Source organism: Panthera leo, chromosome B3, assembly GCF_018350215.1.
Source record: "Panthera leo isolate Ple1 chromosome B3, P.leo_Ple1_pat1.1, whole genome shotgun sequence".
NCBI lineage: Eukaryota > Metazoa > Chordata > Mammalia > Carnivora > Felidae > Panthera > Panthera leo.
In genome coordinates, this window is record NC_056684.1 from 59,355,991 (window position 1) to 59,468,042 (window position 112,052).

General features: G+C 39.3%; 5 protein-coding genes across 9 annotated transcripts; 2 read left to right on the forward strand and 3 right to left on the reverse strand.

The window, feature by feature from the left end:
* Positions 1-3,422: 3,422 nt before the first annotated feature.
* Positions 3,423-64,702, reverse strand: WDR76 (WD repeat domain 76). Of its 4 annotated transcripts, XM_042942176.1 has the most exons (14): positions 64,579-64,702; positions 63,047-63,152; positions 61,676-61,865; positions 53,538-53,630; positions 51,578-51,633; positions 39,397-39,523; positions 37,371-37,472; positions 37,230-37,273; positions 36,029-36,182; positions 22,647-22,841; positions 12,311-12,528; positions 11,667-11,819; positions 9,992-10,045; positions 3,423-4,143 (listed from the first exon to the last, which is right to left on the reverse strand). In XM_042942176.1, exons 1-14 carry the CDS (start codon positions 64,685-64,687, stop codon positions 3,888-3,890), a joined length of 1,857 nt encoding a protein of 618 aa, XP_042798110.1. In that variant the 5' UTR covers positions 64,688-64,702; the 3' UTR covers positions 3,423-3,887. The 4 variants fall into 4 exon arrangements, with proteins under 4 accessions (XP_042798110.1, XP_042798109.1, XP_042798108.1 ...); XM_042942175.1 differs by lacking the exons at positions 63,047-63,152; positions 64,579-64,702 and adding an exon at positions 62,724-62,834 and having other exon boundaries at positions 22,647-22,805; positions 61,676-62,086; XM_042942174.1 differs by lacking the exons at positions 63,047-63,152; positions 64,579-64,702 and adding an exon at positions 62,724-62,834 and having other exon boundaries at positions 61,676-62,086.
* Positions 64,703-64,742: 40 nt separating this feature from the next.
* On the forward strand, positions 64,743-81,199 carry MFAP1 (microfibril associated protein 1). Its single transcript, XM_042942178.1, has 9 exons — positions 64,743-64,990; positions 71,164-71,383; positions 73,600-73,729; positions 74,292-74,479; positions 74,966-75,074; positions 75,177-75,337; positions 76,632-76,791; positions 80,260-80,349; positions 80,448-81,199. The coding sequence occupies exons 1-9, from the start codon at positions 64,912-64,914 to the stop codon at positions 80,628-80,630; spliced, it is 1,320 nt and encodes a 439-aa protein (XP_042798112.1). The 5' UTR covers positions 64,743-64,911; the 3' UTR covers positions 80,631-81,199.
* Positions 81,200-82,877: 1,678 nt separating this feature from the next.
* On the reverse strand, positions 82,878-84,282 carry HYPK (huntingtin interacting protein K). The gene is made up of 4 exons (XM_042942186.1): positions 84,001-84,282; positions 83,622-83,677; positions 83,195-83,246; positions 82,878-83,043 (listed from the first exon to the last, which is right to left on the reverse strand). The coding sequence occupies exons 1-4, from the start codon at positions 84,160-84,162 to the stop codon at positions 82,948-82,950; spliced, it is 366 nt and encodes a 121-aa protein (XP_042798120.1). The 5' UTR covers positions 84,163-84,282; the 3' UTR covers positions 82,878-82,947.
* A 133-nt stretch (positions 84,283-84,415) lies between these two features.
* SERINC4 (serine incorporator 4) lies at positions 84,416-90,096 on the forward strand. The gene is made up of 12 exons (XM_042942189.1): positions 84,416-84,890; positions 85,375-85,551; positions 85,722-85,900; positions 86,365-86,444; positions 86,575-86,668; positions 86,925-87,136; positions 87,315-87,410; positions 87,510-87,636; positions 88,036-88,108; positions 88,545-88,593; positions 88,740-88,893; positions 89,077-90,096. The coding sequence occupies exons 1-12, from the start codon at positions 84,777-84,779 to the stop codon at positions 89,270-89,272; spliced, it is 1,551 nt and encodes a 516-aa protein (XP_042798123.1). The 5' UTR covers positions 84,416-84,776; the 3' UTR covers positions 89,273-90,096.
* Positions 90,097-90,220: 124 nt separating this feature from the next.
* Positions 90,221-92,006, reverse strand: SERF2 (small EDRK-rich factor 2). Of its 2 annotated transcripts, none has more exons than XM_042942188.1 (3): positions 91,900-92,006; positions 91,176-91,284; positions 90,221-90,581 (listed from the first exon to the last, which is right to left on the reverse strand). In XM_042942188.1, exons 1-3 carry the CDS (start codon positions 91,904-91,906, stop codon positions 90,296-90,298), a joined length of 402 nt encoding a protein of 133 aa, XP_042798122.1. In that variant the 5' UTR covers positions 91,907-92,006; the 3' UTR covers positions 90,221-90,295. The 2 variants fall into 2 exon arrangements, with proteins under 2 accessions (XP_042798122.1, XP_042798121.1); XM_042942187.1 differs by having other exon boundaries at positions 90,400-90,558.
* Between the last annotated feature and the right edge of the window lie 20,046 nt (positions 92,007-112,052).

The window sequence follows — 112,052 nt, forward strand, 5'->3', positions numbered from 1 at the left end:
ACTTAAAAGTTTTTTTTATAAACAAGAACCTAGATGGTCCAGCTTCTAGACCAGTGTTCTCACTCAAGCCTGGAACAAGAACAGAAAACATTTCCTATGAAGGGAATAGAATGGTGTCACTGCTACAGTAACCTGATAATTACAACTTACAAAATATATTCCTATAACATTATCTCACCTGATTATATAACCATCACTCTGGCTACAAAACTGGTAGTGGTCTTTTAAATTCCATGAGGATGAAAAGTGAAACTTGGGTCCACTGTGCTAGTTTCTTACCTAATCTTCCTGGTTTCAATTCTATCTGCCCTTTAATGCTCCATTCTGCTACCAGATCATCTTCCTAAAGCACCAATCATGTTATGTAACCCACCTCAAAATTTTCAGAGGTTCCTATCACCTATAAAATGATTATCTAATATCCTGTCCCTAGTGGAGCTTTGTTTTTGTTTCTAATGACAAAGTCTTTGCTTAAAGTGATCTGCAAAGTAAAAAGCCTAAGAAACAGGGGCGCCTGGGTGGCTCAGTAAGTTGAGTGTCCAGCTCTTGATTTCAGTTCAGGTCATGATGCCAGGGTTGTAGGATTCAGCGCTGAGTGTGGAGCCTGCTTAAGATTCTCTCTCCCTCTGCCATTCTCCCCCACCATTTTCTAAAAAAAAAAAAAAAGCTCTCTAAAAAAAAAAAAGAAAAGCCTAAGAACCACTGGATGTGAGTGGTGATTTCCCATGATCCTACAGTTTTTTTAACATTTATTTAACATTTGTTTATTATTTTCTTTCCCCCAGTGCAAGATGGGGAGAGGCAGAGAAAGTGGACACAGAATCCAAAGCAGACTCCAGGCTCTGTGCTGTCAGCACAGGGCCCAACATGGGGTTCAAACTCATGGACCGTGAGATCATGACCTGAGCCGAAGTTGGATGCTTAACTAAGCCACCCAGGCGCCCCCATGATCCTACAGCTTTAAGGCAGCCACTCTTCTATGGATACTTAATGAGGACCCCCTATTTACAGACCCTTTCAGGGCTCTAGCACCCGCTCCCTCTGCTTAGGGTTCCTCAACCATCACCAGGCCCCTCTACAAGAGAATACACTCCTGGTTTTAGCACATGAACAGGCTTCCTCTACACACCCCTACAACTTGCTGATGGAGTAGAATCAAACAGGCAAAAGATATTTTAAAACATTTCCTCTTGCACTGCTTTCATTTTAGGAAGAGGTACCTTAAAATGTTTTACTCCTGCCTCTGTACTAAATGTTATCTTCCTCACAAAATTTCACCTTTTCATTTGAAAATCCAAAAACACTTATAACCAAATGAACCAAAATATGGGTTTATGCTGTCCTGGGACTAAGACTCCTTACTGGCCATCAATACCATACTAAAAAGGAAAAACCAAAAAAAGTACTAAATCAGAAGGGACAGCCTAGCAAAAGGACACCTAAGTTTTTGGAACCTGAAGTTGAAGGGCATATATTGCTTCCTCTTGGATTGATACAGAAGGTACATGTGTCTGCCCTCCTCCCTCCCCATGTACTATAACTGACTGAAAGGATTTAAATCTTTGTGTACACAGCCCCAAGCTCCCTGCTTTCCTGGAGAACTGCCTTTGCAAAGTCATCTCTGTGGAAAGGAAACTCAAAGGCATGAATACCAAAACAGGACTTAAGGAACTAAGATTTATTAATTCCTAATCATTTTTAAGTCTCTCCGAGTTTGACCAAGTCCCTGTCCGCCTGAGAATAGTCTCCTTCCTCCTTAAAGGCATAAAAGGGTGGGCATCTCAAAGAAAATGACTCAAGAGGAATACAGAGCTTACGTGCTTAAGAGATATCATAAAGCCCAACTTAAAAAAAGAGAGAAAGCAATCATAACATACGAATAATTACAGAAGCCATAAAGCTTTAAACAAGTCTCTGGGAGAAGTACCTTTCACAACAGATTACAGTTTAAGGATGTCCTAAGGGAGACAATTTTCCTTTATGTGCTTTGTAGATTTAAACAATTACTCCATTATAGAGCTTATCACTGAGAAACAAGTCCCCACTCACTTTCCTTCCTTCCTGCATTGCATCAAGAAGACAGAACTCTATTAACTGGAATTAGATATAAATAGTACAGTTTATGAAGCTAAAATGGCAAAAGAAACCACAAAAGTGACAAACATCAAGAATTTGCTAACATTTATTGCAGAAACCGGGCAATTACCACCAAGGATTCAAAGCTTAAATGATGGTACTAATTTCAATGAGAGTATTTTTCAATATCTTTAAAAAACAGCACTTTTCACAAAAGTAGCCACACTCTGGGACCTGTGAAATGAAGTGGTGTAGAAAAGGGAAAGGGGGGAAAAAAAAAAAAAGAAAAGAAAAGAAAAGGGAAAGGAGCCTACAGGCTTCATTTATTATCTCCAGGGCAGTTTAATAGAAGTCAACCTCACTTAGCTTTCCCTTCCATTTCATAAATGAATATTTCCATTTCACTTCCAATTTCTATAATCCTCTCATCAAGAAAACAGAATTCTTATTACTTATAACCTATTTAATAAACTAGGCCTCAATAATTACAGAGAAGGAAATTATACATGTGACTTTATTTCTGTGATACACAATTTGAGAAGACATTTCCTCTTAGAATTCAAACATATTGCCAAAAACTATAATGGTCCTTCAGTAGTAGTTTGTCAATGAAGAGCAACAAGGTAAATATCTAGCAAAAAGGTAATATCTTACAGTAATGTCAGTCACTGATTTTGTAGCTACCCTTCCAACAACAAACACTTTCAAATTGCCCTAACTTCTAGGGAAAAAAAAAATTTATGACAAAAAATGCCAAAAGTCGTTTTTCACAACATTTCCTCCAAATATGAATTAGGCATGAAGGTATTCACTTAAGAAGATAATAAATCTCCTCTGGAGAGTTTAAAGACAGGGATAGGTAAGTGTATCTGAGACCTTCTAAGGCAGGAGCTTTCACTTCTTAAACCATGACCTACAGCAGTACCACAATAATAAAGACATATATTTTACATCAGAATATACATGTGCATATATACGTACAAATATGCATGCATATATAACTAAGTTTCACAAAACAACCCTTACTCTATGTTTCCTATTCTTTACTATTTCTTTCCTTTTCCTTTTTTTAAACTCTGGTCATGGCTAAACTGATTTCATGTGAATAGCTATAAACCACAGTGTGGAAAACACTGGTCTGAAGGCAATCTCACCCTGGCTTACAAGGGTCAGGCAGATCCAAACCTTGTTCCTAGAAGACCTAGAATTCCTCAGCCATGTCTCAAGAGCCATCTAGAGGAGATCAAAGGGTCAGCACACACAGACCCAGGCCCTGCCCGAGTCAACTAAGGCTTCTCAACAATTATCTTGGGATTTCACATAACACTGAATTTAAAGGCGGGGGAAAAAAGAGCTCTCTATTTAAAAAAATTAAAAGTTTGAAAATCACTAAGTTAGGATCTCTTCCAGTATATGAGTCTAGAAATAAATATTCACTCCAAACTATAAAATAAACCACAAATCCAAATGTCACTATCAAAACCCGTATCATTAAACCACAAAAACTTTTAATAATAACCAAAGCTTTGTAATTTATAATGCTAGAATTTCTCAATATACTGCCTGATTAAAGTGCTGAAGCAATCATAGCCTCCCCTCAAATTCCCTCCCCAACCTACAGAAACAACTTAAAAGCCTTCTCCCTTACTAAAAAGTACATTCTGCTCACAGTTCTTACTAATAAAGCAATTTTATATTTGCTAAGAAGAACATATGAACAAGTAAACAGACCAAGGCACATGAATTACTAGGCTCCTTAGACACTGATTTGAACAAATTGGTGTTGCTAAACCAAACACTCAGCAACTTTCTTAATTCATAAAAACATGTATCTTCCCACTGGAATTGCCTCCAGCCATAATATACCGAGTTGGGTGCATAGCATTGATGGAACACACAGAGACAAGGCATTCTCCACCAAAAAAAGAATGCACCTGCTTTCCTGTCTCATGGAAGATTTCCACCCGTCGTGGATGAGCCATGCTGCCAACTATGACACAGTCTTCTTGTTTAGGGTCCCACACAGCCTGGAACCTGGTCAGCCATCGCCCAGTGATGGTGTTGTGCCTAGTGAAAAAAGCAAGTTTTTTAAAGGTAGTAAGTGTTAAATAACTGAAGGCAGCAATCGGCAGACAGTAAACATGGCAATGCTCCTAAATGCTGGTTTTCTCTGCCAAGCTTCTCATTAAGTTACTGAGTTACCATCAGCCTAATCTCATCCTTCATATAAAACTGAACACTAGGGGTGCCTGGGTGGCTCAGTCAGTTAAGTGTCTGACTCTTGATTTCAGCTCAGGTCATGATCTCACAGTGCAGAGCCCGTTTGGGATTCATTCACATTCTCTCTCTCTCTCTCTCTCTCTCTCTCTCTTGGGATTCATTCACATTCTCTCTCTCTCTCTCTCTCTCTTTCTGCCCCTCCCCTGCTCACTCTCTCTCTCTCTCTCAAAATAAACAAATAAACTTAAAAAAAAAAAAACCCTGAAAATTAGTCCCTTCATGGTTGTTCCTTTCTTGGGATGCCTGGGTGGCTCAGTAAGTTAAGCATCCAACTCTTGATATCGACTCAGGTCATGATCTCACAGTCTTGAGATGGAGCCCGGCTGCACTAGGCATGGAGCCTGCTTAAGATTCCCCCTCCCCCTCTCCCTCTGCTCCTCCCCTGCTCATACATGCATGTACTCTCTCACTCTCTTTCAAAAAAAAAAAAAAAATGAAAGTGAAAATCAGGACAGAGATGATGTCTTCTGTACTTCTGAATCTCCAGTGCCAAGTACAGTGGTTTGTACTCAGTGGATGGTTACTCTCTGTTAAAACAGCACCTTTTGGGGGCACCTGGGTGGCTCATTTGGTTGAGCAACCAACTCTTGATTTCAGCTCAAGTCATGATCCCAGGGTTGTAGGATCAAGCCCTGCTCAAAACGGAGCCTGCTTAAGAGTCAGTCTCTCTCTCTCTCTCTCTCTCTCTCTCTCTCTCTCTCCCTCCCTCCCTCTGCCCCTCTCCCCAACTCATGCAATCTCCCTCTAAAGTTAAAAAAAAAAAATAGCACCTTTTTTGTTCACTATTTCCTAGCTCAATAGAATCCTCACCCTTCCTTTTTTTTTAAACATACAAATAGAAGAAGCCCTAGAAATAAGAAATATATAATCCAGGTTATTGCCATTTTAATAGAATCTATAATCCCGTATTTGTATTCCCCTGATAACCAAACCCTGAGATCATTTTATATTCCATAAATTTTTAAGTAAAAATATATTTGGGGCTCAAAGAAGTCACAAGAGAAATTAGAAAATATCTGACAATGGAGCACCTGGGTGGCTCAGTCAGTTAAGTGTCAGACTTGGGCTCAGATCATGATCTCATAGTTAATGGGTTCAAGCCCCGTGTCAGACTGTGTGCTAACAGCTCAGAGCTTGGAGCCTGCTTCAGATTGTGTCTCCCTCTCTGCCCCTCCCGAACTCATGCTTGCTCTCTCTCAAAAATTAATATTGAAAAAATTTTAAAAAGAAAGAAAATATCTGAAAAATTAAAAATGAAACACAACATACCAAAATTTATGGGATGCTACAAAAGCAATACTAAGAGGGAAATGTATAGCAGTAAACACTAAAGTCTCAAAATCAACACACCCTAGTTCCTCAAGGAACTAGAAAAAGAAGAACAAACTCAACCAAAAGTTAGAAGAAGGAAGGAAACAATAAAGATTAAAGCAGAGCTAAAAGTCAGGTCATGATCTCACAGTTCATGAGTTCGGGCCCCGCATCAGGCTCTGTGCTGACATCTCAGAGCCTGGAGCCTGCTTTGGGTTCTATGTCTCTCTCTCTCTCTCCTTTCTCTGCTCATGCTCTGTCCCTCTCTCTGTGTCTCTCAAAAATAAACATTAAAAAAGAAAAATTTAAAACAGAGCTAAATGAAATGGAGAATAGAAAAACAATAGAAAAAAAAACAAACAATAGAAAAAAAAAAAAAACTAAGTTGGTGTTTTGAGAAGATCGACAAAATTGACAAGCCCTCACCTAGATTAGGAAAAAAAAGTGAAAAAAAAAGAATAAAAGATAAAATGCAAGTAACTGAAATCAGATATGAAAGCGAGGACATTAAAACTTATGTCACAAAAATAAAAAGGATTACAAGAGAACAGTACGAACAATTATATGCCAACATATTGGTTAACCCAGAAGAAATGGCATTTCCTCATGGACCGAACCGTGAGGAAACAGAAAATCTAAGCCTATAACTAACTACTAAGGGGATTAAAACACCAATCGAAAACCTTCCAATAAAGAAAAGCCCAGGACCAGATGGCTTTGCTGGAGAATTCTACCCAACATTTAAAGAATAAACACCAATGCTCATCAAATTCTTCCCAACAATTAAGGGGGAACTTCCAAATTTCTTTGAAACCAGCACTGTTCTGATACCAAAACCAGAAAAGGACTCTGCAAAAAAATAAAATGACAGACTAACATCCCTGATGAATACTGATGCAAAAATCCTCAACAAAATACTAACAAATTGAATTCAGTAGTGCATTAAAAGGATTATACACTATGATCAAGTTGGATGTGTATCTGGAATGCAAAGATGTTTCAACATACAAAACTCAAATGATTTAATATACCACATTAACAGAATGAAGGACAAAAACCATGAGATCATCTCGATGCAGAAAAATCGTTCGACAAAATCAATACCCTTTCATGATAAAAACATTCAATAACTAGGAACACAAGGAACTATCTAAACATATTAAAGGCCATATACAAAAAGCCCACAGCTAATATCATACTCAATGGTGAAAGATTGAAAGCTTTTCCTCAAAGATCAGGGAAAAGGCAAGGATGCCCACTCTTGCCATTTCTATCCAACACAGTCCCGAAGTATGTTTCTTACCAACATAAATCTGGTAGGACTAGAGACACTAATCTAAATGCCAGGTGTTCACAACTGTACAGGTAGCTAGATCCTACCTGTGAGACATCACCATTACACCAACAAGCATTTGATAAGGGGGACATTCTGAACACTCACATGATGATCAATTAGACAAGAAAAAGAAATACAAGGCACCCAAACTGGAAATGAAGAAGTATAATTATCTGTTTGCATGACACAACTCCACACTCACATAAAATTCAATTCTAAGACTCTACACTCACATAAAAAACTGTTAAACTAAAACAATTTCAGCACCATTGCAGGATACAAAAATAAATGTACAAAAATCAGTTGCATTTCTACACATTAACAATGAACAATCTGGACAGGAAATTAAGAAAACAATCCCATTTACAAAAAAAGAATAAAATACATAGGAATAAATTTAACCAAAGAAGTGAAAGATTTGTACACTGAAAACTACAAAACACTACAAAAACAAATCAAAGAAGATACAAATAAATAGACATCATGTCCATAAATTGGAAGATTTAATATTGTTGAAATGTTCTTAACTATTCAAACTGATCTATAAATTGAATGTAATACCTATCAAAATCCCAATGGCATTTTGTACAGAAACAGAAAAATAATGTTAAAACTGATATGTAAGCTCAAAGGACCACAAATGGCCAAGATAATCTTTAAAAAAAAGATTTTTTTTTAAGTTGGGGGCCTCACACTTCCTGATTTCAAAATATACCACAAAGTAACAGTAATTAAGATAGAGTGGTACTGGCATAAAGACATACAGTCCAACGTAACAGAGAGCCCAGAAATAAACTCTCATGTATATGGTCAAATGACCTTCCATAAGGGTGCCAAGACCACACAATAGGGAAAGGGGAGTGTCTTCAACAAATGGTGCCAGAAAAACTGGATATCCACATACAAAAGAACAAAGTTAGACAGTAATCTTACACCATATACAAAAATAACTCAAAATGGATTAAAGACTTAAACATAAGACCTGAAACAAAACTCCTAGAAGAAAACATAGTGAAAAAACTTCAGGACATTGGATTTGGCAATGATTTCTTGGATATGACACCAAAAGCAAAACAGACAAATAGGACTATATTAATCTCAAAAATTCTGTGCACCAAAGGAAACAATCAACAGAATGAAAGGCAACCTACAAAATAGTGTAACTCCTACAACTCAAACTAGGGGCGCCCAGGTGGCTCAGTCAGTTGAGCATCTGACTTCAGCTCAGGTCAGGATCTTAGTTTGTGGGTTTGAGCCCTGCATTGGGCTCTGTGCTGACAGGTCAGAGCCTGGAGCCTGCTTTGGATTCTGTGTCTCCCCCCTCTCTCTGCCCCTCCCCTGTTTGTGCTCTGTCCCTTTCTCTCTCTTTCCCAAAATAATAAATAAAAAACATTTTTAAAAAATTGAAAGCAAAAATGACCCATTTCAAAAATGGGCAAGACTTGAATAGACAGTTCTACAAAGAAAATACATAAATGGCCAAAAGCATATGAAAAGATGTTCAATATCACTAATCATTAGAGGAATGCAAATCAAAACCACAGTGAGATATTACCTCACACCCATTTAGATAATCACTAACAAAAGAGCAGAAAACAAGTGAGGGGCACCTGGGTGGTTCAGTGGGTTAAGTGTCTGACTCTTGACTTCAGCTAAGGTCATGATCTTATGGGTTCTTGAGTTCGAGTCCTGCATCGGGCTCTGTGCTCATGGTGCAGAGCCTGCTTAGGATTCTGTCTCTCCACTCTCTGCCTCTCTGCCTCTGTGTGTGTGTGTGTATCTCTCTCTCTCAAAATAAATAAATAAATAAACTTAAAAAAAAAAGAAGAAGAAGAGAAAAGTGATGAATATACAGAGAAATTAGAACCCTGGTGTACTGCTGGTAGTATCAGAAAGTAAAATGTATAGCCCTTACAGAAAAACAATATGGAAGTTCCTCAAAAATTAAAAAACTCCTCCTTCTGGGCTATATACCCAAAATAATTCAAAGGACCTTGAAGAGATATTTGCACACCCATGTTCACTGCAGCATTTACAATAGCCAAAAGGTAGAAACAACCCAAATGTCCTTCAACAGATAAACGGGATAAAGAAAATGTGGATTACACATACAATGAAATATTATGCAGCCTTAAAAAATGAGACCCTGTCACATGCTAGAACATAAGAGAACACTGACGACATGATGTCAAGTGAAATACACTAGTCAAAGAATGACAAGTACCATGATTCTACTCATATAAAGTATCTAAAGTAGTTATAAGTACTCATTAAGTGTCAAGTAGAAAGGTGGTTGCCAAGGTCTGGAAGGGAGGGAGAAGGAAGAATCAAGGTTTAATGGGTATAAAGTTTGAAAAAGGAAATGAAGAGGGACAATTTATGAGAAAGGAAACAAACACACTTAAATGTAGCTTCCACAGACTATAAAATGCATGAAGCAACAATCAACATATTGCATACCCTATTCCCAACTCCATAAATACTCACAAAGAGAGACATCTAGGAAGAAGGCATTGACGCAAGTTGGATGTAAAATACTGTACATACATTAAAAATAGCAGATGCAAAAAAAAGAAAGAAAGTAACCAAAGAAAGTAAGTGGGAAGGTGGGGAAACCATTTAAGCTCACAACAAACAGGTATAAACAAAGAGAGCTTCAGCTGGCCTCACAGTGGGTAAGTAGTTACAATCTTCTTTAATAAGATACCATAAATAATTCAAGTGGAATACAGTCATCCACCTTAACCAAACAGAACCACCCAGCTGTAGAGAACAGCTACTGACTAAGAGACTGAACTTCTTTAAAAATACAGTGAACCTGGAAGCAAGAACACTTCTAAACAGGATAGGAACTAGCAACCTAGGACACTTAATGTAATACAAAAATCAGACTTATTACATCTCTTTGATCATCAGATGTCTAATGTATGCACTCTAAATAGCTGATAGCAATCCAGGGTCTACATTATTCAGCATATGGAAACCTACCTGATGGTAGTGAGCAGAGGAATCTGAGAGGATATACAGCTGCTGTCAAAGATTCTGCAAAATAAAGATCAGGAATAAAGTAACACCCTTTTTACTGTTTCTTAAAAATTTTCTGAAACATCAGTGTATTTAACAAGCTTTTCATTGGTTCATGATATGAAATATGATTGCTATTTTAAAATATATAGGATCAGGCTTTAACAAAAATTACAAGAAATATTATAAAATTCAGTGCTTTATAGTTTAGTGTAGAAATAATTTATTTAAATGCTATTACCCCAAATGTAAAATGCACATTATAAAGTGATAATCTGGTGAAATCTATTAGAAATCACAATATAGATCATATATAAAGGGATATGGTCTGAAAATGTACAAATAACCTAAAAGTGCATGCACATATCAAGAGCAATTCCCCCATGAGACTCATTAGTGAGGGACTAAACAATGTCATTTTCAGATGCTGGCAAGACTATGACTGACCAGCAACCAAGGGGAGAAGTTCTTGTGGGATAACTCAAAGAGTCCAGAAGCCTCTACCAGGTAGAGAAAGAAACTACCCACATCACACCACCTCCCCCTTCTTTATGCACCTAGCTATTCCAGTGCAGTTTCTTGGCACTAGAGCTTATTGCCTACTTAGATGACCAGAAAGGTGAATCATTAACAGCTAATGTAAACTCTACAGTGCAAATGGAAAGAAATGGGAAAAATAGGTAGCTTCTGAGACAAAGAAAACTGTATGGGTGGAAAAGAGACAATGGGCTGCCACTGCCTGGTGACTAAATCTTTTAATGCATTACCTGGGTAATGCTCACAGACTTTACTAGAAACTAACTGGGTATTTGTCACAAACCGAAAACCATGCTCTTCCCAATAGAAGAGTATAACAGAAATTAGGTGCCTTTCTAGAGCTGGGCCCACAATATATATTCAACAGATACATTCAACAGATACTGTCTATCCACCAGTCATATATTTCCATCCAGTGTCCTACTATTCAACCAATGAATTCCAGAATCACTTAAGGTAAAAACTCTCATAAAATAATAAATGCTTACAATGCTAAGCAAAACCAGGAATTACAGAAGAGAACAAAATCATTTCCTTTGTGGTTGTATTAACATTCTTCACATCTTTTTTATTGGCACTACATTCTAATTTTTGTTCAACTGTTTACATTTCATTTTTAAAGCCATTTTAGGAAGTACCAAAAAGCTAAAACCATAAAACTGTAACCAGTAGTTTGTACAGAAGCCCAATTTTTGCTATCTTTTCTGCCTGCCTACACTCAGCATTTCACATGTAAGGCAGACCCCACTATCCCCAACATAAGAGTTTGTCCCTATGCTAAAATTATCTTTCTTCCAACATTATCACAGCCTGGTTTTATTGGGAATTCTGGGATTGCTCAGGGCTCAAAGGAAAGCCTGACATCTACTTCCTGAAGTAGCTATAGACCTTTCCTGCTGATCTCAAGGAAATTTCCAGGCCCAAAAACTTTTGAAAAGCCATTAAATATAGGTTATTGATCTGGCTAGGAACAGAGAAATGGCTACAAAACAATAATACTAGCAATTCAATAGGGAGCAGTAGTAAAGCTACCAGTTTACTGACACAGTAGCTACAGACTCTTTAGATTCCTTAACAACACATTTCTATCTCCCCAATTTACCTCAGCTTACAATCAGCACATGTGGTCACTACTCTGTTACCAGTAAGAGGTGAAAAATATGCAGAAGCGATGCTCTTTGTGTGTTCAGTCAAAGAAATCAAAGGCTGGCTTCCCCTGGGATTCAGGTGCCTTGCATCATAAATATGAGTATCCCTGTAAGGGGAGAATAATTCTCAGTTTTAGTGAGCTCTCGAATAGTGCTGAACATTAATTAGACACTCAAATACTCATTACACTGAAGAACAATTAAGACAGAACATTCTAATCTGTAATAATTTTACACTGTGTAGACAACAAGATTCTACTTGGTTTTCCAATCTGAGAAAAAAAATGAACACAGACCAACAAGTTCTATGTCACATACAGGTTTTTTTATAAGTTTTCTTCTCAAGAGACTAGAATTAAATGCATGTGATGCCACGGAAAACAAAAATGTGTTCTGGTTTAATATTTTCACTATTTATTAAATCCAAAAGAATCTCTCTTTTAAAAAAATCACATTCAATAAAACCTCAATTGGTGTAGAAATCAAAATTATTTGACCATATGGGGTATCACAAAAGTTGGAGATCTTTGACATCCAAACTAAAGCAATATTCCTAACTTTAAAAGGCCTGAATCACAAAACTTTATGAAGAACATACCTCAATCCTGCAGTGATAAAATACTGTCTATGCACTGGGTGGACATGAACAGTTCTTATTTTTCTCAGAGAAGAATTGATAAGCTTCTCATAAGAAGTTCCAGGTGTCCGTCTATCCACCAGCGATATATTTCCATTCCAGTGTCCCACTATTAAAGTGGAAGCATCTTCTCCCAAGAAGTCAAAGGAGGAAAAGCTACTTCTTTCATCTCTACATACCTAAGGATATAAGTAACAACTTATACAACACTCTCCTTTTTAAAGAAAACAGATGCATAAATTCTTTGGTAAAAATCTATGAAACACTTTACCTAATAATCTCATTTATTCTTCCATCATCCCACAGAAAGCACCAGGCAGAATGATCACCCCTTTTTACAGAGATGAAAACAAAGGCACTGATCAGCTGTGAGACTCCCCTACAATCAAATGGCCCATCTACCCATGTCAGGGTTACATGCCAAATCTCTTAAATCCACCAAACCTCAGTTGCAGATCTACCCTGTGACACTTACTAGGAAATGAACTAAATATGAATTCTACCCAATTCAAATACCTTAATATATCAAGGAATTTTGCCACCTAAGTCCAAAAAAATATAGCCAAATGTTCATCACCTACTCTTGGTAGAAGTGTAAATAAATACATAGCAAATTTCTGACAACCAGAGTACACCTATCAAACTATTTAATGCTTGTACTCTCTGACCCAAAAATTTATCTAAGATATATATAAAGTTGCCTACTGCAAGACTGCCTACAATAGCAATAAGAAGCAACCTAGGGGCGCCTGAGTGGCTCAGTGGGTTAAGTGTCTGACTTCAGCTCAGGTCATGATCTCACAGTTCATGGGTTTGAGCCCCACATTGGGCTCTGTGCTGGCAGCGCAGAGCCTGGAGCCTGCTATGTGTTCTGTGTCTCCCTCTCTCTCTCTGCCACTCATGCTGTCTCTCTCAAAAAAATAAATATTTTTTTAATTAAAAAAAAATTTTTTTAAAGAAGCAACCTAAATGTCCACCAAAAGAGGCCTGGTTTAATAAATGATGGTACATCACTACTTTGAAATACCATGAAATGCTAAAGAGAATGAGGTAGATTTGTACTATAATCTCTCCATACTAGTAAGTGAAAAGAGCAAGTTGCAAAAAAAGTATGTATACAGTATGAATCCATTAGTACAAAATTACATGGTTGTAAGTATATGTGTACTTTCTTGAAGCATACCCAAGAACTACAAGGCTTACTTCTGCAGAGTGGAAATGGGGAAAAAGCAGATTTCCTTTGCACACCCTATTTACTGTAAATATGTTATCATAAGCATATATTAATGTTATGATTTTTAATCACTTATAATCCACAGTACTATTACTTTGGGCTCAGGTCTCACACACATAAAAAATAAAAAATAACAGTTGTAGAATGTGTCAGACACAAGTAAGAGAATAACCACAATTTGCAACATTGAATCACTAATTGCTGGTATTTAGTTTTAACGTACTATTATAAACTGAGATTAACAAATTAATTAACTGAAATCATCATAACCCCCATACACCCAAAAAGCCCAATATACACAAATGAAACCTGAAGTATTCAGTCAGTATGTTAAAAATGGTTAAGTGCAGGGGCTTAAGTGCAGTGAAGTCAGACAGACCCAAGTGAAAACTCTAGCACTACCATTTATGTTCCTGAGCAAGCTAATAAACCTCTTTACCTCAGTTTTCTCAACTGTTAAGTGAGGATAACATTATTTATTTCATAGAGTGTTATAAGGCTTAATAATATATATAAAGCACTCTCAGGTAAATGTCTAACACAAGGTAACTGCTCAATCAGAAGTAACAGGAGCACATTACTTATGCATGCAACTTCATGGATGAATCTTCAAAGTATTATACTAGCTGAAAGAAGTCAGACATAAAAAGCTACATACCATATGATTCGATTCCATTTACTTGACATTCTGGAGCAAAGTTATAGGGACAGTAATCACATCAGTGGTTGTCAGGGGCTGTGGGAAGGGGGAGGAGACTGACTACAAAGGGTCATAAGGTAATTTTTTCAGGTGATGGAAATTTTCTCTATATTGATTTTGGTTGCATTACACGGGTGTACACAATTTGCCAAAGCTCATAGAACCATACACTTAAAGGGATAAATTCTACTACATATAACTTATACCTCAATAAACCAGACTTAAAAAAATATATAAATATACACACACATACACACATATATATAATATATATATATATATATATATATATATATATATATATATATATATATATATATATGGGAGGGCCTTGGTGGCTCAGTGGTTAAGAGTCCAACTCTTGATCTTGGCTCAGGTCATGATCTCACAGTTGAGTTCAAGCCCCACATCGGGCTCTGTGCTGATAGTGTGGTGCCTGCTTGGGATTCTGTCTCTCCTCTCTACCCCTCACCTGCTTGTGCGTGCTCTGGCTCTGAGAATAAATAAACTTAAAAATATATATATACATATATAGGGGTACCTGGGTGGCTCAGTCAGTTAGGAGTCCAACTCTTGATTTCAGCTCAGGTCATGATCTCACGGTTTCATGGATTCAAGCCCTACAAATACTGGGCTCTGACCATGCAGAGCCTGCTTGAGATTCTCTCTCTCTCTCTCTCTCTCTCTCTCTCTCTCTCTCTGTCCCTCCCCTGCTCATGCTCTGTCTCTCTCAAATAAACTTATATATATATATATATATATATACACATATAAACTTATATATATAAATAACCTTATATATAGAGAGAGATGGAGATATATATATATATATATATATATATATATATATATATATATATATATATATATTTATATATGGAGAAATCATATGTGTGTATTGTGTGTGTATATATAGATAGATAGATAGATAACCCAATTAAAAATTAGGCAAAGAATCCAATATTTAAAGAAATCAACATTTCTGTAAAGAACTACAAATGGTCAATAAGCAGATGAAAAGACACTGAGTATCAATCATTAGGGAAATGAGGATCAAAACCATAATGACACAGGACTTCATACTCACTAGGATGGCTATAGTAACCAACAATAAGTGTTGGCAAAGATGTGGAAAAACTGAAACACTCATATATTGTTGATGAGTGTGTAAAATGGTAGAGCCAGTATGGAAAACAGTTTGATAGTTTCTCAAAATGTTAAACACGGAGTTACCATATGCCCCAGCAAGTCCACTCCTAGGTATATACTCAAGAGAAATGAAAGCTTATGTTCACACAAAAGCTGTACATGAATGTTCATAATAACCTTATTTTCAATAGTAAAAAATGGAAACAACACAAATGATGAAAATGTGGTATATCCATACAGTGAAATATTATTCAGCCACAAAAAGGAATGAAGTAATGACATTTCACAACATGGATGAACCTTGAAAACATTGTTATGTAAAAGAATACGGGGCGCCTGGGTGGCTCAGTCGGTTAAGCATCCGACTTCAGCTCAGGTCACGATCTCACGGTCCGTGAGTTCAAGCTCCGCGTCGGGCTCTGGGCTGATGGCTCAGAGCCTGGAGCCTGCTTCCCATTCTGTGTCTCCCTCTCTCTCTGCCCCTCCCCCGTTCATGCTCTGTCTCTCTCTGTCTCAAAAATAAATAAACGTTAAAAAAAAAAAAAAAGAATAAAGTCACAAAAGACTACAAATTGTATGATTCTATTTATATGAAATATCTAGAATAGGCAAATCTAGAAAGATAGAAAGTAGATTGGTGGTTGTCTGGGGCTGGTGGGAGAGAGAAAATTGGGACTACCTGCTAATGGGCAAGGGGTTTCTTTCTGGGGTGATGAAATATTTTTAAATTAGACTCTGATAATGGTTTCACAACTCTGTAAATATACTAAAAACCATTGGACTTTAACTTTAAATGGGTGAATTGTACAATACGTAAATTATATGTCAGTAAAGCTGTTTAAAAAATTAAGTAGTTATTATTAAGTGACTGATATGATATACACATACCTTTAAATTTCAAATTCCAACTTTCTTATAAGAATAAAGACAAATATAAAACAGAACATGACTTGCATAGATAACTACATGGTTGTACCTTAATAACCAAAGTGTTATCATTAAACAATTTGAAGAAGACTTTTGACAAAAATTATCTCTTATGTAAAAGATTAAGGCATAAAATTATACCATCAATTAGTATTTACAAAGCAACTTCAGTGATGGCCTTGTTCTCTTTGTTGTCTATTACATATAAATTGCTCTTACACTGAGGACTTCTAGAAACTTTAAAAGTCACACTTAAGATAAAGGATAAAATCCTACATCTAAATCATCCTAAACTTCACAAAGATGAAAATCCATACTATTAAAAAAGTTTGATTTGTAAGAATTATTAAGGAAATTTGATACAGTTAAGCAAATTTGAAAGCTCACTTCAAATAGTATGATTATGGTAAGCATTAAGCAGTAGATATTTAAGTAGTAAACTAAAATGTAATCACTGGGATTACATTAACAGATTTCTCAGCCTTTGGAAGATTCTGGTGCATTGTGCCAGAAATCAAAATGATTACAAACCTCCAAGGTTTCTAGGTCATCTAGGTAGAGTGTCCCTGGGAGAATAGTGGTCCTGAGTATGAGCCCAAGATCTTCAAACTATTCTTTTTTGTTTTTTAATGTTTATTTATTTTCTAGAGAAAATAGAGAGAGTGTGAGCAGGGGAGGGGCAGAGAAAGACGGTGACAGAGGATCCAAAGCAGGCTCCATGCTGACAGCAGAGAGCCCAATGAGGGGCTTGAGCTCACACACCATGAGAACATGACTTGAGCTGAAGTTGGATCCTTAACCAACTGAGCCCCCAAAGGCCCCAATCTTTCAACTATTCTTAAATAGACTTCAACTTAATTTGACCTTGCAGGTGTTAGACTGGCCCCCCTACAATAATTACTTTAAACGTAAATGGTCTAAATGCTCCAATCAAAAGACACAGGGTAACTGAATGGATTAAAAAAAAAAAAAAAAAACAAGACCCATCTATATGCTGCCTACAAGAGATTCATTTCAGACCTAAGGACACATACAGACTAAAAGTGAATGGATGGCAAAAGACATTCCATGCAAATGGAAAAGGGGAAAAAGAACCAGTGCAGCAATACTTCCAGCAGACAAAATAGACTTTAAAACAAAGACTGTGGGGTGCCTGGGTGGCTCAGTCAGTTGAGCATCCAACTCTAGATTTTGACTCAGGTTGAGATCCACACTGAGTATGGAGTCTGCTTAGGATTCTCTCTTTCCCTCTCCCTCTGCCTCTCTCCCCCACTCACATGCTCTGTCTCTCTCAAAAACAAAAACAAAATATTGTTACAAGAGACAAAGAAGGGCATAATGACAAAGAGATCAATCCAACAAAAGAATGTAACAATCATAAATATCTATGTACCCAACACTGGAGCACCTAAACACGTAAAGCAAATATCAACCCACATAAAAGGAGAAATGCTCAGCAATACAGTAATAGTAGGAGACTTTTTAATACCCCCACTTTACACCAATGGATAAATCATCCAGGTAGAAAATCAGTAAGGAAACTGTGTCTTGGAACTGTACAATAGACCAGACTGACTTAACAGATGTACACAAAACACTTTCTCTAAAACCAACAGAATACACATTTTTTTCAAGTACACATGCAATATTCTCCAGGATAAATCATGTTAAGACACAAGACTCGATAAATGTAAGAAAACTGAAATATCAAGCATCTTTTCTGACAGTATGAAACTATTAATTATCAGAAAAAAAAAAAACTAGAAACAACACAAACACATAGAAGCTAAATAACATGCTACTAAGCAATCAATGGATCAATGAAGAAATCAAAGAGGAAGTAAAACACACATGGAAACAAATGAAAATGAAAAAACAATAATCCATTATCTCTGGGATACAGCAAAAGCTGTTCTAGGGGGGAAATTTGTAGCACTACAGGCCTACCTTAAACAAGAAAAACCTTGAATAAACAATCTAACCTTATTCCTAAAGGAACTAGAAAAAGACGACACACAAAGCCAAAGCCTAAAGTTAGTAAAAGGAAGAAGATAAAAAAGACCAGAAGGGAAATAAATGAATACACGCTTAAAAAAGAAAACAAAAACAAAAAAGATCAATAAAGCCAAGAGATGGTTCTTTGAAAAGATATGTAAATCTGATAAACCTTTAGCCTGACTCATCAAGAGAAAAAGGGAGGACTCAAATAAATAAAACCAGAAACAAAAAAAAAGTAACAACAGACACCACAGAAATACAAATAATTGTAAGAGACTACAAAAAATTATACGCCAAAATATCAGACGACTTAGAAGAAATGACTAAATTCCTAGAAACATAATTTTCCTAAACTGAATCAGGAAGAAACAGAAAATCTGAACAAACCAATTACTAGTAACAAAATTGAATTAGTAATCAAAAAACTCAACAAACAAAAGTTCAGGACCAGATGGATTTACAGATGAATTCTACCAAACATTTATTTTTTTTAATGTTTATTTATTTCTTTTGAGAGAGAGCATGCATGCACATGCACAAGTTGGGGAAGGGCAGAGAGAGAGAACCCCAAGCAGGCTATGTGCTATCAGTGCAAAGCCTGACGCAGGGCTCAATCTCACCAACCATGAGGTCATGACCTGAGCCGAAATCAAGAGACAGATATTTAACTGACTGAGCCACCAGGCACCCCTGAATTCCACCAAACTTTTAAAGAAAAGTTAATACCTAGTCTCCTCAAACTGTGCTAAAACAGAATAGGAAGGAAAGCTTCCAAATACATTCTACAAGGCAAGCAAAACCAAAGCACTACAGAAAGAAAACCGTAGGCCGATATTCCTGATGAACACAGATACAAAGAGCCCTCAGCACAACAGTAGTATACCATATTAAACAGTACATTAAAAGGATTATTTACCACAATCAAATGGGATTTATTCTGGGGATGCAAGGATGGTTCACTGTCTGCAAACCAATCAACATGATACACATTAATAAAATAAAGGATAAAAAATCATATCATCTCAATAGATGCAGAAAAAGCATTTTATAAAATTCAACATCCATTCATGATAAAAATTCTCAACTAAGTGGGTTTAGAGAGAACATACCTCACCACAATAAAGCCTATATATAGCAAACACACACCTAATATCACCCTCAATGGTGAAAAATTGAGTTTTTTCTCTAAGATTAGAAACAAGACAAAGATGTCCACTCTCATCAGTTTTATTCAACATAGTACTTGGAAGTCCTAGCCACAACAAGCAGACAAAAAGAAATAAAAGGCATCCAAATTGGTAAGGAAACCATAAAACTGTCACTGTTTGCAGATGACATGATACTATACATAGAAAACCCTAAATACTCCACCAAAAACTACTAGAAGTACTAAATGAACTCAGGAAAGTTACAGAATGCAAAATTAATATACAGAAATCTGTTGCATTATATTACAACTAATAATAACAAAGTAGCAGAAGGAGAAATTAAGAAAATAATTCTATTTGATCCACCTGGGTGGCTTAGTCAGTTAAGTGTCCAACCCTTGATTTTGGCTCAAGGCATGATCTCACAGTTCATAAGTTCGAGCCCTGTGTCGGGCTCTGCACTGACAGTGTGGAGCCTGCATGGGATTCTCTCTCTCTCTCCTTGTCTCTCTGCCCCTCCCCCACCCCCAATGTGTCTCTCTCTCTCTCTCTCTCTCTCTCAAATAAATAAAACTGAAAAAAAAATGTTTAAAAAGAAAACAAATCCATTTATAGTTACACCAAAAAGAATACTTGGGAATAAATTTAAGCAAGGAGGTAAAAGACCTGTACTCTGAAAATTAGAAAACAATGATCAAAGATATTGAAGATGACACAGACAAATGGAAAGATACACCATACTCACGGACTGAAAGAACCAATAGTGTTAAAATGTACATACTAACCAAAGCAATTTACAGATTCAATGCAATCCCTATCAACATACCAACAGCATTTTTCACACAACTAGAACAAATAATCCTAAAATTTGTATGGAACCATAAAAGAACCTAAATAGGCAAAGCAATCTTGAGAAAGAACAGAGATGGGGGTATCACAATCCCAGATTTCAAAACATATTACAAAGCTATAATAATCAAAACAGTACGGGACTGAGACAAAAATAGATCCATCGAGCAGAATAGAGAGCCCAGAAACAAACCCATGCTTATATGGTCAATTAGTCTATGACAAAGGAGGCAAAAACACACAATGGGGGAAGACAGTCTCTTCAATAAATGGTGCTGGGAAAACTGGACAGCTACATGAAAAATAAGAAACTGGACCACTTTCTGACACCATACACAAAAATAAACCCTAAGTGGGGTGCCTGGCTGGCTCAATTGGTAGAGCATACTATGCCTGATCTTGGGGTTATGAGTTCAAGCCCCATATTGGCTGTAGAGCTTACTTTAAAAATTAATTAATTAAAAAGTAATAAACTCAAAATGGATTAAAGACTTAAATGGGAGATCTGAAACCATACAACTACAAGAAAACACAAGGAAGTAATCTCTTTGGCATGAGACTCAGAAACATTTTTCTACATATGTCTCTTACAGTGGGGGAAACAAAATAAAAAATATTAGGACTACATCAAAATAAAAAGCTTTTGTACAGCAAAGGAAATCATCAAAAAAATGAAAAGGCAACCTAATGATTGGAAAAGATATTTGCAAACAGTATACCTGATAAAGTGTTAGTATCCAAATTATATAACAACCCCAAAACTTCCCCAAGTAATCCAATTAAAAATGGGCAGAGGACATGAACAGATACTTTTCCAAAGACATGGAGATAGCCAACAGACCCATGAAAAGATGCTCAACATCACTAATTATCAGGGAAATGCAAATCAAAACCACAATGAGATATCACCTTATACCTGTTAGAATGACTACTATCAAAAATACAAGAAATAACAAGTATTGACAAGGATGTGGAGAAAAAGGAACCCTTGTGCACTGTTGGTCGGAATAAATTATACAGCCATTGTACTAAACAGTATGCAGTTTCCTCAAAAAACTAAAAATAGAAAAACCCTATGATCCAGTAATCCTACTAGTATTTACCCAAAGAAAATGAAAACACTAATTCAATGGGGTGCCTGAGTGGCTCAGCTGGTTAAGTCAGACTCTTGATTTCAGCTCAGGTCATGATCTTATGGTTCACGAAATCAAGCCCTGCAGCAGGCTCTGCGCTGCCAGCACAGAGCCTGCTTGGGATTCTCTCTCTCCTTCTCTCTCTGCCCTTCCCCAGCTCACACACAGGATGCTCTGTCTCTAAATAAATAAATAAACATTAAAAAAAATTACCACTAATTTGAAAAGATTTACGTACCCTTATGTTCATTACAGCATTATTTATAAAAGTGAAGATATGTAAGCAACCTAAATGTCCATTGATAAATGAACAAAGATGTGGTGAGTGTGTGTATATCCATACATACACACACACACACACACACACACACAAATGGAATATTACTTAGCCATAAAAAAAGAATGAGATCTTGCCATTTGTGACAACATAGATGGACCTAGAGGATATTATGCTAAGTGAAGTAAGTCAGACAAAGAAAGTGTATGATTTAAGTTATACAGCATCTAAAAAACAAATGAACAACAACAACAAAAAACCAGAAACAGACCCAGAGAACAAACTGGTGGTTGTCAGAGGGGTGGGGTGGGGATGAGAGAAAGGCAAAATAAATGAAGAGGAATGGCAGATACAGGCTTCTAGTAATGTAATGAATATGGGAATAAAAATGGATAAAATGTACAGCATAGAGAATATAGTCAATTGTATTGTAATAGCTGTGCAGGCTGACAGATGGTATCTATACTTGTGGTGAGCATAGCATAATGTATACAGTTGTTGAATCACTGTTATACACCTAAAACTAATGTAATATTGTGTGTCAACTATACTTTAATCAAAAAACAGTAATACAAAATAAAATATTTTTGCAAAGATTAAAAAATAATTAAGAGCAAATACTTACGTGCCTGGCTGGATCATCTAACCACTTTATCTAAATTAAATCATTTAACCCTCATGACAACCCTATTAGGTAAAAACTTCCAAGGTCATACAAGTAGTAACAGATGGTCTGGGTTTCAAACTTAAGCAGTGCAGTTCTAAAATTCCTACTCTGTACCACTTCACCCATTCTGATTGGTATAATAATCATTCATGTGTCATTTCATAAATAATCCAGAATATTATCTCAAGCCAACATGTAAACACATTAACATTTACCTCTTCAAAAATAGCCCTTGAAAAATCCCCACAGCGTAATGTGCCATCATAGCTCAGTGAGAGTATGTGAGCCGGATTGGCAGGTGAGAAGTAAAGACAGCTAACTGGCTGACTGTGGGGTTGAAAAACATAAATTCCATCTTCTTCAGATTGGTGAGTCTGGAAGAGAGTTGAGGGCAGGGAGATAGACAAAAACTAGTGAAAAGTAGCAACACTTTCTGTCATTAAACTATTTATGTTTGTATTACTTCTTAGTCTATAATTATACCCACCCTCCCATTCAGAAAGTCAGAACTAACAATGTCATATTATCACTAAATTACTTTTTTCTAATTTTTAATCCAATGATATTGTCACATTTATTTTAACCATTTCCAGCTTTTGCAAACTACTTTTTCATAATGCAGAAGGGAAAAGAATTATAGTTTATTATGACTTTAGTTCATGAAATCTCAAGAAATGAGAAATCTACTCTTTATTTCACATTCAGCATAATTCCCTTCTACTAAAAACAGTATAACTACCATTACTACTTTATCTCTTCAGTATGCTTCTATATATCATTCTCAGCACAATTTTCATAAGGTTATTTGGTCCTGGCACAAAGTGATAATTTTAAAAATACGTTATCCCCTAAATACACCATGAAAATGCATGTATTTCAATTCCACATTAATATTATTACTACTGGGGCTCCTGGGTAGCTCCATCAGTTGAACATCTGACTCTTGATTTCGGCTCAGGTCATGATCCCAGGGTCATGGGATCGAGCACCACGTGGAACCCTGTGCTAAGTGTGGAGCCTGCTTAAGATTCTCTCTGTCTCTGTCTCTCTCTCTCTCCCTCTGCCCCTCCCTGCTTGCACTCTCTCTCTAAAAAAAAAAAAAAAAAAAAAAAAAAAAAAAGTAGTATTATTACTACTTCTAGGGATTATCCTTTTCACAGGTGGATTACCAACTACTAAATCATCACTTCTCAGATCTGGATAAATTATGTTACTATGCCATATGTCATAGTACGAACCAGACCAACTGTCCTCTCCAAATTTGGCTTAATTTGCTCTGAAATATTCAGGCATTTTTGTTTTCTTCTTTTTTTATTTTAAACTTAAACAGAATTTTTTAAAAGGAAAGGGAGGGAAAAAATTATAATCACATACACTCCTCCTCCTATCTAGAGTTAACCACTGTTAATATCCTCACATATTTGTTTATAGTGTTTATTTTTAGAACAAAACTCTCCATTGTTATAAATAACAATACAGAAATGTAGAAAGACAGTAACTATTAAAAATTACTGCAAATCCGGGGCAGCTGGGTGGCTCAGTCGGTTAAGCTTCCGACTTTGGCTCAGGTCATGATCTCACAGTTCGTGAGTTCGAGCCCCGCGTCAGGCTCTGTGCTGACAGCTCAGAGCCTGGAGCCTGCTTCGGATTCTGTGTCTCCCTCTCTCTCTGCCCCTCCCCTGTTCATGCTCTGTCTCTCTCTGTCTCAAAAATAAATAAAAAACATTAAAAAAAATTTTTTAAAAAATTACTGCAAATCCAGAATTAACTAAAATGATCATTAAAATACTAAGCTATCATTATAGATATCTCTGTATGTACTTAGACAAATAGAATGACAAAGAAATTTAGAAAAAAATAAGACCATGCTATATATGCCATTTTTCATAGTATTAAATTAAACTATACTTCAAAGTAATAAAAGAAAATCAGGCTGAAGTAGTTTTTGAACTTCAAGCACAGCTGATCCTTGAACAAGAGGTTAAGAGCACCAACCCACCATGCAGTTGAAAATCCCATGTATAACATTTGACTACCCAAAAACTTAACTACTAATAGCCTACTATTGACCAAGATCCTCAATAATAACACAGTGAACTAACATATTTTATAGGTTATGCATATTATATGCTGTACTTTTACAATACAGTAAGCTAGAGAAAAGAAATGTTAATAAAATCATAAGAAAAAGAAAATACATTCATAGTACTACACTTTTTTTCAATCCCACAAGTTTATGTCATCTGTTTATAAAATAAATCATCTGTCAGTACCTGTCAATATTGTCTTATATGATACAAAACACTATAGATATTATATACATATTACTAACATGACATCAAAAATAAAAACATAATATGAAAATGAAATTCATATTTACGTACAGGTACAACAATTCATGCATTGATAATGAAGTGGCAATATGGTTGCTTTATGGTAGCCTAGTGTAATCAATACAGTTGCTTCACAGTAGCCTAGCCTATACACTAATGGATTAATCCCTATAAAATTTTTATGAGATCCAGTATTACAGTCATATTCACAATGCAATATTGGAAATAGTTAAATTTTTTTAAAAATATCACTTACCTGTTTTAATAAGCTGATATGCAGTTGCTCCAATTTACAAGAGAAAAAGGTATACTGTATGGTAATGTAACTCTTTGAAAGCAAAATTATAAAGAAGCTAACAAATTATTAATTTTATATTAAATAGTACTCACCTTATGCCTATGTAAGGATAGGCTATCAACTTCCATACAAGTCTTGCACATGATGTTCTACACAATGACTACTTAGGCAATGATGATGATAAAGACACAAAAATGCTCATATATTTCTTGCTGTACAGGTCAAAGATTTTCACACAGAGAGACATGTATGTATACAACAGATAAGTTTATTAATTGTACAGCAGAATAATTATTTACTAAGTGGAAGTGGACCATCATAAAGGTCTTCATCTCATCATCTTCACGTTAAATAGGCTAAGGAGGAAGAGGAGGGGCTCAGGGGTAATAGCAACAGAAGGGGTGGACGAGGTAGTAGAGGTAGAAGGGGAGGCAGGAGAGGCAACACACTGAGTGTAACTTTATGGAATATATCATAACTTCTGTCTGGCTTGTTTTTTCATTTCTCTAAAAAGGTTTCTATATTGTACCAATATTTCTTCCAACATTTGCTTTAGTTACAGTGCCCGTACCATAGAAGGGTCCACATCATAAAAGAAGTCAAAAGCAGTCTTGAACAATTAGAATGCTTCTGCCAGATTGTCTAATGTCAATTTATTTTCTAGCACTGCTTCAATCATCTGGGACTGGTTCAGAAGCATTCCTCTCCATCAAGCACTCTTCTATTAATTCCTCTCGGGGGGCATCTATTAGCTGTTGAATTCCTCCAAGATCCACATCCTGAAACCTTTCACACTAACCATTTTTGCCATAACCACAATCTGTCATCATTTCCTTGACTGTCTCTGTCATAAATCCTGTGAAGTCATGTACAACATCTGGACAGTTTTCTCCAGCAGAAATTTATTCTTTCAGGCTTGACTGTTTTCATGGCTTTTTCTGTCACAATAGTGGCATCTTCAATGGTGTTCTCATTCTTGATTTTCAGATGTTTTTTCTGCTGGGGTTCTCTTGGTGGTGTGGACAATCTTTTCTATAGAGTACCATGTGTAATGAGCCTTCAAAGTCCTTAATGACCCCCTGATCTAGAGGCTGAATTAGAGACAGTGTTTGGGGGCAACATTTTGATGCCTTGGGTTCTGGGTAGCCAGGGACATTGCCCAACATCGAAAGAACTTTAAAAGGCAGTACCTTACTGGCAAGGTACTTCCTGACCTCAGGGAGAAAGCATCGGTGATCCAGAAATGGGCTCTTGTTTCCACGACCTCCTGTTGTACAGCCAAAAAACTGGCTGCTGGTATTTATCTTTTCCCTTTGAGGGTGAGGATTAGCAGCTTTATAGAGAATGGCAGTCCTGATCACAATGTATTTGCACAGTAGAGTTAGCCTATTCCTTTGTGCCTTAAATCTGGTGCTCATTTCTCTTTCTTACTAATAAATGTCCTTTGTGGCTTTTTTTTTTTTTTCCAGAATGCACTTTCCTCTGCATTAGAAACCAGTTCAAGCAGATATTCTTTCTCAGCATTTTTCTTAATGGTGTCTGGGAACTTGTCTTCAGTCTTGGATCAGCGGAAGCTACTTCTCCTGTTATTCTAACGTTTTTAAAGCCAAACTTCTTTCTAAAATTATCAAACCATCCTTTGCTGGCATTAAATTCTCCAGCTTTCTATCTTTCACCTTCCATTTACTTTGTCATATGATGACTTCAATTTTCCTCGAGTCATATCAGTCTACAGGTATGCATTTCTTAGAGCAATCCTACACCCACATAAAAGCTGCATCTTCAGATAAAAAGGTATTTTGCAAAAAGTACAAGGTTTTCACACTTGCTGGAATAGATGCAGTAACAGCTTTACAATTTTTTTTCTTTTTTTTTTTTTTTACAACAGTCCTTATGCTAGATCCATTTATCTTGAAATGCCAGGCAACTGCAGCTGCAGACCTCAATTTATAGTATTTATCAAGCAATTCAACTTTTTCCTGTACTCTCCTGAATATTCCCCACTTCTTGGGAGCACTTTCCAGAATCACTAGTGGTGCTTTGTAGGAGTCCTATGATGTTTTTCAAGGTGTACAGTATTGCACTAAACACAGTGAAAAATATGCAAGAACCCCAAGAGATCACTTTTTACTATGATACACAATTTACTAAAGATAAAATGTTCACATGGAGATGATTAGCATTTTAACTAGATACTTGCTATAATTAAGCTCACCACAATAGCAATAGGATAGCTAGGAAATCATTATTCGAGTAGTACAGTAGTACAGCAGTTAATTTTCCGCAGTTACTACTTAATACCACATCTTTATGTTTGTTTACATTTCTCTCGACTGTGAATGGCACCACATATGGTCTGTAAGTGTTGAAGTTTTAATAAATTTTAACTTATAATAGATTTGTGTATATTTTATGGTAGTAAGTGATAAAATAGACTAGTGTCTACATATATGTTATACATTCATGACATACCTTTATCTTTTCAATATTTCTAAGCTATGTGGTTCATCTGAAAGTTTTTTCAAGTTATCGCAAATCTCCAAAAAAATTTCAATATATTTGCTGAAAAAAAATCCATGTATAAGTGGACCCACACAGTTCAAATTGTGTTAAGGGTCAAATGTATTTCTTTACAGGTGCTATTTCCTAAAAAGGACAAAGTAGAGGCGTTTGGGTGGCTCAGTCAGTTAAGCGTCTTTTTTTTTTAAATATTTATTTAGAGAGATCACAAGTGGGGGAGGGGCAGAGAGGAGAGACAGAATCCCAAGCAGCCTCCAGAGCATCAGCGCAGAGCCCAATGCAGGGCTTGAACTCACCAACAGTGAGATCATGACCTGGGCTGAGATCAAGAGTCAGACATTTAACCAACTGTGCCACCCAGGCACCCCAGGCATCCAGCTCTTTGATTTTGACTCAAGTCATGAGATTAAGCCCCATGTGGGTCTCCATGCTGGGTGTGGAGCCCACTTGAGATTCTCTCTTTCCCGCTCTCTAGCCCTTTTTTTTTTTTTTTTAAGAGGTGGGGGAGTATAAAACATGAAGCAGGAGCAGTCATTATGCTTTCTTATTTTTTCAACTATGTCCCAATTTTAGATATTTTCTATTGATTGAGAGCATTATTTTCATCCCTTCTCCAATCTCCCCTGTCTCCATGTCTATATTATATACTATTATTTTTATTTTGTCCAGGTTGATAACACTTATATCCACTTCTATAAACATAATTTGTATAGCTGTTTAAGATTAGTTCTACATTTAAATGGATTCAATGCTCATCACCAATTCTTTTGTGAAACTTCTCTGTTCCTGATTTTTTAATCCTGATTTACTCTTAATTGGCTAAGACTTACTGTGAAGTGGTTTTTTTTCCAGATGAACTCCCAGGTCTTGAATTTCTTGAGTTTTTTCACATGTGAGAATACCTACCAGCTGCCTTTAACTAGAACAATTATCTTGGGCTGCTAAGTATTCCAGGCCACACTTCCTTCCCTCAGAACCTTGTAGACATTACATGAAATGTTGCTGTAGAAAACAGAAAAGCTAGACTTCTCCCCTTGAATATAATTTTTCTGCCTAAAGAATTCTTTACCCTCTATGTTCCAAGTTTTCCTAAAACATGGTATAACATTCAATCTGCCAACTCAATTCTCTTTTCAGAAGAATTCTCTTTTGGGGGCGCCTGGGTGGCTCAGTCGGTTCAGCATCCGACTTCCACTCGGGTCACGATCTCACAGCTTGTGAGTTCGAGCCCTGCATGGGGCTCTGTGGTGACAGCTCAGAGCCTGGAGCCTGCTTCAGATTCTGTGCCTCCCTCTCTCTCTGCCCCAACCCACTCACTTTCTGTCTCTGTCCCTCTCAAAAATAATAAACATTTAAAAAAATTTTAAAAAGAAGAATTCTCTTTGAATATATTTGCTGTTTCACTGTTGGGTCATCTTTGATGGTCTTCCCTTACCACTGGCTTGTCTGTGTTTATGATTACCTCAAGTCTTTAATGTCTACAATTTTCAATGATGTCTATTCTGTTCCTTGCTTTTGTCTAATTTATTAGTTTCACTGATCTTCAGTTTGTTTCCTTAGTTCTGCAATATCCTTTTCCATCTCATTCTGCTGTTTTATCATCTTATCTTTAAGTATTATTTTACCAAATAATATTGTTATTAACTTGCTCCATAGCAGCACTGTCCAAAAAGAGCTTTCTAAGATAACAAAAATGTTATATGTAGGCACTATCAACATAGTATCCACTAGCCATGTATGGCTATTAGGCACTTGAAACAAGCCTAGTGTAACTGAAGAACTGAATTTTCTATTTTAATTGATTTAAATGTAAATAGTCTCTTAGGACCTGTGGCTACTATACGAAACAGTACAGTTCCACAATTTAAAGAAACTGAAGAGAATTTTCTTTCTTGCATTGAGTTATGTTTTTCTTCTAGACCTGTCTTTGCATGCTAGATTCTTTTGTTGTTTTTGCAGTAGTGTTTGTCTAGTTGTCATATCATTTCTTTTCATTTTCATCATGCTTGAATTGCTCTGTCCATGTTAAATGCTCTGATATAACATATTGACTCTTTCTCCCAGTATCTGATCAGTTCATTTTTTCCTCAGAAAAAGACGGGCTTTTCTGTAGCCAAGAAGAAGACAGAGGTGGATAGTTGGTTTCAGCTGAAAGAATATGCAATATTTGTTGGAATTCCTAGACTGTAATAGACTTTTGTCCATTATTCTATATATGATTTAGGGGCTCCTGGGTGGCTCAGTCAGTTAAGCATCCAACTCTTGGTTTCAGCTCAGGTCATCATCTCCCAGTTCATGGATTTGAAGCCCCATGTCAGGCTCTGCATGGACAGCTGCAGAGCCTGCTTGGGATTCTCTGCCTCCTTCTCTCTGCCCTTCCCCTACTGTCTATCTCTCCCTCTAAAAAATGAATAAATAAGTATTAATAAAGGGGGTGCCTGGGTGGCTCAGTCGGTTAAGCATCTGACTGTTAGTTTTAGCTCAGGTCATGATCTCATAGTTCATGAGTTTGAGCCCTGCATCAGGCTCTATGCCGGCAGTGCAGAGCCTGCTTTGGATTCTTTCTCTCTCCCTCCCTGTCTGCCCCTCTCTCTCTCTCTCCCTCTCTCTCTCAAATAAATACTTAAAAACAATTTTTTTAACATTTATAAGGATTTATACCACCTACCTGGCAGATTTAGTAGTAGCTTATACTACTCCCACAGACCAAGAAAATTTCCTTCATAGAGAATTAGTCCTACTATTAACAAACTTCCCCTGTTTTCTCCCCTTTCCCCTCAACAGCCATGTCCCTATTTCTCACTCAAAGGAGGAAAACTCTAAATGCCCACTCAATGTGTTCTCTCTAGTTTTGACAACATAGGTGAAAATCATCAGGGTTTGGTCAGTTACCAATATGGATTTTGGCTGTTAAGGCAAGGTAGAAGCTAAATCATGCTGTGCCCCACCCCCAGCTGAGCTACAGGATTTGTCCTTGGTGGCTAGTTTTTGAAGTGCACAGCATAAGTTATACTTCTTCCTTATTGCTGTAAGATTTTTTTTAAACTGACTTGACTGCTTTTTCTCATTCTTTGGGAAATTCCAATTGCCCATTTTAATCTGAATATACCAGGTTAAAAGTGCTTTTAGGGGTGCCTGACTGGATCAGTCAATGGAGCACACAACTCTTAGTCTCAGGGTTGTGACTTCGAGCCCCATGCTGAGTATGGAGATTACTTAAAAATAAAATATTAAACAAAAAGAGTGCTTCTAACTACTTTAAACCTAATTGAATACAGGACCAGTTTGTTTTGAGCCTAGAAATGACTATCTGTGTACACTGAATTGGAATAGGAAAATTGGAAGTACAAATACCAATTCAGACCAGTATGGTAATTCTAAAAGAGGACATGGGGCCCTGGCCCAACATAATGGCAGTAAGGATGGAAAGGGGCAAAAGCATTAAAGGACTTTATTAGACACAAGGAACGAGTGAGGACCCAGCTTAAAACTCTTCAATGGCTTCCTATTGCTTTTAGGATAAAAACCAAAATTCTTGGGGTGCCTGGGTGGATCAGTCAGTTAAGCATCCGACTCTTAAATTTGGCTCAGGTCATGATCTCATGGTTCATGAGTTCATAGGATCAAGCCCTGTCTGAGGCTCTGTGCTGACAGTGTAGAGCCTGACTGGGATTCTCTCTCTCTCAAAACAAGTAAATAAACTTAAAAAAAATCTCATTCAAAGATATAGATAGATATAGATATAGATATAGATATAGATATAGATATAGATATAGATATATAGATATAGATATATAGATCTGGTCTCTACCCACCTCCACAGCTTCATCCTATTCCACTCATCCCTTGTGTCTATTCCTTTGCTGTCTATGCTCCAGCTACACAAGCAATTTTTCAGGTCTTTAAAAGTATCAGATAGGCCTCCTCCTGCTGCAGGTCCTTGACATGCTGTTCCCTTGTCTGAAATATTCTTTCCCTTTTCTTTACTTGGTCTATTGCTACTTAGCTTTCAAATCTCATCTCAATTCTCAGTTCCTCAGGGAAGGTTTCTTTCCCTGATCCTCCAAATTAGGCCAGCCCCCTGTCATTAACACTACTTTCCTTCAGTCCATTAAACACACTATATAATTCATTCCACTTATCAAGTATGTAATTACATATTTGGCCATTATTTCATTAATGCTGCATTTGCCACTAAATTCTAAACTGTAAGAGGGCAGAGACAATTTTTGCTCACAAATATCTAATATCTGGGGAATCATTAGAATATTACTCAGCACAAAATAATAAATGTGGAAACAATGAATAAATGGGTGAATGGGTAACTGAATAAACGGTAACAACTTTTGATTCTAGATGCAACTAGGAATCTGAAAGAAAGTTAAGAGGAAAAACAGGGGGTGTCAAGGCAATTCAATGGGGAAAGGATAGTCTTTTCAATAAATGACAACTGGATATTCATATACAAAAAAGTAAACTTGGGCCCTTACTTCACACCATATATAAAAAATAACTCAAATATCATCTCACACCAGTCAGAGTGGCTAAAATAAGCAAATCAGGAGACTAGAGATGCTAGAGAGAATGTGGAGAAACGGGAACCCTTTTGCACTGTTGGGAATGCAAACTGGTGCAACCACTCTGGAAAACAGTGTGGAGGTTCCTCAAAAAATTAAAAATAGATCTACCCTATGACCCAGCAATAAGCACTGCTAGGAATTTACCCAAGGGATATAGGAGTGCTGATGCACAGGAGCACTTGTACCCCAATTTTTACAGCAGCACTTTCAACAGTAGCCAAATTACAGAAAGAGCCTAAATGTCCATCAACTAATGAATGGATAAAGAAGTTGTGGTTTATATATACAATGGAATACTACTTGGCAATGAGAAAGAATGAAATATGGCCTTTTGTAGCAACGTGGATGGAACTGGAGAGTGTGATGCTAAGTGAAATAAGTCATACAGACAAAGACAGATACCATATGTTTTCACTCTTATGTGGATCCTGAGAAACTTAACAGAAGACCATGGGGGAGGGGAAGGGGAAAAAAAGAGTTACAGAGAGGGAAGGAGGAAAACCATGAGAGACTCTTAAAAAGTGAGAACAAACTGAGGGTTGATGGGGGGTGGGAGGGAGGGGACAGTGGGTCATGGGCATTGAGGAGGGCACCTGTTGGGATGAGCACTGGGTGTTGTATGGAAACCAATTTGACAACAAATTTCATATTAAAAAAAAAAAGAACTCAAGATGAATCACCAAACTAAATGTGAAAGCACATACTATAAAATTTTTAGAAAAAAACAGGAAAAACTCTTTAAGGCTTGAAGCTAGAGAAAGAATTCTTAAATATGACACCAAAAGCACAATCCATTTAAAATTTTTCATAAACTGGATATCATCTTTTGCACTTCAAAAGACAGCATAAAGGAAATGAAGAAAAGCCAAAAACTACCAGAAATATTTGCAAAACACATCTGATAAAGAATTTGTATCTAGAATTTACAAACTCATAATTCAGTAAGACAAACAACCTAATAAAACATTAATAAAAGGGACACCTGGGTGGCTCAGTCAGTTGAGTGTCCGACTTCAGCTCAGGTCGTGGATTCAAGCCCCAAGTCAGGCTTTGTGCTGACAGCTCAGAGCCTGGAGCTCGCTTTGGATTCTCTCTCTCTCTCTCTCTCTCTCTCTCTCTCTGCACCTCTCCCCCGCTCACACTCTGTCTCTGTCTCTCTCTCAAAAATAAACATTAAAAAAAAATTTTAATTGATAAAAGATCTGAATAGCCATTTTATCAAAGATATCCAAATGGCATGAAAAGAGGCTCAACATTAGTCATTAGTCATATGCATCAAAACCACAATGAGATACCACTTCACACCCACCAGAAAGGCTATAATCAAAATGACATAAAATAATAAACATTGCTGAGCATGGGGGGAAATTGGAACCCTCATATTGCTGGTGGGAATATAAAATGATACAATCGTTTGGAAAGAAGTTTGGTAGTTCCTCAAAATGTTAACTAGTTGCCATATGACCCAGAACTCTGTCCCTGGATATCTACCCAAGAGAAATTAAAACACATTTCCAAACAAAAATGTGTACACAAATGTTTATACTAGCATTATTCAGAATAGCCAAAAAGTGGAAACAACCCAAATGTCTATCAAGTGATAAAATGAATCAACAAAATGTGGTATAGCAAACAATGGAGTATTGTCCAACAATTAAAAAAGAATGAAATACTGATACATACTAAAACATAAATGAACCTTGAAAACATTATGCTAAGAGAAAGAAATCAACATAAAAGACCACATATTGTATGATTCTATTTATATGACATGTCCAAAAAGGTCAAATTTAAGAAGATGTCCCTGGGTATAAGGGTAATTAGCTGGGAGATTAAATGTAATTAGCCAATAGGAATCTTCTAGGAATGACAAAAATGTTTTAAAGCTTGAGGGTGAAGTTACACAACTCACTAAACCTATTAAAAATCACTGGGTTAGGGGCACCTGGGTGGCTCCATTGGTTAAGCATGACTTCGGCTCTGGTCATGATCTCACAGTTCGTGGGTTCAAACCCTACAGCAGGCTCTGTGCTGACAGCTCAGAGCCTGGAGCCTGCTTCGGATTCTGTATCTCCCTCTCTCTCTGCTCTTCCCCTGCTTGTGCCCTGTCTCTCACTCTCTAAAAAATATCTATTAAAACAATTTTTTTAAATCATTAAGTTGTACTTTGAAATATGTGAATTTTGTAATATCTAAATTATACTTTGATAAAGTTAATTTTTTTAAAAAATTAGAGAGTTGGGACATGAGCACAGGGCAGCAAAAGTACTAGGTTTTAGACTTGCTCAAGCTGTTAATGTGACACAGCCAAAGATCTGGGAAATTTAGAAAGTTGTTAAGGATACCAGACTATATGGGGTACCTGTGTGGCTCGGTCGGTTAAGTGTCTGACTTCAGCTCAGGTCATGATCTCACGGCTTGTAGGTTCAAGCCCTGTGATGGGCTCTGTGCTGATAGACCAGAGCCTGGAGCCTGCTTCAGATTCTGTGTCTCCCTCTCTCTCTCTGCCCCTCCCTCGCTCTCTCTCTCTCTCAAAAATAAACATTTAAAAAAAAAAAAAAAAAAAGGATACCGGACTATAGAGACATAGTAATACAGATTTTGAAGTCACCAGGAAAGACATGACAAAGGGACTTTTCTACATATCTTCAACTCTGTACAGATTGATCTACCCTGAAAAGATCTTCACTTGACTATACTAATTCTCTATTTTTCCTTTTCAAAGTTCTTCTACCAATGGTATTTATCCACTGTTTTCATTTCTTCCACTACCCCATTATTTTTTATTCTCTCAAAGTCTGTGTTCCTTACCTCTTTGTTGAAGCTACTCTCTCAACTCACTAATGGTACCCCATTTTCAAAACCAATGGCCTTTTCTCTGCTTTCATTCTTTTTAACTTCTCTACAAGAAGCCCTGTCAAACTCCAATCCTTAAAACTCATCTCTTAGCTTGTACAACCTTATACTATTCTTAGTCCTCTTCCCACTTCTCTTCTATTTCATTTACCAGATACTTTTGCCTCCTACCCTCATTCACACCTTATCAAAATAAGGAAGTACCTTTTCTCCCAAAACAAGAGAGAACTTGGTTTTTATTTCTCTCTTCTTCTCACAAAATCTGTTAAGAAACAGGTCTTTGTTCTACTTTCCCAATTAAAAAATAAATTCAGAGAACGTTAACTTGGCTTTTCTCAATTTTGTAACTATCAAAAGCAATCCATGCAGAATTATACGTACAATGAGTGGAATTCAGTATCTGTGACTCATAAAAAAATGAATGGGATCATCCTAAGCATATCCCTGAAAAGATACTTTTTCCCATTTGGAAACTGTATTTTAAACATAAGTAGTAAACTAAGAACTTTGTATGATTTTTTCATATATACATTTAAAGTCGTTGGGGCGCCTGGGTGGCTCAGTCGGTTAAGCGTCCGACTTCGGCTCAGGTCACGATCTCGCGGTCTGTGAGTTCGAGCCCCGCGTCGGGCTGTGGGCTGGTGGCTCAGAGCCTGGAGCCTGCTTCCGATTCTGTGTCTCCCTCTCTCTCTGCCCCTCCCCCGTTCATGCTCTGTCTCTCTCTGTCTCAAAAATAAATAAAAAAACGTTAAAAAAAAAAAAAACTAAAGTCGTGACAGAGTTTCCTGGCAGTTAATTTATGTCCTGGTAACTAGTGATATTCAAACTAAAAATTTTAAAGTTCTAGAAAGCCAACTAAAATTTCCCCAGATCTCTAATGTCTGGAATCACAAAGCACAAAACTATAAATCTCAAGTAACATCTACAAACACATGGCTCTAGGCTATTCTCCTGTAGACTATTTGTTTCAGTCAAACTTTATTGTCTTCAAAAAATTAATAATAACTTACCAAATCCCAAAGTCCAACTTGCCCAGATTTGGCCCCAGCTGCCACCAAAGTTCTAATTTCTGATGGGTGGAGAGCCACAGAGAGTATTGGGCCTTTGGTAACTTTATGAACAGTATCTTCATTAATGACCATGCCATTTAAATTGGCTTTATAGCTGAGAAAACAATTAAATTTTAGAAGTAAAGCCAATCAATAGTGAAAATAACTAAAACATAACTCAAAAAAAAAGAAAAGAAAAAAGACACAGTAAATAAATAGTTAATCTCCTAGTAACCAAGGAAATCAAATTAAAAAATGGGATACTATTCTTCACTTATAAAAGGTAGCAGGCTAGTCAAACATATACATTCGTTAATAGTGCTAGTGGCAGAGTAAATTCATATAAAATTTTCAGAAAAAAAAAAAAAGATTTCAGAAAACAATTCAGCAATGTATGTCCATAATATTTGACTCAGTAATCTCACTTCTGGAATCTATCCTAAAGAACTAACACACTATCACATTTAAACACAAGCACATATATAACTAAATACACAACTAAACACACAAAACTAAATTGAAAATAATTCCAGGGGCACCTGGGTGGCTCAGTCGGTTAAGCATCCAATTCTTGATTTCGGCTCAGGTCATGATCTCACTATTTATGAGACTGAGCCCTACATCAGGCTCTGCACTGACAGTGCAGAGCCTGGTTGGGATTGTCTCTCTCCGTCTATCTCTATATTTATTAAATAAATTTTAAATAAAAAGAAAAAAAAAAGAATTCTAAATATCAGGAGAGGAAGAAGAGGTTAAGTAAATGCCACCTACTAAATAATATGCAATTAATCAATAAATTTAAAGACTTTAATAAATGTAACTATGTTAAAGAAAAAGCAGAATATAAACGTGTATATACATTAGAACATAATAAACTAAAAATGTATGTGTATTCATTCATTTATTAAACAATGAGTGAATACATATTAAGTGCCAGGCACCATTTTGGTTACTGAAACAAAATCCCTGCACTCATGAAGCTTATATCATAATGGTATTACATATGGCAATACCTAAAAGGAAACATACAAAAACAACAGTTGTTAGGTGGAAATATTATGGGTATTTTTTCCACCTCATTTTCAAAACCTCCTGTAATGGTATATAGTCTAACTTAAAGATTTCAGAAAATATAAAACAAAGACAAGGCATTTCAACTCACTTTTTAATGCTAGATAACTCCTTCTCAGTATTCTTAATACTTGTCTGCAACAATGAAAGAGACCAAAGTACTAAGTTAATATATATACTGAAATTTCCTTAACAGATAATTCTCAAAGCTATAAGCTCTCCCAAGTGATACCTTGCTCACTTCTGCCCAAGTCTGTAGGAATCCTTTAAACAGGTCGTTGTCATCATCTCGATTTTCAGGAGTCATTTCTAAAGGCCCAGGAGGTAACAAAGGCTGTTTTAAAAAATAAGAAAATCAAGAATAAAATGAGAAATAAAAAGGCCGATTGACTCTTGCTCTGCCCTGGAATGTTTTTCACTACTTTACTTTTGATACCAACAACATAGGTGACACATCAACAGTATCCAAAAATAATGTTCAATGAATGATTGCCAGGTATCCTGTAAGCTAATAATATATATTATCCCATTTAATACTCACAATAATCTAGTGAATGAGATACCACATTTTAAAGAAATTATAATGAAACTTAGAGAAGCTACCTTGTCCAAAGTTACACTGCCAAAAGAGGAGTTGACAGGAATTGGTTCAGAACAGTTCAATTTGTTACTCAGTTATTATTCTATGCCAGTGGGTTTTTTTAAGTTTATTTATTTATTTTTGAAAGAGAGAGAGAAAGAACGTGCACACTCAAGCGTGCCCGTGAGCGGGGAGGTCCAGAGAGAGAGAGAGAGAGAGAGAGAGAGAGAGAATCCCAAGCAGGCACTGCGCTGTCAGTGCAGAGCCCAATTCAGGGCTCAATCCTACAAACCATGAGATCATGACCTGAACTGAAACCAAGAGTTGGACCCTCAACCAACAGAGCCACCCAGGCACCCTGCCAGTGTTTTTTTATTTTTTTATTTTTATTTATTTATTTTTTTTAATTTTTTTTTTAACATTTATTTATTTTTGAGACAGAGAGAGAGCATGAACAGGGGAGGGTCAGAGAAAGAGGGAGACACAGAATCTGGAACAGGCTCCAGGCTCTGAGCTGTCAGCACAGAGCCCGACGCGGGGCTCGAACCCACGGACCGTGAGATCATGACCTGAGCCGAAGTCGGATGCTTAACCAACTGAGCCACCCAGGCGCCCCTGCCAGTGTTTTTTTAAATCCTAGGTTGTAACCCATGGATGGTGAAATCATTTCAATATGTTAAAACAAACAATGTTTTCATGAATGACAAAAGAATAGAGTCAAAAATACAAAATATACATCACATGCAGCAAGTTTAAGTATCATTTCACAAAAGTTCTGCTTTAGCTGTGTGGAATGAGTTCAATGTAAATACATTTATCATGAGTGAAACTTCAGGAAAATTGGAAAGCTACTCTTCCCAAGTACCTTAATTTGCAATTAGCTCCCAAAGCACCAGTCTAATTAGTGCTATCTTCCAATTTAGAATTAAGCACTTAGATATAAAGTATTAAAAACCATAGGTGTTCTTGAATAAAAAACATAATTATAATCTGATTTAGACAATAAACTTCGTAAATAAAACTCCTTCTACTCACTAAAAGTACAAAGTTATACCACAGCAAAGGGCTATCACTATTATAACATATTATTTATTATTAATAACATTAATACTACCATTTATTGATTACTTACTAAGCCCTTAACACAACAGAAGAAATTTTACAGATACTATTTCACTTAACCCCCTCAACACCCCTTTGAAGTTTCTATACTATTACCACTTTAAATATGGGGAAATGGGCTCAGAAAGGTTAAGTAATTTATCCACAATTCCACTGCAGGTAAGCTTGCAGAAATATAGAATCCAAACTAGTTTTTATGACTTTGAAATCTTAATCATTAAACTATAAACAGCAGTAGTAAATTAATGAAGTACGGGGGTGCCTGGTTGGTTAAGTATCTGACTCTTGATTTAGGCTCAGGTCATGATCTCACGGTTCATGAGATCCAGCCCCACATCAGGCTCTGCACAGACAGCTCTGACAGTGAAAGTCGGCTTGGGATTCTCTCTCTCTGCCTCCCTCCCACTCACACTCTCTCTCTCCCTCTCAAAATAAATAAACATTTTTTAAATTAAGTAAAAATTGAACATAAGTTAATGACTTTTTAATCTAGTTTCAAACACTTCAAATTTTTCACTATTTTATTGAGTAACATATTGTTTTTGCACTTTCTTACATTTTCATCTGCTATTAATGTCGGCTGGGTTGGGGTTGCTGGTAATGACACTCCTGAAGGATCTACTTTTAGTAATCTCATTGACCTTCTACATCCAGTCCCATTTTCTCTCTTCTTAGGCATTTTTCTAAGGGAGTGGGGAAAAAACTCAAGTTATAAAACAGTTATATGTACTTACTAATATTAAGGAGGTAACTTTTAGGAATGTATGTCACAGATACACTCACACATTACAAGGATGTATGCACATGACTACAATGACTTCAACTGGGCACTTATGACTTTTCATGCTTTTAAATAAAATCATAGATGTTCATCATGAGGAGGTGAGAGGTGTTAAAATAAATTATAACATACATCTCTAACAAAATAATATGCAACCATAAGAAAATTAAAATAGATCTTTGCATGATGATATGACATGAACTGTTAAGACGTAAGAAACAAAAACAAGGTCCACTACGTGTTGAATATGCTTCAACATATTTGTTTTTTTAGAAAAAGGTTATGTACACACATACATTTTTACATGCTAAGATTATCTATGGAAGAATATACATGAAACTATTAATAGTGGTTTCTTCTAGGGAGAAGGCCTGAAGAACGAAGGTCTAAAATGGAAAAGAGATTTAAATGTTTCATTGCATTTCCGTCCAAACAGTTTACTTTTTAAAATCATATAAATACCCTTTTTTATGCACTATTTTTTCATTTTAAAAAAGTAGTTCAGAACTTCCAGTTTCAATTTCCACATATAAGGAGCTTGAAAGTCATCATTCTGTCTTTTCAAGTAAAAATCTGAACAGATTAAAAAATCAACAACTCTTCTAGGTTCCTTACAAGGCAAGGACACAGTGCAAACTGCTGACCTCAATACTGGAGAGACAGAGAAATACAAGGAGTCATGGCTTACTGGAATAGAAAGTCAAGAACAGAAACCACAATGGGAACCAGTACAAAGGTAGGAAAACCTGAACTGTAATTGCCCAATTGATGGGGGCTCAGTGTGGACAAAAACCTGCACATGAGTCTTTATAGAAGCTTTATTCAGAACAGTCAAAACTGGGAAGCAGCCAAGATGTTCTCCACTAATTGAACAAATAAACTACAACACATCCAGACAATGGAATATTATTCAGCACAAAAAAAGAAATCAACTATCAAGCCATGAAAAGACATGGAGGAAAACTAATTGCATAATACTAAGAGAAAGAAGTCAATCTGAAAAGCTACATACTGTATGATCCCAAATACACCACATTCTGTTAAAGGCAAAACTACAGAGACAAAAAGATTCATAACTGCCACATTTGAGGGTGGTAAGGTGATGAATAAAGAGAACACAAGTAGTAAAAATACTCTATATATTGGGGCACCTGTGTGACTCAGTCAGTTAAGCATCCGACTTTGGCTCAGGTCATGATCTTGCAGTTCGTGAGTTTGAACTTGCATATCTTGCATATCATGATCTTGCTTGGGATTCTCTCTCTCTCTCTGCCCCTTCCCCACTTGCATGACTCTCTCCTCTCAGAATGAATGGATAAACTTTAAAAGATATGTGTGTGTGTGTGTGTGTGTGTGTGTGTATTATAAAGATGGATATGTCGTTATACATTTGTACAAACCCATACAATGTCCAAAACCATGAGTGAATTGTAAGACAAACAATGGACTTTAGGTAATTATAATGTATCAGTGTAGATTCATCCTTGGTAACAAATGTACCACTCCGCTGAATGATGTTGATAATGGGAGAGTTTATGCACGTGTGGGAGCAGAAGAATATATGGGAAATCTTTGTACCTTTCTCTCAATTTTACTGTGAAGCAATTCTTTAAAAATTCAGTTTTAAAAAATACCTTCAAGGGAGACCACCCCCACTATTTTGAGAGATTTACATCCAGGAGCTTGACTAGGTCTTCAGTAAATATGAGAAAAATCTCCTCATGCTTCCCAGAAGGGGAAGGGAAAAAGAACTACTCTGAAATACTCCTGCCCTTAGGAGAACAAGTTAACCAGAGCCTAACCTGCTGGAGTATTATCAGAGTCTACCCTGAGAGAAAGGAAATACCCAACTCCTGCCCACTTTTAGCATCTTCTCCCAACCAAGGTGGGATGGGGGGAGGAAACAAACTAAAACACTTGTGAAGTTCACTGTTAAGAGATACAGGTGTGCTAAATGACTGAGACCTAATCACAGGACTATAGAATGCTTTCTCTCCCCTCTCACACATTACTAATGACTAATTTACAAACTTCCTTTTTCCTCATACATCATATCATGTCCAGCTATCAAGAAAAAATCACAAGGCACAATGAAAAACAACATAATTTAAAGAGATAGAGCAAGCTTCAGAGCCATATATGGCAGGAATGTTGGAATTATCTGAACAGGAATTTAAAACAACTATGATTGATATACTAAGAGCTCTAACACATAAAAAAAAAAAAAAAAAAAAAAAAAAAAAAAAAAACACACCATGCAAGATAGGCAATGTAAGAAGAGAGATGGAAATCCTAAGAAAGAACCAAAAGAAATGCTAGAGATCAAAAACGCTAAAAGAAATGAAGTGTGCCTTTGATGAGCTCATTAGTAGACAAGACATGGCTGAGGAAAGAATCTCTGAGCGTGAGGTATTTCAACAGGAACCTCCAAAACTAAAAAGCAGGGAGAAGAAATAATGAAAAAAAAAACTGAACAGAATATCCAAGGACTATGGGATAATTACAAAAGGTGCAACATACACATAATGGGAATACCAGAAGGATAAGAAATAGAGAAAAACAAATGATATTTGACAAAATAGTAACCGAGAATTCCCCAAATTAATGTCAGACATCAAGTAACAGATCCAGGAAGCTCAGAGTACATCAAGCAAGATAAATGCCCCCCAAAAACTACACCTAAGGAATTCATTTCCAAACTATGGAAAATCAAAGAGAAAGAAAAAATCCTGAAAGAAGCCAGAAGGAAAAAAACATCTTACCTATAGCCAAAGATAAGAACTACACCCATACTCCAGTAAACTATGCAATCAAGAGAGTAGAGTAAAATATCTTAAGGGTTGAGAGGAGCACCTGGCTATCTCAGTGGGTAGAGCATACAACTCTTGATCTTGGAGTCATGAGTTCAAGCTTCACATTGAGGGTATAAATACATTGAGCTCAAGCCCCACATTGGGTATAGAGCTTACTTTTAAAAAACTGGGGCACCTGGGTGGCTCAGTTGGTTAAGTGTCTGACTCTTGATTTCGGCTCAGGTCATGATCTCATGGTTTGTGAGATTGAACCCTGCATTGGGCTCTGCACTGACAGCACACAGCCTACTTTGGGATTGTCTCTCCCTCTCCCTCCCTCCCCCCACTCCTTCTCCCTCTCTCTCTTTCTCAAAATAAATAAATAAACTTTAAAAAAAAATTAAAAGAATTTGTTGCCAGTACACATGCCTTACAAAAAAGGTTAAAAAAAGTTCTTTATAGGCACCTGGGTGGCTCAGTCAGTTAAGCATCTGACTTCGACTCAGGTCATGATCTCACTGGTCATGAGTTGAAACCCCACGTCAGGCTCTGTGCTGACAGCTAGGACCCTAGAACCTGTTCAGGTTCCGTCTCCTTCTCTCTCTGCCCCTCCCTCATTTGCACTCTCTCTCTCTCAAATATAAAACATAAACATTAAAAAAAATTTCTTTAGAGAGAAGAAAAACAGATCTGAAAATCAGATCCACCAAAAGGAGGATCAAAGAATGAATAAGGTAAAAAAAAAATTTTATTTTTCTCATTCTTAATTAGTAACAGCTAGCTCAAAATAACAATAGCAACAATGTGTTTAGTTATGTACCCTTATGTATATATCTTGTGTGTTGGTATACCAACATGTATATATACTTATGTATGCTTATACATGTGAAATGAATGACAGCAATGATACAAGGGACAAGAGGGAAGAATTAGGATTATTTTATTATTATAAGGTGCTCATACTATACCTCACTCACACCCTGAAGTGATATACTGTTTTTTTTTTTAATTTTTTTTTTTAACATTTATTTATTTTTGAGACAGAGAGAGACAGAGCATGAACGGGGGAGGGTCAGAGAGAGAGGGAGACACAGAATCCAAAACAGACTCCAGGCTGTGAGCAGTCAGCACAGAGCCCGACGTGGGGCTCGAACCCATGGACAGTGAGATTGTGACCTGAGCCGAAGTCGGACGCCCAACCGACTGAGCCACCCAGGAGCCCCAAGAAGTGATATACTGTTAATTGAAAATGGGTGGCTGGGGCAACTGGGTGGCTCACTCAGTTAAGGGTCCAACTCTTGATTTTGGCTCAGGTCATGATCTCACGGTTCACGAGTTCAAGCCCCAAGTCGGGCTATGCACTGTCAGTGTGGATCCTGCTTTTCATTCTCCTCTCCCTCACTCTGTCCCTCCCTCTCCCTCTCTCAGAATAAATAAACTAAAAAAAAAAAATTTTTAATGGACTTGGGGGGTGCCGGGGTGGCTCAGTCAGTTGAGTGTCTGACTCTTGATTTCAGCTCAGGTCATGATCCCAGGGTTGTGGGATCAAGCCCCCTGTGTCAGGCTCTGCGATAAATGTGAAGCCTGCTTGGGATTTTCTTTCTCTCTCTTCCCCCCCTCCTTTTGCCCCACTCTCTCTATATATAAAATAAAATAAAAATTTCTAATGGAAGTGAATTAGTTGTAGATTATACTGTAAACTCCAGGGCAATCACTAACAAAAAAAAACAGTAAAAAAAAATTGTAACTGATACACTAAGAAACAAGAGAAAATGGCATCATACAAAATGTTCAATTAAAACCATAAAAGGCAGAAAAATAGTGGAGACAAAAATAGGGGGAAAAAAACAAGGGCAATAAGTAGTAAACATTAACAAATATGATAGATATTAATCCAAATATATCAATACTCACTTTGAACATCAATGGTCTAAATGCACCAATTAAAAGAGACTGTCAGAGTGGATCAAACACAATACTCAAACTTATGTTGTCTATAAGAAACCCACTTTAAATATAAAGACACATAAATATTAAAAGTAAAGGAATGGAGCAATCCCTATCAAAATAACACCAGCATTCTTCACAGTTAGAACAAACAATTCTAAAATTTGTATGAAACCAGAAAAGAACCCAAATAGCCATGTTGAAAAAGAACCCCAGGAGCACCTGGGTGGCTCAGTCAGTTGAGAGTCCGGCTTTGGCTCAGGTCATGATCTTGCGGTTTGTGAGTTCAAGGCCCACGTCAGGGTCTGTGCTGACAGCTAGGAGCCTGGAGCTGCTTCGGATTCTGTGTTTCCCTCTCTCTGCCACTCCCCCACCCATACCTCTGCCTCTCTCTCTCTAAAATAAATAATAAAACATTTTAAAATTTTTTAATAAAAAAAGAAAAAGAAAACCAAAGCTGGAGGCATCACAATTCCAGACTTCAAGCTGTATTACAAAGCTGTAATCATCAAGACAGTATGGTACTGGCACAAAAACAGACAAATAGATCAATGGAACAGAACAGAAAACTCAGGGGTGCCTGGGTGGCTCAGTTGGTTGGGTGTCCAACTTCGGCTCAGGTCATGATCTCACGGTTTGTGAGTTCGAGTCCCGCACCAGGTTCTGTGCTGACAGCTCAGAGCCTGGAGCCTGCTTCGGATTCTGTGTCTCCCTGTCTCTCTGCCCCTCCCCTACTTGCACTCTGTGTGTCTCTCTATCTCTCTCATAGAAAATGAATAAAACATCAGGAAAAAAAAAAAAAGGAATAAAAAACCCAGAAATGGACAAACGTATGGCCAACTAATCTTTGACAAAGCAGGAAAGAATATCCAATGGAAAAAGACAGTCTCTTCAGCAAATCGTGTTGGGGAAACTGGACAGCGACAGGCAGAAGAATGAACCTGGACCACTTTCTTACACCATACACAAAAATAAACTCAAAATGGATAAAAGACCTAAACGTAAGGAAGCCATCAAAATCCTGGAGGAGAAAACAAACAACAACCTCTTTGGCCTTGGCTGCAACAACCTCTTACTTGACATGTCTCCAGAGGCAAGGGAAACAAAAGCAAAAATGAACTATTGGGACCTCATCAAGATAAAAAGCTTCTGCATAGCAAAGGAAACAATCAGCAAAACTAAAAGGCAACTGACAGAATGGGAGAATGACATATCAGATAAAGGGTTAGCATCCAAAATCTATAAAGAACCTATCAAACTCAACACCCAAAAAACAAATAATCCAGTGAAGAAATGGGCAAAAGACATGAATAGACATGTTTCCAAAGAAGACATCCAGAGGGCTAACAGATACATGAAAAGATGCTCAACATCACTCATCATCAGGGAAATACAAATCAACACCACAATGAGATACCACCTCACACCTGTCAGAATGGCTGAAATTAACAACTCAGGAACAACAGATGTTGACAAGGATGGGGAGAAAGGGGAACCCTTATGCACTGCTGGTGGGAATGCAAACTGGCACAGCCACTCTGGTAAAAAATATGGAGGTTCCTCAAAAAATTAAAAATAGAACTACCCTATGACCCAGCAATTGCACTACTAGGTATTTGTCCAAAGAATACAAAAATGCTGATTCAAAAGGGCACATGCACCCCAATGTTTACACACACAAAATACATACATAGATATGATGGGATATTACTCAGCAATCAAAAAGAATGAAATCTTACCATCTGCAACAATGTGGATGGAACTAGAGTATACTATGCTAAGCGAAATAAATCAGTCAAAGACAGGTATTATATGATTTCACTCATAAGTGGAATTTGAGAAACACAACAGATGAACATAGGGGAAGGGAAGCAAAAATAAGATAAAAACAGATATGAAGACAAACCATAATGGACTCTTAAACACAGAGAACAAACTGAGGGTTACTGGTGGGGTGTTGGTGGGGGGATAGGCTAAATGGGCAATGGGCATTAAGGAGGGCACTTGATGTGAACACTGGGTGTTATATATATGTAAGTGATGAATTACTAAATTATATTCCTGAAATTATTACACTATATGTTAACTAACTTAGATTTAAATTTAAAAAATAAAATAAAATAAAAGTTAATGAATGGAGAAAAATATACCATGCTAACACAAATCAAAAGCAAGAGTGGCTACATTAATTTCAGACAGAGCAGACTCCAATTTTTTTTTGTTTTATGTTTATTTATTTTTGAGAGAGAGAGTGTGCACAGAGGTCAGAGGGAGAGGGAGAAAGAGGATCTGAAGGAGGCTCTGAGCTGTTAGCGCAGAGCCTGATGGAGGGCTTGAACACATGAACCACAAGATCATGACCTAAGCCCAAGTCAGGTGCTTAACCATCTGAGCCACCCGGGTACCCTCAGACAGAGAAGACTTCAAAGCAAAGAAAGTTATAAAGGGATAAAGCAAAGAAAGTTATAAAGGGATAAAGAAGGGCATTACATAATGATAAAAGGGTCAAATCTCCAAGCTAACAAACATAATGTACCTAATAACAGAGTATCAAACTATGAAACAGAACTGCAAAAAGAAATAGGTAACTTGGGGCACCTGGGTGGCTCAGTCAGTTAATCTTCTGACTCTTGGTTTTGGCTCAGATCATGATCTCACAGTTTGTGAGATCAAGCCCTGCTCAGCCTCCATGCTCACAGCATGGAGTCTGCTTGGGATTCTCTCTCACCCTCTCTCTCTGCCCCTCCTTCACTTGCATGTGTGCATGCACACACTCTCTCTCTCTCTCTTTTTCAAAATAAATAAACTTAAAAAAAAAAAAAACCAAATAGATAATTCTACTATGTTAGCTGTTGGCAACTTCAACACTCCCCTATCAGAAATGGAGAGATCTAGCAGGCAGCCAATCAGCAAGGGCATAGTTGAACTCAACACACCATCCATCACCTAGACATAATCAACATCTATAGACTAGTTCATTCAAAAACAGAATACACATTTTTCTCAAGCTCAGATGGAACATTCACCAAGGTAGACTACATTCTAGACCATAAGACACAGCTTAACAAATTTAATAGAAATCATTTTTTAAAAAAGAAGAAAAAAATCATACATTTGCTCTCAGAATATAATGTAATTAAACTAGAAATCAGTAAGAGAAGGATACTTGAAAAATCCCAAAATACATAGAGAGTAAACACACTTCTAAATAACACATAGGTCAAAGAAGAAATCTCAAGAGAGCATAAAAAACACTTTTTACTAAATGAAAATGAAAACACCATCTAACAAAATTTGTGGTATGCAGGGAAAGCAGTGCTTAGAGGGAAATTTATAACACTGAATGTACATATTAGGAAAGAAGGTCAAAAATTCAATAATCTAAGTTTCCAACTCAAGAAACTAGAAAAAGAGCAAATTAATCTAAAGTAAGCAAAAGAAAATAATAAAAGTTGAGCATATCAATAAAATTAAAAACAGGAAATCATCGGGGGAGGGGGAAGTATCAACAAAACCAAAGCCAGTTCTTTCAAAAGACCAATAAAATCAATAAGCCTCTAGCAAAGTTAACTAAGAAAAAAAGTTACCAATACCAGAAATGAAAGATGTATCTTACTACAGATCCTATGGACATTAAAAAGATAATGAAGAAATAATATGAAAAATTCTTATGCCCACATATTTGATAACCTAGATGAAATGGAGAATTCCTTGAAAGACACAATTGCTAAACTTACAATCTGAATTAGAAATAGATAATCGAAATTATTAAAGAATTTAAATCAATAATAACCTTCCAAAGCAGAAAGCACAATGCGGACATGGGTTCACTGATGTATTCTACCAAACATTTAAGAAAGAAATTGTACCAATTCTCTACAATTTCTTTTAGAGGATAGATGGAGAGGGACACCTGGGTGGCACAGTCAGTTAAGTGTCTGATTCACAATCTAGGTTCAGGTCATGATCTCACAGTTCGTGAGTTCGAGACCCACACTGGGCTCTGTGCTGATGGAGTGGAGCCTGTTGGGTATTCTGTCTCTCCTTCTCTCTGCCCCTCCTCCCTTGTGTGCACGCTCTCGCTCAAAATAAATAAATAAAACTTAAAAAAAATAGAGGACAGAAGCAGAGAGAATTCTACCTATTTCATTCTGTGAGGCCAGCATTATCCTAATACCAAAACCAAGACAATATTATAAAACAAAAAATACAGACCAATATCCCTCATGAGCAGATGCAAAACCCACAAAAAAATTAGTGAATTGAAACCAACAATGCATAAAAAGTATTATGCACCACAACCAAATGGGATATATCTCAAGCATGCAAGACTAGTTCAACACTCAAAAATCAATTAACATAATCTAATTAAAATCATTCAATGCAATCCATCACATCAACAGGCTTTTTAAAAAAGCAAAATCACATGATCCTATCAACAAATGCAGAATATGCATTTGACTAAATATAACACTAAATATAACACATTTTTTAATTAACGATAAAAAAAGCTCAGTAGAAGGGAACTTTCTCGATAGAATATCTACAAAAAAACTACAGCTAATGTCATACTTAAATAGTGAGAAATGACAAGCTTTCCCACCAAGGTCAGGTACTGGCACAGATGTCCTCTTTTACCATTCCTTTTCAACACTATTTTATCCTTCCTTTTCAACACTATGCTGGAAGTTCTAGCTAATGCAGTAAGACAAGAAAAGGAAATAAATGGAATGCAGATTTGGAAGAGAGAAATAAAACCATATTTGTTCGAGAGTTTCAAAGTTGGGGGCACCTGGATGGCTCAGTCAATTAAGCCATTTCGGCTCAGGTCACCATCTCACCATTCATGGGTTTGAGCCCTGTGTCAGGCTGTGTGCTAATAGTGTGGAGCCTGCTTGGGATTCTCTCTTCCTCTCTCTCTCTCTGCCCCTCCCCTGCTCATGAATGCACGCACACTCCCTCTCTCTCTCTCAGAATAAATAAACTTTGAAGGTAAAATTCTATAGAAAAAAGGAGTTTCCAGGTTGGTGAACACATGGATGTGCTGGGAGAGTACCACACTCTGAGAGGACATGGAAGCTTCCTGCCATTTCCCCATGCCTTGCCCTATGCAGCATTTCCTTTAGCTGTCCTAAGTTATATCCTTTTATAATAAACTAATAATCTATTAAGTAAAAAAAAAAAAAAAAAAAAAAAAAAAAAAAAATTACTATTTGCTACATGATAGTCTATGTGGAAAATTCTAAAAAATGAACAAAAAAACTCCTGGAACTTCATAAGTGATTATAGCAAGGTGGTAGGATACAAGGTTAATATATGAAAGTTAATTTCTTTCCTATATACCACCAATAAACAAATGAAATTTGAAGTTAAAAATAGAATATCATTTACATAAGTACCCATACAATGAAATACTTAGGTTTAAATCTAATAAAATAAATCAATCAAACAAAAATATTTCCAAGATCTATATGAAGTACACTACAAAACTCTCATGAACAAAATCAAAGAACTAAATTATTTTTGTATGTTAAGTAGGCTCCACACCCAATATAGGGCTCAAACTCACAACCCTGAGATCAACAGTCATATGCTCTATCAACTGAGCCAGCCAGACACCTCTCAAAGAACTAAATAAATGGAGAGATATCCCATGAAAGACTCAATATTGTCAAAATGCCAGTTCTTTCCAACTTAATCTATAAATTCAATGCAATCTCAATCAAAATCCCAGCAAGTTGGGGTGCCTGAGTGGCTCAGTCAGTAAGTGTCTGACTCTTGATTTCGGTTCAGGTTGTGATCTCATGGTTCGAGGGTCAGAGCCCTAGTCAGGCTCTATGCTGACAGCACGAAGCCTGCTTGGATTCTTTCTCTCTCCTCTCTCTGCCCCTACCCTCACCCCCCCTCCAAAATAAATTAAAAAAATTTTTTTTAATCCCAGAATGTCGGGGCGCCTGGGTAGGTCAGTCGGTTGAGCATCCAACTTCAGCTCAGGGTCATGATCTCACGGTTTGTGGGTTCATGCCCCGCGTTGGGCTCTGTGCTGACAGCTCAGAGCTTGGAGCCTGCTTCTGATTCTGTGTTTCCCTCTCTCTATGGCCCTCCCCCACTCATGCTCTGTCTCTGTCTCAAAAATAAAAATAAACATTAAAAAAAATTTTTAAAGGCAGTATGGTACTGACGAAGAATATACGAATCAATGGAACAGAATAGGGAGTCAACTGATCTTACACAAAGGAGCAAAGGCAAGATAATGGAGCAAAAATAGTCTTTTCAACAAATGGTGCTAGAACGAATGGACAACCAAATGCAAAACAATGAATCTAGACACAACCTTTACACCCTTCACACAATTAACTCAAAATGGATTACAAATCTAATGTAAAACACAGAACTATAAAACTTGTAGAAGACAACAGGAGAAAACCTAGGTGACCCTGGGAATGGGAATGGTTTTTTAGATATAACACCAAAGACACAATCCATGGAAGAAAAAATTATAAAGTAAACTTCATTAAAATTAAAAACTTCCACTCTGCAAAAGACATCATCAAGAGAATGAGAAGACAAGCCAGAGAAAATATCTGCAAAAGACACTTCTGATAAAGGACTGTTATCCAAAATATGCAAAGAACTCTCAAATTCATCAATAAAAACAAACAACTCTATTAAAAATGGGCCAAAGAGGGCGCCTGGGTGGCTCAGTCAGTTGGGCGTCTGACTTCGGCTCAGGTCATGATCTCACAGTCTGTGAGTTCAAGCCCCACAGGGGGGCCCTGTGCTGACAGCTCAGAGCATGGAGCCTGCTTCGGATTCTGTGTCTCCCTCGCTCTCTGCTCCTCCCCCACTCATGCTCTGTCTCTCTCACTCTCAAAAATGAATAAATGTTAAAAAAAAAAAAAAGGGGGGGGTGCCAAAGATCATAAAATACAGCTCACCAAAGTAATATATAGATAGCAAGAAGCATATGAAAAGATGCTCTACAACATGTCATCAGGGAAAAACAAATTAAAACAACGAGATACCAATACACACCTATTAGAATAGCCAAAATCCAGAACACTGACACTACCAAATGCTTGTGAAGATGTGGAACAACAGTTTTAAGATTATAGTTTCTGATCTATTACTTATTTTACTATGGTAACTGTTTTTTTCAAATTATAAATAACTCAACAATACATCAGGGTGTAGGCATTATAAACCAAATCTTTTACCTTTTGGATTCAGGAGGCTGTCTCTTTTTTATCATTTCACGGAGCCTTGCAGCTGACTGCAAAATACACAAAACACACATATAAAGATACTACCTTATAAATTATTAAGTATGCTGCTTTATTGACACTAAAGTAAGATCTATACAGGAAATAAAGTTCCTCAAGATAGGATACCTGCTCTTGGTAAGACAGGAGACAAATATACTATTAATAATAAAGGCAAGTAAATAATACTGTCTAAAGTACTGACATTCTGATACCTGAGACCAAGTTGCTAATGAGTTTACATGATTAAACATTAAACATTTCACCAAATATACTACTGTAAATTAAAAGGTTTAACTTCTACTATAGGCAATCCTATTTTGATATTTTCCAGAAAAGTGATGTTATGCTTCTATAAATTAAAACATAATTTCTGTTTACTAAAGTCAAAATCAGAGATACTGTGTCTAAGTTTCTGATTAATTTTCAACTTTTAATGACTAAACAATTTAGTCCCTTATTTTAAGTCACCCTCCCTTCCCTCAAGTTACAAACACATACCAAATGTTTGGGACTGTGTAGTGAGAGAATTCAAATAATAATTTAATAAAGCTAACAGCTTGCTATCTTTTGGAGGAAAATGTCATAGGCCCTCCTAAAGACCCTTCTAAAGAGCTACCCTCGGGGCACCTGGGTGGCTCAGTGGGTTAAGCATCCACTTCGGCTCAGATCATGATCTCCTGGTTCAGATCATGATCTCATGGTTTGTGGGTTTGAGCTCCACATTGGGCTCTGCACTGATAGCTCAGAGCCTATAGCCTGCTTCAGATTCTGTGTCTCCCTCTCTCTCTGCCCCTCCCCGCTCACACTCTGTCTCTGTGTCTCAATAAATAAATGTTAAAAAAAATTTTTTTTACTAAAAAATAATAATAATAAAGAGCTATTCTCTCATACACCAAAGTTTTACCCCCAGTGTGAAGACATAATGTAAATTATACCTTTAGTCATGATGATTATAAAACATTAGCATATTATCTTGACCATTTATCCTTAAAGCTCACAGTATACTGGGGCACCTGGGAGGCTCAGTTGGTCAAGCGCCTGGCTCTTGATTTCAGCTCAGGTCATGATGGCACCATTCATGGGATCAAGCCCCGTGTTGGGCTCTGTGGGATTCCCTCTCTCACCTCTCTCTCTGCCCCTCACCTACTTGCGCCTCTTTCTCAAAATAAATAAATAAATAAATAAATAAATAAATAAATAAATAAATAAAACTTAAAAAAAAAACTCACTATACAAAGCATATTTCCACCTATTCTTAAAGCTAAAGATTTAAAAAAATAAAAATAAAAAGCTTGTCCTTTCACTCCCATACCACACATCCCTCAATTTATTCCTCCTACATCTCCCTTATCCTTTAGGTAAAGCAATCACTCAGAACATACCCTGTTCCTCTGAATCCAAGACAACCACTCATAAGACACCATTATTTTATGTACCAACAACAGTGGGGCAGGGGAGAGAGCTGCCAGTAATAGTTTCCAGATGCCAATTTCAAAAACATTAAAATTTTTTTAAAAAGTCTTAAAATGAATAAAATATGGTAACCACTTCCTATTAAGTGCAAAACTTGCTCCTAATTTTACCCTCCCTTATCTGACACTATGAAACCTGATACTACCAGTATTTTATTGACCTACTGGCAAGAATGGCATCTTGCTTTTAATTAGAAATTCCAAGAGGGCCTGGGTGGCTCAGTCGGTTAAGCATCTTAGGTCATGATCTCCCAGTTCGTGAGTTTGAGCCTTGCATCGGGCTCTGTGCTGACAGCTTGGAGCCTGGAGCCTGCTTGAGATTCTGTGTCTCCCTCTTTCTCTGCCCCTCCCCTCCTCACACTCTGTCTCTCTCTTTCAAAAATAAAATAAAACATTAAAAAATTGTTAAATAAAAAAAAAAAAAGAAATTCCACACAAACCGCAGACAACTGAAGAGAAGCAAAAAAGTTTGCATTTTCTGATATGTTCTTCAGTCTCTTCCTTTCATATGGTGACAATCCTGAAAATTCATCCTATGAAATTACACCAAAAAAATTCTGTTACTTTGCATGATCCATAGCAAAAGCACCTCACAAAACAAGGTGTTGAATTCTCAAATGTATACTTTCCTTCAAATTGTACCTGTTCTATTCATTTCATGCTATCGTACCAAATGGCACATAATCTTTGCTGCATTGGACACTGAGTGTAAGAGTTTGAATTTGGGATAATCACAAGATATCTGTATGGCTTCTCGATTAGATAACAAGTGATATATCAGAAGTCAAGTAGTGTAACTTAATAGCAAATTATTTCTTACTGGGCATTAATTGTACTATTACTCAAAGTTAACTTTTTATTAAACAAAACAAGAAAACAGTAAGAGAACATTTTAAATTCACTGAAAGGGTTAAGAAAATTTAGAAAAAAAGAACAATAACAAATGAGATAAACACATGGGAAGAAAAGACAATAAAAAAATCAAGCTTGCAGGTCTGATATCCAACTAATAGTTATAGAGGTAAAAAAGACGAGCAGAAAAAATGGAAGAGAAAATTATTAGAGATATAAGAAAGTTTCTCAAAACTAAAGACATGTGTTTCCAGATTAAAAGGGCCCAATGAGTATGCAGCACAACAAATGAAAAAAGATCAAAGTCTATACACATTATCACAAAATTTCTTAACACTTGAGATAAGTGAGATTTTAAAAAGTTTGAAAAAAAATCACAAGAATCAGAATGACACTAACTTCCCAATATCGAGGGGAACTGGAAGACAATAGAAAAGTGTGTTTAAAATTTTAAGGAAAAATTATTTTCAACTTACAATTCTAAATCCAGTTAATGCATCAATCAAATGTACAGCATGAAGATTTTTCAGACATGTAAACTACCTCTCATACACCTTTTCTCAGGAAGCTACTATAAGCAGCATTTCACCAAAATGGAAGAATACTCTAAAAAAAGAAAGACCCAAGACAGAATCCAGGATGCAGAAGTTCCAGTAGAGAAGAGATAAAAGAAATTCAAAGGAAAATGGTAAAAAGAAAGGCTAAAAAAGGGTTAAGCTGTCCAGAATGAAGTAGAAAGACGAAGGGCCCCAGGAAATGTTTCATGAAAAAAATACATATACATATGAAGCCATTAGAATTCCTTCCTACAACTCTGATAGAGCTTGGGCTGTACCTAATAAGGAGATGAAAAGGGAAAGGAGTGGGTAGGCACATGTGCATAAGGCATAGTGTGAATGAAACAAGTCTTCATCTTCCATGTTAAGTCAATGGATAACATGGAGGGAATAAAAACTAAAACGGCTGAAAGTGCAATTTGGCTATTGGGCAGCAACAATCACAGAGAAGTATGTGGCAGAAAACTGCTGGGTGTTTTGGTTTGTTTCTGAGTATCTGTGTGTATACATATGGAATTATCTTTGTGTGTGTGTGTATATATGTATACATGTATATATACATGTGTGGAATTATAAGACTTAAATGTGGATGTACATGTATTACTTGGACCAAAATAAAAAATTTTCCTCATACACACAAAATAACAATGACAGCGAAGGTAAAAGGTTATGTTGTCATTGCCTTTACAAGTGCTTTCAGAGAAAAACATCACCATCATCATCATCAAAGGCTTTCTAAGATTCTATTTCAAAATGCTACACACTGAAATCAAAGGAGCGCATTTAAATGATTCTACTTACCACAGAAGAAAATTTACTAAGACAAATGATCAGTTTTCTTAAGTGATATGTGTAATTCAAACTATTCTTAGCCATTACCCACCTCTCAAAAACTTATAACATGTAAGAGGAAGACCAATCAAAAAACATCAGGAAAGGGGGCACTCGAAGTAAACATAGGAAAAAGAAGTTAAAAAAAAAAAAAAAAAACTCCACTATCTTCAGACACTTAAGATGTTACTGCATCCTGGGGCACCGGGGTGCCTCAATTGGTTAAGCATCCAACTCTTGGTTTAAGCTCAAGTCATGATCTCACGGTTCGTGGGCTCGGGCCCCAGACTGGGCTCTGCAATGACAGTGCCAGAGTCTGCTTGAGATTTTCTCTCTCTCTCTGCCCCTCCCTGCTCACTCGCTCTCTCTCAAAATAAACATTAAAAAAAAAAAGTTATTGCATCCATAAAACAAGGGATGCCATGTTTAAAAAATAAAAGAAGTGGGGTGCCTAGGTGGCTCAGTCAGTTAAGTGTCCAACTTTGGCTCAGGTCATGATTTCATGGTTCATGAGTTAGAGCCCCACATCGGGCTCCATGTTGGCAGTACTGGGCCTGCTTGGGATTCTCACTCTCTCCTCTCACTCTGCCCCTCCCCCACTCACGTGCACTCCCTCTCTCTTTCAAAATAAACTTAAAAAAAAAAAATCAGGGGTGCCTGAGTGGCTCAGTCAATCAAGTGACCAACTCTTTGTTTCAGTTCAGGTCACAACCTCACGGTTCGTGAGTTCAAGCCCCACTTTGGGCTCCAAGCTGGCAGTGCAGGGCCCACTTTGGATTCTCTCTCTCTCCTTCTCTCTCTGCCCCTCCCCTACTCATATTCTCTCTTTCTCATAATAAATAAACTTTAAAAAATTATTTTAAAAAATAATCAAAGAAATAACTTGGATTAAAAGCTTGTGGCACCTACTTGCCTCACTTAGTTAAGCGTCTGACTTCAGTTCAGATCATGGTCTCTCAGTTCCTGAGTTCAAACCCCACATTGGGCTCCACACTAGCAGTGCAGAGCCTGCTTGTGATTCTCTCTCCCCTCTTTCTGCCCCTACTCTGCTCATGCTTTCTCTCACTCTCAAAATAAATAAACTTAAAAAAAAATGCTTGATGCCAAAAATTCAAACAATGTATGAACCTATTTATGTACTGTTCTCAAAATGACAAAACTGTAGATATGAAGAACAAATTAGCAGTTGTCAGGGGCAAAGGAGGATGAGAGGGAGAGCTATAGGTATAACTATAAAGAAATAGCCTGGTGGGGCGCCTGGGTGGCTCAGTCAGTTGAGTGCCCGACTTTAGCTCAGGTCATGGTCTCACGGTTTGTGAATTCGAGCCCCGCATCAGGCTCTGTGCTGACAGCTCAGAGCCTGGAGCCTGCTTCGGATTCTGTGCCTCCTCTCTCTGCCCCTCGCCCACATGTGCTCTGTCTCTCAAAAATAAATAAATGTAAAAAAATTAAAAAAAAAAAAAAGCCTGGAAACAAAAAAGACAAATAGCCTGGGGCAGCTGGCTTGCTCAGTTGGTAGAACAAGCAACTCTTGATCTCAGGGTCATGAGTTCAAGCCCTATATTGGGCCTGGACCCTACTTAAAATAAATAAATAATTTTAAAAATTAGCCTAATGGAGATTTTTGTGGAGATGGAATAGTTCTATATCTTGATTACGGTGATAGTTGTATTAACAATATGTGATAAAATGATACAGAACTATACACACACCTTGTACCAATGTGAATTTCCTAGTTTTGATATTGTGATATAGTTATATAAGATGTACACATTGGGAAAAACTGGGTGAAGTGTACATGATACCTCTCCATACTATTTCTGCAAATTGCTATGAATCTATAATCACTTGGAGATAAAAGTTTCTTGAAAATAGATGTTTCTCACAGCTAACATCATACTTAATGGTGAAAGACTGAAAGCTTTTCCCCTAAAGCTCAGGATTAAGAAAATATGTCTGCTCTTGCTACTTCTATTCAACACCGTACTGGAAATTCTAGGACAAATAGGACAGGACAATTGGGAAAAATAATAATAAAGACATCCAGATTGAAAAGGAAAAAATAAAGCCATCTTTATTGCCAAAATATGACCTTATATATAGAAAATACTTTAAGAATTCATACAAGGGGTGCCTGGGTGGCTCAGTCGGTTAACCATCAGACTTCAGCTCAGGTCATGATCTCACAGCTCGTGAGTTCAAGCCCTGTGTCAAGCTCTCTGCTCTCATCACAGAGCCCACTTTGGATCCTCTATCTCCCTGTCTCGCTGCCCCTCCCTCCCTCTCTCTCTTTTTTCTCTATCTCTCAAAATAAACAAATATTTAAAAAATTAATTTTTAGGGGCACCTGGGTGGTTCAGTCAGTTAAGCATCCAACTTCAGCTCAGGTCATTGTCTCATGGTTCATGAATTCGAGCCCCACATCAGGTTCTGTGCTGACAGCTCAGAGCCTGGAGCCTGCTTTAGATTCTGTCTCTCTCTCTGACCCTGACCCGCTCCTGCTCTGTCTCTGTCTCTTAAAAATAGTAAGTGTTAGGGGCGCCTAGGTGGCGCAGTCGGTTAAGCATCCGACTTCAGCCAGGTCACGATCTCGCGGTCCGTGAGTTCGAGCCCCGCGTCAGGCTCTGGGCTGATGGCTCGGAGCCTGGAGCCTGTTTCCGATTCTGTGTCTCCCTCTCTCTCTCTGCCACTCCCCCGTTCATGCTCTGTCTCTCTCTGTCCCAAAAATAAATAAAAACGTTGAAAAAAAAATTAAAAAAAAAATAATAAGTGTTAAAAAAAATTAATTTTTAGGAAAGACTGAACCCTAAAAACATTATGCTCAAAGAATCCAGACACAAGAAGCCATGTACTATATGATTCCATTTACATGAAATGTCCAGAATAAGCAAATATATAGACAAAGAAAGTAGATTAGCTGTTTCCAGGGCTGGGTTAGGGAGGTGGGGAAGTTGGTAGTCACTGTTAATTGGCAGGGGTTTCTTTTCATAGTGAAAAAAATATTCTGAAACTAGACAGTGGTAATGATTGTACAGTACTGTATATATACTAAAAACCACTGAACTGTATACTTTTAAATAGTTAATTTTATGTTATGTAAAATTTATTTCAATAAAAATATATGCTTGATGATAGAAACCAGATACATGCATAGTCTCAAACCATCTCCCTCCAAATATTTAATAATTACGAAGGGAAAAATATTGTTTCCATTAGAGAATCCTGACAGATACCACCTTAGCCTAATGATCAAGGTCAACATCATTGATAAAATATATCAACATCACAGACACCCTAATATGATGCACTGAAGAGGGCACATTCACTTCTGTGGTATCCTTCCCCAAAAATGCAAAGCCTTAATATAATCTTGAGAAAATAGACAAATTCAAATTGAGGAACATTACATAAAATAACTATTCAGTACTCTTTAAAGGTGCCAAAGGTTATGGGGTGCCTGGGTGGCTCAGTCAGTTAAGTATCTGACTTCAGCTCAGGTCATGATCTCAAGGTTCACGAGTCTGAGCCCTGCATCAGGCTCTGTGATGACAGCTCAGCACCTAGAGCCCACCTCAGATTCTGTGTCTCCCTCTCTCGCTGCCTCTCCCCCCCCCACCCCCGCTCATACTCATTCTCTCTCAAAAATAAATAAAAATCATTTAAAAAAAAGTGCCAAGGTTATGAAAGACTAAGGAACTGTCACAGACTAGAGGAGACTACAGAAACACGGCTATTAAATGCATTGTGCCATCCTAAACTGGATACTGGAACAGAAGAAGGATATTAGGGAAAAAAACAGTGAAATCCTAATCAAGTCTATACTTTAGTTAATATTATTCTACCAAGGTTGATTTCTTTGTTTGATAAGTGTTCTATGGTTATGTATGGTATTAACACAATAGGAAGCTATGTGAAAGACACATATATCAGAATTCTCTGTATTATTTTTGCAACTCTTCTGTAAGCCCAAAATGTTTTCAAAACTTAAAATAAAGCTAACTGTTAAGAAATTCTCTATCAAGTTAAAACATTTAATAAAAGTGCTGAGAGATAAAATTTTCCAAGTTTCCCAGAAAACAGAATAAAATTCTAGACTTATAGGCTAATACACTTGTCTGTGCTGTGAAAAAAGCCTCCCCTCATTTGGAGAAGAAATAAGCTTGTAAATAAAATATTGTTTCTCAAGCATGGTACCACAAAACCTAGTCATTTTAACTCCAAAAAGATAACTAATGAAAAGGAAGAGAAAAGAATGAAATGTCCTATAAAAATGTTAGGTCTTTCAGTTTGTCCGAAGAAAATGTATGCTGGGCATTTATAACTCTACTTGACTAGCTTCAGTACTTACTTAGAAATGTTCTAATTTCTGACTCTATATCCTTAAATCAAATTAAAATCTCGATAGATGAATGGATAAAGATCGGGGGGCGGGGGGGTACCTGGCTGGCTTAGCCAGCAGAACATGGCACTCTTGATCTCAGGGTTATAAATTCGAGCTCTACAATGGGTGAGATTACTTAAAAAATCTTTAAATCTTATTAAAAAAAAAAAAAAGGAAAAGAAGATGTGGTATATACATGAAATGGAATATTATTCAGTCATAAAAAAGAATGAAATCATGGGGCACCTGGGTGGCCCAGTCAGTTAAGTGTCCGACCTCAGCTCAGGTCATGATCTCACAGTCTGTGAGTTCTAGCCCCATGTTGGGCTCTGTGCTGACAGCTCACAGCCTGGAGCCTGCTTCAGATTCTGGGACTCCTCTCTCTGCCCCTCCGCCTCTCACCCTCTGTCTCTCTCTCTCTCTCTCTCTCTCTCAAAAATAAATAAACATTAAAAAAAATTTTTTTTTAAAAAGAATGAAATCTTGCCATTTGCAGTAACATGGATGGAGCTAGTGAGTATAATGCTAAGTGAAATCAGAGAAAGACACATACCATATGATTTCACTCACATGCAGAATTTAAAAAACAAAACAAATAAGCACAGAAAAAAAAGAGAGACAGATAAACCAAACAACAGATTCTTAACTATAAAGAACAAACAGATGGTTGCTAGAGGAGAGGTGGGTAGTGGGATGGGTGAAATAAGTGAAGGGGATTAAGAGTACACTTATGCTGAGCACTGAGTAGTATACAGAATTGTTGAATCACTATATTGTACACCTGAAACTAATATAACATTGTATGGTAACTATATTGGAATTAAAATTAAAAAAAAAAAACTTTAAAATAAATTAAAAAATAAAAATCTACTTTAGCCTCATATACTGAGAATCTTATAGTCAAAGAGGCCAAAGAAATAATCTAATCCATTGGTTCTCAAAATGCCAGTCTGAACCAATAGCACCACCATCTCTAGGAAACCGTGTTAGACATGCCAATTCCTTACCCCACTCCAAAACTTCTGAATCAGAAACTCTAGTGATGGAGCCCTGCAATGGAGTTTTAACAACTCTCCAGGCAATTCTGATATAGGCTAAAGGTTGAGAATCTCGGGCCTTATTGAATTCCCTCACTTAGAGGCAATTTGCTTACAATCACAAGGTTTCTTAGAAGCACCCACGTCTAAAACTTAAGCTTTCAATCCCCAATCCAATGCACTAATGACTTAACCCATGCGTTCCCATCAATGTCCTAGTTCTTATCTCTGAGACAACAAAGCATAAGTTGAATCCTTTTTCAAAAGAACACCACCACAATTATCCTATCTTTCTCTACCATCACTTTCTATTCCATCAACTTTTTGACATGTGGTATGGTTTCATCTTGTCTTGCACAAAATATGTCACTTTAAATGAAGTACAACACTCCTGATAGGTAATAGAAGCCCCAAAATTAGATGCCTAATTTCTTAAACTGATTCAAACTATTATTTTAAATAGAACTAATAAGTTTTTTTTTCCATGTATCTTCTCTACTCCATCATTTTTCCCTTTGCTGTATTTAGAGGAAATATTCAGCTATATTCATCAATTAATGATAATTTTCCTGCCCTGATATCAAGGGTCACTCAAACGCCATACGTCCCACAGGCCAAGTTCTTCTGGCACATTGTGTGTAAATATGTAAAGATGAGCAAGACACCATAAAGCATGAGTAAACCCAAAAATATTTACAATAAAGTGAGAGGAAGAAAAAGGGAAACAGAATGAAAATTAAGTCAATCCTCTCCTGGACAAATCAAAACCAAGAGCAAAATTAACCAAGGAAGTTATCTGTTAAGCATTTAAAAAATAAAATTTCAATTAAATATACATAGACCCTGGACTGTGTAAGCTTATCAGAACTTCAAACTGTAAAATAAGAAAAACTTGAATAAGCTAGTAATTAAATTCTTACCAGGCCTAGTGTGGTATCTTCATCACTGTCTAGATTCTGAATGCTTTCCATATCAACACTGGGAATCACTGTATCTGAAGTGCTCTTGTGTTGTCGCTTGTTACTTTCAGTACAAACATCTAAGGATGATTTTTGCAAGGTGGATTCTGTCTTGGAGGATGTGGCTTCCATCTTTGGAGTTAAAATCCTCCTGCAAGTTTTCCTTATTTCAGTCTTCTTACATTTCTTACATACAAATTCATTGTTAGAATTCTTATTCAATAGGGATTTGGGGTGCTTAAATTGGTCTGACTTATAATTACTGAGTGAAAACGGGACAAGATACACCTTAGGTGTTTTTCCTAAAACTGTAGTCTGTACTGGTCTCAGAGATACACAAGTGATGTTTTGGTTTTCTTTATATTCATTCACCTATTTGGGTCAATAAAAGAAAGCAGAGCATTAAAACCCCAGATCCTATGCCTCCTCTTACAGATCTGTGTAAAATAAATCTAATTCTTAATTCCTGATGAAAATATAAATCCAAACTGTTAGCTTGTAAGGAAACTTTTTTCCCCACCATAATCTAAATACCCAATTCATAGCCTGAATTTAATTATTATACTGGGCGCATTTCTTACCCATGAGTCTGCAAACATATAACAATATAATGACTACATTTATAACTGAGGAGACTATGGCAACTATCAGTTTCCGAGTAACTGGAATTTCCAGAGTGAGAAGCCGGCATTAACTGCTTCAAAAGCAAGTGCGGGGTCCCTGATCCCACTCTGCCCCTATTTTGGGGGTTATTGGTAAAAACCTTCCTCAACACTGAAGGTCTAGTTTCCATAGAGGAAAATCAGGGCAGGTATCCTCAATTATCTTTTGAAGCAACACCCCCGAAAAACCCATTAGTTGAGAGATGCCCCAAGGAGCAATTTTGAAAATAGTTCTGGAGTGCGAAGGTGGAAGGTGCCAAATCCTCGTGTCCTCCCAGGCCTGTGCCCGGCAATCCCTCGCGAACACTGAGGCAGGAGTACAGCCGAGAACAACAGACGTTTCTCACCTTCACCTGTTGTCGCTGTCTGGAGCCCGCCTTTTCTTCGCTGGCTGAGCGCGACCCCATCTTTTCGCGGCTTAGCAGCGGGCGTCTTCCCGCCAAGATCTCGGCGGGAGGGGCGGGGATGGGGTAGAGGAGGAGCAGCGGGGCGGGGACGGGAGCGGGGGCGGGCCCTGGCGGGCGGCGCAGATCGGCTCTGACGCCAGCTGGCCGATGGAGGGGCCTCGGCATACGGGCATTACGGTGATCTCTATACATGTCAAGCTCACCAGCCTCAATCAAAACTCAAATTCTTTAGGGATGCGATTGGACCGAATCCACATTTTTACCTTTGATCCCGGGATTTTTGATGCTGCTGATGCCAGTATCTCGCTTTGAAAAACAATGGCGCTTCTGCGCCACCTTGGAAAAACCACCTTGCCTGGCAATGGGAGCCTGGAAAAGATTCAGACGCACTTATGGATAGAGAGCGGAGAAAATCGAAATCAACATGCACCCTTTACCTGGGCTCCCTGGTTCTTTATAACCCCAACACGAGAAAATTATGCCATATGGCTACCATACTATCTTCTTCCTAGGAAGGGAAGTATTTTGATTTTTTTCAAGAGTTGATAAACTGATTTAAATTTTACTTGATCATATGCCCACCAATTAACTAAGATCCTAATAATGACCGTATAAAGCCCAAAGGCTTGGGAAAGGTTGTGAAATCATTTTTTTTGTATCACAAAGTAACATAAATAAGATTTTAGTGCCCTGTTATTTTTAGTTACAGCCATATTAAACCCCCCCCCCCCCCTCCCCGGGTTGCCATGAGTCAAAACAATTGGTTTCCCCATCAGATTTACTCTGTCTGGACAGCACGGTTTTGGAGCTGTTAAATTCAAAATATAAATTTCTATGTACTCTATTTTTAAGATCCTTATCTAGACCAAAATTACTTCCCTGGTTGGTTACCTGGGCCCTCCATTGTTCCTGGCTCCAGATTTGCCCAATTTTATTTACTCTCCCAGCCTAGACCCAATAACACAGGTGAAATAATTTGAGAACTAATCCTATTAACATTAACTTTAGGGCCTTCCATGATGTAGTTCCTGCCAAACTTTCACCACTGCTTAACTCAAAACCTACTAATAAACTTTTCATAGTTTATACTTTCATAGTTTCCTTAGTAATAAAAATTATTCAAACTTTTCATAGTGTTTGATATGTACCAAAATATCTCTGAATTTCAAGACTGTACATGCTGTGCCATCTCTCCCTACCACAGCATTTATAAAATCCTTTCTATGGTGAAATGTATTCTGACTTACAATCACCCAATATTTTTTACAAACCCAGCTAGTAAATTACTATTTGTTACGATTCTGTATGCACTGTAAGAATTCCCTAACAAAATTTAAACCTTTAGACAATGCTCCATACTCCTTAGGGAGCTAAGCACGGTAAACACATCAAGTACTTTATAATTACTTATGGACTTAAATACACTGTCTAGCCAGGAATGTTTTAATGGGCGGTCTTGAGAAATTGAAAAAAACTGTTAAGCCTGAAAGTACACTGTTCTGACCTCAGACGTCGCTCCAGGCCCCTTGGGGGATTTTTTTTTTTTAATGGCAATGGCCTAAATCACCACCACCTGCCCTCGCGCGACCAAAAAATATCCCACCACAACTCACTCGGCTTCATCGACTGAGCTAATCAGGTGCTATTAGCAGGGCTTCTATTCTCCTTAAACTCCAATTCTGAATTGTCAACAATATGGACAAACTGCCCTTCACTATCTGCTCAACTTCTTATTAATCACTATCCCATTTTCCTCAGCTTCAAACCAACTTAAGAGGGACCCCTTAATTCGGACCTTCCTCGCCACAGGAGCTTAACAGCAAATCCCAATGGGAAGCAATTTCCCGCCAGAAGTTCCGTCCAAACACTGCGAGACTGAGGAAGCTAGAGAAGCCTGTGAACATGCGCAATAACAGACTCGGCCTTCTAGTGGGAGACGCCCACAATCCCACAATCCTCTAGTCGCGTATTTCCGGTTTTTCTAACTCCGCCGTAAGTTGCGTTTTTATCTGTCGCACAGCCGTGTCCAGCGCCTCCAGGAGAAGTGGGCTTTTCTGTTCGTTGACGTTGTCGCCGTTCACTGTTTGGAATCACTGAAGTCTCGGGAGTCACCGCCGCTGCCATCAACATGTCGGTCCCAAGCGCCCTCATGAAACAACCGCCCATTCAGTCTACGGCTGGGGCCGTCCCAGTTCGCAATGAGAAAGGTACTGTGCTGAGCCGTTTTCCAGTCGGATCTTATCTCTTTCCTCAGCATACTTAAAACCTACCTATACAGACCACCCCAACCCCACCAACCCTTAATATTACCCTGCCCCGTGTTTCTTCGACTTTTCTCATCAAACTCGCCCCTAATCGCTTTGCTTAAAGGAAAAAAAAAACCCTACTTTCATCTCATCTTGTTCCTATTGCTTGTCTTCTGCCCTCACAGCAAGCATCCCTCCCCTCTTTCCTTGGACTCCACGTATAAATTATACTAATATACATAGTGAATACCTGCTTTTGCAGAGCGTCGTGCGGGATACAGCCCCTTTTTTGTTAAATATAGCCGTCTGTTTATGCTGCTTTTATAATTAACATTATTTTACGTGTCTGTCTCCCTCTACTGCATCACAAGCTCATAACGTCCTTGAGACAGGAACCAGGTCTTATTACACTTTTTATTCCTTTCAACCTACGCAGTGACTGTATTAAATTGAATACAAACTTGTGTAAGGCAGTATTAAGAAATTCATATTGTAGATGCGAGACATGTAAAAAGAGGCACATTCTAAGCAGTGTGCAGTTTTTCACAACTGTGATTCCTGTCACATAGGTGATATAAACCAAACGATGTGGAAGGGCAGAGAAGGAATAATCTCTTCAAATTGGTGTAATCAAGGAAAGCTTCTTGAAGAAGGTGGCATATAAGTTGATCCTTAAAGGACGAATAGGATTCCAGGGCAGATAGAAGAAGGAACACTATATCTGTTTGGGGAGTTAAACTAAAGAGTATTTTTTCAAGGAGGATTTTGGAAAATAGTATCAGCTCTTTCTTTTTTTTTTTTTTAATTTTTTTTAATGTTTATTTTTTTGAGAGAGAGAGAGAGACATAGTGCAAAGAGGGGAGGAGCAGAGAGTGGGAGACACAGAATCAGGAGCAGGCTCCAGGCTCTGAGCTGTCAGTACAGAGTCCGACGTGGCCTTAACCCACGGACCGTGAGATCATGACCTGAGCCGAAGTCAGGAGCTCAAGTGACTGAGCCATCCAGGCACCCCTCTTTTTTCTATTTTAAATAAACTGTACCTACCCTTGTGCAGCTTGTCTTTATTTTTTAATTCAACGTGGCTTTTGACAAGTATGCTTTGATAATAGAGATCTAATTCATTTTAACTACTTAAGAATTCCATTGTGTAATTAGGCCAGTTTATTCCCTACTGAGGGGCAGTTAGTTGTTTTTTCTCCTGTTACAAACAGCGCTGTAGTTGTCATTCTTTTTTTTTTTAATTTTAATTTTTTAAATAATCTCTCACCCAACGTTGCCCTCAAACTCACGACTCCAAGATGAAGTCTCATGCTCCACTGACTGAGCCAGCTAGGCACCCCCTGTAGTTGTCATTCTTAAATGTGTCTCTTTAGTGCACTGTGTAAGAATTTCTCTAGGGTAGACTCCTAGAAGTTCATCATCAGTATAACTAGCTATTTTCTTTCTAAGTTGATTAATTTATTTTGAGAGAGGGGGAAGGGCAAAGAGATGGGGAGAAAGAAAATCTCAAACAGGCTCCGCACTGTCCGTGCAGAGCGAAACGTGGGGCTCGAACTCAGAAACTGTGAGATCACGACGTGAGTCGACGTCAAGAGTTGGACACAACTGGGGCGCCTGGGTGGCGCAGTCGGTTAAGCGTCCGACTACAGCCAGGTCACGATCTCGCGGTCCGTGAGTTCGAGCCCCGCGTCAGGCTCTGGGCTGATGGCTCGGAGCCTGGAGCCTGTTTCAGATTCTGTGTCTCCCTCTCTCTCTGCCCCTCCCCCGTTCATGCTCTGTCTCTCTCTCTGTCCCAAAAAATAAATAAAAAACGTTGAAAAAAAAAAAAAATTTTAAAAAAAAAAAAAAAGAGTTGGACACAACCAACTGAGCCACCCAGGTGCCCCATAACTGGCCATTTCCAGTTGCTCTGCACGTGGGTTGTAAGAGCATTAAGAGTTTGTATTTCCCCATATATTCATCAATACACTTGATTGTATCAGGTTTTTTTTAATTTTGCCCATTCTAATGGGTATGAAATGATATCTCATTATTTTAATTTGCATTTCCCTAATTACTCGCAAGGCAAGGCATCTTCATATATTTATCAGTTCTCTAGGTTTTCTCTTCTCTGAATTACTTGTTTCTGTCATTTACGTATTTTCTACTTGGTTTGTTTTTCTATATCCCAAGTCTGTCATATCTGTTTCCCATTTTGTTTTGGTTTTTTGGCTTGTCTTTTCACTTTAATTTTGGACTTTTCTGTTTCATAGGCATTTTTAATTTTAGTGTTATCATATTTACCAACTTTATCTTTTATAGCTTGTGATGTTTGTATATTGTGTAAGAAATCCTTCCCTGGGGGCGCCTGGGTGGCTCAGTCGGTTAAGCGGCCGTCTTCGGCTCAGGTCATGATCTTGCGCTCCGTGAGTTCAAGCCCCGCGTTGGGCTCTGTGCTGACAGCTCAGAGCCTGGAGCCTGTTTCGGATTCTGTGTCTCCCTCTCTCTGACCCTCCCCCGTTCATGCTTTGTCTCTCTCTGTCTCAAAAATAAAAACGTTAAAAAAAATTTAAAAAAAAAAAAAAAATCCTTCCCTGTACTGAGATTATAGATATTCAAATTATATATATATATATTTTAATGTTTTTATTATTTATTTTGAGAGAGAGACAGTGCAAGCAGAGGAGGGGGAGAGAGAGAATCCCGTGATGTCACTGCAGAGCCTGACATGGGGCTTGATCCCACAAACCGAACATGAGATCATGGCCTGAGCTGAAATCAAAAGTCAGACACCCAGAAGCCCCTAAAAATATTTTCTATCATCTAAGTGTTTGTATATACTAAATAGGATTGAATACACAATTGTGCAAGACAGACTGTAATTTAAAGAGCTTATTACTCAATAGGGATGTAAGTGTTTAAGATAGGTTTTTCACACTTGGGTCTTAATCCATCTGGAATTTTGTGTGTGTGGTGTCAGAGATCTAATTTTACTGTTTACCTTATGGTTAACCAGTTGTCCCTACTGCTAGTCATTGTTTGACTAGCCCATCCATTCTCCACTGCATTTTAATGTCGCTTCTGTAATATACCAAGCTCTTGTATGTAGGTTTGTCTGCTTTCTAATCTGCTCCATTGGTCTCTATGTATCCTCTGAGTCAATGACCTATTGTTTTAATTACTGTAAGTTGTTTTTTTTTAATTACTGTAAGTTTAAATAAGCCTTGCAATCTGATACAAAAACCCTCCCCCACTTCACCATTTTTTTCATTAAAACTTTATTTTTTAGATCAGTTTTAGGTTCACGTTTCCCATATACCCTCTGCCCCCACACAGGCACAGCCTTCTCCATTATCAACATCCCCTACCAAAGTGATATATTTTTGCAATTGCTGAATCTACATTGACACAGCATAATCACCAAAGCCCATAGTTTACATTAAGGTTTACTCTTGGCATTGTATCTTCTATGGGTTTAGACAAACATTTAGTGACCTACATCCATTATTATGGTATTGTACACAGTATTTTCACTGCCCTAAGCATTCTCTGTGCCCTGCCTATTCATCCCTCCCCCAGCCCAACCCTTGGCAACCACTGATCTTTTTACTGTCTCCATACTTTTGCCTTTTCCAGAATGTCATGTATTTGGAATCATAGAGTATGTAGCTTTTTCAGATGGGCTTCTTTCATATAGTAATATGTGTGTAAGTTTTCCCATGTCTTATGGCTTGATAGCTCATTTCCTTTTAGCACTGAATAATATTCCATTGTGTAGACATACCATAGTTTATTCATTCACCTAGAGAGGGACATCTTGGTTCCTTCCAAGTTTTGACAGTTATGAAAAAGCTTAAATAAATATCAGTGTGCAAGTTTTTGTGTGAACATTAGTTTTCAACACCTTTAGGTAAATACCAAGGAGTGCAATTGCTGCAGCATATGGTAAGAGTATGCTTAGTTTTATAAGAAACCACTGAAGTGGCTGTGCCATTTTGCATTCCCACCAAGAATGAATGAGCATTCTTGTTCTACATCCTCACCAGCCTTTGGTGCTATCAGAGCTCTGTAGTTTGGTTATTCTAATACATGTGCAGTGGTATCTCATTGTTTTATTTTGCATTCCCCTGATGACATATGATTTGAAGCAAATATGCTTATTTGCCATCTGTGTATCTTCTTTGGTGAGGTATGTTAAGGTGTTTGGCCTCACCTTGTTCTTCAGGATTCCCTTGGTTCTTTTTGACCTCCTATTTTTCCATGCAATTTTAGAATCAACCTGAGGACAACTGTGAATGGAATTGCCTTAAAATTACAGGTCATGCAGGGGCGCCTGGGTGGCGCAGTCGGTTAAGCGTCCGACTTCAGCCAGGTCACGATCTCGCGGTCCGTGAGTTCGAGCCCCGCGTCAGGCTCTGGGCTGATGGCTCGGAGCCTGGAGCCTGTTTCCGATTCTGTGTCTTCCTCTCTCTCTGCCCCTCCCCCGTTCATACTCTGTCTCTCTCTGTCCCAAAAATAAATTTAAAACGTAGGAAAAAAAAAAATTACAGGTCATGCAGGGGTGCCTGGGTGGCTCAGTCAGTTGAGCGTCCGACTTGGGCTCAGGTCATGATCTCATGGTTCGTGAGTTCGAGCCCCATGTCGGGCTCTGTGCTGACAGCTCAGGGCCTGGAGCCTGATTCGGATTCTGTGTCTCCCTCTCTCTCTCTGCTCCTCCCCTGCTCACACTCTGTCTCTCTCTCTCTCTCTCTCTCTCTCTCTCTCTCAAAAATAAAGATAAAAAAAAAATTAAAATTACAGGTCATGCATTTATTGATTGACTTGGGCACAGTTGTCATCTTCTCTCTTCCTTGAATAGGATATATTTCTCACTTATTTAGATCTTTTGGATCTTCCAATGTAATGATATATATTTCCTCTAAAAAACTTTGTAGATCATTTGTTGAATCTATTCCTTGGTATCTTATAGATTAGTTACTATTGTAAATAGTATTTATTTTAAGTTTATTTATTTACTTTGAGAGAGAGCGAGCACGTGAGTGTGCACACAAGTGGGAGAGAGGCAGAAGGAGAGAGAGAATCCCCAGCAGACTCCATGCTGTCAACACAGAGCCTGACTTGAGGCTCAATTTCACAAACTGAGATATGACCTGAGCCAAAATTAAGAGTCAGACGCTTAAATGACTAAGCCACACAGGCGCCCCTGTAAATAATATGTTTAAACTTTATTTTCTAATTTATGTAGCTAATGTACAGGTACCCTTATTTTTATCCAACATTTATTAAGCATTCTCCCTGAATTCATTTTTAGCTTGCCTGTTTGTTAATCTTTTATTTTCTACATAGATTATTATAGTCTGCAAATTGTGAGTTTTTTTTCCTTTTCAATCCTTATCTTTTGTCTCTTTTTCTTATTGCCCTAATTAGAACCATAATAAAATGTTGACTAGAAGGTGTGATAGGGACAATGTAAGGATGCCCACTGTTTTTTAAAGGAATGCTTCTAATTTATCATTAAGCATAATATCTGTTGTTAAGATTATGTAACTTAAAATACATAAACTTTAAATAATATGTTACAGGGCACCTGGGTAGCTCAGTCTGATTTTGGCTCAGGTCATGATCTCACATTTCCTGAGTCTGAGCCCCACATCAGGCTCTCTGATATCAGCACAGAGCCCACTTTGAATCCTCTGTCCCCCTCTCATTCTGCCCCTCCCCCACTTGCACATAGTCTCTCTCCCTCTCAAAAATAAATAGAAAATATTAAAAAAAAAAAGAATGGGGCACCTGGGTGGCTCAGTCGGTTAAGCGTCCGACTTCAGCTCAGGTCATGATCTCACAGCTCATGAGTTCAAGCCTCAGGCTCTGGGCTGACAGCTCGGAGCCTGGAGTCTGCTTCGGATTCTGGGTCTTCCTCTCTCTCTGCCCCCTCCTCCACTCATGCTCTGTCCCTCTCTGAAAAATAAAACAAATATTACAAAAAATAAAAAAGAAGAAAACACCATTAGATGAATAGATGGTTGGATAATGGCTCTCTTCTCCTGCTTCAACTCTTGTTTACCAGGAATACAGGGCTCTACCTGCAAAGGCAGAGGTTCAAGGACATTGGGAAAGAGGCTGCTGAAACATAATACATTATCTTTATCACCCAGGTGAGATTTCGATGGAGAAAGTGAAGGTAAAACGTTATGTGTCGGGAAAGAGGCCAGACTATGCCCCTATGGAGTCCTCAGATGAGGAGGATGAAGAATTTCAGTTCATCAAGAAAGCCAAAGAACAAGAAGCAGAGCCTGAGGAACAGGAGGAGGATTCATCCAGCGACCCTCGACTGCGGCGTTTGCAGAACCGTATTAGTGAAGATGTGGAAGAGAGGTAATGACTAGGGTTATGTTTCCCTGGACCTAAACCCCTACAGGTTACTTAACAAGAACAACAACAATAAGAGCTAGTACTTGAACAGTACTTACTATGTGCCAGACACTGTTCAAGTAAATTTCCTAATGTAATTTAACCAATAACCTTGTAAGGTATGTACTATTATCCTAGTTTACAAATGAGGAAACTGAGGCACAAAGGGGTTAGGAAAATAACATGACCAAAGGTATATAACCAGCAAGTGGCAACCAGTAAACACGAGGTTACCTCTGGTCCAGAGGCCCAAATTAACTCACTAAGGAAATAGAAAGCACAAACCACTGGTTGGTTTGTTAAGAGGAGTCTTAAAATTTGAGAAATTGAATTAATCCACTCACTTGTTTTAAAGGCTAATGAGGGGAAATGACACTGATGAAGTAGGAAAAAAGGCCAGATGAATAAATGGTCTCATATAGGAAAGGGAGCCTCCCATTGAAGGATTTTGTATGTTGTGAGTTAATTGAGACATTACCTTACAAAGTAAACCAGACGTCTCAAACTTTCATAGTTCATATTGTCTTAGGAATTTTCTCAGAGAGCCCCCAGGCCTAAACAGTTTTGTTTATTAAGTAGTTAGATCCAAATAATTTCTAAAAATTCACATTTTAACATTTAAAGCCATTTGCAAAATACAATACACACAAAAGAAGGAACATTTTTATTTCATTCTTTTTTTTTTTTTTTTTTTACTGTTTCAATTTTCTTTATTTTTTTATTGTTGAGAGAGATAGAGCATGAGCGGGAGAGGGGCAGAGTGGGAGACAGAGAATCCAAAGCAGGCTCCAGGCTCCAAGCTGTCAGCACAGAGCCCGATGTGGGGCTCAAACTCACAAACCGTGAGATCATGACATGAGCTGAAATTGGATGCTTAACTGAGCCACGCACATGCCCCAAGTTTTTATTTCATTCTTACATAACCATAATCACTTATTAGTGGGGTTTGTGTGCCTTTTGGACACTGACAACTTCTCCAACTTTGGAATCAGAATGGCAATGTCACTCTCATATCCTGTACCATATTGATCTTCTTGGAGTACTTGCTTTTTAATACAGGAGTCCCCAAAAATCCAGTTTCACAAAGATGCAGTGTCACTGAAAAGAAACCTAGTGTGATCTAATGTTGAAACCGAACCACCTGGAGCTATAAATCAATCCCAGCACATCCATATGTTTGTTACAGTGCCTCATGATGCCTCAGCTTACATTTAATGTTTTAATCCAACTTGACTATTTACTCTGACACTTTGTTGTTTTGTTTTGGTTTTTTGTGGGGGGTTTTTTGAGCACTTTGAATTGCAAATGCTATATCTGTATTGGTTTAATTATGGTTGGTTGGTTGGTTTTTATTTAAATTCAAGTTAGTTAACATATAGTGTAGTATTGGTTTCAGGAGTAGAATTCACTGATTTATCACTTACATACCACACTCAGTGCTCATCCCAACAAGTGCCCTCCTTAATGCTCATTACCCATTTAGCCCATCCCCCCACCCAACACCCCTCCGGCAACCCTCAGTTTGTTCTCTGTATTTAAAAGTCTCTTATGGTTTGCCTCCCTCTCTTATTTTTCCTTCTCTTCCATTATGTTCATCTGTTGTATTTCTTAAGTTAAATTACACATATGAATGAAATCATACGATATTTGTCTTTCTCTGACTTATTTTGCTTGACATAGTATACTCTAGTTCCTGACACTTAAAATTAGTTTCTTTTATTTGTACCTCAGTTTCCCCCTCTCAAGACTTAAGTTGTTTTTTGTTTGTTTTTTTTAATTCTTATTTTAATTCCAGTTAGTTAACATACAGTGTTACATTAGTTTCAGGTATACAATATAGTGATTCAACACTTCCATTCATCACTCCGTGTTCATCATGACAAGTGCACTCCTTAATCCCCATCACCTATTTAACCCCATACCTCCAAACTCCTCCCCTTTGGTAACCATCAGATTGTTCTCTATAATTAAGAGTCTGTTTCTTGCTTTGTATATTATTTTTTCCCTTTGCTTATTTGTGTTGTTTCTTAAATTCCGCATGAGTGAAACCATATGATATTTAAGACTTCAGTACCAATAAAAGCAAACATCATATCCAGGTGCTCTACGAGTAAGGAATGTGGTTGGTGCTCTTTCGTTTTTGTGATATTGGTGTTACACCTGAAGATGCTGTTTTTCAGATTGGCTCGCCATCGGAAAATAGTGGAACCTGAAGTGGTAGGAGAAAGTGACTCAGAAGTAGAAGGAGATGCGTGGCGCATGGAACGAGAAGATAGCAGTGAAGAAGAAGAGGAAGAAATTGATGATGAGGTATAAAAAAGGAAAATGGAAAATTCTTTCTAGTTCCAAGAAAAAGTTGGGGCCTATTCTTTTTGAGGTCCCAAAGGCACAAGCTTACTGCTTTTGGCAGGATTCTGATCCAGTGTTCCCTATTGGTTGGAGATAGAGTTGAAAATAAAATAGTCCTGGGTGCCTGGGTGGCTCATTCTTTTAAGCATCTGACTTCGGCTCTGGTCATGATCTCACAGCTTGTGAAGTCCCACATCGGGTGAGCTCAAGTCCTGCTTTGGGTGAACCTTGCTTCTCTCTCTCTCTTTCTCTCTCTCTCTTTCTCTCTCTCTTTCTCTCTCTCTCTCTCTCTCTCTCTCTCTCTCTCTCTGCTTCTCGCGGGATTCTCTCTCTTTCCCTCTCTTTCTCTCTCTGCCCCTCACTCACTTGTACCCTCTCTCTCACACACACATACACACAAAGAAAATGGTGCTATGTTGTATTTACTAGTATCAGAATTTGTTAAGGTTGATGAGGGAAAAATTAAAAGCTGCCTTAGAGCACAGGTCATTGGGCTGACTGACTTGGACATATAACTTGATAGGAAATAGAGCGGCGCCGTGGCATGATGCGTCAGCGAGCACAGGAGAGAAAAAATGAAGAGATGGAAGTCATGGAGGTGGAAGATGAGGGACGTTCTGGGGAGGAGTCAGAATCAGAATCTGAGTATGAAGAGTACACCGACAGTGAAGATGAGATGGAGCCTCGCCTTAAGCCTGTCTTCATTCGAAAGTAAGTATCTCACAAACCAGGCCTGAGCTACTACTTTCCAGGTCTAAGGATAGAAGCCTCTTTTCTACCTCATGCTTTTCTGAAATGTAAGCACCAAGCGAAAGTGTTCTACCAAATTCCCTACCTGTGCAGAATATTTGCTGAGGAATATCTTGGAGGTAGCAGAGAGCCCGAGTTGATTTTCACATCTCCCTTTCCAGTTAAAGAGCACAAAATTAAACTTGAAGAGTAAATTCCTGTTCCTTTCCTAATGTCGAGAAATCCTACTACTTACAGTCTGGCAGGTTCCTTACTATTCAGGCAGTTCTCAAAAATGAATGGAATTGTGATGCTGTAAATACCTGAGGAGACTACCAGTTTTGGCTCGTTGCAAATAATAGAGCCAGTGATTGTTGGGCTTTTTCTGATTTGGATGGGACTTGAGTTTGAGGACAAAGAGCTCCACGCTAAGGGCTTTGGGCAATTAACAGGACCTCTGTGCTGCAGGAAGGACAGAGTAACAGTTCAAGAACGTGAGGCTGAAGCATTGAAACAAAAGGAGCTGGAGCAGGAAGCAAAACGCATGGCTGAGGAGAGGCGCAAGTACACACTCAAGGTACTGGGAGTGGCTGTGAGGATTGCACACAAGGAGGAGTATGCTTAGGTTTGTCTGAGGAAAACAAGGAAGTCCAGCAGTTAAATCGTTCTCCTTACCCAGATTGTAGAAGAGGAGACCAAGAAAGAACTGGAGGAGAACAAGCGGTCCCTGGCTGCCCTAGATGCTCTCAATACTGATGATGAAAATGATGAGGAAGAATATGAGGCATGGAAAGTTCGGGAGCTAAAGAGAATCAAGAGGGACAGAGAAGATCGAGAAGCGTGAGTAATAAGATGGGCATAGAGTTTGATACCGCTAATGGGACAGATTCCTAGTAGGGTAGCTGTAAGACTCAACACCTGCTGTGAGTTCCATTCTCACTTTAGGGTTCCTGCAACTGGGTGAGTTTCCCATAATTAGAAAGTGGCTTATTACAATAAAATCAGGGAAAAGAAACACTTTTCTTGGTGTTTCTCTATGATAGAGTGCCAGCCAATACTCCCTGTAGTTTCATAGTAGACACACACAAGTTACTCACTATTATCAGTTACAAAAACCCAACCCAAAATTTGGTGACTTGAAACAATTGATTATTCCTCACAGTTTTGGAGGTTGGCTAAAGAGTTCCTCTGCTGGTTTCACCTGGTCTCTCTTACACAGTTGTATCCAGCTAGAGGACTTACTGGGCTAGAAAGTCCAAAATGGCTTCATGCACATGTCCATTAGTTAATCCTGACTACCAGCTAGAATGCCTCACTTCTTCAGTGGGCTAGATTGGCTTCCTTATGTAACAGTCTCATGGCAGTATTCCAAGAGGGTAAAGGGGGAAACTGACCTCTTTGAGGCACGCATGTCATTTCTGCAAAGGGGCATGCATAACGGTGAGGGGAAGAATTTGTGGCATTTAAGTAATCTACCACATTCCCTGTTGTTAGAGTAGAATCATTTCTGAGCTGCATCATCCATTCTTAAACATTACTAGGAATGAGAGTAATCCCAGATTGCAAAGGGAAACCATCACTAGAAAACTCTGTCCTCAGCCTGCAGTTCCTAAGATTTTTATCCTGGATTTCAAGGGATCCATGTACCCTTTAAAACTGTATACAACATTATGTGTACATTTGTATTTTTCTGGAGGGAGGGGATCTTTGACCCCTTCTCCCAAAAAGGTTTATTTCATAGCATTCTACTTAATGATGGTTAACCCTTGGTTTGTGACATGTAAGTATATATAGGACTACTAAAGAAATACCAGTAAAATCTTAATACAAGTTAAATTTGGATTTTTTTTAAGCCAAGTAGGCTTTTTAGGGAGGGGAAATTAATAACTTTGCAAAATCAAGCAGTAATAGTATGCCTGAACCTTTAAAGGTTAGAATCAACTTTTGGAAGTTTGCAATAATGAAGACTACATCAACTTTTTATATCTTGGTCTCCTGATCTGAATTCCTAACAGGCAATGACTAGAATTGAAGAAAGTAAATAGTGCTTGAAAGGAGATGAGACTGCGTTATGTTCAGATAATTGAGTCTTTCTGAAACTGGAATGGTACTGACAGTTTTGTTTTCTTCACAGTCTTGAGAAGGAGAAAGCAGAAATTGAACGAATGCGAAACCTGACTGAGGAAGAGAGGCGAGCTGAGCTTCGGGCAAATGGCAAAGTCATTACCAACAAAGCTGTGAAGGGCAAATATAAGTTCTTACAGAAGTATTATCACCGGGGTGCCTTCTTCATGGTAAGAAATGAAAAGGGAATGGGAAGGTTGGTCTGTAGAAATAACTCCAAACCTGTGAGTTCTTTTTTCCCTCCAAGAATAAACTGTCTTGGGATGTTACTTTCACTTGCCAATGGTCAATTTTCTCAGTTACTTTTTGCGTCTGAAGAATATAAACCCAATAGGAAAAACGATTTGGCAGCAGGATTTTAGAAGTAGCAGCAACTATTCTCTTTTGGCTCCCACTCTCAGGAGGAAATGATGTAATAGAAGAATTGAGGAACTGAAATACCGAGATAGTGATCTAAATAGATACATCCTAGACTGTTTAGATTCCCACAACCAATTAGATATCACTGTTCATAGCCAAGTGAGAAATTTTGCTTATGCAAAAATCATGCCCTGCAAATAGCTTTACATTAACTCATATTTGGATGCAAAAATTTAATTCACTTCATTCTGAGCTGACAGGAAATGACTTAAACCTAACTAACCAAAAAATGGTTAACCAACCATTATGTATAATATCAACAAGATTTTGTTCTTCATATAAAGACTAAGGCCAGTAATAGAGTCTCTTAATCCTATAAAGTGATGAAGACTTCTTCCAAATTATTTATATTATACCAGTGATAATTCCTTAATGGAGACATGTCAGAAAAAGAGAATGGGAGAACTGATTGCATTTATTAACATAATACCATGTGGTTTGTTAAATTATTTCCTGACGCTAAAGGAAAAGCTTTTTCAGGGGTGCCTGGGTGGTTCAGTTGGTTAAGCATCTAACTTAGGCTCAGGTCATGATCTCACAGTTCATGCGTTCGAGCCCTGCATCAGACTCTGTGCTGACAGCTCACAGCCTGGAGCCTACTTCGAATTCTGTATCTGCCTTTCTCTCTCTGCTCCTCCCCCCTGCCTGCCTCTCTCTCTCTCTCTCTCTCTCTCTCTCAAAAATAAACATTAAAAAAAAAATTTTTTTTAAGTATTTTTTTCAAATGCTGTATATCAAACCCTAAATATCCTCCATTATAGCTAAATCCCTGCCTTTCACTGTAGACAACCAGTAAAATTTTCAAACTTCAGTGGAGGGTTCCTTATTCCCCTCCAAAATCAGTTTCAGTCTATTCAGCAGGAAATGTTTGCTTATTGTATAGTTTTCCAGCCCATGTAGTTGTTTTTTTTTTTTTTTAAGTTTTATTTTTTTTTATTTATTTTTTGGGAGAGAGAGGACAAGCAAGCATGGGAGGGGCAGAGAGAATCCCACGCAGGCTCCACAGTCAGTGCAGAGCCCAATACAGGGCCTGAACTCATGACCGTGAAATCATGACCTGAGCTGAAATCAAGAGTCAGACACTTAGCCAACTGAGCCTTCCAGGGTGCCCCGCCCATGTAAATTTCTAGATTGGAGTCTATGGAAATTATGAATTTCTCTAAGGCTGTTTTGGAAGAACCTGTTCTCCTGGTACTTGGTGTGAAGTGGAGACTCATCTCAGCTCTGGCACGGGAGTGGGGGCCCCAGGGCAGGCCCCAGGAACAGAGTGCTCTGGCTGACACAATATAATTTGGAGCCATTACAATATATTGTATGTAGGACACTACTGTGGAGCTCTTAATATGCAGAATTTTACATAGTATGAATGCTAACCATTTTTACGATGATGCTATTCATATAATATATAATACTTGCTAAACAAAATTATGAAGCATTGCTGACTAAGATACATAAGGAAAGGGTTACATGAAAGTCTTTTGGTTCACATATTCAATAAACTCTTCTTATCTGGATAAGGAGAGTGAGGAGAGTGAAGTTAAAATATCTTCTGAGATTGAGAGACTCTCCACCCTAACAAGGAGAAAAGTAGATCTCACAAAAACTGTCTGTCTTATCTTTAAAGCCTTTCTATAGCTGAAGAGAAAAGAATACTCCAAAAGTGTGTATGGTTAAAGGACTCCACTCTTACACAAAGTTGTCCTTAACCAAGATGGTGCTGTTTTAATTCCTTCAGCACGTTTGTAATTTGTATCATAACATTATGGTTTTAACTAACAGGTTGATGTGAAACTATTCTCTATAGTTATTTTATAGTTAATTAAATAACCTTTTGAGCATTTACTATGTAAATGGCACTGCTGGTTTTTTTTGTTTTGTTTTGAGGTAGACTCCATGCCCAACATAGGGCTTGAACTCACGACCCTGAGATAAGAACTGAGCCAGCCAGGCACCTTAAGAGCACTACTGTTTAACACTGCTAGAGGATATGTAATTTGTGCCCCTCAGATGGCTTACAACCTAAAAATGGGGCTAAGGCAAATATATACTGTACTATAACAAAAGGACAAGCGAAAATACTGTGGGACTTCTGAAGAGGGAGAGGTTTTATTTTGTAGATGGAAAAGAGTAAAGGAGGTGACATTTAAGATGTGTAAACTTTCTGACTTGTATAAGTAGGAAGACATTCCAGGTGAATGGACTAGGAGGGGAGGCAAAAAGTATCATCTATAAAGGGAAGTTGCAAGGAGAGGTAGATTAAAGCTATATAGTATTTGGCCTTGACTATTACAGAGTTGTGCATATTTAACAAAACAGAGAACCACTGAAAGTTTGTGACTGTGGCAAATGTATAAGAGTGTTTTAGGAAAAAAATCTAGTCGCAGTGTGTAAGATTGATTCCAAGAAAACACTATACCCCAGATAATGGGAACTTATAGGAAGTGGTGGGGCACCTGGGTGGCTCAGTCCGGTGAGTGTCTGACTGATTTCAGGGTCATGAGATGGGAGTCCCACATTGGGTTCCGTGCTGAGCATGGAGCCCACTTGAGATTCTCTCTCCCTCTCTCTGTCCCTGCCTCCCCCCACTCTCTTGCTCTCTCTCTAAAAAATGGGTGATGGGCATTAAGGAGGGCATTTGCTGGGATGAGTGCTAGATGTTATATGTAAGTGATGAATCACTGAAATCTACTCCTGAAATCATTATTACATTATATGTTAACTAACTTGGATTCAAATTAAAAAAAAAAAATTGGCAACTCATTGTGCACAAAGATTACTCAAATTTTTAATTTGGGTAATTAAGAAAATGTTCCTACTAATGGAAGAAGCTAGAAAGAGATTGGTTTGGAAAGGTTAGGGAAATGATTTTCGCTTTAGATGTGAGTCTGAAGTCCCATCCGAATATCCAAGGTAAGATATATAATGGGCAGCAGAAAATTCAGGAGCAGACATTAGGAGCCTGTAGAGGCTTCTACAGAGTCGGAGTTATGACTGAATGAACATACTGAGTTCAGAGAATATAGCCAACCTTCAGGAAATGTTTACATTTAGTAAAGAAAAAGACAACACAAAGGGAAAAAGAAGTATCATCTCCTCAACTAGATGTAAGCTCTTGAAGAATAGGTTCTGTACCTTCTTTGTATCCCTTGTGGCTTAATAAATTTGTGATTTGAATATATGGGAAATAACCACAAGATTAATAAGATTCTTTTCTACAGGATGAGGATGAAGAAGTATACAAGAGAGATTTCAGTGCACCTACTCTGGAGGATCATTTCAACAAAACCATTCTTCCCAAAGTCATGCAGGTAATGGGGTACCTTAAGAACAAGCAAGAGAGAAGTAATGTATTGAGGGCTGGGACATGATATTTGGTGGTATAAGTCATCATCTATCTTTCTTTCAGGTCAAGAACTTCGGGCGCTCTGGTCGCACCAAATACACCCACCTTGTGGATCAGGACACCACCTCTTTTGACTCAGCATGGGGCCAAGAGAGTGCCCAGAACACAAAGTTCTTTAAACAAAAGGCAGCTGGGGTACGAGATGTATTTGAACGGCCATCTGCCAAGAAGCGGAAAACTACTTAGAGTTCAACTATTTATTCTTCCGGCTGTGGAACACAAGGGGACATCTTAGCATCTGGTCCTTGATTTGATGTTACTCTTATTTACATGGCCCCTATATCCAGCCTATTGGACCTACTGCCATACTTGTGACACTAGGTAACCCAGTCTTTGAAGGTGCTTTGTGAGGTTTGGACTCATGCTGAGAAACCCACAGAAAAGCACTATCCAGGTAGGATTAGAGGCTCCCCACTTAAAACCATTTCTGAGAAATCTTAGGTTTCATCACATCTCTGCCTTCCTTCCCAAATTCACTTGGGACTATTCCAGGTTTCTTTTTCCAGCCTCTTAGCTTGGGTTAGAAACATGGGCATGTAAGTGGACAATGCTACCTTATAGGAAATCTAATCTCACAGATAGCTGTTTTGAGTTTTTGGTTGGAGTCAGTTTTTCTAAGTGAACATATTTTTTGATCCATTTATGTGTGTGTGTCAAGAAATAAAAGAATCATACACGAAGGTTTTTTATGATACTGGAAATGTGCAGGCTAACAAGAATCTACCTATTAAGTAAAATAAAAGCAGAGAATTGTTGGGCTGAGTTTTTTACATTTTGATCATCACCTTTGCTCTCAGAAACAAACTCAGATGCTAGATAGGCTATATTCTAAGTGGCACCCAGATTTACTCCATGAGCAGAAATATGTATGGTTCTCCTTGCTCTAAACTACAGCTGTATTTAGAACAAAAGTTGACGCATGAAATGAGGAAGCGAAGTACTTACCAGTATCTTCTCCATGCCCAGCTTCTGTATCAAGGATGGCACAGTGCTCTCCCAGTTGCAATGTAATGACATCATGCTACACTTAATTTCAGTGATTTTCCACTTAATATTTACTACATAACCACCCTGCACATGGCAGAGCACTAGGAGTCAGGAGTTGTAAGGAATGACATTTAATCAGTGGGAAGGCTATTTCTCAATTACATAAATGAGAAGGCCAACGTCTTTTTACAATCTTTTAAAATGCCCCACTGGGAGAAACACTCAAATTTCTAAATGTCCTAAAATAAAAATAAGAGTATAAATTACTATGAGGTAATAAACCCATAAAGATGAGTATAGGTCACTTGTGTGGGTGCCAGAGAGGGATACAACCTAAGAGTTCCCCTAGACCCAAAATGAGACTAGCCATTGAAAGTTTATTTTGAGAGAATGCGTCCCCATGCACACACATGAGCAGAGGAGAGGGAGAAGAGAAGGAGAGAAAGAATCCCAAGCAGGCTCTTTGCTGTGTGCGTGAAGCCGATGGGGCTCAATCTCACAAACCATGAGATCATGACCTGAAGCAAAATCAAGAATCAGCAACAAGGCACCCCAAGACATTTACATTCTTTTAAGAACATGTTTATAGCTATTTGAGTGTCTACTCTGAGGCAGACACTAAGCTTTTTACATTCACCAACTCATAGGTTCTAAATCTATTCAGGGGCGCCTGGGTGGCTCGGTCGGTGAAGTGGCTGACTTCGGCTCAGGTCATGATCTCACAGTTTGTGAGTTTGAGCCCTGCGTCAGGCTCTGTTCACAGCTCAAGCCTGGAGCCTGCTTTGGAATCTGTATTCTCCTTTCTATCTGCCTCTCCCCAGCTCATGTTTTCAAAAATGAATAAACGTTTAAAAAAATTTTTAAACTCTATCAGGTATGTATCATTTTACAGTTGAAGCAGCTCAGCAAGTGAAATGGTCTTCGCTCCAGGATAGAAAATGGAATGTAAGGTAGTGTTAACAGTGGCTCAGAATTCAAATACTAAATCAACTTCATAAAGTCTTTCATAGATTAATTCTGTATAAGATCTAAGCTTTGATATCTTCTATTGCACTTACCATGTTTCTACCTCAGTATTTAAATTAATTCAGTGGCTTATGAACAAGACTAGTGGCTTACATCTATATACAGTGGCTCCTTAGCAAGTACTGCTCTTTGAGTTATTCGTAAACCACTGTAGAGAGCATGCCATGGGCTTCAGCAATTTTGCTGAGACTCCAAATATACCTTGAATACTATTTAGCTAGTTAGATGAGTTGAGTTTGGCCTGCCACCTAGCATCTGCATGTGAACATGAGGTCATGAGGTATTTTTCTATACTGATCCTTCATATAATTTCATGAAATCCTGGGGCGATGAGGGGAGTTGCTTAAATTCAGTTATATTCCAACATGTAAATTTGCTACAATAAATTACAGTATGATACATATAGCACTTGATCCAAGATAATTGCAAAATAAGAATAAGTCTTTATTGAAATAAAATAATCCAGTGAGTGGGTCTGAGAAAGCAAAGATCAGTTGGTTAAGGCAATAAGAGCCTCTACCACATTGCCCATGTGTTCCCTCAAGCTCCGTTCTGCTGCTGCTCGTGAGATCTCCATCTCTGTCATCTGCAGGAAAAGGATCAATGATGTTACCCAAGCCTCTTCTGGAGTATTAAAATGCCACCAAGACTTGCTGACTCTACTTGTTTCAGTAAACAACCCCAATTCAGCAATGTAAACTCCTCTGCCCATACACTAGTTAAGCATTACTACTCACTATCAGCTCCAGATCTTCCTTCTTAATGGTGACTTTGGCCAGTTCCTTCTCCCTGCAAATATTCATGTACATTAATCCTCCTTCTCTAAACTCACCAGTCTTCACCATCCCAGGAAGGATCATTCCCAGCTGTGCCTTCCAAATAAATGACTTCTGACAAACACTGTTGAGTGAAAACACAAAATGACTTCCACTCCCTCACCTAACACCCCCTTCCCCTCCTGTCTGGAATCTAGGAGAGGCAGCAGGGACTGTCAGGAGGCCTTTCCTTCCAACCGACACGAGAGTAAGGCTGAAACCTTATATATGCAGGAACTGGTGACAGAGTTGAAGAACAGTACAAGGTATAAAGGCTTAACGATGCCTTTATTTTTGTATGGGGGAAAGAGATGAACTGGTAGGGCTGGCTGCACGTAGGTAAACTTACCGCTCCTGTTTGGCTTTCTGCTCCCGGGATCTTCTGTCTCCAATCACGGACATCGCCTATGGGGGGAAAAATATCTGGTTACTGCTCTGCTACCCACAATTGCTAACAATCTAAAAAGCCAGTAATAAGCGGGTCAGGGGGTCCATTCGCGATGACGAGTGTATCAGGAAGCAAGGCCTAGGTTTAATTCAATTCTGTCCACCTTAAACCCAATCTTCGTCAAGCTCCTTTTGCAAGCGGAGGGCTCTAATGACGGTTTCCCTTTTGCCTTCTCTCGCCAACTAGATGGGGTCCCCGTCTTGGGAGCGAGGATCACAGTTACAACCTAAGAGGCCCCTCCGCTCTCTGCCCACCCAAACACGCTCACGGCCAACCTCACCGTCTCCAGATTGGAACTCTGGATCTCCTTCTCCTCCGCGTAGTCGGTGACTCGCTCCAAGTCCGCCGCACCGCTGTCATGCTTCCGTGGCTTCTCCGGAGGCCGCTCCGGGCCGCTGGTTTCAGTCTCCAACTCCAGCTCCACATCCCCCTCGGTAGCCATACTGATCCCACCGTGCTGCCGCAAAGGCCCCGCCCCACCTCACGAAGACTTCCGGTAACTGCCCCGAAACTTCCGCCCGGAGAGGACGAGGCGGGGCTGGCTTCGGGCCACACCTTCATTAATGTTTTGGATTCTAGAAGCTTCAGCCAGGACAACAGGTCGTCTCTCGGACTTCCTTCCAGTGTTCTAGTATTGTTTCCTCCAAGGCCCTCTCCCACACCTAGTCCATCACCACTCCAGGACTTCCCAACCGACAGACATCCTTCTCTTCACCTAGATTCAACCCCCCTCACCAACACCACCGCCCCCCTGCCCCACCCAAGTAATTCTGTCCAACCAGGATGGATACGCTCTAATCCTAAACCAATTAAGAATGCTAATCCACCAGAGGCCTGATTTGCAAACTGCTCCCTAATCTGGGGAGAACAGCCTGAGTGGCCAAAGGCCAGGGGCAGAAGTAGCTTGAGAGAGACATTTGCATTTACCACATCCTGGAGGTCGGTGTTCTTTTCCTGATGTCCCTCCCCATTCTACCTTAAACTGGGTGACCACCCCTATGAAGACAAAAGAAAACTGCTTTCTCATCTACCTTCCATCTGGTGGACCTGGGTCTAATGCCTGGGACCACGATGGTGGGTGCAAAGGCGGTCACAGGCCCTAACACCTCCCTTTGCCGGACACAACGCACTGGAGTCAGCAGTGTCATGGTGAATCCTCCCTTCTATCAGGTGAGAGCGTACCTTGGAAGAGAGGTTCGGAAGGTCCCTAGAGCAAGAACTATCTGAAAAAAATGGAAGGGAACAGTGGCTGAAGCTGGGGAGGAAAACCCACAGGAGCCAATAAAGATGATAGGCCTTCCTTTACCCTCTGAGGCCTTTCCCTTTGCCCAGAGACTACTACCTATCCCTTCCACTTCCCAGTACCAGATCTATAGGTCTACAGAAAGGTGAGAGGCCAGGTGTGACTTAGGCTTTTAGGAAGGTCTGCTCAAGCCTGCATCAGCTCTTATGATGAAAGCTCTACTTGATGTCAGTGGAAGGCAATCCTAAATAGCTTGAAACGATTCTGAGAATTCCTGAGTAAAAGGAGAGAAGAAAAGGGAAAGGGAAATTTTGGAATTCAGCCTCTTGGGTTAACCTAATGCATACATTAATGTAAGCCTTTCCTCAGCAAATCTCCACCTTTCTGCCCTACATCTGCTCTGCCCCTCAGGTGTCTTGCTGTTGGCCTGCTCCCTGTACCTGCTGCTGCCATTCTAGATGGCCCCTTGTCACAGAGTCTACTTGTAGCCGCCTGATCTACATCCTCCTTCATGTGGGGGCCTCAGCAGTCTGCTGCCTTCTGCTGTCAAGGACAGTAGTGGAAAGGGTCTGGGGGAAGGCACATGGGGTAAGTGGGAGGGATCAGTTTGCAACATGAGAAAAAGGGAGAAACCCTCCATGGACAAAAGATTCAGATTGGGGGTAGGGGACAAGTGAATGGATACATCCATGAGAAGTAGGTACCTCTCTGTGTATGATGACGGGCCCTGACATTTCTCACATGGACTCTCCCTCCAGATCCAGATGCCCTCAGGGTTGTGTGCCCATCTGTTTGGCCACTCTCACTGCCCAGTGCTCAGTGGTTCTGGGGCTGTGTACCGAGTATGTGCGGGAACTGCCACCTTCCACCTGCTGCAGGCTGTGCTGCTAGTCCAGCTCCACTCCCCTACCAGCCTGCGGGCACAACTACACAATAGGTTTGTGTATATACACTTTGGGTGGGGTGAGGATGGGGAGGGAAGTAGACATAAGCTGAGTAAAGGAAATTTCAAGATGAAGTAACAGCAGTGTGAAAAATCCAAAAACAGATTTAAGTCTCTACTTCTGCCATACTTACTGTGTGACCATGAGCCACATACTTACCCTCCCTCCTTGAGTTTCTAGTTTCTAAAATGGAGATGACAATGGGGTTATTATAGGCAGACCCTTTATCAACTGTTGCAACATTGTCCAGACATTATTTAGGTATAAGAGTTAGAATTTGGAATAGGCTGTGATGGACCAGTTTCTAGGCCCTCTCACATGGGACTGCTTCCTCCTTTCCTATACTTAGTTGTCTCTTCTCTCTTTCCTATAGTTTTGGTTTCTTCTTTGCCTTTCTCCATAGGCACTGTTCACTCTCCTTTGCCTTTTCTTGAGTCTTGTTTTGTCTCCTAACCAGCTTCTGGTTCCTCAAACTGCTGTTCCTGCTAGGTCTCTGTGCTATTGCCTTCTGCATCCCTGATGAGCATCTCTTCCCAGGTACCTTCCATCTCATATCCTAATTAGCAGGAGTAACCTGATAGTTTTTCTAAGAGAAAGAGAGGGTAGGAAGAAAACCAGAAGTAATGATATGAACAGCTACATTTTCCCACTGGTGCCCCACTTGTAGCCTGGCATTACATTGGCATCTGTGGAGGCTTCACATTCATCCTGCTGCAGTTGGTGCTTATCACAGCCTTTGCCCATTCCTGGAACAAAAACTGGTAAGGAGCACCTCTAACCCCAAAGGTTCTTCTTGGGAAGGTTGTCTGACATTACTAGCCTCAGTGGGTTAGGTAAAGGGCATGACAGGTCAATGGTTCCATTAACTTCCCACTGAGCATTACCAAAAAGCTCAGAAATGTGATGACTCTGTGGGTTAGGTAGGATGAGAAATCACACCAGTGTTCCAGGAGAGGAGGAATAGTAATGGGTAAAAAGAAGTGGAGCCCCAAACCACTGCCCACATCCTACCCTTAGGCAGACAGGTGCAGCCCAAGACTGCCGCTGGTTCCTAGCTGTACTGCTGGCCACCCTGGGATTCTACAGCATGGCAGGTGTGGCAACTGTGCTCCTGTTCCACCACTACACACATCCAGCTGGCTGCCTGCTCAACAAGATGCTGCTTAGTCTACACCTTTGTTTCTGTGGCCTCCTCTCCTTTCTCTCCATCGCTCCCTGCATCCGCCTCAGTGGGTACATGCCTTGCAACATTACAAATCTGGAAGACCTTTAGCATAGAAATATTCATTAGCCTCCCTAATCTTAGTCAATTGTCTACTTCCTCCAAAGGGTGGGCTATAGTATAGATGGGGGCAGAGTGTAAATTACTACCCTGTAAACTAAAGCAATTATCTCCATTCTCCGCAGAGCAACCCCGTTCTGGCCTTCTACAGGCCTCTATCATCAGCTGCTATATCATGTACCTTACCTTCTCTGCACTGTCCAGCCGTCCTCCAGAGAGTGGTAAGAACCAGACCTGGACTCTCCATGCTAAAACCTTTTGTTCCTGCCAAATACTTAGTTCTTTGTTCTTACCACCTTTCTTCTGTTGCTCCTTCTCAGTTATCTTTGAAGGACAGAACCACACTCTGTGCCTGCCTGGCCTGAGTAAAATGGAATCGCAAACACCATATACATCGCTGGCAGTGCTGAGTGCTGGCATCATGTATACTTGTGTGCTTTTCGCTTGGTGCGTAAAAGTATCAAGGGGAGAGGTATGAGAGAAGGGAGGATATCCAGGACAGAGAAGGATGGTCAGGAGACTGTCTGGGATCATGGTTTATTTGAACTTGAAAGCAAGACAAGAGTGAGGAAAGTTCCCCATAAACAGAAACAGTTTCTAAGAATAGCACTTGTCAGATGATCTGTATGAGATGAAGGGGGCAGGGAGAATGACTTGAGAATTAAAAATATGTACAAAGATTTTTAGGGCCCTCACATGACGAGATTTATAAATCTTTATGGTGAACGGGCTCTGGGAATACAATACCCACCTGAGAATTACCAAAATGGACCAGCTAGCAATACAGTCTCAGGCAACTCTTGCTATTTGACTGGACCTGCTTGAGAACTGTCTCTTCTTTCTCAGCAATGAGGCTTCCTACCTGGCTGAGGTATTTGGGCCCTTGTGGATCATCAAGGTTTACAGCTATGAGTTCCAGGTGAGGATGGAGAGCTCAATATCCCCAATGCCCTTCCCCCCTCACACACAAAGACAAACACACACACACACCCTACCAGCCTCTACCCAGAATACTCAGATTCTAGCTGCTATTACCTTTTATTGAGTACCCACAATGTGCTAGGCACTGTGCTAGATACTTTACATTCATAATCTCTTTTAATTTAATCCTCACAACAACCCTGTGAGGTAGGTATTTGCTCCATTTTACAAATGGAGAAATTGAGGCACAAAAGGTTAAACATCTTACCAAAGTTTTCATAGCCAGTTATATGCTGGAGCTAGAATTTGAACCCAGATGTGCCTCCACTTTGTATACCAGCCTATCTTTTCAGAGAAGGGGGAGTTTTCTATATTAATACCCTCACATTCTTTCTTAAAAGTCATTCCAAAACATGTTGCCTTTTGTTTTACAGAAGCCCTCACTCTGTTTCTGCTGCCCTCAAACAGTGAAACCAGAGGAAGGTGAGTGTCCATAAGAATGTCCATTAGAACATGTAGATTTCTGCAGAGTGCCAAAGAGCCCTGGAGCGCCTTCACAAAAGAAACTGGGGGAGGAGGGAAGAAGTGTTTCAGTGGCACTGCTCCCAGCAGTCCTTCCCTCTCTCCAGGACAGAGGGGTGGGGCTACCAGGCCAACTGACCAAGAGACCTCTCCAGCTCCTCCAGTGCAAGCCCAGCATTTCTCCTACAGCTATTCTGCCTTCCATTTTGTCTTCTTCCTTGCATCACTCTATGTCATGGTTACCCTTACCAACTGGTTCAGGTAGGATGGAAGTGGGCCTGGGCTATACTTCTGAAAAGCTATTTTAGGAAGAGCAACTTAAGGCCAGTCCTAAGGGTTCTCTGGAGACAAACATGGGTCTGCCATCATCTTTGGTGGGGAGGTAGGACAGGTCTAAAAGCTAAGGTCCTACATATTCTCTAACCAGAGACTTTGGTTCCACAGCTATGAGGGAGCAGAACTGGAAAAGACCTTCACCAAGGGTAGCTGGGCTACCTTCTGGGTCAAGGTTGCCTCATGCTGGGCCTGTGTATTCCTCTATCTTGGGCTGCTCCTGGCACCACTCTGTTGGTCCCCCACCCAGGACCTCCAGTCACCTACTTTCAGGCGACAATGCCATCGCATCAGTACTGCAAGATAACAAATATTCAGCTAGGTACTGTTAACAAACTGGGGGTTCCCTTGAGGTTGTACTCCTAGTTTTGACTGAGGAACTGTCCAGCGCAGCAGATACCTCAAGGACATAATGGGCAGTTATCTCCCTTTAGACTGAAGTCAGTACTATGTCTGAATAGGAGAAAGTGGCCATACATACTCTAAATGCCATGGGCAGAGTATATGACTCACTGGAGCTACTGTTACATCTTTACCCCAGCTCAAGAACCTAACTCCCAAGTTAGCAGCTCAGGAACCACTGCTGATCCCAGCAGACAGTGTGGCACCAGCCCTTTCCTGGCTCTCAGCTTGGAGATGGGGGCAGGGAAAGACCAAGGACTGAAGACTTACTTGGGTCTGCCCTTGGAGATAAAAAGGAAAATAAGCAAGCCCTGGGCCCAGGGAGATAAGCAGCCCAGAACAAACCAGGACACAGAAAGAAAGGAACAAAGACCACCCTAGGTTTTAATCCTGATCTTGAGGTCAAAGGAAGCAGGAAGACAAAAACCACCCTCAATCCTTGAAGAATGACAGAACAGAAGAGAATGTGAATACTAGAGAGCAGCAGGATTTGGGAGCCAACTATCAAGCAGGCGAACAAAATGAGGAAGAATGAGAAAGAGGGGCATAAACTTAGGTCTTGAAGCCTTCCTTCTTAGACCCTCAACTCCATCCTTGGGATGGTGTTCAAGGTCTGGGTGGGAACAAAAATCACAGAAAAGAAGTTCCTACGGTTCTTAGAGGATTCCTCTACCACATACCTGGAGTACTTGTCTGTTTGTTGTAGTATAATAAAGAATTTTTCTGTGATATTTCACTTAGTCTACGTATCTAAAACCTTTTAGAGTCTAAAGTTCTCTCCCCTTTTGGTGGGAAAGGGCAGCCATTCCTCCATCCCCATCCCCCCAAATCCCCAGTCAAACCAGGCGCTCAAGAAATTACAAAGCTACTTTTAATACTTTGGGGTGAGCCCCACAGGAATAAAAAACACTGGGAAGGGGTAACCCCCTCACCCCCAGGAGTGGCCCAGGGGGAGAGAGGCTACCTGAGGGGAAGGAAGCACAAAAGGGACCCGCTGCAGACTCAGGGCAAAGGGAATGCCATCGGTGCTGGGACCTGTGAGCACTACAGGAGAAAACGCGAGCGTGGTGGGACTGGCTCCAGGCACACAGGCGAAGGGCAAGAGGGTTGGACACGAAGCCACAAAGCTACTTGGGTTCCTCCTTCTTCTCGTTTGCCTTTTTCTGCTTCTGCTGCATGATCTCCGAGTCCCTAGGGGTAGAGATGATGGGGCACTGGGAGGTACCAGAGGGCAAAAAGGACAAGATGCAGGGGGATGAAGGGCACAAAGGATAAGATGGAAGTGGATGGGACAAAATTCAGCGTGTGCCTGCTGTATTCCCACCCTAGGAGAACAAGAGGAAGAGAGCTGAGGCTTAAAAGGCAATCAGTCTCTATCTGGCTGTTGCCTAAGGGGTCAGAAGTCTGGCCACACAGGCCCAAAGCTATTCTTTGCTGAGTACCACACCCAGCAACACCAGTGAGAAGGTTGGGAGAAGGGAGGAGAAACTCAACACCAAAGAGGGCCATAAGTACCGTGCTGTCATAACCACTACCGCATTTGAAATGTGAAGCTCCCTGCCCTTGCCCTTAAGGTCAGACTCAGGGGCACTCAGACATCAACCGAGGGCAGGCACCCGCCCCAGTCCCTTCCTGTCAGGCTGTGCTAACAATTTGGAGGGTGGGGAGGAAATAAAACCCTAGAGGAAGCAATGCACTCTGCCCCTCACTAGTTCAGATGCAAGCCCTGAGGTAGCTCTCTTTCCTGGTACAACCCTTGGTCTAGCCCAGGTCTCACCCGTTCCCTCCCCTCCCCTCCCTGGGGCTACCTCTGCTTGCGGGCGGCAGCAGAAAGCCCGTCATCTCGGCGCTTTCCCTTAACCGAGTCGCTCTGCTTTTTCATATTCTTCTGGCGGGCGAGCTCGCGCTGGTTACCGCCTAAAGAAAGAAGGTAAAAGGTGAGACGCGGGGGGCCTTTATGGCCACACACCGGCGACCCTCTTCCCTCACCAGGACACCAGCAGGGTCCCACGCTCATTCCCCAGCCCCAACACCGACCCATTTCGGGGCCTAGGCTGCTAAGTGGGGCGGGGAATGGGGGGGGGGGGGGCGCTGGTGGCAAGGTGCCACGGGGCAGGTCAAATCGGGAGGGGGAAGGACGGCTCCGAGGAGTCCGCTCAAGGCGTGTTTCGAGTTTCGGGCGGCACCGAGGTCCAGGCTGCTAGTGTGTGGACAGTTTGGATCTCTGTGGGGGATGGGCTGCAATCTGGGGGACTCTGGGCCTATCACAGGGGCGCAGGGCTTTTCCCCACACCACGGGAGGTCGCGGAAGGCCTCTGCTTGACTGGGGCGAGAGGAGGGGGAGGGGGTTCTCAAGAAGTGGCGGTGGGCAAAAGGCCGATTTCCGGGCTCCGTGTAAGGGTCGCAAAAGAGCCCTGCCAGAAGAAGACCTCCCTGGGGAAGCCAAGAGGAGGTCAATGCCAAGATTCGGCAGTAGTGTTTAGGGTGGACGGGGAGAAAGGGGCAAGAGAGAGAGAGGGCCTCGGTGCTCACGGGTCATGGCGACGGCAGCGGCTCCGGCCTGCCTCCGTTGCGTCCCCTCGTTCTGTCCGACGTTGCAGGCCCCGCCCCCTTCTCCAAGCGTAGCGAAGTCGTCCTTTCCTCCCCGCCCCTTCGAGCCCGGGCTCGGCCTCCCATTGGGCAAGGAGAAACACGTGGGGTTGCGGGCCACGCTCCGGCCCGGGCGGATGTGGGGCGGGGGTTCACAGGTCGAATGCGCTGCGTGGGGCGGGGCTTCCTGAGCGAGGCCTTGGGTCGGGCGGGGAGAAAGTAGGCCGGGTCACGTGGACAGGATGGGGGTGGAGGGGTGCGGCTGGCGATGTGGCGTTCCCGCGGGCTCGAGCACGTGACTTGGCAGAGTGACCTCATGCGGAAACGGTTTGGGACGCCGGCAAACTCGCCAGAAGGGTACGGTAGGGAACAGAGGCCGGGTGTTCTTGGGGGCCGAAATGGTTTAGTCTGTTTTGTATTACCAGGACTTTGGGACTAAATTTTGCCCTGTTAGGATTTATCCCCACCAACCACGTATTTAGACATGAATTGTTCACCTATAAGGTAAAATCAGGTAGAAACACAAGTTTCAGAAACCCCCTTCCAGCCACGTTGTACCCTCACCGCAAATCCCTCCAAGAGAAATTAGCAACCACATCCCGTGTGTCCTAAAACTTTGGTCCTATTCGTTTCCCACAAAAATATTAAATGTGAAGATGCAATAGCTTGGAAATGTTGGAGGACCCCCAAATCACAGACTATGGAGTAGGATCAGGGACTAAGAGATTGGGAAATGCGCAGACTGTGTCCTTTTCTCCCTCCGGATGTTTCCCCACTATACTACCTGCACCAGCCACATCTGGTTTGTAAGAGGCAATTGAATAGGGCAGGAAGCTTAGGTTTCCCATTAAATTCACTCTCCTTCCCAACTCCATTAATCTGTCTACAAGACTCCCCAACAGCCCTGAGGAATTCATTGGATAAAGAAATGATTAGGAAATACCACAGGAAAGGAATGTTTGTAAATTTTATTATTTGATTCTCTCCAGTTGGTGCCCATAGCAGAACCAAGTTAAGGCTGGAACTTCCAACTAGCTCCTCTTCCCCAGCCCCCCCCCCCCAACATAGACCTGATGGGAAGGCAATAAACCTCTCAGTCAATGCCATCTTCACGATTTTTGCCATACCAAAGTATCACTTGAACTACTATTACTTAAGATTGTATCAATCTTAAAGGATATAAGTCAAATTTCGTATTCCTTTAGTAAATTTAAAATCAGTTTAACCTGACCACTAATGGAGAGTAACTATAAAAGTCAATACAATGAAAACGAAATGTATTCTCAAATTCTGCCAAGGTAAAATCATTGTGAAAGATAATGAGTGTGGCCTGCCCACTCTTGTTTTGTTAGTTTACTTATTTTGAGAGAGAGAGGGAGAGAACCCCAAGCAGGGTCCGTGCTGTGAGCACAGAGCCCAGTGTGGGGCTCAAACCCACAAGCTTTGAGGTCATGACCTAAGCTGAAATCAAGAGTTGGGCCCACAACCAACTGAGCCACCCAGGAGCCCCTGCCCTCTCTTTCTTAAAAAAGAGAAATTAACAAGTTTTTGGAGAGGTAACACAGACTTTAAAACTGAAGCTTTCTCTTGATACAGAGGACTAAAAATACTTTTTATATTTTCAGGGGTGCCTGGGTAACTCAGTGTAACTCAATTAAGCATTGGACTTTTTTAAAAACAATTTTTTAATGTTTATTTTACATTTTGAGAGAGAGCATGGGTGAACTAGCGCGGGGGTGGGGGGGGTGGGGCGGGCGGGCCAGAGAGAGAGGGAGACAGAGAATTCCAAGTAAAAGTCGGACACTTACTTAACCGACTGAGCCACCCAGGCACCCCAAGTGTTGTTGGACTCTTGATCTCAGCTCAAGTCTTGATCTCAGGGTCAGGATTTCAAGTCCTGTGTTGAGCTCTGCACTGGGCATGGAGCCTACTTAAAAGAAAAAAAACTATATATATAGTTTTTATATTTTTAATATTTAATGCTATGTTTCTATACTACCCCAAATTACTTTTCAGACCGCAAGTAGCATATTATCCCACCCTTTGGTACATACTAAATGTACTCGATCAACATTGATGGCATATGTAACATACAAATCATATAAATCCTGACTCTGCTACTTACTGGATTTGATTTTAGACATTTATTTTCTCCATGCTTCAATTCCTTTCTGTGAAAAATGGGGATAATCTCTACCCCTTAGTGTTGTAAAAGAGATTAATGTAGATATAAAGGGTTTGGCTCCTTATAGGCATTCAGTTAATGTCTCTTCCATCTCCCTTCCTCAAGTCCTAAAACTTTCTCTCCTTTAAATTCCTCTAACCTTTCTGGGTACCCAGTCTCTGAAATGGCTGCTCATGACCCTCTCTCCTGGTATTTATATCTTTGTGTAGTCCTCTCCCACACTGAATCAGGGTTGGTCTCTGCGACCAATATGGCAGAAGCAATGGTATGTCACTTCTGATGCTAAATCATAAATGATCATTGTGGCTTCCACTTTCTTTCTCTTGGATCACTGGCTCTGGGGGAAGCCAGCTACCATTTCATGAGAGGCTTGTGTGGTGGAGAACTGAAGCTGCTGGCCAACAGCCAAGGGGGAGGAAAGATACCTCCATTTAAACTCATCACAGAGTTGAGAGGGAATAAATTAGACAGAATGAGGACCTATGGCTCTGGAACAGAGAAGGAGCTAAGGCAAGGTTTAGGGACCCCAGATATAAAGTAGGAAGATGAGGAAACTGACTGAAAGGCTGGAGACATCACCTACACAGCTACAACAGCAGTTTGAGCACAGTTCATAAGCAGAATTTGGGCTATCTGGCTTCCCAGCCTCAGGTTCCCAATGGAGCCAAGCCACTTGGGTCCCCTTGCGTGTAAAGAGACCATAGAAACAGCCCCATGGGGAAAACTGAGCCACACTCTGAGTTAAAGAGTGTAGGATGAGGAAGCAAGTTCTCTTTGGCACCTGCTACCTCCTTATCAACTCCAGCAACTCAGGTGAGTGAGAGAGTAGAACAACCCTATATCCAGTCTCCTCTTATCAACTCACCCTACCCTATCCCCATGCCCAAGGGTCTATGTCTAGTCCTTTCAGAGCCTAGACTGGGTTGCCACACATCCAATCTAATTTTTCCAGGAGTTGCCCCAAAATTCACTCTCTCTCTCAACACATATTCATTGTGTTGTGCACCAACTATGTGCAAACTATTGTAGTAGTCATTAGGTATACAGTGATAAAAAAAAAAAACACACATATACCTCTACACTCATGGAACATACAAACAGGAAACAGCATCTGTTTACACAGACACACACATATATATGTATATATATCACATATATGCAAATCGTGATAACTGCTTTGAAAGAAAAAAAAACACTCTATGCAAGGATGATATTCAAAATACTTAACAGGGTACACAGCATAAGCACTTACCCATCAAAATCTCAATGTAATCTAAATGAAGACGATCTGTAAATAATTCTACCTGTCCTGGTAAGAAATCATAGAACTGCTATTCCTGTAAAGGGAGTGTACCCATAGACCCTGTAGACCTTAACTTTGATTAGGGAAGTGAAGCTAGTGATATTTGAGCTGAGGAAAAAAGATATGGAGTCAGCCAGGCCAAGGGAAGAGAGGCAGAGAGAACATATCAGGAGAGGAGACAGCAGGTGTGAAGACCGTAAGGCCCTGCTCCCTCAGGCTAGCCCAGCAAGAGCCACAAGGTTAGGTAATAGGTAAGTCACTAAAGTCTAGTGAGCAGGGTGGTGTGAAACTAGTTCAGGAAATAAGTAGGGCAATGGCATGATCTGAATTACTGTTAATACCACTACCAGCTAACACTAAGTGAGTGATTATTAAGTACATTAAGTGTACTTTTCTTTTTTGAGCCTCACAATAACCTTTTGAGATGTTATCCCCTTTCTACTGATTTAGAAACCTTGGCACAAGCAGGTTAAATAACTTTCCCAAGGAAACTCTGATCATAAAGATCGAGGTTGAGCATCTAACCTAGCCTGTGCCCTTCATCAGCAGGATATAAATTTTGAAGAGATCACTCTATGGGAGGAAAATGGATTAGAGTAGGTAAATGGAAATGGAGAGACCAGTCAGAAGGCTTCCATAGACGTCTGTAATGCTAGGCTTTATTTGGTAACAGATAACTGAAATGCAGTTCATATCAAATTTTAGCAAAAGGGGGAATTTATTGGATTACATAACCAAACTGGGGAAAGGGGTAGGGTGTGGCTGACTATAAGAGAAACTAAAACCAGTAACAGGGAATGCCTCCATGTCTCTTATCTCTGTTTTATCTTCTCAGACCCATATCCTTTGACAGGACAGGAAATGGCCACCCATGGTACCTACCCTCACATCTCACAGCTTGCCTAAGAGAGAAGGTCTTTAGTGTTTAAAGTCCCAGGATAGAGCTCTGATGGATAGTGGTCTTTAGTGTTTAAAGTCCCAGGATAGAGCTCCCTTGTGGTAGGGAGGTACATGTGGGGCAGGGTATAATGAGAGCAGCCCCACCAGAAACAAATAATTAGTATGGGGAAAGAACAGATTTATCAGAGGAAGGGTGTTTGTTCCCCCTAAAAGGAAAATGCTAGACAGACAAAACAAAAGATGTCCATTACATGAAGGAAGAGAAGATAGCTACTTGAGCTGAAATGCTGGCATCAGAAATGGCAAAGTGTGCAGCTTCAAAATGTATTTTGGAGACTCAGTGAGAGAGAAAGATACTATTTACTCCTGAATTCATTCATTTCTTCATCACATATTAAGTGTACATCTATTACGTGCCAGAAACTTCTAGGCACTTAGTATATGGTTATTAACAAAACAGACTTGGTCTCTGATCTCATGAAATTAACACTTTATTGGAGAAGATTGACAATTCACAAATAAAAATTTATATAAAAATTTATATAAAATTACAACTTGTGTTAAGTGCTAAAAGAGAAACAAAGGTTCAAGGATGAAAATTAAAGGGAGAGATCCAATTCTGTGGTGACATTTAAACTGAGGCCTGGAGCCAGTTGTAGGAAAAATAGAAGAGGGCTTCAGTAGTGTGGTTGAATCCCTAACATTTTTTACATCCCTCCTTTCTCAAGGAAAAGCAGTGAAGCTTTAGGAAATTTCCCCCTCCTCCCTATATTCCAAGAGCAGTCCAGAATGGCTACTTCAAAGTAAACTCATCCCTTTTAGTATTGATTGGCTTAGGAACCCAGACCAAGCCACTGTTTGCATAGTATTCACCCAGTGACTGTTATTTGTTCAGGAGTTAGCATGTGACCTAATTTGGGCTGATCAGCCCAAAGGGAAGGGCTTTTTTTGTTCTGTTGTGAGGGGAAGGACAGTGTTCTGTCTAACTGACTTGAACTGAAGAAGCACAGATCCCCTACTGCTCCTGATATGTAAGACCTTGAAGGGCCAGCCTTAGGTTGGAACAAAGTGAATGGTAGAAGGAATCTTGGTTCTTGATGATGTCCTTGGTTGGCTTGATATATCAACTGTAACATCTGTTTTACCTCTGAGCTTCTTGCTATGGGGAACCACCATATTTTTTCGTATAAGCTGTGTTAAGTCAGATTTCTGTTACTTCAACCACATACATGTTAATCAATACACAAACAACAGAAACAGCATATGCTTAGGCCCTGAGGTGGGGAAAAGCTTGGATAATTAGCTGAAGATAAGAAGTCACTTAATGAAATGATCCAATCAGATTCTTAAAGTGCAACCAGCCCTGACCATGCATACCAAGTTTCCAGTCAGCTTTCTAGTGCCTTTCTTGTAGAGATGAGTGGATATACAAGGATCATCAAGGATTGGAGAAAACATTCAATATAAAAAGAGGACAAGACAAAACAGAAAATAAGGTCTCAGAGGATACAGAAACAATTGTATGTACAAAAGACAATGGGAAGGGAACTTGAATTAGTATCCTTTTTTTAAAAAAATTTTTTTTAATGTTTATTTATTTTTGAGACAGAGACAGAGCATGAACGGGGGAGGGTCAGAGAGAGAGGGAGACACAGAATCCGAAGCAGACTCCAGGCTCTGAGCTGTCAGCACAGAGCCTGACATGGGGCTCGAACCCACAGACCACAAGATCATGACCTGAGCAGAGGTCAGAAGCTCAACCAACTGAGCTACCCAGGTGCCCCTGAATTAGTATCCTTAAAGATGAAGAGGATATTGAACAAAAACGGGGGCTATAAAAAACATTCAGAGAAAAATAAAGAGCTTTTAGATATTAAAAATATGATAGCTGAGATTAAAAAAATAGAAGAGTTGGGGGCGCCTGTGTGGCTCAGTTGGTTGAGCATCCAACTTTGGCTCAGGTCATGCTCTCACGGTTTGTGGGTTCAAGCCCTGCATTGGGCTCTGTGCTGACAGCTCAGAGCCTGGAGCCTGTTTCAAATTCTTTGTCTCCCTCTCTCTCTGCCCCTCCCCCACTCGTGCTCTGTCTCCCTCTGTCTCAAAACTAAATAAACATTTAAAAAATTTAAAAAAAATAGAAGAGTTGGAAGGTAAAAGTTGAAAAAATATTATAGAAATTTGGACAAAGGCGCCTGGGTCGTTCAGTTAAGCATCCAACTTCGGTTCAAGTCACGATCTCACGGTTTGTGGGTTCGAGCCCCCCATCGGGCTCCATGCTGACAGCGTGGAGCCTGCTTCAGATTCTGTGTCTCCCTCTCTCTCCCTCTTCCACTCCCCCCACTCATGCTCTGTCTGTCTCTCTCCCTCAAAAATAAATAAACATTTAAAAAAAATTGTTTTAGCAAAAGTAAAAGGCAACCAACAGAATGGGAGAAGATATTTGCAAATGACATATCAGATAAAGGGTTAGTATCCAAAATCTATAAAGAACTTATCAAACTCAACACCCAAAACACAAATAATCCAGTGAAGAAATGGGCAAAACACAGGAATAGACACTTCTCCAAAGAAGACATCCAGATGGCCAACCGACACATGAAAAAATGCTCAACATCACTCATCATCAGAGAAATACAAATCAAAACCACAATGAGATACAACCTTACACCTGTCAGAATGGCTAACGTTAACAACTCAGACAACAACAGATTTGGCGAGGATGTGAAGAAATAGGATCTCTGTTGCATTGTTGGTGGGAATGCAAACTGGTGCAGCTACTCTGGAAAACAGTATGGAGGTTCCTCAAAAAACTAAAAATAGAACTACCCTATGACCCAGCAATTGCACTACTAGGCATTTATCCACGGGATTCAGGTGTGCTGTTTCAAAGGGACACATGCACCCCCATGTTTATAGTATCACTATCAACAATAGCCAAAGAATGGAAAGAGCCCAAATGTCCATCGATGGATGAATGGATAAAGAAAATGTGGTATATATATATACAATGGAGTATTACTCGGCAACTAAAAAGAATGAAATCTTGCCTTTTGGAACTACGTGGATGGAACTGGAGGATGTTATGCTAAGTGAAATTAGAGAAAGACAAAAGTCATATGACTTCACTTATATGAGGACTTTGAGAGACAAAACAGATGAACATAAGGGAAGGGAAACAAAAGTAATATAAAAACAGGGAGGGGGACAAAACAGAAGAGACTCATAAGTGGAGAACAAACTGAGGGTTACTGTAGGGGTTGTGGGAGGGAGGATGGGCTAAATGGGTAAGGGGCACTAAGGAATCTACTCCTGAAATCATTGTTGCACTATATGTTAACTAATTTGGATGTAAATTCTAAAAAAAAAAAAAGAAAAAAAAATTAAATAAAAAAAAGTTTTTTTAAGTTACCTTCATTTTTAAAAATTCTCTTTTCTTTTTGCTGCTCTGTTTGGGTGAGTTCTATTGCTTTGCATTTTAGCTCGTTGACCCAACCTTCAGCTTTATCCAGTCTGCTCTGAACCCCTCTAGTGTATTTTTTAGTTCAATCATAGTACTCTTCAGCCCTGTAATTTCTGTTTGGAACTTTTTTTTAATCTTTTTTTTTTTCTGGTTTTATTGAGATGTAATTGACATATCCAAATCTTTCCTTCTTTTTATTTTATTTTATTTTTTATAAATTTTTCAACATTTATTTATTATTGAGAGACAGAGCATGAGCATGCGAGGGATAGAGAGAGGGGGAGACACAGAATCTGAAGCAGGTTCCAGGCTCTGAGCTGTCAGCACAGAGCCCAAGGAGGGACTCAAACTCACAAACCGCGAGATCATGAGCTGAGCCAAAGTCGGACGCTTTACCGACTGAGCCACCCAGGCGCCCCTCTTCTTCTTTTTAAAGTAAGCTCTGTGCCCAATATGGGGCTCAAACTCATGACTTTGAGATCAAGAGTTGCATGCTCTACTGATTGAGCCAGCCAGACACCCATATTTGGAACTTTCTTATATTTTCTGTCTCTTCGTTGAGAACCTCTGTGTGGATAAACTGTGTTTATCCATTCTTCCCCCAAGTTCAGTGAGCATCTTTATGGCCACTACTTAACACTCTTTCTCAGGTCGATTGCTTATCTCGGTTTCATTAATGTCTTTTTCTAATGTTTTGTTTTGTTCTTTCATTTGGAACATATTCCTGTCTCATTTTGACTGTTTGTTTCTCTGTATTAGGCAAATCACTTATCTCTCCCAGTCTTGAAGGAATAGCCTTGTGTAGGAGATGTCGTGTGGAACCCAGAAGCATAATCCCCTCTGACCACCAGAATGATGTGTATCTGCAGCATGCGGGTAGATGGGGCTGGTGCCCTCCTGTGATGCACAGCTGTCTGTGGCATGGGGTGGGCAGGATTGACATCTGGCTTGACCATGATTCACAGCTGCACTGGGTGTGCACGAGTGATCCCGTGTGATTTTTTTAAACTAAAAAGATGTTTTAACTGTGTAAAAATATACATAACTGAATTTAACATCTTCACTATCTGTAAGTGTACAGTTTCGTAGTGTTAAGTACATTTACATTGCTATGCACCCAAACTCCAGCACTCTTTTCTTTTTTCTTTTTAATTTTTTTAATGTTTATTTATTTTTGAGAGAGAGAGACAGAGCATGAGCAGGGGAAGGGCAGAGAGAGAGGGAGACACAGAATCCAGGCTCTGAGCTGTCAGCACAGAGCCCAACGCGGAGCTCGAACGCACAAACTGCAAGATCATGACCTGAGCCAAAGTCAGACACTTAACTGACTGAGCCACCCGGGTGCCCCAAAACTCTTTTCATCTTGCAAAACTGAAACTCTGTACTTATTGAACAACTCCCCATTTTTCCCTCCTTCCAGTCACTTGTAACCACCCTTTTCTGTTTCTATCAATTTGACTACTCTAGATACCTCATAAGTGGAATCATACGTATGCATCTTTTTTGTGAGTGACTTATTTCACTTAGAATAATGTCCTCAAGGTTTATCTATGTTGTAGCAGGTGTGAGGATTTCTTTCCTTTTTTTTTTTTTTAAATGTTTACTTATTTTTAACAGAGAAAGAGAGTGGTGAGAGCCGGGGAGGGGCAGAGAGAGAGGGAGACAGAGAGAGCTGACAGCACAGAGCCCAAACTCACAAACTGTGAGATCATGACCTGAGCTGAAATCAGACGTTTAACTGACTGAGCCACCCAGGTGCCCCAAGAATTTCTTTCCTTTTTAAGGCTGAATAAGATTCTATTTTATGTATATACCACATTTTCCTTGTCTGTTCATCTGTCAGTGGACACTTTGGTTGCTTCCACCTTTTGGCTATTGTGAATTAATGCTGCTATGAAAATGAGTGTACAATATCATGGGTGTATTTTCTAAAATGTACTTAAAAATATTATTCTGAGAAGCCATTTTTAGACTTTACTAGACTTCCATCGCACATAAAAATCCCAGTGAGTGGTCTGGCTCAGCTCAGTTGTGTCTAGAGCCTGTGTTTTTTCCACACTCATAAAGTCATGCCACATCAGCAGCCCATACTCTTGTACATCAGGAGTTTCTGCATTAAGGTATATGGAAGAGGGGGAAGAAGACATTTTCCAAATGTGCATGTAGCTCTGTTTCTATAGTCATTGTTTTAGTTTTCATCCTTCCTTACCCCCCATTCTTCTAATTACCACACGCTTTGGACTTGGGGATCCTGTCCAATGGACACAGGTATATTTCTCTCCTTCTTACCGGTTTTCTGGGCCTACAGCCCTCTGACTCGGACTGTCACTCTGCACTGAGAGGACTCACTTTACTGAGAATCATATGTTCTCCCAGGGTACAGACATTGCTGTATGGAGGGTATACTTTAATAGATGACCCCAGCACAAGACCTTGAAACCCTTGTTTGAGTCTAACAAGAGGAGGGCCATACATATTTTCCAGCAGGGTAGCAAGGAGTAATCTAGACTATATATTAGCTCTTTGCCTTTGAACTTCTGCCCAAAGTGCTGAGGGAGAACTGGAAAGGGAACACTTGAAGGGAATAGATAAATTGATTGCTACAGTAGAGATGGTTGACAGGACTGTGCAGTAGTTGAGAGTTTCAGTAAGCAAGGAGTAGGCTAGAAGAAGTGGGAAGCAGAGAAGAAAATGGGAATTGGAAGGGGTTGTAGACTATCAGAGAAACTTACTTATCCTCCCAGTGTCTCTCAAAGTAGAGAAGAAATAGAATTTACATATGAATAAAGCAAATGCAACTCAGCTGAACCAAGAGAGAAACAGAGGTATCTGGAGGAGGTGCTGTTCTGAGAACCTGGCTTTATAAAATGTTCATAGAGTAGGTCGGACAGAGAGGATGTGTTCTGTGGAGGCAAGAAGCCATTAAGGAGCACCAGTGTTTGGGAATGAGACATTATCACCCAAACCAGGAGAAGCTCAAGGTGAAAGTGAAAAGTACCTCAGCTCCCCTCCTCAGGCATTTCCTCTCCATATTTAATGGCTTTTCCAGAATGGAGACCTCAACTGGTTCTGGGTCTCCCAGAAGTTAGAACCCACTTCCAATGCCAAGCTACCTTCCCTATGGGGATTACTTTAGCTAAGCTCTTTATGGATTCTTCTCCTTTCCTATGTATCCTAGTCTATGGATATGCTTCTGGAGGTTCTTCTTTTTTTTTTTTTTTTTTTTTTGGAGGTTCTTCTTTTTTTTCTTTCCTGTCAACACTTCTCTCAATCCAGACTTATTGCTCACTGGGAGGGGACACAGGTGGGGGAGATGCGTCTCTGACAGTTAGTGACATGTAAATGAAGAGTTCCAAAGAGATAGTACCTAGACTCCTTCTCCTCTCTCCTCCTAGGCTATTTCATTTGAAACCATGGTTGGGCTTTTTTTAACATAGTATTTATTTGTTTTTATGGAAGTTCTACATGAACATGCAAGTTCTATACAAGACATAATGAAGAATAGAACTGTAATCCCACTCATTTTCCGGCAGCTTAAAGGAGATTACAACTCATTTAGCTGTTTCTTCTGTCATTTGTTGCTTTTTCTAAATATCATGCCATTTCTGGATTTTTAACTTTCCAATATTAGCCACTGGCTTCTATTTAATTTTTATTTATTTATTTATTTATTTATTTATTTATTTATTTATTTATTGAGAGTGTGGGGCACAAGTGAATGAGGAACAGAGAGAGAGGGGGAGAGAGGGAAAAAGAAGTGGGGATCACCCGAAGCAGGGTTTGTGCTCACCCGATGAGAGACTCTAGCTCACCTGATGTAGGGCTTGAGCTCACCAGATATGGGACTCAAACTCAAAAACTGTGAGATCACCACCTGAGCCAAAGTCAGATATTTAACTGACTGAGCCACCCAGGCGTCCCCTGATGTCTATTTTAAAAATGAAGACTTAACTCTCTCATCCTTTGCATAAATATGCATGTAAACTTTCTCTCTCTATCCTCCTAATGTAGTGTTATTTTAGTTAGGTCAAAATTGAATGTTTACATTTTATGAGTAAATTTTATTTACAGGCTGTTACAGTATACAGTATACTGTATATTTACAGTATACTGTTAACATTTCCTTTCTTGTGTGCTTCCCCTCAAAATTAATCTGTTTATATTTTTACTTGTTTACTTATTATCAATTCTCATACTGTCTTCTAGAAGTAGAAATCTCTCAATATATTTAAAAACAATCAGATAATTTATCAGTTTCCATTTTTTTTCTTATATATATGCCTCCAGAGCCTTTCATTGCTCTCTAAGCTGTTGCAAAGAAATCTTCCTGGAATCTCCCTTCACCAACAGTCTGAAGATTCCCTTCACTTATCTCTGTTGGATATTCTTTTCCTGGATCCTATGACTTTTTTTCTTGGTTTACTCCTCATTTTGGTAGAGTATGTCTTCAATATCTTGCTGAAAAGGGTGCATGGTATATAAGTATTTTTAGACTCTGTCTTTACTCTAGTCTTATACTTAGTTGATAGCTTGGCTGGGTGAAAAAATCTATGTTGTTATTTTTCTTCAAATATTTGGTAACACTGCTCCATTGTCTTCTGGCTTCCAGTGTTTCTGCTGACAAGTCTGAAGTCAATCTTATTCTTCATCCTTTCTATGTGATCTATGTTGTGTCTTAGAAGTCTTTAGGATTTTCTTTTTAACTCTAGTGTTCCAATATGTGGTGGTTTAGATCTGTTCTTATTCTTTGTGCTGGGCATTCAGTGAGTCCCCTTCATTTTTGTTTTACTTCTCATTCTGAAACGTATAATTCAGATGTTGGACCTCCCAAATAGATTCTCTAATTTTATTTTTTTCCTCTCCTATTCTACCACTAGTCCTTTTGCCCAATTATTATTATTATTATTTTAATGTTTATTCCTTTTTCAGAGAGAGAGCATGAGCAGGGGAGGGGCAGAGAGAGAGAGCAGGATACAGAATCTGAAGCAGACTCCAGGCCCTGAGCTGTCAGCAGGGCGTGCAACTGAGCCATCCAGGTGCCCCCAAAATGAAGGTAAGTTAAGGAAGTTTTCAGACAACATCAAACAGAATGACATTTGCATAATAGGGGTCCCAGAAGAAGAAGAGAAAGAGAAAAAGCCTATAAACTTATTGAAAAGATAATCACTGAAAATTTACCTAATCTGGTGAAGGAAACAGACATACAAGTCCAGGAAACCCAGAGAGTCCCAACAAAGATAAACCCAGAGATATCTACACCAAGATATATTATAATTAAAATGGCAAAAGTTAAACAGAGAATCGTAAAAACAGCAAGAGGAAAACAACTTATTACATACAAAGGAAACTCCATAAAGCTATCAGCAGATTTTTCAGCAGAAACTTCACAAGCCAGAAGAGAATGGCTTGGCATATTCAAAATACTACAAGGATAAAACTTCCAACCAACAATTCTCTACCTATCAAGGTTATCATTGAGAATTGAAGGAAAGATTAAGAGTTTTCCAGTAAGCAAAAGCTAAAGGGATACATCACCACTAAACTGGTCTTACAAGAAATGTTAAAGAGACTTCTCGAACTGAAAAGAAATGGCACTAATCAATAATAAGACAATATGCAAAAGTAAAAATCCCTGGAAGAGGTAGATATATAGTAAAAGTAGTGGATCAATCACTTATAAAGCAAGTATGATGTTAAAAAGACAAAAACAATAAATTTAAAACTATATTACTTAGTTAAGAGATGCATAAAATAAAAAGATGTAAAATGTGACATCAAAAATATAAAATGTGGGGTGAGGGGACAAAGAAAATGTAGTTTGGAAATGTGTTCAAAATTAAAGTAGATGAATCGATAAAAAAACAAAATCCAAGTGTATGCTGTCTACAAGAGACTCACTTCAGAAGTAAGGATATAGACTGAAAATGAAGGTATGGAGAAAGATGTCCCATGTAAATGGAAGTGGGGAAAAAAAATAAAGCCAGGGTAGCAATACTCATAGCAGACAAAATAGACCTTAAAACAATGACTGCAATTATAGACAAAGAAAGACATTACATAATGATAAAGGTGTCAATCCAACAAGAAGACATACACTTATAAATGTATATGTACCCAACATAGAAGAACCAAGATATATAAAGCAAATATTAATGGACCTAAAGGGAAAAATTGACAGTAATATAATAACATAAGGGACTTTACCACCCCACTTACATCAATGGATAGACTATCCAAGCAGAAAATTAATAAGAAAACATTGGCCCTAAGCAACACACTAGACCAGTTGGATTTAATAGATAGACACACAACATTCCATCCAAAAGCACAGAATACACATTCTTAAGTGAACATGGAACAATCTACAGGATAGATCACGTTAGGCCACAAAATTCAAGAAGACTGAAATCCTATCAAGCATCTTCTCTGACTACAATGGTATGAAATTAGAAATCAATTGCCAGGAGGAAACTGGAAAAACCATTAAAATGTGGAGATTAAACAACATGCTAATGAACAGCCAATGGGTTATTAACAAAATCAAAGAAGAAATTAAAAAATACCTAGAGACAAATGAAAACAGAAATACAACACGTCAAAATTTGGGGGGTGCAGCAAAACTATACTAAGAGGGAAGATCATAGCAATACAGGTCTACTTCAAGAAATAAGAAAAATATCAAATAAACAATTTAACTTTACACCTAAAGGAGACAGAAAAAGAATAAAGGAAGCCCAATGTCAGTAGAAGGAAGGAAATATTGAAGATCAGGGTGGAAGTAAAGACTAAAAAAAGATGAAGAAAGAAAAGATCAATGAAACTAAGAGCTCTGAAAAGATAAATATAGTTGACAAATCTTTAGCTAGGCTAATGGAGAAAAAAGAGCTCTAATAAAATAAAATTAAAGAGGGTTGCCTGAGTGGCTCAATATGTTAGGCATCTGACTCTTGATTTCAGCTTGAGTTGTGATCTCACGATTCATGGGTTCAAGCCCCACATCAGGCTCTGCACTGACAGTGTGGAGACTGCTTGGGATTCTCTCTCTCCCTCTGTCTCTACCCCTCTTGTCCATGCTCACACTCTCTCTCAGTGCAGCGGGGCTCTGCATTGACAGTGCGGGACCTGTTTGGAATTCTCTCTCTTTCCCTCTCTCTGCCCACCCCCCTCACATGTGGGCTCTCTCTCTCTCTCAAAATAAATAAACTTAAAAATTTTAAAACAAATAAATAAAAATTTAAAAATCAGAAATTAAAAAGAGGTTACAACTGACAAAACAAATACAGAGGATCACATGAACAACTATATGCCAGCAAATGGAACAACAGAAAAAATGGATAAATTCCTAGAATATACATTCTTCCTAAACTGATCCATGTAGAAATAGAAAATCTGAATAGACTGATTACTAATAAAGAGATTGAATCAGTAATCAAAAACCTCCCAACAAATAAAGTCCAGGACCAGATGGCTTCATTGGCGAATTCTACCAAACAAGAAAAATTTAATACCTATCCTTCTCAGCCTCCTCCAAAGAAATCAAAGAGGAGGGAACATTTCCAAACTAATTTTATGAGGGAAGCATTACCTTGATACCAAAATCAGACAAGCACCCCCCCCCCCCCCACACACACACATTAGAGGCCAATATCATTGGTGAGCACAGATATAAAAATTCTCAACAAAATATTAGCAAACTGAATTCAAAAGGATCATATACCATGATCAAGTGGAATTTATTCCAGGGATGCAAAGATAGTTCAACATCCATAAATCAATCAACATGATACATCACATTAACAAAGTGAAGGATAAAAATCATATGATCATCTCAATAGGTGCAGAAAAGTCATTTGAAAAATCCAGCATCCATTTATAATAACCCTCCACAAAGACAGTTTAGAGGGAATGTATGTAAACATAATAAAGGTCATACATGACAAGTCAACAGTTAATATGTTGGAAAGCTGAAAGCTTTTCCTCTAAGAACAGGAACAAGGCAAGGATGTACACTCTTGCCACTTTTATTCAACATAGTATTGGAAGTCCTAGACACAGTAATTAGGCAAGAACAAGAAATAAAAGGCATCCAAATGAGAAAGGAAGTAGTAAAACTATCATTACTTATAGATGACATGAGTCATATATAAAATACCCAAAAGATTCCACCAATAAAGTGTTAGGATAAATGACTTAAGTAACAGGATACAAAATCAACAAGCAAAAATCCATAGTGTTTCTATATACTAATAGTGAATTATCAGAAAGAAATTAAGAAAACAGTCCCATTTACAATTGCATCAAAAATAATAAAATAGGGGTCCCTGGGTGGCTCAACTGGCTCAGTTAAGTGTCTGACTTCAGGTCAGGTTTGTGGGTTCCAGCCCTGCATCAGGCTCTGTGCTGACAGCTCAGATCCTGGAGCCTGCTTTGGATTCTGTGTGTGTGTCTCTCTCTGCCCCTGCCCCACTCGCGCTCTGCCTCTGTCTCAAATAAAACATTTTTTTTAATCTTAAAAAAAAGAATAAAATATAGGCACAAAATTTAACCAAGAAGATGAAAGACCTGTGCATTGAAAACTATAAGACATTCATGAAAAAAATTGAAAAAGACAAATAAATGGAAAGATACTCTATGCTCGGCTCATGGATTGGAAGAATTATATTGTTAAAATGTCCATACTACCCAAAGCAATCTACAGATTCAATGCAATCCCTATCAGAATTCCCATGGCATTTTTCACAGAACAGTTTTAGAAATAATTCTAAAATGTGTATAGAACAACAAAAGATCCCAAACAGCCAACACAATGTTGAGAAAGAGAACAAAGTGGAGGTATCAGCTCTCTGATTTCAAACTACAAAGCTATGGTTATCAAAAACACAGACACACAGAGCAATGGAACAAAATTGAGAGCCCACAGTTAAACCCACATATGGATGATTAATGCATGACAAAGGAGCCAAGAACATACAATGGAGAAAGGATTGTCTTTTCAATATATGGTATTGGAAAAACTGGATCACTATCTTACACCATACACAAAAACTAACTCAAAATGGATTAAAGACTTGAACGTTATACCTGAAACCATAAAATTCCTGGAAGAAAACATAGGCAGTAAGCTCCCCAACTTTGGTCTTACTGATAATTTTGTGGACCAGACTTCAAAGGCAAGGGGAACCAAAGCAAAAATAAACAAAGAGGATTACTTTACAATGCTTCTGCACATTGAAAGAAAACATCATCAAAATGAAAAGGCAACCAATTGAGTGGGAGAAGATTTTTGAAAATCATAGACCAGGGATTAATATCCAAAATATATAAAGAACGCAAACAACTCAAAAAACACAACAACAATAAGAACCAAACAACTTAAAATAGGTTTATTATGAAATAGAGGATATGAATAGACACTTAGTATATCTACAGATATGTGCAACCATCACCTCTGTCGGTTTTAGAACATTCATCACAGAGGTCACTTCTTTTTTTTTTTTTTTAGATTTAAAAAAAATTTTTAAGTTTATTTATTTTTGAAAGAGAGAGGGAGAGAGCACAAACTGGGAAGGGGCAGAGAGGAGAGACAGAATCCCAAGCAGGCTCCACACCATCAGCACATAGCCCAATGTGGGGCTTGAACTCACACAGCATGAGATCAGACCTAGGCTGGGAAGCTCATCAGAAGCTCAATGGCCTGCACCACCCAGGTGCCTCTCACAGTGGTCAGTTCTTAATCTTCATTTTACTTGGCCTATCAATAGCTTTTGACATAGTTGACCAATCCCTGTCTTCTTGACACATTTTTTCACTTGGCTTTCAGGACATCACACTCTCTTGGTGTTTCTCCTTCCTCACTGGTCATCTCCTTTCATTTGGTTTTGCTTTTCTTCCCCCATGACTTCCTTCTAGAGATTGCAGTGCTCCAGGGTGTAATCTTTTAAACTCTTTATTATCCTCCTGGGTGATCTCATCTAGTTTCATGGCTTTAAATACCATCTATATATTTAGTACTATCAAGTTTACATCTCTATCCCAGACATCTTTCACCATCTCTAAGTTTGTGTATGTAACTGTCTGCTCCACATCCCCATGTGGATTGTAATAGATAACTCAACATGTTCAAAACTAACCTTGTTACACCTGCAGTCTTCCCTACCTCAGCTGATGACAATTTCATCCTTCTAGTTGTTCTGGCCAAAAATCTTAGAGTCATCCTTGATGCCATTTCTCTCTCACATACCACATTCAATCCGTTAGCAAATTCTGTCGGCTGTATACATTCAGAACCCTATCCCTTCTCCCACCTCCTCTCCTACCCCCTGGTGTGAGCTGTCACCATTTCTAGCTTGAATTACTGCAGCAGCCTCCTAACAGGTCATATTGCTTTTAATCCTTGTCCCTCTACAGTCTACTCTTAATACAGCAACTACAGGATCCTTTGAAAATAGAGGTGACTTCTTGTTACTCCTCTGCTCAAAACCTTGCAGTGACTCCCCAGAGTAAAATCCAAAGTTCTTATAGTAGTCCACAAGGCCCTCCAGGACCTGATCTGCCCTTGCTCCTTACCTTCTTGATTTCACTTCTTTACTCTCACCCTTACTTTAATGCAGTTACATAGGCCTCAACTTTTCCTCAAACACTCCAGGCACACTTCTCACTCACTTACAGAGTTTGCGCTGGCCAGTCCCTCTGACTAGAAAGCATTTCCTCCAACGGTATGGTTTGGGGATTTGGTTTGGCCAATCCCCTCACCTCCTTTAGGGCAATGTTCCAATTTCATCTTCTCCCTAAGGCCATCTCTTATCACCTTACTTAATATACAGTCAACCCTCTCCACCCCTCTTGACTTCCTCCTCCTCTACTTCCAAACCCACTTACCTTGCTCTATTTTTTCTTTTATCTATAGCACCTTTTAACATACAGTGTTATTTCTTATGTTTATTTCTTAGCTTTGTCTATAGTGCCTTCTTCCCCTCTGGAATAAGTTCTCCAAAGCAAGAAATCCATTCATTGATGTATCCAAGGATATAGTACAATGTCTGGTACAATAATTATGTGTTGAATGAGTGAATGAAAAATGTGGGTTATAGTACCTACTCTAAAATTATTTTAGGGATTAAATTAAATGCAAAGATCTTGACACACAATGGACATCCAGCATGTTAGATTGCTACCTCCCTTCTCCCTTCCCCAAATATCTTTCCCACTTGCCTCCTCTTATAGCACTGTTCCTTCTCTCTTCTCTGAAAAATTTGACAATTCTGGGCTCTCCTTTGAGTTTAAATCCAGGAAAATCCAACAAAAGTCCACAGATGTCATCTGAGAAGAAAAGGAACACTGGGACACCAGCTTTACCCACTGCCACACTGTTTATCAAATTAAGAAACTGTCACACAGAGAAGCAGAAAGACCCAAAGAGATGGAAAGATAAATGTTTTTGTTATTGGAGTTGGAGATTTATTACACCATTTTTTAAAATTACCTTTATTGAGGACTAATTTACATGCATTAAAATATACATATTTTAAGTGTACTGTTTGATGAGTTTTGACAAATGTATAGGTAATCTGATTTGGGATGGAGGGCATTAAGGTCACCTGGGATTATGTAGGTCCAGGGGTTTAACGGAGGGATCCTGGCCAGGAAAGAGAACATCAAGACTCTTGGAAAACATACTCAAACAGAGACAAGTGGAGACACCAGGGCCAACCTGAAATTGTTCCCGGGGTCTCTATGCACCAGGATCTGAACCTCCAGAATGTCTCACAACTTCGTGGCACCTCTTGGCCCTCCTGAGGGAGTGGGCTAGCTGCCTTTCACACCAGTCTCACGTGTATATGCCAGGAGCGGTGACCTGTGACTGAGCCCTCCTCTGCCCTGCAACTCTCCTGCCAATACCCACACCCCTCATCCTCGCCTACCGGTGGGGATGGGAGGGGGCCGTTCCAGACCACGCAGCCAATTTTCACCGCTGCCAGACACCCACCGGGTCTGATTTTCTCTCCAGCCTCAGTTAGAAATCGTCTTCGAGTCCTCGGCAGCACCGCAGGCCGGAAAAAGCAAAAGTGCCGCGCCAGGTGTTGGCATCAGAAATACTCCTTTGGGTCCGCCATTCTCTGGTCCCTGGGAGCTCTTGGCCTCTGAGGTGCGATATACTGAGCCAGCCCAGCAACCAGGTCCGCTCCCGCCTCCTCAGATTCTGAAATATTCTAGGGGTTGCAGGTTCAGCTTCATTTAGAGACAGCAAC

What these genes read in the sequence shown, in the direction of transcription:
- SERINC4 (XM_042942189.1), top strand. Translation starts at nt 84,777, where the DNA reads ATGCCTGGGACCACGATGGTGGGTGCAAAGGCGGTCACAGGCCCTAAC. An exon ending in CGCTCCCTGCATCCGCCTCA is followed by an intron (nt 87,137 to 87,314) that starts GTGGGTACATGC and finishes CATTCTCCGCAG; the next exon opens with AGCAACCCCGTTCTGGCCTT. An exon ending in ACTTGTGTGCTTTTCGCTTG is followed by an intron (nt 87,637 to 88,035) that starts GTGCGTAAAAGT and finishes CTTCTTTCTCAG; the next exon opens with CAATGAGGCTTCCTACCTGG.
- SERF2 (XM_042942188.1), bottom strand. An exon ending in GCTGCCGCCCGCAAGCAGAG is followed by an intron (nt 90,582 to 91,175) that starts GTAGCCCCAGGG and finishes GGTACCTCCCAG; the next exon opens with TGCCCCATCATCTCTACCCC.
- WDR76 (XM_042942174.1), bottom strand. Translation starts at nt 62,783, where the DNA reads ATGGGGTCGCGCTCAGCCAGCGAAGAAAAGGCGGGCTCCAGACAGCGA. An exon ending in TTTATCACTGCAGGATTGAG is followed by an intron (nt 11,820 to 12,310) that starts GTATGTTCTTCA and finishes CTCCCCTTACAG; the next exon opens with GGATACTCATATTTATGATG. An exon ending in CCTCTGCTCACTACCATCAG is followed by an intron (nt 4,144 to 9,991) that starts GTAGGTTTCCAT and finishes TTTTTTCACTAG; the next exon opens with GCACAACACCATCACTGGGC.
- MFAP1 (XM_042942178.1), top strand. Translation starts at nt 64,912, where the DNA reads ATGTCGGTCCCAAGCGCCCTCATGAAACAACCGCCCATTCAGTCTACG. An exon ending in CCCAGTTCGCAATGAGAAAG is followed by an intron (nt 64,991 to 71,163) that starts GTACTGTGCTGA and finishes TTTATCACCCAG; the next exon opens with GTGAGATTTCGATGGAGAAA. An exon ending in AAGCCTGTCTTCATTCGAAA is followed by an intron (nt 74,480 to 74,965) that starts GTAAGTATCTCA and finishes TCTGTGCTGCAG; the next exon opens with GAAGGACAGAGTAACAGTTC.
- HYPK (XM_042942186.1), bottom strand. Translation starts at nt 84,162, where the DNA reads ATGGCTACCGAGGGGGATGTGGAGCTGGAGTTGGAGACTGAAACCAGC. An exon ending in CAGAAAGCCAAACAGGAGCG is followed by an intron (nt 83,247 to 83,621) that starts GTAAGTTTACCT and finishes GAATATTTGCAG; the next exon opens with GGAGAAGGAACTGGCCAAAG. An exon ending in AGGAAGATCTGGAGCTGATA is followed by an intron (nt 83,044 to 83,194) that starts GTGAGTAGTAAT and finishes CTTTTCCTGCAG; the next exon opens with ATGACAGAGATGGAGATCTC.